Genomic DNA, 144179 nt, shown 5'->3' on the forward strand with positions numbered 1-144179 from the left:
AATGTAAATCTGCGGCCACCTGCAGGGATATCACTCACGAATTATTACTGCGACAAATGAAACAAATAAAGGAGAATGTACACGTGCCACATAATTTTATTAGCTTAGTGTATGCCTCTACATTCGCATTAATTTGTGAACTGTTACACAATAAAAGGTGTCACTGAAGTGTGGGATTCTCGGTTATCTTGTACTTTTTGCCCTTTACAATTGCGTCTATGTTCGGAGTAATTTTTCTTGTGCATTTTAGGCGCAGCGTGCAGTTTAAATTTCGATTAGACAATGCGTTTCTCAGGCGCGTCTTGTTACATTTCATTGCAGAGAACAGTTGTTCACAAACATACGTGGGACCAAACATTGATATTATTGTAGCCGCCAGTTTGTGCAAACGAGGAAATCTATCCTGAGGGAAGTGTCTGTAGAATTCCAAAATGTTTTTCTTGTTCTGAAATTTGTCTCTGTATTCTCTGTCACACTGCAGGTCAATAATTTCTTGCTGCAGCTCAGGACGAAGCTCTTAAATATTCGCAGAATATGGAGAGAACAGATCAAAATCACTGTCTAGTGCTGTCAGATCTTGAAAGCGCTGATCAACTAAACTATCTGAATAACGTTCACAGTTTTTGTGAACATCTTGCATGGATGATAATTTAGGAAAATGAGCTAGGTTTCCTGTTTCCAGCTGACTCACCCAAAGTGTCAATTTCATTTTAAAAGCTCGTATTCGATCTATGAAATGAGTAATTAGCAGATCTTTACCTTGTAGTAAAATGTTCAAAGCATTCAGATGGCTAGTTAAATCTGCTGAGAACGCGAGATCACATTCAAACGTGCGCGCGCATTTCCCCTCCGACCCTACTCCGCGACCTTGCACCTGCTCGCGAGCACGTGCCTGAGCAGACGAGAGTACTCGCGCTAAAAACCGGCCAGTTGTTAAGCCCTGGTATACGGTTTTTCAGTTAGAATGAGAGGTTGCTTCTAGAAAGAGAGTGTTAGGAAACAAGGCATCATACGAATGTGTCAATCTAAACATCAAAGCAAAAAAATTGTTATGTTTCCTTAGTGATTTGTTAAAATGTCACAAGCACTGTCTATAGTGTTGGCTGAAGAGCCAACACCGTGTTACTATTGGAGGCCGAAATGCACGCGTTTTAGTTCGCGCAGGCTGGCGTGAGGAGGGAAGAACTATATTGACGTGAGGTCTGGAACATGACAAGGAATTAGAGTTCAGCAAGCGGACGTAATTAGTTTGACACTTAACTTTAATCCATTAATGATGAACGTCACTCTTGACGGTACATGAGTCACAATATTATCTGTTCAGACTACATTAGTAATGATAGTAACTGAATATGGCGCCTTGCTAGGTCGTAGCAAATGACGTAGCTGAAGGCTATGCTAAACTATGTATGTAGACAGTGAACCATCGCTAGCAAAGTAGGCTGTACCACTGGGGCGAGTGCTAGGAAGGCTCTCCAGACCTGCCGTGTGGCGGCGTTTGGTCTGCAATCACTGATAGTGGCGACACGCGGGTCCGACGTATACTAACGGACCGCGGCCGATTTAAAGGCTACCACCTAGCAAGTGTGGTGTCTGGCGGTGACACCACACTGCCTGTCATTCGGACAGTATCAGAGCCGCCACACAGTTGCCGCAGCAATCTACCCTCGCGTATGAAGGCTATGAGAGCTCAACTCTCAGCCTTTCATCTTGTAGCTCACTAGTCCTTGGTCACTTCTTTTTGAAAAAAACAGCCGACAAGCAGTTATTGACAAGATGAAGCCTAGGAAATGAAAGAAAACGCTGAGACGAAATGGAGGATAGAAGCTGTTCTACCTTGGACCACCTATGGTCACTGCGGCAAACGGTGTACCTCTCACACTGGACTGTACGGTCGCCTTTGGTATCACAGTTGATTGGAAGACAAAGCTGCTCGACTACGAGTATTTCCACTGATTTATGCTGTAAATTTTCCATCAGACTAAGAATGTTTCCAATTCGAGGATTTCTTATGTAGAAACCATGGGGCATCATTCAAAGTTTTCTGATTTTCAGGCTGATACGAAGTAATACCAGGATATAGACAATTTGGCAGTATATAACAGTATGAAGGTTCCATGGCTGTTGTGACTTCGGAAGTGGGGATGAAGGGTACACTTAGCATGGAAGGTCAGAGCCTCTATAATGTCACTCCTTAAACACAACAATTAGCAATTCAAGAAATAAATTAACGATTTATTTTAGACCACAGTAATCAAATAGCTAACATACAACCAACATGTGGCCATCATTAAGATAATATCGAAAATCGACGGCTTCCTTCTTAAGCAAGCAGCAAATTACAGTTACTTAACGAACAGTACATTACATCAGAAGCGATTAAGGAAATGTGGAATGTGGCACCAAATATATATATATATCCCATGAACCGTGGACCTTGCCGTTGGTGGGGACGCTTGCGTGCCTCAGCGATACAGATAGCCGTACCGTAGGTACAACCACAACGGAGGGGTATCTGTTGAGAGGCCAGACAAACGTGTGGTTCCAGAACAGGAGCAGCAGCCTTTTCAGTAGTTGCAAGGGCAACAGTCTGGATGATTGACTGATCTGGCCTTGCAACAATAACCAAAACGGCCTTGCTGTGCTGGTACTGCGAACGGCTGAAAGCAAGGGAAAACTACGGCCGTAATTTTTCCCGAGGGCATGCAGCTTTACTGTATGATTAAATGATGATGGCGTCCTCTTGGGTAAAATATTCCGGAGGTAAAATAGTCCCCCATTCGGATCTCCGGGCGGGGACTACTCAAGAGGATGTCGTTATCAGGAGAAAGAAAACTGGCGTTCTACGAATCGGAGCGTGGAATGTTAGATCCCTTAATCGGGCAGGTAGGTTAGAAAATTTAAAAAGGGAAATGGATAGGTTAAAGTTAGATATAGTGGGAATTAGTGAAGTTCGGTGGCAGGAGGAACAAGACTTCTGGTCAGGCGAATACAGGGTTATAAATACAAAGTCAAATAGGGGAAATGCAGGAGTAGGTTTAATAATGAATAGGAAAATAGGAATGCGGGTAAGCTACTACAAACAGCATAGTGAACGCATTATTGTGGCCAAGATAGATACGAAGCCCACACCTACTACAGTAGTACAAGTTTATATGCCAACTAGCTCTGCAGATGACGAAGAAATTGAATAAATGTATGATGAAATAAAAGAAATTATTCAGATAGTGAAGGGAGACGAAAATTTAATAGTCATAGGTGACTGGAATTCGAGTGTAGGAAAAGGGAGAGAAGGAAACGTAGTAGGTGAATATGGATTGGGGCTAAGAAATGAAAGAGGAAGCCGCCTGGTAGAACTTTGCACAGAGCACAACTTAATCATAGCTAACACTTGGTTTAAGAATCATGATAGAAGGTTGATACATGGAAGAACCCTGGAGATACTAAAAGTTATCTGATAGATTATATAATGGTAAGACAGAGATTTAGGAACCAGGTTTTAAATTGTAAGACATTTCCAGCGGCAGATGTGGACTCTGACCACAATCTATTGGTTATGACCTGTGGATTAAAACTCAAGAAACTGCAAAAAGGTGGGAATTTAAGGAGATGCGACCTGGATAAACTGAAAGAACCCGAGGTTGTACAGAGATTCAGGGAGAGCATAAGGGAACAATTGACAGTAATGGGGGGAAAGAAATACAGTAGAAGATGAATGGGTAGCTTTGAGGGATGAAGTAGTGAAGGCAGCAGAGGATCAAGTAGGTAAAAAGACGAGGGCTAGTAGAAATCCTTGGGTAACAGAAGAAATATTGAATTTAATTGATGAAAGGAGAAAATATAAAAATGCAGTAAATGAAGCAGGCAAAAAGGAATACAAATGGCTCAAAAATGAGATCGACACGAAGTGCAAAATGGCTAAGCAGGGATGGCTAGAGGTCAAATGTAAGGATGTAGAGGCTTATCTCACTAGGGGTAAGATAGATACTGCCTACAGGAAAATTAAAGAGACCTTTCGAAATAAGAGAACCACTTGTATGAACATCAAGAGCTCAGATGGAAACCCAACTCTAAGCAAAGAAGGGAAAGCAGAAAGGTGGAAGGAGTATATAGAGGGCCTATACAAGGGCGATGTACTTGAGGACAATATTATGGAAATGGAAGAGGATGTAGATGAAGATGAAATGGGAGATACGACAATGCGTGAAGAGTTTGACAGAGCACTGAAAGACCTGAGTCGAAACAAGGCCTCCGGAGTAGACAACATTCCATTGGAACTACTGACGGCCTTGGGAGAGCCAGTCGTGACAAAACTCTACCATCTGGTGAGAAAGATGTATGAAACAGGCGAAATATCCTCAGACTTCAAGAAGAATATAATAATTCCAATCCCAAAGAAAGCAGGTGCTGACAGATGTGAAAATTACCGAACAATCAGTTTAATAAGCCACAGCTGCAAACTGCTAACACGAATTCTTTACAGACGAATGGAAAAACTAGTAGAAGCCGACCTCGGGGAAGATCAGTTTGGATTCCGTAGAAATATTGGAACACGTGAGGCAATACTGACCTTACGACTTATCTTAGAAGAAAGATTAAGGAAAGGCAAACCTACGTTTCTAGCATTTGTAGACTTAGAGAAAGCTTTAGACAGTGTTGACTGGAATACTATCTTTCAAATTCTAAAGGTGGCAGGGGTAAAATACAGGGAGCGAAAGGCTATTTACAATTTGTACAGAAAGCAGATGGCAGTTATAAGAGTCGAGGGACATGAAAGGGAAGCAGTGGTTGGGAAGGGAGTAAGACAGAGTTGTAGCCTATCCCTGATGTTATTCAATCTGTATATTGAACAAGCAGTAAAGGAAACAAAAGAAAAATTCGGAGTAGGTATTAAAATCCATGGAGAAGAAATAAAAACTTTGAGGTTCGCCGATGACATTGTAATTCTGTCAGAGACAGCAAAGGACTTGGAAGAGCAGTTGAATGGAATGGATGGTGTCTTGGAGGGAGGATATAATATGAACATCAACAAAAGCAAAACGAGTGTAACGGAATGTAGTCGTATTAAGCCGGGTGATGCTGAGGGAATTAGATTAGGAAATGAGACACTTATAGTAGTTTTGCTATTTGGGGAGCAAAATAACTGATGATGGTCGAAGTAGAGAGGATATAAAATTTAGACTGGCAATGGCAAGGAAAGCGATTCTGAAGAACAAAAATTTGTTAAATCGAGTATAGATTTAAATGTGAAGAAGTCGTTTCTGAAAGAATTTATATGGAGTGTAGCCATGTATGGAAGTGAAACATGGACGATAAATAGCTTAGACAAGACGAGAATAGAAGCTTTCGAAATGTGGTGCTACAGAGGAATGCTGAAGATTAGATGGGTAGATCACATAACTAATGTGGAGGTATTGAATAGAATTGGGGAGAAGAGGAGCTAGTGGCACAACTTAACTAGAAGAAGGGATCGGTTGGTAGGACATGTTATGAGACATCGAGGGATCACCAGTTTAGTATTGGAAGGCAGCGTGAAGGGTAAAAATCGTAGAGGGAGACCAAGAGATGAATACACTAAGCAGCTTCAGAAGGATGTAGGCTGCAGTAGGTACTGGGAGATGAAGAAGCTTGCACAGCGTAGAGTAGCATGGAGAGCTGCATCAAACCAGTCTCAGGACTGAAGACCACAACAAGAACAACAAACAATGACCTAATATTTTCAATAGCTTACAGTCACTACATCTTTCGGGGACGCTGATTTCTTGAAACAAGCATTGACTGCTGGTCTCCTTCCGGACACACCTCTTGCCGGCTCGTCTTATTTCATCAACACATACACTAGACCAACCAGCCAACCCACAAATGACAGTTGCTACAACGCAAATGGTTCCACGAAACAATCCCACCAAAACCACTTACAACTCCAATCGAGGGAGTTGTTCGAGATGGTCTCGAGGGAATGGTCTGTTGGAGAAAACAGGTACCAGGGCAAGGCGACGAGCAGCGCCCGGAGTTGACATCAATCAGGTGCACCTCAAACTCGCGACCGTCCTGCAAGGCAGACCGGTCGCGCCGCTGCTGGCCGAGCCCGCGTCTTTTGCTCCTTCGTCTCCTGAATCACGTCCTACTGTCTCGTAGCCAGTCCGACTGTGGTACCGATAGCTACGATGCCACGGCGTAGGTTCAAGTTCGTAGGTTGGTACTACGACACCGACACCGACGACAGCGCCCTGTAACCGGCTCTGTTTAGATCTACGAGCGCTGCTGCAGATTCTACCCATTTGATCAAGAGCAGACGGCCGGTACACTTCGCTTCATTTTCGCTTTATATAGAGACTTTGCACTACTTACGACGGGTCTAAGACCTCGCACCTACTTGCTCCTCAGTGCAAAGTTAGCTATTGACATTACTATGTATTCAATTAATATTGTTATATAGTAAAACCATTTCTAAGAGCAGTACCGAGATATTTCACCTTTTCGTGCTCCTACTCACTTCCTACATTCGGCACACCCTTCAGTTTACAGGAGCAGACCCACGCGCCGCCTACCAGGCGGGATACAAAACCGACGACCAACTCCCCGACCGCAAATACCCGCCGCCAGATCACAGCAGGGGCAAAGATCGTTCTATAGCCGGGTAATTGAAGTACAGCCAAAGAGTTGGTGTGCCAGAAAAGGTGCATCACCACTCAGCTGTGTTGTACGACGTATGAGCAAAAAATGCGATGAATAATTTCATTAGAAACAGAGAACCGACTCGTGGCGATAACATATTAGACCTTCTGGTGACAAACAGTTCCGAACTATATGAAAAAGTTAACGCAGAACAGGGAATCAGCGATCATAAAGCGGTTACGGTATCGATGATTTCAACCGTAAATAGGAATATTAAAAAGGCTAGGAAGATTTTTCTGTTTAGAAAAAGTGACAAAAAGCAGATTTCAGAGTACCTGTTGGCTCAACACAAAAGTTTTGTCTCAAGTACAGATAGTGTTGAGGATCAGTGGACAAAGTTCAAAACCGTCGTACACAATGCGTTAGATGAGTATGTGCCAAGCAAGATCGTAAGAGATGGAAAAGAGCCACCGTGGTACAACAACCGAGTTAGAAAACTGCTGTGGAAGCAAAGGGAACTTCACAGCAAACATAAACATAGCCAAAGCCTTGCAGACAAACAAAAATTACGCGAAGCGAAATTTAGTGTGAGGAGGGCTATGCGAGAGGCGTTCAATGAATTCGAAAGTAAAGTTGTATGTACTGACTTGGCAGAAAATCCTAAGAAATTTTGGTCTTATGTCAAAGCGGTAGGTGGATCAGAACAAAATGTCCAGACACTCTGTGACCAAAATGGTACTGAAACTGAGGATGACAGACTAAAGGCCGAAATACTAAATGTCTTTTTCCAAAGTTGTTTCACAAAGGAAGATTGCACTGTAGTTCCTTCTCTAGATTGTCGCACAGATGACAAAATGGTAGATATCAAAATAGACGACAGAGGGATAGAGAAACAATTAAAATCGCTCAAAAGAGGAACGGCCTCTGGACCTGATGGGATACAAGTTCAATTTTACACAGAGTACGCGAAGGAACTTGCCCCCCTTCTTGCAGCGGTGTACCGTAGGTCTCTAGAAGAGCGTAGCGTTCCAAAGGATTGGAAAAGGGCACAGGTCATCCCCGTTTTCAAGAAGGGACGTCGAACAGATGTGCAGAACTATAGACCTATATCTCTATCGTCGATCAGTTGTAGAATTTTGGAACACGTATTGTGTTCGAGTATAATGACTTTTCTGGAGACTAGAAATCTACTCTGTAGGAATCAGCATGGGTTTCGAAAAAGACGGTCATGTGAAATCCAGCTCGCGCTATTCGTCCACGAGACTCAGAGAGCCATAGACACGGGTTCACATGTAGATGCCGTGTTTCTTGACTTCCGTAAGGCGATCGATACAGTTCCCCACAGTCGTTTAATGAACAAAGTAAGAGCATATGGACTATCAGACCAATTGTGTGATTGGATTGAGGAGTTCCTAGATAACAGGACGCAGCATGTCACTCTCAATGGAGAGAAGTCTTCCGAAGTAAGAGTGATGTCAGGTGTGCCGCAGGGGAGTGTCATAGGACCGTTGCTATTCACAATATACATAAATGACCTGGTGGATGACATCGGAAGTTCACTGAGGCTTTTTGCAGATGATGCTGTGGTGTATCGAGAGGTTGTAACAATGGAAAATTGTACTGAAATGTAGGAGGATCTGCAGCGAATTGACGCATGGTGTAGGGAATGGCAATTGAATCTCAATGTAGACAAGTGTAATGTGCTGCGAATACACAGAAAGATAGATCCTTTATCATTTAGCTACAAAATAGCAGGTCAGCAACTGGAAGCAGTTAATACCATAAATTATCTGGGAGTACGCATTAGGAGTGATTTAAAATGGAATGATCATATAATGTTGATCGTCGGTAAAGCAGATGCCAGACTGAGATTCATTGGAAGAATCCTAAGGAAATGCAATCCGAAAACAAAGGGAGTAGGTTACAGTACGCTTGTTCGCCCCTTGCTTGAATACTGCTCAGCAGTGTGGGATCCGTATCAGATAGGGTTGATAGAAGATATAGAGAAGATCCAACGGAGAGCAGCGCGCTTCGTTACAGGATCATTTAGTAATCACGAAAGCGTTACGGAGATGATAGATAAACTCCAGGGAAGACTCTGCAGGAGAGACGCTCAGTAGCTCGGTACGGGCTTTTGTCAAAGTTTCGAGAACATACCTTCACTGAAGAGTCAAGCAGTATATTGCTCCCTCCTACGTATATCTCGCGAAGAGACCATGAGGATAAAATCAGAGAGATTAGAGCCCACACAGAGGCATACCGACAATCCTTCTTTCCACGAACAATACGAGACTGGAATAGAAGGGAGAACCGATAGAGGTACTCAAGGTACCCTCCGCCACACACCGTCAGGTGGCTTGCGGAGTATGGATGTAGATGTAGATGTAGATGTAGATGTAGAAACAAAGTAAGAAGTCTATAATCTCTTTCAAAGTTCAGTCCTTGCTTGGCAATGGATTTACCTCAGTAGTGAATCCAAGACAGAAAGCATTTCTAGAACGCTTCATTTGGAATGACGTTCAGCTGCTCTGTCGTAGCACTCTCAGCGTCATTAATAGTGTCAGAACGTTTTCCTTTAAAAAGTGTTTGAAATTTTGGGAAGTGCCGGAAGGCCTATTGTGCTAAATTGGGTCAGTAAGGTGGATGTGAACAGACAGGAATACTTTTTTCCAGCGAAAAAACTCGCGTCTCAAAACCGAGGTGCGTTCTCGTGATGAAGAAGCAAGCCATTGGCTAATTTTTCTGGTCTCTTTCTTCGTACGTCGCAAACGTTGCAGTATGCACTTACAAAATCCGGCATTTACAGTTGTTACACTTGGAACGAACTCTGATCCTTTATTCCTCCATATCGGAAAACCAATGTGCATGAATTTGATATTCGATTTTTATTGACGTACCTTGTTTGGGATGAGAACATTCACTGGTTTTCCATCGGGAACTCTAAAATTTCGTCTCAGGTCATACCTACAGACGCAAGATTCACCTTCAGGCACAATTTTGGATCCAAATGAAGACTACCACCCAATCCCCCTTCTAACTGCCTTATCCAAAGTTCTTGAAAAAGATGTGTATTGTAGAGTAGCTTCACACTTTTGTAAAAATAAATTTTTAATAAAATGTCAGTTTGGTTTCCTGAGAGGTTTTTCAAAGGAAAATGCTATATATACTTTCATTAATAAAATATTCAATGCTCTGAGTAACCGGAAGTCACCCGTTGGGATTTTTTGTGGTCTCTCAAAGGCTTTTGAGTGTGTAAATCATGGAATACTTCTAGATAAGCTCAAGTACCGTTGTATGAATGGGACAGCGTTCAAATGGTTTAAATCATATCTAACTGGAAGACTGCAGAAAGTTGAAATAAGCAGTTCACATAATATGAAAAAAATGGTGATTTCTCAAACTGGGGAACAATCAGGAATTGGGTGCCGCAAGGTTCATTCTTGGGTCCTCTGCTGTTCTTAATATATAGTAATGACTTGCCATTCTATATTCACGAAGATGCAAAGCTGGTACTTTTTGCCGATGATATAAGTATAGATACCACACCCAACAGACAAGAATTAACTGGTGAAATTGAAACATGTTGTTCAGAAAATCATTAAGTGGTTCTCTGCAAATGAGCTCTCATTAAACTTTGACAAAACACAGTACATACAGTTCCACACAGTAAATGGAATGACACCATTAATGAATATAGACTTCGATCCGAATTCGGTAGCTAAGGTAGAATATTCAAAATTTCTGGGTGTATGCATTGATGAGAGGTTGAACTGGAAAAAACACACTGAAGATATGCTGAAACGTTTGAGTTCAGCTACTTATGCTATTAGGGTCGTTGCAGTAAATTAGATTACCACGCCTATTTTCATTCTCTGCTTTAGTATGGCATCATATTCTGGGGTAACTCATCATTGAGTAAAAGGGTGCTCATTGCACAAAAGCGTGTAATCAGAATAATTGCTGGAGCTCATCCAGGATCATCCTGCAGACATTTATTTAAAGAGCTAGGGACTTCACTGTAGCCTCACAATATATATCTTCACTTATGAAATTTGTTATTAACCATCCGAACGAATATAAAAGTAATAGCAGTGCACATGGCTACAGCACTAGAAGAAAGGATGATCTTCACTACTCAAGGTTAAATCTAGCTTTGAATCAGAAGGGGGTAAATTATGCTGCCACAAAAGTATTTGGTCACTTACCTAATAGCATGAAAAGCCTGACAGATAGCCATATAGCATTTAAAAGGATATTAAAAGAATTTCTTAATGGCAACTTCTTCTACTCATTAGATATATGAATCTTTGGATATAGTAAGTAGGTAATTTCCCCAACACAGTAATAGCAGTTCACATGGCTACAGCACTAGAAGAAAGGATGATCTTCACTACTCAAGGTTAAATCTAGCTTTGAATCAGAAGGGGGTAAATTATGCTGCCACAAAAGTATTTGGTCACTTACCTAATAGCATGAAAAGCCTGACAGATAGCCATATAGCATTTAAAAGGATATTAAAAGAATTTCTTAATGGCAACTTCTTCTACTCATTAGATATATGAATCTTTGGATATAGTAAGTAGGTAATTTCCCCAACACCTAACAAAAAAAAAAAAAAAAAATAAATAAATAAATTAAGTGTCGTGTAATATTTTGTGTAATGTAATATCTTGTATAGACACCTTTTATTAACCTGACACGTTCCACATCATTACGAAGTGTCGTATTCATGATCTGTGGAACAAGTACTAATCTAATCTAAAACGATCCTTCGAATCCGCGCGAGCTGCCATACGATTTTCCTTCTGTTCATCACTCCTTTGGAGACAAATTTTGCACTCACCCGTCTCATTTGCTGAGTACTGCTTTGCTCAGGCCCGTACGAGATGCTAATTTCTTCGGTAAGCTCTCGAACAGCTATTCGCCTCTATGAACGAACATTTTTTTTCCCACTTTTCGCAAGATTTCGTCTGCTTTTGAGGTTACTGGACGTCCCAAAAGTTGCTCGTCTTCTACCGACACATAATTCGCCCATATCACTTTCAAACAGCCTTCAGGGTTGCAGCATTATCGCCATACGCAAATTTAAACATTCTTGAGTTACTTGGCACATTTTTGCATCTTGAAACAGAACTCAACGTCTACGCGTTGTTGTACGCGACAAACACTCCAGCCTGTCTGGACACTGTGATTTCCTTGAATGCCTCCCTAATAGCTTGCTTCAGTTCGTTCAAATGGTTCAAATGGCTCTGAGCACTATGGGACTTAACTTCTAAGGTCATCAGTCCCCTAGGACTTAGAACTACTTAAGCCTAACTAACCTAAGGACATCACACACATCCATGCCCGAGGCAGGATTCGAACCTGCGACCGTAGCGGTCGCGCGGTTCCAGACTGTAGCGCCTTTAACCGCTTGGCCACCCCGGCCGGCTTCAGTTCGTCATTAGCCTGATATCGTTGTTTCGCGACATACTCTTTCATTATTCCCCTCAGAGAATTGTCGCATGTTGTCAGATCTCGACTCCTCGAAGGCTACTTGATCGGCGCTGGCGGACGCGGTGATTCTTTCCATGCTCACCTCTGCGGTAACACTTCATCCAAGAATTCTCGAACAAAGACTGCGTAGCGGATAGAAGTGCCATCTTGTTGAAGCCAACTATCGCAAAGACTGTTCAGTCTCTGAAGCTCTGTAATAAAGCATTCACGCAACATTTGCAGGGAAGAATGTCGATTCACTGCATAGTCAAAGAAATAAGGCTCCACGAGGGGCGTTTGAAAAGTCCGTGCAAAGTCCGAGAGATGGTAGGTCATGTTTAGTTTGTAGCATCTTTGTAAAGAACGCACACCAAGTTTCAACCATATTGGTCTATTTCTTTGTGTTTGGCATTCGTGTGAATCAAGGAAGTCGAGTCAAAAAATGGACGAAAAAGAATATCGTGTCGTGATTAAGCATTACTTTATGTAAAGCAAAACGCCTCAGGAGACTAAGCTTTATAAACATTACGGTGACTCTGTAGTTCCGATTAGAACAGTTTAAAAGTAACTTCAAAATTTTCGGAGTGACCGTATGGGCACAAGTGATGCTAAACATTCTGGACGCCCTGTGGAGGTTACGACTCCAGAAATCATTGATAAAATCCATGTTATGGTGATGGATGGCAGAAGACTAAGGTGCGTGAGATTCCTAGTGCTGTGGGCATCTCGAATAAACGGAGACATAATATTTTGGATAAACATTTGGACATGAAGCTATGTGCAAGATGGGTTCCGCAATTGCTCACGCTTGACCAAACACGGAATCGTGTGAAGTGTTGCAAGGATGGTTTGTATCTGTTCAGGAAGAATCTGCAGGACTTTAAGCGTCGTTTCGTCACTGTGGATGAAACATGGATACATAACTATACTCCTGAGACCAAACAACGATCTAAACAATGGGTTGCCACGGGAGAATCTGCACCAAAAAAGTGAAGACCATTCCTTCGGCCGGAAAGGTTAAGCCGACTGTCTTTTGGGATTCGCAAGGGATAATCCTCATTGACTATCTGGAAAGGGTTAAAACTATTACAGGTGCCTATAATTCATCATTATTGGGCCGTTCGATAACCGAGCTGCACAAAAACCGCCGGCGATTGGACCGCATAAAAGTACTTTTCCATCACGAAAATGTACCAGCACACACCTCAGCAGTTGTGGTCCCAAAATTAATGGAAATAGGATTCCAACTCGTTTCACATCCCCCCTATTCTCCAGACTTGGCTCCCTCGGACTACTGTTTGTTCCCCAGTTTGAAGAAATGGCAGTCGGGACAAAGATTTTATTCGGACGAGGAGGTTATTGCAGCAACTAATAGTTATTTTTCAGACTTGGACAATTCCTGTTATTCGGAAGGGATCAACAAATTGGAACAGTGTTGGACGAAGAGTGTAAGTCTAAAAGAAGACTATGTCGAAAAATAAAAAGGATTTACCCCAAACACGTAAGTAGTTTTTATTTTCGCACGGACTTTTCAAACGCCCCTCGTATGAGGTGCCTATAGCAACCGAGATCACAACATTTGTGGGATTATTCTCTAACTCTTCATACTAACGTCGATTTTCCTTGCTCAAGAAAAATTACCCCTACTTAGACGAGACCGATGAACTGCTTATTCGTCTGAGAAGAAAACTTTGCCCCGCTGTTGGAGCGCCACAAACACGTAAGAGTAATATTGAGGAAGCTTCATGTCTTCGCCGCATGTCCTCAGCATTCAGCTCGTTGACGAATGTTGGCCAAATAAACATTATTTCGAGATCTTTTTGTCATGTGTCAGCATAGTAGGTTTCGGAATTCCAAATTCAGCAAATCTTTTCCGCGATGATTTTATGGGAGACCTAGTGACAGAATCCGCCACGGCTGCATACGTTTGTTGTGTTTTGATGGACGACTTGCCCTGTTTCCAACCAAAATGGATCAGGTTCTGAAGCGTTTCTGTTACCATCGCAGTATCGTTCGTTTTGGTGGAGCTTCTTTATGGAATCGTTCCGCAAAATCGTGTTGCACATCTCTTTACGGTACGTGTACTTTCATGAGCCCATGCATTCGCTAGAACACGACCTTGCAAGCTCCAGGTATGTGTGCTCGCCATCTAAAAAGAAAGAAAGAAACGACATACGGAGTATAAATGTACATCATGATCAGAAAAGAACGGGGTGATTGGCTCTGAGCGCTGTGGGACTTAACATCTGAGGTCCTCAATCCCCTAGAACTTAGAACTACTAATCTAAGAACATCACACACATCCATGCCTGAAGCAGGATTCGAATCTGTGACCGTAGCGGTCGCGCGGTTCCAGATTGAAGCGCCTAGAACCGATCGGTCACAACGGCCGGCAGAACGGGGCGACAGGACATTCAGACCTTAGCTGTGCATTGCAGTTATCTCATGATAAATTAAATTTGAAAGAACTAATAAAATATGTTAAAGAAAAATTTCACGAATAAAAAACAGCTGATTTAGAACACATCCAATACCGCGGTGGTTGTTTTGAAAAAGACATAGCAGGTTCTCCCATCTAATCTTTGTGTATGACGAGCAGTTTTTGAGTCATCAGACTTCTGACTCGCTTTCTGGAGTCCGCCACGAATTTCTCTCCTGTGCCAAACTTTTCATTTCCTAATAACAGCTGCAACCTAAGTCATCAGTACTTGCTGGATGTATTCCAGTTTCTGTTTCCTCTACAGTTTTTGCCCTCTACAGGTCCCTCAAGTAGCATGATAGTTATTCCCTGATGTCTTAACAGGTGTCCCATCATCCTGTCCCTTCTCCATGTTAGTGTTATTCACATTTCGCTCTTCTCTCCGATTCTGCGCAGAACCTCCTCATTCCTTAACAGTCCATCTAATTTTCAACATTCGTCTTTAAGACCACATCTCAAATGCTTCGATTCCCTTCTGTTCTGGTTTTCCCACAGTCCATGTTTCACATCCATATAATGCTGTGCTCCAAACGAACATTCTCGAAATTTCTTCCTTAAATCAAGGCCTATGCTTGATACTAGTAGACTTCTCTTGGCCAGGAATGCCATTTTGTCCAGTACCAGTCTGATTTGATGTCCTCCTTATTCCGTCCGTCATTGGTTATTTTGCTGCCTACTGAGTAGAATTCCTTAACTTCATCTACTTCGTGACCATCGATGTTGATATTTAATTTCTCGCTGTTCTCATTTCTGTTACTTCTCATTACTCTCGTCGTTCTTGGATTTGCTCTCAATCCATATTCTGTACTCATTAGACCATTCAATTTAGCAGATCCTGTAATTCTTCTGATCGTTCAGTCACCATGGCAATGTCACCAGCGAATTGGATCATCGATATACTTTCACCTTGAATTCTGATTTCTTTCATTTCCAACATTGCTTCTTCGATTTACAAGTTGAACAGAGGGGGTGGGGGGGGGGGGGAAGACTGCATCCCTGTCTTACACACTTCTTAATCAAGATTTTAAACATGGCTGAAACAGCAACAGTTGAAATTCTTCACGATAAAGGATGACAGCCAAAACAGTTGCAGGATAAAAATTTATTAAAATTCTTGACCAATGTTTCGGTATATATAAATGTACCTTCATCAGAAGTAAAAAATCTAAAATTACATCATGCAATGGAGATTAATAAAACAGTTGTGCCAAAGGCGTCGTCAATAATTAAGACATCATCTCCATTTGTACAACATGACTATAGGCACAGGGTCAATGCGAACAGTTTAGCACCAGTACTTCGCCTATGACCCTGTGCCTATAGTCATGTTATACAAATGGAGATGATGTCTTAATTATTGACGACGCCTTTGGCACAACTGTTTTATTAATCTCCATTTCATGATGTAATTCTAGATTTTTTACTTCTGATGAAGGTATATTTATATATATAGCGAAACCTTGGTCAAGAATTTTAATAAATTTTTATCCTGCAACTGTTTCGGCTGTCATCCTTTATCGTGAAGACTTCTTAATCATAGCACTTCGTTCTTTGTCATCCACTCTCATTATTCCCTCTTGGCTCTTGAACTTGTTGTAATTTACCCGTCCCTCTCTATAGGTTACCCATATTTTTCTCAGAATTTCGAACATATTGCACCATTTTACATTGTCGAACGCTTTTTCAGGACTAACAAATCCTATGAAAGTGTCTTCATTTTTCTTTGGTCTTGCTTCCATCATCAACCGCAGAGTCAGAATTGCTCCTTTGGTGTCTTTACCTTTTCTGAACTCAAACTAATTGTCATGTAGCATCAATTTTCCTTTCACTTCTTCTGTATGTTATTCTTGTCAGCAACTTGGATGCATGAGCTGTGAAGCTGATTGTGCGGTAATTCTCTCACGTATCAGCTCTTGCAGTCTTCGGAATTGTGGGGATGATATTTTTCCGAAAGTGATTTTATGTCGCCACACTCGTACATTCTACGCACTAACGTGAATAGTCTTTTGTTGCCCTTCCGCCACTGATTTTAGGAAATCTGACGGAATTTTATCTATCCGTTCTGCGTTATTTGATCTTAACTAAAGTCCTCCAAAGCTCTTTTAAATTCTGATTCTAGTACTGGATCCCCTATCTCTTCTAAATCGACTCCTGTTTCTTCTTCTAGCACATCAGACAAATCTTCCCGCTCATAAAAGCCTTCAATGTACTCTTCCAATATTTAACAGTGGAATTATCGTTGCACTCTTAATGTTACCACCATTACTTTTAATTTTGCCGAAGATTGCTTTGACTTTCCTATATGCTGTCAAATCTTCCGACAATGATTTATTTTTAGATTTCTTCACATTTTTGATGCAGCCATTTTGTCTTAGCTTTCCTGCACTTCCTTTGTATTTCATTGCTCAACGACTTGTATTTCTGTATTCCCGAATTTCGCAGAACGTTTATGTACTTATTTCTTTCACCGATTAACTAAAGTATTTCTTCTGATACCATGGTTTCTTCGCAGTTATCTTCTTTGTAACTATGTTTTCCTTTCGAACTGTGATTAGCCATGTGATTATACATTCCTCTACGACTGTAGTGCCTACTGAGCTATTCCTTACTGCCGTGTCTATAGCATTAGAGAACATAAAGCGTATCTCGTCATTCCTTATCATTTCCGCATCCCACTCCTTTGCATATTGATTATTGCCCACTAATCTCTTAAACTTAAGCCTACTCTTCATCATTACTACATTGTGACCTGAGCTTATCAAAAAATGGTTCAAATGGCTCTGAGCACTATGGGACTTGACATCTGTGGTCATCAGTCCCCTAGAACTTAGAACTACTTAAACCTAACTAACCTAAGGACATCACACACATCCATGCCCGAGGCAGGATTCGAACCTGCGACCGTAGCAGTCGCGTGGTTCCGGACTGAGCGTCTAGAACCGCTAGACCACCGCGGCCGGCCCTGAGCTTATCCTTGCAATCTAGTATCTGATTTCGGAATCTCTGCCTGACCATTGAAAGGTCTCTGTTGGATTCCTTTCATGTTAACTTCTTAAATCTGTTGTCATTTACGGCATAAATTCCTCTTCTAAATTTACTGTAGTGTTTCTGACTATCTGGGAGGAGACTGAGCAGTGAAACGTGTTACTTTTACACATAAACAAGAACGATCTGTCACACTACTACACTTTAAAACACAGTTTATATGTAATTCATGTCACACAGTCTCATACGGAACCTACATCTACTTTCTTTTATATACTGTATATGATAAGATACTGTCATCCCCCATCCTTTCTGTGTGAGAGGATGAATGAGCAAATGTATTTCTAGTTGCATGCTTGATGGTAGCAGACAAGCCTGTCTGCTAGAGAACAGTAGGACCAACGTCAGAACAGGTAGCTACGCTTACTAAAAGCAGAGAGGTTTCTATTCTTAGTATGGTCCTGTCTGTCCCTTGTCATGTTGGTATAGGAAGCTGCCTCTCTGGTCACTTCCATTTGTATCTGTTAAGCACGCTCGGTAGGAGCCCAGGTCAGTCTGTCCGCGGCGAGCGTCTGAAGTGGTAAGATCTCTCTCTGGCTAAGCGCGTGTCTGCGAAGTCCGTAGGACAATGGATTTCTTAAGTTCAGCCTAACTGAAAATTTAATCACCTTTATTTCAGGTTTAACTCTATAATATCTAATGTTATCTTAAATTGCAACGCAGTGTAATTCGAGTGTGAAGTTCAGAATATCTTCTGGTAGTTGCTTTGTCACTACTTTGTGAGTAAAGTGGAACCACGTGTTGATCAGTAACTCTAACTAAGATGATCAGTGTTAAATGCGAATGTGCGTGAGATTATAACGACTCGTCTTGACAATATTTATCAATATAGCAACTTTTCTTTATGTTCAACCCACGTGGGGTGTACTTTGTGAGACCAGTACCATATGCTTACACAATTGTTTGACCCATCAGGTTAATAGTAAGACGATAGTAACCAGTTCGAGGTTTTTCTTTTGTAAATTGCGTTTCGATGTAATTTATTTTAATTATCAAAATTATTGTGGAGTTACACTCTTTGTGTAAACCAAGTTGACCACGTGAAGCATGTGGTGTAAGCATCAAAGTAGCCCTCAGCTATTTTTTTCGGGAAGATTTCACAGAGAGTTAGTATGAATTTAGTATACCAGGCGGACAGGAACAAATTAAAGCAACAACATTACACCATGATGTGATCTAACTGAAATCTTCCCATACCACCCGCTCTTTTCCAAGTATACCTCCTCCTATTATGATTCTTGAACAGCGTATTCGCTGAAATTTGTTACAGAACTCAATTAGTCTTTCTGATCTTTCATTCTTTGTCCCAAGCCCATGTTCTCCAGTAACCTTTTCTTCTGCTCCTTCCCCTACAACTGCATTCCAGTCCCCCATGACTGTTAGATTTTCATCTTCCTTTACGTGCTGTATTACAGTGAGAGGAAAAACGGGTTTTAAAATTTTTTTGAATATTCCATTGTAATTGTCTTTCACACGACGTACGATACTGCCTCTCTAGTAAGACAGTGGTTGAGGCAGCGCCGGCTTAGTACCGGATGTCTGGCGTCTATTCCACTTGAACATTGTGCCACTGTGGAACAACTGGCTAGGGACGCTATGTTGAGTCCCGCCGACAGACGGACACCCACTGAAGCACCGTCTGCCCACCAATAGGAGCATCGCGGCACGTCACGTGGGGAACGCCAAAGGGGTTGTTAAGAATACGTCTGTATTGAGAGCGCTTTCCTGCCTGCCAGCTCGGTCCACGATCGGACGTGTCCACTAGTTCCTCCTTTGGGGTGCAATGGCTCTCAACTTATTTGCGCCAGCCTCCTGTTGCCGTAGCAAGTATGAGTAGTGTACCTCTTAGGCTCAGGGTTTTTGAGAAATAAAATCTCCATTGGTGACTGGAAACAGTTTTTTCTCCGGAATTGTTTTTTTTTTTTCTGACACTAGCGGACGCCGCGCTTCGCACTCATTTTCCCATCCTGACCGGGTCCAGCACGTACATTTCGTTGAAGTCTGTCCTCCGTCAATGGTGCTTTCGTAGTTACACCATCATCCCTTAGAGCATCTCTCAGTGGATATACGAGGGCAGTTCAGTAAGTAATGCAACACATTTTTTTTTCTGCAACAGGGGTTGTTTTATTCAGCATTGAAATACACCAGGTTATTCGCCAATCTTTTAGCTACACAACACTATTTTTCAACGTAATCTCCATTCAATGCTACGGCCTTATGCCACCTTGAAATGAGGGCCTGTATGCCTGCACGGTACCATTCCACTGGTCGATGTCGGAGCCAACGTCGTACTGCATCAATAACTTCTTCATCATCCGCGTAGTGCCTCCCACGGATTGCGTCCTTCATTGGGCCAAACATACGGAAATCCGACGGTACGAGATCGGGGCTGTAGGGTGCATGAGGAAGAACAGTCCACTGAAGTTTTGTGAGCTCCTCTCGGGTGCGAAGACTTGTGTGAGGTCTTGCGTTGTCATGAAGAAGGAGAAGTTCGTTCAGATTTTTGTGAACAATTGTGACAGCACTACCAACAGAGATGTCAAGTTGAGCACTGAGTTGTTTGATGGTGATCCGTCGATCATCTCGAACGAGTGTGTTCGCACGCTCCGCCATTGCAGGAGTCACAGCTGTGCAGACAGTCTTGCTTGACCTTGCGGCGATGATGACACACGCTTTGCCCAACGACTCACCGTGCTTTTGTCCACTGCCAGATCACCGTAGACATTCTGCAAGCGCCTATGAATATCTGAGATGCCCTGGTTTTCCGCCAAAAGAAACTCGATCACTGCCCGTTGTTTGCAACGCACATCCGTTACAGACGCCATTTTAACAGCTCCGTACAGCGCTGCCACCTGTCGGAAGTCAATGAAACTATACGAGACGAAGCGGGAATGTTTGAAAACATTCCACAAGAAATTTCCGGTTTTTTCAAACAAAATTGGCCGAGAAAAGAAATGTGTTGCATTACTTATTGAACTGCCCTCGTATTTTAAATAATCGTGTGTGTACCTCTTTGTGTTAACCTAACACACCTGCTACAAAAACGTTAAGCTGTCTCGTTTCAGGAAAACTCAAAACAGAATGTGGAACCCTTTTGCTGTAGCGCACATAACCTTCAGCCTCCCTGGCGCGCACGCTCGCGTCTACCGCGACCAGACAGAAGCATTCTGGAGCGTCAGCAAAGGGCGGAGCTCAGCCCCTCTCGCTAAGCTGATTTGTGTACGAGTGCGGCTGCGAGCTCTGCGGGATTTCTGGCGAGGCCGCCGAGTGCAGCAGCCGCCGGGCGGCGGTGTATTCGCGGCGCGGCACCTGCGCCTCGGCAGGTAGACGCCGCGGCGGCCGCGCCGTTTAATCCGCCGCCGCGCCCGCCCGCCTGCGGTTTGCGTGTTTATAACCGGACCGCTGGCAAATTGCCGCCGCGGTATTTACCGAGCCAGTTTCATCAGCGCCGCGCCTCGTCCGTCCCGTCCCGTCCCGTCCTCTCCTTCGCCCACCCCCGCAACCCGTACACACCCCTCCGCCGACCCCTTAAACACCGCTCCCGCTCTCTCGCGGCAACTCCCGGGCGACCACAACAAACTGCCGACCTGGCTAAAATACGGGGAGGGCAGAGTAGCCGATAGCCCGGTTGCGGGCTCGCCTCGGCAACTCTGGCGCGCAGTTTCCCAGATAATTGTTCCCTTTCGAGAAAATTGAATATCGAACGACCGGCTGGCCTCCGGAGCAACAGCGGCCGTGACGAGGCGCAGTACCTGGTTGGCGGCCGTTCGGGGGTGACGAGTTAACAGCGACTCTAGTGAGAGCGCCGCAGTCATTTCTCCAACTATCACTTTTTTGATACCTCTCAGATAATGGGCTGAAAATTGGAAACGTTACTTAGACGGGGTGAACAAACCGAAAAAGTGCAGGGACGGATTCCTGACCGGAAATGAAGAAACAAAGGTTCTACGAACGGAAATGTATCGTTACCGTTGTACATTCAATAGCCAAAGAAAATGGTACACCTGCCAATTATTGTGTAGCCCCCCCCCTCCCCTCCCCCCCAGCCCCGAGCACGCAGAAGTGCCGCAACACGACCTGTCGTGGATTTCACTAATGTGTGAAGTATTACTGGAGGGAAATGACACCATGAAACCTCCAAAGCTGTCAATAGATCCGCAAGACCACGTTGCTAGGGATCCCAGATATGTTCATGTCTGGGGAGTTTGGTGGCCAGTGGGAGTTTTTAAAATCAGAAGAGTGTTCCTGGAGCCACTGAGGCATTGTCCTGCTGGAATTGCCAAAGTCCGTCGGAATGCAAAATGAACATGAACGGATGCAGGTGGTTTAAGGATTGGGTTGTTTTGGGGGAGGAGACCAAACTGTGAGGTCATCGGTCTCATCGGATTATGGAAGGGTGGACAAGGAAGTCGGCCGTGCCCTTTTCAAAGGAACCACCCCGGCATTTGCCTGAAGAGATTTAGGGAAATCACGGAAAACCTAAATCAGGATGGGCGGACGCGGGATTGAACCGTCGTCCTCCCGAATGCGAGTCCAGTGTGCTAACCACTGCGCCACCTCGCTCGGTGTTGCAGGTGGTCAGACTGGGTGATTACGGACGGGTCATCTGTCAGAGTCGTATCTAGACGTATCAGCGATCCCATATCACTCCAACTGCACGCGCCCCACACCATTACAGAGTCTCCGCCAGCTTTGAGCACTCCCCTGCTGACATATACAGTCTATGGGTTCATGAGGTTGTCTCCAACCCGAACACGTCCACCTGCTCTATACAATTTTAAATGAGACTCGTCCGATCAGGCATGTTATGTCCAGTCATAACAGTTCAATGTCGCGTGTTGACGGGTCCAGGCGAGGCGTAGAACTTTGTGCCGTGCAGTCATCAGCCCCGAAAGCCCATATCGATGATATTTAGTTGAATGGTTCGCACGCTGACACTTACTGCTGGCCCAGCATAGAAATCTGCAGCGTTTTGCGGAAGGATTGCAGTTCTGCCACGTTGAACGATTTTCTTCAGTCGTCGTTGGTTCCGTTCTTGCGGGATGTTCTTCCGCCCGCAGCGATGACGGAGATTTGATGTTTTACCGGATTCTTGATGGTTGTACGGGAAAATCCCCACTTCATCGCTACCTCGGAGATGCTGTGTTCCATCGCTCGTGAGCCGACTATAGCACCACGTTCAAACTCACTCAAATCTTGATAACCTGCCATTGTAGCAGCACTAATCGACCTAACAACTGCGCCAGGCACTTGTTGTCTAATATAGGCGCTGCCGACCGCAGCGCCGTATCCTGCCTGTTTACATATCTCTGTATTTGAATACGCATGCCTATACCAGTTTCTTTGGCGCTTCAGTGTATATGGCGCTGAGGAATGACAGTTCACCTGACCACGTGCAGTGTGTTCCTTGTGTGTTGCAGGCTGTGTGATTGACGCAGCGTACTGTAAACATCAGAACGGTCTGGTATTCATATCGGGAACAAGCCGAGACGGTGTCTGTGTACGGCCAAGCAGATAGATACGGTCGAGGGTCAGATCCCGGTCCTTGTGTAAGGACATCCTTCTGCATCCCAACAACATTCGTCTCTCTGAAAGGACCCATCATCATACAAACGCCCAAAAAGGCCTTGAAATTCTGTATGTTGTGGCAGGTGTCTGTGAATCTACTTGTTTTGGTACTGCCGTGCTGCTTCTCGACCGTTTCCATCTGCTTGGCCATACACAAACACCATCTCGGCTTGTTCCCGACATGAGTACGTGACATGTCTGAAACAGTGGATCCACAGTCTTCAGTGCCGATGCATAGTACTGTTCGGTATCCAGCTGGAATCTAAAATTAGCGAGCGTGGAGGACATGGACGGTGATTGAGGATAGGTGGCGCAAGCCGGGAATCTGAGTCGGCTGCGGAGCATAGCAAGAGAGACCGTGCAGCTGCGACAAACACTGCACCTGGATAGCGCCATGGTTAACACTACTGCCTAGTAAGCAGAATGTCCGGCACAATTTTCATTCGTTGTCGCTGATTCCACATAACGTCCCGATGCAGCTGATACTATCAGTCCCTTTCCTTTTCTTTCCTTTCTCCTCTCTCCACCTTGAATTTACAGAATTTATGCCATGCGTTACAGTTGTGCAAGGGATGGCTGTACCACTGTCACTTCCCTTCATCCCGTCAAAAACAGTACATCATCGGTTGACAAGCGACCGTGTTACCCAAATGCTCAATTTCATTTTCGTTCAAAAAAAAAAAAAATGTCAAATGGCTCTGAGCACTATGAGACATAACTTCTGAGGTCGTTAGTCCCCTCGAACTTAGAACAACTTAAACGTACCTAACCTAAGGACATCACACACATCATGCCCCAGGCAGCGGTTCCACACTGAAGCGCCTAGAACCGCTCGGTCACTCCGGCCGGCTTCATTTTCGTCTCTTTCCACGAGATAAACAATGGTGAGAAAAACCTAAGGACAACAGTAACTATCGTGTAATTTGACACTGCCAAGTAACAAGGCTCGATGGAAGAAACAAAGTGAGAACTACTGCATTACAGGAGTAGGAGGCGCGGTACAGGCGGAAGTAAAGCTGCGAGGTCGGGTCGTAAGTCGTGCTTGGGTAGCTCAGTCGGTAGAGCACTTGCCCGCGAATGGAAAAGGTCGCGAATGCGAGTCTCGATCCGTCTCACAGTTTTAATCTGGCAGGAAGTTACTGCACTATAGCACAGAAGATAAAGACAATGTGGAGGTGTACGCCGAGGAACTCGTTAGGGCGTTTACCATGTTGGTGAAAGCAGCCGTACCAACCAGGAGTCGTAGCGGCCTCTCCATCACCATGGTCCGCCGAACTAGGACACATGCTTCTGTCAGAAGGGAGAAGAGGTATTACCAGCGAAGTGTCGTCTGGGAGCATAAACAGCACTGGCTTCGGCAGTACCGGGAAGCCAAGGAGCTGTCAGACTCCGAGGCTGGGAGCGGGGTATATGCTGGACAAGCTGGCAATCGACACCTGGGGAGTTCCATTCAAATTAGTAAGGGAGAAAATCGGATCGCCTCTGGTGTTGTCCACCATCTGGGCGGGAACCGGATGAGAGTCTTGGGGGGAAACTGCTGACGTTCTGCTCCGGTCCTTGTTGCCTGACGATGATACAGGAATACGTGTAGACACAGACAAGCAGCGTCGTATTAGAGAGGTATATGAATCTGAGTATATAAATGATACTGTAGTATATGTGTTTTCGAAGAAGGAAGTCGCTGCTCAAATAAAGTCTCTTAAGAGAGGTAATGCTCCAGGGCCAGACAGCACTGTAGCGTAAATAGTGCAGTTCCTCGCCCCACATCTAGTTGCGCCTCTGACGAGGCTACACAATTAGCGTCTGAGGTTGCAGAGACTTCCGACCTTCCGGAAGAAGGCCAATGTGGTGATCATAAACGAAGGTTCGGACGAGCACCCCACAGATGCAAAATTATAAAGGCCTATATGCTTATTAGACACCCTTGGGAAGTTGCTGGCTGACAGACTGGCAGCACACAGAGTGCTATGTGGGATGAGTTACAGTCATTTCGGCCAGGGCGCTCAACGTCTGACGCTGTTGCTCTGGCGGCCAAGGTCTGTGGCTCAGTTCCACGCATGTAAACAGTCAGCACCATGGTGGATATCTGTGGCGCCTTTGACCATCTGAGTTGGCCTTCGCTTTTTTCGTGCTTGCGGGACAAAGAATGTCCAGGACAGCTGTATGGTTGTCGGAGAAGCTATTGTGAGGGAAGAGAGGTCTGGCTATTGTCCCCTAGCGAGCGTGTCAGTAAAATGATAACGATGGGGTACCCGCAGGGCTCTGTCGTGGGGCCACTCTTTTGGGACGATAATATGAAGCCATCACTGGACTGTCTACAATGCAGCGACGATGTGCTAGGGGTGATAGCCTACGCACACGACCTACTCATGTTGGTTGGCGCTTGTAGCCCCGTGGATCTAGAGCCTGAGAAAGAGTATCGGAATGGTGCTGAGAAGCCGAAATGCAGTTTGCCCCAAACAAATATATTTATTTGTTGCTACAGGGGAAATTAAACAGAAACAGAATTGCAAGAATCGATGGCTCGCCAGCTCTTCAGCGTCTTGAGGCCCGATAAACCGGAGGCGTCGTTGATGAAAACTGGAACTGTTACGGCTTAAAGTCAAGCCCCGTCACGCCAGTCGACAGGGACAGGAAGGCTGTCAGAAGAGGTCAGCCAATGGCACGCTGACCGTACCTCCCTGGGACGACAACGCGACAGCAGCAGTCCCTACGCGAAGATGACATAAGTGCCGCTACCGACTGGTGATAGCCAAGTTCAGTAGCAGCTTCAAGAATAGCGACTTCGACAGCAGGGACAACTCTAGTCACTTCGCTTGTACTCTCTGTCACAGACTTGAGATTGTCTATACGGAAGAAGATTGATTATTTTGTAAGTCGCACTTAGCTTGCGACACATCTGTGTAATTGTCAAAGTTAAGTATTGTAATTTTGTTACTGTAAAGAAACTCGTCAATACGACTTGTTTGATTGTTTGTGTAGCGAACCGAATATGCAGGCTTCCTAGACACTACAGGAACTTCGCCACAAACGTTGAGACCGTGCCCCAGAGATCGCTGGAAGTACTTAACATTTTCACTGGAGCCGGACGTAAGACATTTCATCTCCCGGCATATCTAATTAAACTATACTCACTTGCATCGTAGGTTACGGCTCCGGAGTTGGATACACAGGCTCAAGAAGGTCAAACCTTTCATGACCAAGCGAATAGTGCAATGTAACATGCTACTACGTTCAACTGGAACATATAGAACTAATCTGGAAGGGGCCTTGGTAGTGTTAATGGAACCTTGCCCACACGACATCAAAATACGAGAGCAAGCAGCCTGGTACTGAGTGAAGAGGGCAGAACTGAAAGACAGCCGAGGTCATGAGTGTTAAAACAGGGGGGAAAAATTTGATCAGGAGGCCAGGGGAGGAGCTTTGGCAAGAGACATTGGAGACCGACGAGACAGGACGTGGAAGAAACAAATTACTGCCAAGCATCCTGGAACTTTCAACTTAGGAGAGGTCTCCAGAATGAAATTTTCACTCTGCAGCGGAGTGTGCGCTGATATGAAACTTCCTGACAGATTAAAACTGTGTGTCGGGCCGAGACTCGAACTCTGGATCTTTGCCTTTCACGGGCAAGTGCTCTACCAACTGAGTTACCAAAGCACGACTCACGACCCGTCCTCACAGCTTCAATTCTGCCAGTACCACGTCTCCCACCTTCCAAACTTTACAGAAGCTCTTCTGCGAACCTTGCAGAACTAGCACTCCTGGAACAAAGGATATTGCGGAGACATGGCTGGTAACGAGTTCTTGAGGTGGGGAGTTCCATTCCTCCAACAGCGTGGTTGACAGCTGCTGCAGTACGTCTCCTCAGCGCATCTCACACGTACTCGATGGGATTTAAGTTGGGGTGGGGGGGGTGGGGGGGCTGGCAGGCTAACCAATTCGTCGAATATCCTATCATCCTAAGACCTCATCCATTTGCGCGCTTCGATTTGGTTGCGCTGTCTCATCCACAAAAATGAAATCAGTGCCGAATCTTCTTTATCTTCTTCTTCTTTGTCGTCGCCGTGTCCCACGTCACGTAGGGTCAGCGTTGCTCTTCTGGATCCCTCTCCTCCATAGTACTCTATCCATTGCCTCTTCCTTCTTCCATCCTTTCTCCCTTAGGTCAACGGATATCCTTCCACCTCATCTTCGGTCTTCCTCTCCTCTTGGCTCCTTCACTCTTTATATCTTCAACTTTGTTTCCGATATACTCTTCCCATTTTCTCTGTAAGTGTCCGTACCACCTTAGTCTGCTCTCTTGTATCTTTTTCCCCATGGATCCCACTTTCAGAGCTCCTCTAACAAATTCCTTTCTAGAATGAGATTTTCACTCTGCAGCGGAGTGTGCGCTGACATGAAACTTCCTGGCAGATTAAAACTGTGTGCCCGACCGAGACTCGAACTCGGGACCTTTGCCTTTCGCGGGCAAGCGCTCTACCATCTGAGCTACCGAAGCACGACTCACGCGCGGTACTCACAGCTTTACTTCTGCCAGTATCTCGTCTCCTACCTTCCAAACTTTGAAGCTCTCCTGCGAACCTTGCAGAACTAGCACTCCTGAAAGAAAGGATATAGCGTGGGAATAGGTGTGACGTTATGGGAAGTTGCAGATAAACAAATGGCGAACATAAATAGTTCATTTTTTACTCCATTAAAATTGAAAAGCCATTTGGGTGCGCCTTTGTCTGTGACGCGGTTTGGCATCGGCTCGAAATATTTCCACTTTTAGCGGCAGATGATACAGACGTTACCGCGCCAGCGCTGAGGAGGAGAACGCGGTAAGTGCCTTCAGCTGATTTCCCAGGAACTTCGCTCAGTGGGTGTTAAAAATAAGCGAACACGTGTCTCTTCTTAATCGTAGGTACTGACCGTTTCTGAAAGAGCGACGGGCCAACTTTTCGAGGTATTTTCCAGGTAATTTATGTGCCTTTCGCCGCGCAATATCATCAGACTAAATGGAGACGCAGTGGTCACTGTTTCTTAATTTTGCGCTGCGTGTTCGAAAGGCGATTATTGTTTTTATTTATTTCTTATCTTTATTTTTTATTTATCTACCGACGTCCGTAAATGGTTACTACGCGAATGTTTATTATCATATTAGGGGATACAAGGGCGTTATATTAATCGTACATTTACAACTGGATTTCACAGTAAGCGTCATACATGTATTATATAATAATTTAACAGATTACAATCCTTTTAAATTCCCATAGATTGATATTTCATTCTCGTGTCAATTCTTATATTGATTCTTGTATTTTATTCACGTATTTGTTCTTCAGGAACATTTGGTGCATTCCTTTGGATGATTCCCATCGTAGAAACATTGGAAACACATATATTCCAAATACCGCGAGCATTACGCAAAGGCAGGTTTGCCACAATGATATTTCTTCGTATGAATCTCATTGGGGAAAAAAACGCCGTTAACATTGCTGAAAATTCCGCACTTTGGCAGTTATTTCGTGGCAAACCATGCATAACGGATCACTTTTCCGAAAACTGGCTCTTGCAGTTCATTATGGATGAAGATACACTGCAGGAATTTTACCGAAAGCAATTTCAAATAATTTTCTCTGTTTTTTAATTCATTGATCTGATATACAATTAGTAGACAAATAAGGACAACTTTATATCATTATACACTGGAAAACATTCGTGTAGTAATCTTCTTCAGACATGGTTTTATGATTGAAAAAAGAATAATGAAACTAATCACTTTTCTAACACGAGGCACAAAACTAAGAAGGCGGCGACTTAAACCACTTTTTTTTATGCTGAACTTGTATCTGTGGATTCAGCCGTGTTGCGAAGTGTTCAGAGCTGTATGATCCAGTGGGCCGCGCAATCTTTGGACACGCAGGGGGGTCGCTTTGAGTATTTGCACTGAGGACAACGTATTCATTTGTGAACGTCACGCGGTCATTAATACGGAAATTATTATTGTCACTTTTGCTAATGTGTTACATTTGAGCGGACGTAGTATAAATGACTAGTAGATGCCGAGTTATTTAACTGTGCAGTCATCTTTAGCATCTCGTAACTGATATTGTTTTTGTAGTTTTTGTGTCCTTTGTTTCAATTGTCTATTTCTGACCAGTCTGATCACGTTTTTGTTATGTTCACCGTTACAAAACACTGTTGTATGTAAATTTCGGATACGTTTGGCTTAAGAAACGGTGTAACTACGGTATTTTATGGCAGAATGTAACTTACATGTAACTTACAAATGAAAAGAAATAAGACTTGACCTGGAATCGAACCTCGACCTCCTGCATGTTAACCCAAAACGTTATCCACTGCATTTTCTTTCTTTCCTGGACAGGAAAGGGAGCTGCAGAAAAAAATCTACCAGCCACAGCCACTTGTGCCCAAAGAGAAAAAGAACTACGCCTCTTCATGCGTTGGCATCTGTCTATGCCTGTCCGAAAATACATAACCACTTACTAAAAGGCGGTAGGAAAGCAAGAAAGAATGGGAAGAGAAACCGCAGGGGAGCGCCGAAAATGAAAGGATTTGCATAGGGGCTGCTGTCTCTCTCTCTCTCTCTCTCTCTCTCTCTCTCTCTCTCTCTCTCTCTACTGAAATTCCGGGAGTCGCCGCTCGTGCCATCGGATTTGTAGTTCGATCAGAGCATCATGTCGGCAAAATAAACATCAACATCTCATGACGTCGACGTTTCAGGTGGAAGGCGGGTCATGAAAGGAGCTCCATAGATAATTTGAAAAGAAATGTTTGTATTTGCAGTTGCGAACAAGTGCACGGTGTTGATCATTAAGGTACGTCCAATAACCCAGTTCCGATTTTTCGTCGGCCCCAAAATGGTAGAGGACCGTAAGGCTTCGTATCCAGTTCACAGCCTTAGTTTTCGTTTCAGAATAATGAATCACACCCGGGAATAAACGCGGCTGAAAAGTGATCTGAGCAGGTGTGTGGCGAGTAAGAGAAGCCAAGATACGCTACGCAGCCTAGAGATGATCCTCGTGAGAACCTATGGGCGACTGTGTAGTCCATAGCGCAGTGAACGCACAGGTGTCGTTAAGGCAGATGCGGCGCGAACGAAATTGGTTGACCTATTTGTCATTGACGGTGATATACCAGACGGATCCACTGAGCCACCGTTTCTATAAGGGTATAGCGCGCTAAAAGCATATAAAGTACCTAGAAAATAAATCGAAAACTTTGACCGCCGTTTTTTCAGGAAAGGTCATCTACGGATAAGCCGAGACACGTGTCGCTTATTCTGTCCACTCCTTTACTGAGCTAAGTTTTTGGGAAATAGGGTTATGGCACTTTTCGTGTCAATGGTGGCGGTCAGCATATTGGACGCGGCTGGGCTAAGGATACGAGGCAGCTGGTGGCGTTCTCTGATTGTGTGGCGGGTGGCGCCTGGTCTGACAACTCTAGAGCAGCAGCGGCAGCTGGCAGACTCCGCTGTGACCCGGCTGACGATGTCTCGTGGAGGTGGCGGAGTACGCAGCTCCAAGTATTTGTAGTGTAAGGCAGTCGTCAGTGGTTCAGAGTCCTGTGGTGGCGTTGGCAGCTGCGACATAGTTACATCGCGGCTCCAAGGCAGCAACCGACACAAGCTGGTCGCGGCTACATTGCCCAGCTGGTCGACCCCGTGACGGGCTGGACCAGTGGCTTTAAATGCAGTGGTCTTGCAGTGACTCCGCTGAAGTGGCAGCATTTCCGTGTCTGGTGGAAGTATCTGAAACAGGGTCAGTGACCGAGGCCCGGCTGTTACAATGTGGCTATGTGTAAACTTCTAAAATATTCCTGAAGGCTGAGAGGTGCCTCAGGTAGTTGGCACGTCAAAGTCTGACGACATGGCCGCTGCTCACTTTTGCCGAGCGATGTCTGGCGGCGGTCGGTGCTCGCGTCCCAGTGACCTGTCTTCGGCACTGACATTGTTACGCGTCACTCGAACGGTTTATCATTTGTTTGTGCTCTGGTTATATACTTTCGTCAAGGCAAATGCAACAAGAATAAGAAAAACGCAAAATGAGAAACACTGTGAATCACAGAGAAGCCAATCTCCTTCCGAAAAGGCCATGAAGGCCCGACGGTACCGACCGGCCACAGACAGTGTCATCTTCAGCCAGTGGGCGTCACTGGATGCGGATATGGAGGGGCATCTGATCAGCACGCCGCTCTCCCGGCCGTATGTCAGTTTACGAGACCGGAGCTCCTACTTCTCAATCAAGTAGCTCTTCAGTTTGATGAGTGCACCCCGGTTGCCAACAGACCGGATGGTCACCCATCCATGTGCTACCCCAGCCCGACAGCGCTTAACTTCGGTGATCTGACGGGAACCGGTGTTACCACTGCGGCAAGGCCGTTGGCCGAATCACAGAGAGACTGAGTTGTAACCTACCATACCTTCACAACAGTAATACATCCAGGAGACTTCGTCCGGGGTTATTTAAAGTCGATTGATTTCATGAAATTAATTTTAGAAAAATAAAATGATGTTATACGTATCTTTCGGCCGATTTTTGTGTATTTCTCGTCAGTCTGGGCAGATTATCCATCTAGATTATTAGAGTCGTTAGAGAAAATTCAAAGAAAAATGGTGCGTTTCCATCAGGATATGGTTAACAAGCTAAAAGAAATTTTCTTCAAACTCAAGCAGTGACGTTACAAGCGAATCATTTTATATCTTGGAGGGGATTGCTGTCAAAGCTGCAAGAGCATACGTACCAGAAGTGCCAAGATATAACTTCTTTCCACGCATACCTATATCTTCCAAAGGATGCATGACGGTAAAATCAGAAGCTTACAGAGAAATTTATCAAAATTTCTGAGACTGGCGAGAATGGAAGTGCTACGCCATGAAGTGGTTCGATATTTATCTAACATTGTCGATATGTTCCTAGTGAAACGGATATTGAATGACTAAACTGTAGCACCCCACCCGTCACTTATCTGGTATTGGCGTGTGTTCACCCCAGCTAATTGACTCACAGATCAACAGAAAGTGCAAAACTGCCGCAATATCGGATAACGCAAAGAAAGTAATAAGGCCCTGTGACTCCTGATTGAACTGCAGTGGCAGTGTTGACATTAATTGATTCAGAATTAATTAATTAAAAAGGGGTGCACGTTGATGTTATATTCAGCTATTGAACACCAGATGCAAATGTTGAATATAAAATTAATTAAGAAAGTGATTTGGGATTTCAACTACTTGATTGAAAACAGATGCAGTCGATTAGCACCAATTTATTTTAACTCACGACCTTCAATCACCACATTACATGACTTTCCTAACAGGCAGTGGGAATAATTTGCGTTTACGTGGAGTAAGCCACGACAAATCAATATTAATTTCTATCGACTGACCCAGGCGCAGTGCGAAGTGCGAAAAGAATTCCCCAATACACGGCCCATGAAACCCTCGTGGAAACTTTGCCAGCGTGATCCAACAAATTAATCAGTGGCCTAACTCAAGCCGGAGTGGGCGCAATATCACCGAATTCAGCATGGCGGTACGGCGTCGTTGAGCGGATGTCGGCCGGCCTCGTGGTGCTGCAAGGCTGGACTCGTCGACTCACTCCTAGCTATCTTGCTCAATACATAGCTGAATGAAAACTTTCTATCTCCAAGCTCAATCGTTCTGTTTGCTAAGTCCTAAACTGCAGAGATGCTCACTCTCTCTCAGGGGGTTGGGTTGGGTTCTTTGGGGAAGGAGACCAGACAGCGAGGTCATCGGTCTCATCGGATTAGGGAAGGAAGTCGGCCGTGCCTTTTCAAAGGAACCATCCTGGCATTGGCCTGGAGCGATTTAGGGAAATCACGGAAAACCTAAATCAGGATGGCCGGATGCGGGATTGAACCGTCGTCCTCCCGAATGCGAGTCCAGTGTCTAACCACTGCGCCACCTCACTCGGTATTCTCTCTCAGGCAAACTGAGAAAAGAACGCCACGTCCGCACTCTAGGCAAGCTGGGAACAGAAGTCCTCTACGGAGACTTCTGCCAGTCCACTCTTTAGTTTCCCCTCCGGCAAAATCACTTACGCCAGTTGCAGCACCAGTCGCGTTAATTATGTGTTGCTTCCCAGCGCCGACCAATGCCTGCTCTGGGAAGTGAAAAAATTTTCACAATATTTATCTCAACTTCTGCTATAGCTCCTCCCAGGCCACCTGTCAAGGTTAGCGTCCGCATAAAACACCAATTTTTCCGAAATTGTGACTCCCAGGAGAGTACTTCAAATTCCTTGGTCCTACGTTCCCATCACAGGCCGGCATATTTCATTCTGTCGCTCTTCACCTGATTTACTTCAGACTCTGCGGACCGTGAATTCAGTGTGGATTTGCTATAGTCACGAACATGCATATTTTGGCCTCTGTTGACCGCTCCACCGTAGCTTTGCGCGGCTTCCTCGCATGATTCACTGAAAACGGGACGATGGACATTTATCAACAGGTGTACCGTTTTCCATCTGCTTCCCGGTACATCAGCATGGAGCCAACCACCCTCTCACTGTCACTCATCTTAAGGCAGCTGGAGGCCGCTTTCTCAGAGTTTGAGCCGCCCTAAGTTGCCTATTGTTGCTTCCCTTCGCACGCCACCACCCGGCCGCGGTCAACTCTGAATACTTCCCTGGGATAAACTAGCCTCCAGTAAATCGATGCGTTTCCACAAAGTTTTCACGTGGCATGAATTTCTTTAAAACCATCACCCAACATTAATTATTCCAATAGTCCATACTATACCCTCTATAAGATGCATTGTGTCTTGTCAGTCATTTTTGTTCAGCCCTACTGTTCGCTCAATGTGAGTTCGGTGATCTTTAATGACTTCATGTAAGGGGCATAGTTCTTGCCATCTGAAATGTCCCCTTTGAAAAAATTATACAAGACTGTGCTTAAACTGACATACAATATTTTTAGCGCAACGCAATCTGACTTTCAAAAATCCCTACAAAAGAATGGCCCTGACTAACATTAACCTATACCTTTCACAAATCACTTACCTTACAAAAATCTTCATTACTCGAACTACTGCAATACAGCGAGCGCCACTACTGCCAGCTAAATAAAAGATTCAAACTACCGAAGGCACTAACTACTGATAGGCATAGTTAGCAAATGAAAGATTTTAATAGAGAACAAACAATGTATTTACCTTAATAGTCATCAAAAGTCATGACATCCATTTTTACAAATTTCAAAACTCCGCCATTTCTCTCCCCACATCCACCACTGCTGGCGGCTCACCTCCAACTGCGCAACGCTATGCGCTGTTAACATCCAACTGCCCAACACTACAATGGCAGACAACAATGCCAACTAGCCACAGACTGCACACAGCAGAGCCAGTGATTTTCATATAGAGCGCTACGTAACGTTGCCAATAAGAAAACATAAGCAGCCTACTTACACATCTTACAAAACTTACATTCCATTCGAAAGTGATGTCTGTCCGTCGAGAATTCTGACATTGCTCAAGGCTTTTGTAGTGTGAATTGCAGTTTGTGGAATTGCGTTATTCCACTGGAAGAAGCATTTTGCTTCGCTGACCAGGCAGAGTATGACAGCAGCTTTCATCAGTCTTTTCACAGACAGGATAGCATGCTTACCTCCAACAAGAACAATCCGTCCTGTTGTCACACTGAATCGCACCTCACACCAAGATTGGGACAGGTATGGATCTGGAAGATTGTTGCTTCCTGTCACCTTTCAAAGAGTAGGCAGCGAACACGTGGATGTCGATCTGACCGCCAAAAACAGAAGCAGGTCTCGCCACTGAACTGCACAGAATGCCACGCAAAGTCTCGTTCACTTCAGCTTTACATCGTACGTTTTTCATGTTTGTGGTACGCTGTCAGCAGTAAATGATAATTGGCAATAGACGACCTCAGCCCAGCTACCAGTAATCTGTTTCCAACCTGGTGGCATTCCGCCTTTAGCATCTGACCGAATTTCAGCTGTTGTCGTTCGTCTGTTTGAGCCATTGGAACAAACATATGGTCATCTCATGGTATAGTTCTCCGGGAAGGCCCCGTACCTGCTTCTGTTATCACACTGTTGCTCTGAGTCATTCTTCAGTTGTTGATCTGCAGCCAACCATTTAACTCTCTGTACAGTGTGAGAGTATAATACTCCCATGTCCCTAATGACAGTTATTCGACCATTCTTAATGGCCAAAAGATGGTGGTAAGCTGCAAGTGCACATCCTCTGCTTATGCTATGTTGCTATCTCCATCTGAAAAGTTGCAGTATCATTAGAGACATCCTATAGCCATCATTTACTCACAATATTCTTCATTTGTAGGAAACGATTTTGTCTGTACTAAAAATAAGCTTGTATGAAGATGAAATTGTTGTCAACATAACCCAGAGATATGGAAAAAATGGAGCTTCTATTTGGTAGCATTCGGTCAAGGTTTTCATCATATAACACGATCTATTTCCTACAGCGCATATCCATTAATCATCGAAGAACGAATCTGCAAAGGAAGAAAAGTTCGGGAATGGTGGTGCTACTGAAGTAAGCACTGCCGCACCATAACGTGGTTTACAGGATGTAGATGCGGATATAATCGTAGATACTGATGCAGATTGAGAAACAGATACTCTGTGCAACTGAGCAACACACTCAAAAGATTCAGGTCCACCAAAGAATATTTGTTAATGGAGGAGGAGTAAATGTAGACCGATACTTTTATACCTCTTTTCCCAGAAACGGCTCTGTGTCTCAATGAGCCCGCCATTGTGCTCGTCCTGGTACAGAGGGACGTTTGTTTCCTAGCGCAGTGACATAATGATAATTTCTTCATAGCCAGCAATTCAATGTCAGCATTATTTTCGAAAAAGAAATCAAGAGATAGTAACTACAGAAAAATTGCCCTTTCCTGAGACAGTGTTCCCGTTGCAGTCTTGCATAATACGCCAATAACCAACCAATTAGTGAAAAGAAGAGGTAATTCATTTACTGAGACAACAGTGCTGTACCTACATAAGAAAAGCACTTCACAGAAATAGAGTCTAAGAACGGTTCTTGGTAAGCTATCAAGTACCTCAATATTATACCAGGAAAATAATTTATCAAGTTCAGCCAGGCATAATAGTGATGACACCATTAGTTAATATACCTCACTATATTCAGTATTAATAACAGAACTCTTACACTAAAATACTTGTTTTATAAATGAATATACATGTAATATACAAGCAACAAGGGCTGAAGGTTTGCCAGAACTAGATTACTGCACTGCCTCCTGAAGTTAAGTGGCCAAACCTGGGTGACAAACAGTCAGTTCTTGAACATTAGCTGTGCAACATTTGGCGACCCTGCCAGGATTCTAAATTGGTATCTTTTGATTTACAGCAGGCCTACTGTTCTTTCCACATGGCTGTCAATATTGTACTGGACGTACATTATGTCTTGAAGAAGGATGTCGCATACATGCTAGTCTGTGGCTATAAAAATACTTACAGGGTGTTTCAAAAATGACCGGTATATTTGAAACGGCAATAAAAACTAAACGAGCAGCGATAGAAATACACCGTTTGTTGCAATATGCTTGGGACAACAGTACATTTTCAGGCGGACAAACTTTCGAAATTACAGTAGTTACAATTTTCAACAACAGATGGCGCTGCAAGTGATGTGAACGATATAGAAGACAACGCAGTCTGTGGGTGCGCCATTCTGTACGTCGTCTTTCTCCTGTAAGCGTGTGCTGTTCACAACGTGCAAGTGTGCTGTAGACAACATGGTTTATTCCTTAGAACAGAGGATTTTTCTAGTGTTGGAATTCCACCACCTAGAACACAGTGTTGTTGCAACAAGACGAAGTTTTCAACGGAGGTTTAATGTAACCAAAGGACCGAAAAGCGATACAATAAAGGATCTGTTTGAAAAATTTCAACGGACTGGGAACGTGACGGATGAACGTGCTGGAAAGGTAGGGCGACCGCGTACGGCAACCACAGAGGGCAACGCGCAGCTAGTGCAGCAGGTGATCCAACAGCGGCCTCGGGTTTCCGTTCGCCGTGTTGCAGCTGCGGTCCAAATGAGGCCAACGTCCACGTATCGTCTCATGCGCCAGAGTTTACACCTCTATCCATAAAAAATTCAAACGCGGCAATCCCTCAGCGCCGCTACCATTGCTGCACGAGAGACATTCGCTAACGATATAGTGCACAGGATTGATGACGGCGATATGCATGTGGGCAGCATTTGGTTTACTGACGAAGCTTATTTTTACCTGGACGGCTTCGTCAATAAACAGAACTGGCGCATATGGGGAACCGAAAAGCCCCATGTTGCAGTCCCATCGTCGCTGCATCCTCAAAAAGTACTGGTCTGGGCCGTCATTTCTTCCAAAGGAATCATGGCCCATTTTTCAGATCCGAAACGATTACTGCATCACGCTATCTGGACAGTCTTCGTGAATTTGTGGCGGTATAAACTGCCTTAGACGACACTGCGAACACCTCGTGGTTTATGCAAGATGGTGCCCGGCCACATCGCACGGCCGACGTCTTTAATTTCCTGAATGAATATTTCGATGATCGTGTGATTGCTTTGGGCTATCCGAAACATACAGGAGGCGGCGTGGATTGGCCTCCCTATTCGCCAGACATGAACCCCTGTGACTTCTTTCTGTGGGGACACTTGAAAGACCAGGTGTACCGCCAGAATCCAGAAACAATTGAACAGCTGAAGCAGTACATCTCATCTGCATGTGAAGCCATTCCGCCAGACACGTTGTCAAAGGTTTCGGGTAATTTCATTCAGAGACTACGCCATATTATTGCTACGCATGGTGGATACGTGGAAAATATCGTACTATAAAGTTTCCCAGACCGCAGCGCCATCTGTTGTTGAAAATTGTAACTACTGTAATTTCGAAAGTTTGTCTGACTGAAAATGTACTGTTGCCCCAAGCATATTGCTACAAACGGTGTATTTCTATCGCTGCTCGTTTAGTTTTTATTGCCGTTTCAAATATACCGGTCATTTTTGAAACACCCTGTATTTGGCCCTTATTTCAATGAGACATATGAGCATAAATTAAGTGACCAGCTGAAAGCATAGCGAAGGAAGTGTGAAGGATGTGTTCTAGGCACTCAGTCATGTGTGTATAAATTTGTTAAAGTTGCTGTGTCATATAATTATGCAAGTTACCACATGAAGTAACATGATGAAATCTTTGTCAATCAGCAACTCAATTTATGCCATGATATACCATCCCCCTGTTGCCCTAGACAGTTTCTAATGACGCACCTGAGTATGAAAAGATAGCTAGCGCTACTTCATGTGTAGCCAGCTCACATCCGTCTAAGATCCCCCCCCCCCCCCCCCCCTACACTCCAAGAGTGTCCATTCTCACGTGAATTTCCGTTTTATTACTCTTTCCACAGTCTTTCCACACACATTCCGCCACGGAGAAAAGATATATGCTTGACAATTTGGCGCGAAGCGTTACATTTCATGCTATAGATGCATGATTCCACGATGAAAAGTGGCTCAAACATTATACAAAACAGAAAAGCGTCAAGGATACCGACGGGGACAGGACATAGATACCTTTGAATTTCTTATTTATGTCTCAAAAATTGTCTGTATCATGTGTGCGTGTACGTCAAAAGTATCGATGTATACTGCTTCGAATGATAACTACAAGTTCGTGCAGTGTTTGGAAACCAGCAGCTGAACCTTCTGCTTATGGCGCACGTACGCCCCCAGCTTCCGATTTCACGCGCCTCTGAGCGCGCTTCCCGGCTACAGGTTCCATCCTTTAGCGGCGTGTCACGCCAAGGTTCCGAACCCGTCGTCTCGTGATTGATGAACGCGCGCCTTCCCAGCATGTGGCGATACACGCCGCCGTAGCGGCGCAGGCGTCTCGCTGGTGGGGCGCAGCGTCTGCTGCAAGTCTCGCCTTCCATTACTCAGTCTGATGTGACAGAGGAGGGCGATGAGCGCACTCGGCATGCAAGTCTGAATGTGTCGTATTCCTTCTCTACGCCCCTTTCTCTCCTATGTTTAAGTCGCACAGCAAACAAAATATGCGCTTCCGGAATTTGACACGACTGTGCCTTGATTCCATACTCTCAAGCTTAAAAAACTGAGCATGTTCCATTCATAACGGTGAAATATTGTCGGAATCAAAAATGCGTCCGGTATATCTCACGAACGGCGTATTGGATCGACAACGGCTGTGTCAACAAATGTACACTACTGGCCATTAAATTTGCTACACCAAGAAGAAATGCGGATGATGAACGGGTATTCAATGGACAAATATTATACTAGAACTGACATGTGATTACATTTTCACGCAATATGGGTGCATAGATCCTGATAAATCAGTACCCAGAACAACCACCTCTGGCCGTAATAACGGCCTTGATACGCCTGGGCATTGAGTCAAACAGAGCTTGGATGGCGCGTACAGGTACAGCTGCCCATGCAGCTTCAACACGATACCACAGTTCATCAAGAGTAGTGACTGGCGTATTGTGACGAGCCAGTTGCTCGGCCACCATTGACCAGACGTTTTGAATTGGTGAGAGATCTGGAGAATGTGCTGGCCAGGGCAGCAGTCGAACATTTTCTGCATCCAAAAGGCCCGTACAGGACCTGCAACATGCGGTCGTGCATTATCCTGCTGAAATGTAGGGTTTCGCAGGGATCGAATGAAGGGTAGATTCACGGGTCGTAACACATCTGAAATGTAACGTCCAGTGTTCAGAGTGCCGTCAATGCGAACAAGAGGTGACCGAGACGTGTAACCAATGGCACCCCATACCATCACGCAGGGTGATACGCCAGTATGGCGATGACGTATACACACTTCCAATGTGTCACCAAACACGGATGCGACCATCATGATGCTGTAAACAGAACCAGGGTTCATCCGAAAAAATGAAGTTTTGCCATTCGTGCACGCAGGTTCTCCGTTGAGTATACCATCGCAGGCGCTCCTCTCTGTGATGCATCGTCTAGGGTAACCGCAGCCATAGTTTCCGAGCTGATAGTCCATGCCGCTGCAAACGTCGTCGAACTGTCCGAGCAGATAGTTGTTGTCTTGCAAACGTCCCCATCTGTTGACAGGGATCGAGATGTGGCTGCACGATACGTTACAGCCATGCGGATAAGATGCCAGTCATCTCGACTGCTAGTGATACGAGGCCGTTGGGATCCAGCACGGCGTTCCGAATTAGCCTCCTGAATCCACCGATTCCATATTCTGCTAACAGTCATTGGATCTACACCAACGTGAACAGCAATGTCGCGATACGACGTACCGCAATCGCGATAGACCACAATCCGACATTTATCAAAGTCGGAAACGTGATGGTACGAATTTCTCCTGCTTACACGGGGCATCACAACAACGTTTCACCAGGCAACGCCGGTCAACTGCTGTTTGCGTATGAGAAGTCGGTTGGAAACTTTCCTCATGTCAGCACGTTGTACGTGTCGCCAACGGCGCCAGCCTTGTGTGAATGCTCTGAAAAGCTAATCATTTGCATATCACATCATCTTCTTCCTGTCGGTTAAATTTCGCCTCTGTAGCACGTCATCTTCGTGGTGTAGCAATTTTCATGGCCAGTAGTGTATAAAGAGAGTTCACACCGTTAGGAAGTTGTTACAGAATTGTGGAAGGTTGGAATATGATCGTAACTGGTTCTTCGCCCACAACATAAGCATAATGTAATTTAGGTCGACAAAAATATGCTAAGACAATATGAACACACAATTCATATTTAGGTTCTACAAACTTTTCAATAAATTATGGAGGACAGTGCTTTGAGTATAATACAATTTGTCCTTTCATTGGCGAATGATGTACTAATCAAATGAGTGTCAGAAAGGCGCCGTAGTGGTTCCATTGCTTTTGAGAATCGGAAGAATCTAACTGAAAATGTCTCGGGAAAACACTGCTTGTTTTGTGTGATAACAGCGGATAAAATTAGTGAATTCTGCATACATACCAACAACTCCTTTTTTCTCAAAACATATGTGAATAAAATCACAAAGGAGGACAATAATTCAGGTGCACAGCACTTCGTATCGTTGCTTGTAGAGTACATGCGGATTTGAGTGCAGCAAATAGTCAAGATACATCACTGAAACTGGCGTCAACCACCAATTTTACATGGAAAGAGGATCAAATACTTGAAATCTGTCATGACTGAAAGAAAGATATGTAGCTATCTGTTTTCATGCTGTGTGAAAACTTTTATGTCACCGTGTAGTCTACTCTTAATATTTGTAATTATAAATGATTATCGAGTCTCGCGGTTATCTTGAAGTAACATGAATTACACGTTTTAAAATAGCATTCCTTCGTTCTCCTTCAGTATGGTGAATTGGTGTGGATACATGCTGACTCTGATGATTAATTATTGTGCATTGTCATCAAAACATTAAAGTGATATCGTTTGCGCTTTCAAACTACCTGATTTTGTCCCTCCATTTAGACCTCTTCTTGAAAGTTCCTAATTCTCGTCTTAAAAATAACAGCAATTAATACTTTGTTCGCCTATTATTTCTCTGCTAACAATGTCAAAAACTTGATATTCCACAGATTCTTTTCCAGAAGCTTCGCGGCTAAAGCATTGAGTTTATATTTACTATCTTCCGTCCGGGCACGGATGTAAAACCTGCTGGGTATGAGGCTCCTGTATCCTCACACATCACATTATTTACTACTTTTTGGCATTTTAAAGCTTACCTTCTGTTCCCGCGCATATTGAGGTTCGATAGTCAGGTAGCCACATCAGTTTAAAGTGTGTCCAGCAGTGAACATAATCTGTGCCTGCCTATACCGTCTTTTTTGTAATGGTCGTTGTTGTGTTGCACGCGCGTTTGGCATATAATTTGAATCATTCACAGTAGTCCGGCAGTGTTCTAGAGATGCAGACGCGTTGAGTCGTGTGTGTTTCCATGTAACAAGGGGATATTTGCACCTGTCTCGATATTTTACTCAGTTCAGTTATTCACGCCATGGCTGAAGTATACTTCAAGTTACAGTGCGAGTAAGTTAATTATGGTTGTCGTATCCGGAGCTTTTTGAGAGAAGAAACAATTGTAATAATAAACAATACATTTTGAGATCCGTGATTAACTGTTGCTCATGAAATCTTGAAAGCTGCTATTACCTTAGTTGTTTCATCAGTGAGTACATAACAACTCGTATTAATGCCCTGAAGAAATTCCCTTTCTGTTTAATTTGTCTCGTGAATAAACAAGACGGTCTTATTACTATTAATGCAACGCGAGATAGAAAGCTAACTTTCATAGTGCAATGACATTTGGTTTAAATTATAGTAAAATAAATTTCAACTAAAATGTTCAGCCGTCCTGGTACAGGCGATCAGTGTAAATCCTTCGCTACCTGTTGGAAAGATGGAAGCTTTGCAGATTTAACTGCACACTGTACGTCTTCATACCTAACGAAAAGAAACTGCTCCATTAAATGCAAAGTTTAGAACTTTGCGTTGCATGCACACTTGCCTTGTTTGCCTGAATAACAGTAAGTGATTAAGGAATATACGGAGTTTTCTGAAGACAGTTTATCGTAATATTAAATAATGATGAAGGTAGTTAATTTAAATACGTTGTACTCGCACATGGCGCAAGCATGAACAAATGTGTACGGGCATAAAAGATCGTAGGACAGGGAAATAACTTCGAAAACAATTCTTGAGAGATTTTAAATTAATTTCTTATTTAGAAAACAGACTCAAAAGTTCATAAACAACACGTATTGCCAGCCGCTGTGGACGAGCGGTACTAGGCGCTTCAGTCTGGAACCGCGTGACCGCTACGGTCGCAGGTTCGAATCCTGCCTCGGGCATGGATGTGTATGATGTCCTTAGGTTAGTTAGGTTTAACTAGTTCTAAGTTATAGGGGACTGATGACCTGAGATGTTAATTCCCATAGTTCTGAGGCATTTGAATTATTTGAACACGTATAAACATCCTCTAACAGCCGTCGAGGGTATGCAATACCACATATTCACAGACGAAAGAAACAGCAGAAACCTAACTCTCATATACACTCCTGGAAATTGAAATAAGAACACCGTGAATTCATTGTCCCAGGAAGGGGAAACTTTATTGACACATTCCTGGGGTCAGACACATCACATGATCACACTGACAGAACCACAGGCACATAGACACAGGCAACAGAGCATGCACAATGTCGGCACTAGTACAGTGTATATCCACCTTTCGCAGCAATGCAGGCTGCTATTCTCCCATGGAGACGATCGTAGAGATGCTAGATGTAGTCCTGTGGAACGGCTTGCCATGCCATTTCCACCTGGCGCCTCAGTTGGACCAGCGTTCGTGCTGGACGTGCAGACCGCGTGAGACGACGCTTCATCCAGTCCCAAACATGCTCAATGGGGGACAGATCCGGAGATCTTGCTGGCCAGGGTAGTTGACTTACACCTTCTAGAGCACGTTGGGTGGCACGGGATACATGCGGACGTGCATTGTCCTGTTGGAACAGCAAGTTCTCTAGCCGGTCTAGGAATGGTAGAACGATGGGTTCGATGACGGTTTGGATGTACCGTGCACTATTCAGTGTCCCCTCGACGATCACCAGTGGTGTACGGCCAGTGTAGGAGATCGCTCCCCACACTATGATGCCGGGTGTTGGCCCTGTGTGCCTCGGTCGTATGGAGTCCTGATTGTGGCGCTCACCTGCACGGCGCCAAACACGCATACGACCAACATTGGCACCAAGGCAGAAGCGACTCTCATCGCTGAAGACGACACGTCTCCATTCGTCCCTCCATTCACGCCTGTCGCGACACCACTGGAGGCGGGCTGCACGATGTTGGGGCGTGAGCGGAAGACGGCCTAACGGTGTGCGGGACCGTAGCCCAGCTTCATGGAGACGGTTGCGAATGGTCCTCGCCGATACCCCAGGAGCAACAGTGTCCCTAATTTGCTGGGAAGTGGCGGTTCGGTCCCCTACGGCACTGCGTAGGATCCTACGGTCTTGGCGTGCATCCGTGCGTCGCTGCGGTCCGGTCCCAGGTCGACGGGCACGTGCACCTTCCGCCGACCACTGGCGACAACATCGATGTACTGTGGAGACCTCACGCCCCACGTGTTGATCAATTCGGCGGTACGTCCACCCGGCCTCCCGCATTCCCACTATACGCCCTCGCTCAAAGTCCGTCAACTGCACATACGGTTCACGTCCACGCTGTCGCGGCATGCTACCAGTGTTAAAGACTGCGATGGAGCTCCGTATGCCACGGCAAACTGGCTGACACTGACGGCGGCGGTGCACAAATGCTGCGCAGCTAGCGCCATTCGACGGCCAACACCGCGGTTCCTGGTGTGTCCGCTGTGCCGTGCGTGTGATCATTGCTTGTACAGCCCTCTCGCAGTGTCCGGAGCAAGTATGGTGGGTCTGACACACCGGTGTCAATGTGTTCTTTTTTCCATTTCCAGGAGTGTACATTGAATCCCCATTATAATATTTAGAGAATGGAAAAGTTATGTGAAAGGCGATTTGTATCCCCGATTTACTAAATTATAATTGCATATTGATCCTCAAGTATTCAAACAGACGCTTACATGGATACTCAATTGCAAAAGCATTTCCTGCAGGTGCAGCTGAAAACTCATGTAATACTGAATTAAGTTAAAGCAACGCCAGCAAGCAACGATCTCCCCAATAATACAGGAAGCTGCAGCTTACGAATGCTCATCTCAGTAATACACCCGCAGTACGATGCTAACAGCTTCGGTACGATGTTAGCATCTTCAGCCATCAACCATGGGAAAGGGTAGGGTGTCCGCCTGTTCATTTGGCCCTATAGATCTTGAGACCTCTGCTCCGGGCGACCTGACTGGCTCGTAAGGTTCCGCACTCAAAGTACAGGTTGAAGGGCATGCTTTTTCCTTGCTCAACAACAGATGAGACTTCCCTAGCAGACGAGAGCATTGAATATAGAATCTTTGGGTCACGTAAGTCATCCGCAACTCACGCACTGATACATAACATGAAACACGTTTGTAACTGACGGCTTTCAGTCCTTCATTGGCAGAATCGTACTACGTTACTCGAGGAACACGTATGATTGACCGACTGGAGAATTGGATATAGAAAGCAGTAATGTAGCAGTGTCGCTAATGTCACCATGGCATTTTTAAATGCGGAAAGAAGAGCTTCATAAGAGAGAGAGAGAGAGAGAGAGAGAGAGAGAGAGTTCATCTGGCACGAATTATGGCACCCTGTGTGGGTCCCTGATCAGGGTCACAAGTGGATGCTGGACAATACGTTACAGTGTAGATGAGATTCATAATGAGTAGTAGTTTCAAAAATAGGCGAGAAAAACAAAAAGCGGATATAAGCCTCCAGGGTCCTCAAAGACAAATAATGTAATAGAAAAAAACCTTGAACAAAAATTGTATTGTCCCTGAATATGGAAGTTGGTGTGTCGGACGTGCCGATTCCTAACCGGAAAATTTTGAAAAAGTGATATTTTGGGGATGGAGTCAATGAACTAGACGCATAGTATGGTGAACAAAACTTTGCACGGAAACGGATTTTGATCGTTGACATTGGCAATGTTTGTGAAATTGCGAAGGGGACCTCAAGAGTTAGACTCTACATGTTTTGGGACTGACAGAAGCCAACACGAAAGGTAACGGAACAGAAGAGAAGCATCGGCATATGTTATATACAGTGGGGTAACCAAGGAGGAGAGTTTATTAAAAGCTTTGCTGTTTGCCCAAATTTACAATGCCAGCAACCTAAAAAAGGAATTTTTACTGGAAAATAGGTGGCACAAAAGAAATTTAGTACTGCAGTACCTAGCTGCGGGTATCGGATGAAGGATAATAAATCAATACAGTACACAGGTTGACCTGATAGTGCAGTGTAACGCGCATTGCGCTATCCTGCGAGTCTGGTAGGTAGCCCAGATCCCGACTGTATACGCGCGGCTAATCGGCGGCCTTGGCTGTTGCGTGGGTCAGCTCGAGTGTGGTTTTTAGGCGGTTTCACTCGCTCGTTAAGACAAATGCTGGGCTGGTCCCCACTTTTTGCTTCAGACAGTACGACACACCAACGGTTTAAATATGATCACACTCAGAATGAAGTTTACAAAATTCCTACAAAGGTGACGCAAGGATCTTTCTTCCCATAACTGTCGATTGCTGTTATAGGGAGGGCACCCGGCTGCAAAGTTAAATAAAAGTCAATTTGCCAACACCTGAGAAGAGCGGGACGACGACGACAACACCACCACGAGCAGCACCATCACGTGGACACACTGAACTCTGCAATAAAATTAGGGGTAATTAGAGAAACCAAAAGGCTAGCGTACGTGATGCAAGAGCCTGCAGATGCCCCAAATGCGATGCTGCTCTTCGTCAACAAACTCCAGGTACACAGTGAGTTCTTACAATTTCTGGGATTTTAGCTGTGTTGCTTTTTTCCCCGTCGTGTGACGGCTCGTCGCTGGGTGCAAGTCGTTTGATGTGTGCGACTTGCGCGTCGATGATGGTGAAATGGCTTGAGGACAACACAACGTCCAATGCGGCCGAGAGTTGAACACGGTACCCTTTGGTTGTTGTTCAGTCACGCTGACTCTGTATCTACCGAGGCGGTTATGTATCTGTTATAGAATATCATCGCCGGTAATATTATACGCTCAGATTCATGTTTGGCATAGCATGTTGTATGAGATCCGTTGGCATCCACGGATCGGCAGTGTTCTAAACGCGTTCATCGACACAATTATGAGCAAGAAGCGTATGATGACGGTGGTGAAGGCAATCGTGGGCTGAGCAGGGTATCCATTTTACATCCAGCGTGTGCAGAGTCCAACAGTGTACAGTTTTCCCATAGGGTTAAGTCAGTCCTCATTTTCACTGCGTTGATTGCATGATGAAGTTAGGTTCAGTCGTTAAGAAATCTGTAATACTTTGTTGCGCCTCCCGCCCTCAATAGGAGATCTGTTATTTAAGATTGCTTCCAGCCTCGAGCGCTAAAATTTACTTTTAATCTAGTTTGTACAGGTTGGTTCGAGTGAAGCAACGCACTAAGGGGCCTAAATGAAAAATCCCTTCGGATTATTTAGTTACCAGTCTAAGAATTATAACTAGGCCCCCACATTTGTCATCTGCCTGCTTTAAAAATGTTCCGGTGATTCAGCTAACAAAACAATTGAACGCAGTACTTATTGAAGGAATAAATGTTTGCCTTCGTTTCACTCAACGATTTAAAAACCGCATTCTACGCAGATAAAGTAAGCACACATACAGGTCAGTTCATTTTGTAGTAACATTACAGGCACTACATATCCTAGTATCAGACTTTGTTACAGACTACAAAATGTCATAACCTTAGGCAGGCACAAGTACATACACATCAGTCTAGAATGTATACAACGCAATACTGACTATTATACACTCAATTTTGTCGGCCGTTGTGGCCGCGCGGTTCTAGACACTTCAGTCCGGAACCGCGCTACTGCTACGGTCGCAGATTCGAATCCTGCCTCGGGCACGGATGTGTGTGATGTCCTTAGGTTAGTTAGGTTTAAGTAGTTCTAAGTCTAGGGGACTGATGACCTCAGATGTTAAGTCCCATAGTGCTCAGAGCCATTTGAACCATTTTTCAATGTTTCTAAAACATTTTAATGAATTTACCAAAATCATTGAATACGATTTTCGACTGCTTCTCTTTTAGAGAGTTTGATGTCGATTTTAATGGACAACGGAATTTTGTGCTAACAAAGCACATCGTCACATGAACTAAAACTTGATCAAATTATGAGAAAAAGTATAAAAATATTGTAGACCATTGCAGTTCTTATTAATATTCATATGTAAAATACGTGATTTGTTTTACTAGGAAGAGAGGACCTTGCAGATGAACAGATATTGGATGTATTGGTGAATGGAGAATTTTCTGACTTGGACGGTTTTAGCGAAGTTAAGAAAGATGATCTTCTAGACAATAGCCATCAGTAGAAAACATCAAGTAAAGCAACATAAAGATGATTCGTCAAGTGATGACAGTGATGATGGTGATGATACTAACGGTGTAGGTGATGAGATGGAAACTGGCAATACTGGGAGGAAATTTTGGTAAAAATGTGGGAGGTATGTTCTTAAAAGTAAAATCACTGTTTCTTTAAGTGGAGTAGGATTTCTCTGTTAGCCAATATTGCCAGTTTTGCTACAATAGACTTTTAATTAATTTCAGGTTTGATGGAGTCATACCCGTCCCTTGTAGTCGAGGTCACATTTCATTTGCGGAAGATGTCGGTAGCAAGGGATTATTTTTCACAGTATTTTGATGCTAATGTAAGGAAAATGACTGAATTTACCAACATGAGGTTTGTTGAAAATACTGTCAAGTCACTGCAGTTGAATCTAGTTGTTGTTGTTGTGGTCTTCCGTCCTGAGACTGGTTTGATGCAGCTCTCCATGCTACTCTATCCTGTGCAAGCTTTTTCATCTCCCAGTACCTACTGCAACCTACATCCTTCTGAATCTGCTTAGTGTATTCATCTCTTGGTCTCCCTCTACGATTTTTACCCTCCACGCTGCCCTCCAATACTAAATTGGTGATCCCTTGATGCCTCAGAACATGTCCTACCACCCGATCTCTTCTTCTAGTCAAATTGTGCCACAAGCTCCTTTTCCCCCCCATCCTATTCAATATCTCCTCATTAGTTATGTGATCTACCCATCTAATCTTCAGCATTCTTCTGTAGCACCACATTTCGAAAGCTTCTATTCTCTTCTTGCCTAAACTAATTATCGTCCATGTTTCACTTCCGTACGTGGCTACACTCCATACAAATACTTTCAGAAACGACTTCCTGACGCTTAAATCTATTCTCTTGTTAACAAATTTCTCTTCTTCAGAAATACTTTCCTTGCCATTGCCAGTCTACAATCTCAACAAAATGTATTTGCCTTTAGCAGCAGCGTACTAATTTCTTGCCTTCGATACCCCATACTAAGAATGTACTGGGCAAAATAGATATTTTACTATCAGAAGTAATTTGAAAGTAGTCGATGACCATAGCATCTTAGAAGAAGAGAAAAAGAAAGATGAGCTTTGGAAAATTAGACCCCTAATAAACGGAGTGAAAGAAGAATGCCTAAAATTGGTTCGAGAAACAACGGTGGTCTTTGACGAACAAGTTATTCCGTTTACAAGTGTCTGCGCAGTTAAACAATTCGTTCAAGGCAACCAAATCCACAAGGGTTAAAGAATTTTGTTTTGACTTCTCCTTCATGGTTTGTTATAGATTTTGAGGTGTACCAAGGAAAAGAAACATTTACTAGTTCTATAGATACAAATAAACAGAGTGTTGGAGCATCTGCAGTACAGGGACTAAGTGAAACAATCAGGAAAGGTTCAGATATCTTCTTTGATACATGTTTGCTCTTCATTGTCTCTACAGGAGATCCTGGCAGAAAAAGGCATTGTAGCTTCAGGAACAACTATGGACCCTTGAGTAACAGCAGCGGTACGTCTCACAGCACACAAAATTTTAAGCCAAGTGCCCAGGGGGACCTCTGACCATTCTGCAGTCCAAGATAATTTATTGTGTGAAATAAAATGGCATAACCAGAAGCCTATTTTGATGGCATTTACTAAACTAGGTGTGCAACCTGAGGTCACATGCAAACGATGGTCAAAGAAGGAGAAGCAATACATACATGTCCCAAGACCTTTACTCGTATCTCAATACACCTTCAACATGGAAGGCATAGACCACATTGACAGAATGATTAGGTACTACAATTTCAACAGTCGACCAAAAAAGTGAACTGTAAGAACTGTTTTCCATTTTCTTGATTTAACAGTTGCGGTTGGGTGTTGCGTGGAATGAACAAGGTTCAATTAAATTTGCCCAGGAAGAATGTTCGGCAGTTCATGACTTCCTGTATAGCTCAGGCAGAGACGATGATACTTCCAGTTACACATATAGTAATGGCGAGGATGCAAGGAAATGGAAAAGTAGTGCTAACAGTGGTGCACCAAAGAGGAGGAGAGAGCATCTTCCACTCTCGATCAATATAATAATTAGGAATGATGGGGTACACTTGAAGTTCTCTAAGGCTGTAGATACAGCAATAAACAATAGGCCGGTAGGCAGTACAGTCGAGGAGGAATGATGTAAAAAGAGCAATCACAGGAGATGGAAAGAAAAACATAGGTACAAAGAAGGTAACTGCAAAGAAACCATGGGTAACAGAAGAAATACTTCAGCTGATCGATGAAAGAAGGAAGTTCAAAAATGATCGGGGAAATTCAGGAATACAGAAATACAAGTCTTCGCTGAGGAATGAAATAAATAGGAAGTGCAGGGAAGCTAAGGTGAAGTTGTTGTTGTTGTCGTCTTCAGTCCTGAGACTGGTTTGATGCAGCTCTCCATGCTACTCAATCCTGTGCGAGCCTCTTCATCTCCCAGTACCTACTGCAACCTACATCCTTCTGAATCTGCTTAGTGTATTCACCTCTTGGTCTCCCTCTACGGTTTTTACCCTCCACGCTGCCCTCCAATACTAAATTGGTGATCCCTTGATGCCTCAGAACATGTCCTACCAACCGATCCCTTCTTCTGGTCAAGTTGTGCAACAAACTTCCCCCCAATCCTATTCAATACTTCCTCATTAGTTATGTGATCTACCCATCTAATCTTCAGCATTCTTCTGTAGCACCACATTTCGAAAGCTTCTATTCTCTTCTTGTCCAAACTATTTATCGTCCATGTTTCACTTCCATACATGGCTACACTCCATACAAATACTTTCAGAAATGACTTCCTGACACTGAAATCTATTCTCGATGTTAACAAATTTCTCTTCTTCAGAAACGCTTTCCTTGCCATTGCCAGTCTACATTTGATATCCTCTCTACTTCGACCATCATCGGTTATTTTGCTCCCCAAATAGCAAATACTACTTTATGTGTCTCATTTCCTAATCTCATTCCCTCAGCATCACCCGACTTAATTCGACTACACTCCATTATCCTCGTTTTGCTTTTGTTGATGTTCATCTTATATCCTCCTTTCAAGACACTGTCCATTCCGTTCAACTGCTCTTCCAAGTCCTTTGCTGTCTCTGACAAAATTACAATGTCATCGGCGAACCTCAACGTTTTTATTTCTTCTCCATGGACTTTAATACCTACTCCGAATTTTTCTTTTGTGTCCTTTACTGCTTGCTCAATATACAGATTGAATAACATCGGGGAGAGACTACAACCCCGTCTCACTCCCTTCCCAACCACTGCTTCCCTTTCATACCCCTCGACTCTAATAACTGCCATCTGGTTTCTGTACAAATTGTAAATAGCCTTTCGCTCCCTGTATTTTACCCCTGCCAACTTAAGAACTCGAAAGAGAGTATTCCAATCAACATTGTCAAAAGCTTTCTCTAAGTCTACAAATGCTAGAAACGTACGTTTGGCTCTCCTTAATATAGCTTCTAAGATAAGTCGAAGGATCAGTATTGCCTCACGTGTTCCAATATTTCTACGGAACCCAAACTGATGTTCGCCGAAGTCGGCTTCTACCAGTTTCTCCATTCGTCTGTAAAGAATTCGCGTTAGTATTTTGCAGCTGTGACTTATTAAACTGATAGTTCGGTAATTTTCACATCTGTCAACACCTGCTTTCTTTGGGATTGGAATTATTATATTTTTCTTGAAGTCTGAGGGTATTTCGCCTGTCTCATACATCTTGCTCACCAGATGGTAGAGTTTTGTCATGACTGGCTCTCCCAAGGCTGCGGTAGTTCCAATGGAATGTTGTCTACTCCGGGGGCCTTGTTTCGACTCAGGGCTTTCAGTGCTTTGTCAAACTCTTCACGCAATATCATATCTCCCATTTCATCTTCATCTATATCCTCTTCCATTTCCATAATATTGTCCTCAAGTACATCGCCCTTGTATAGACCCTCTGTATACTCCTTCCACCTTTCTGCTTTCCCTTCTTTGCTTAGAACTGGGTTTCCATCAAAGCACTTGATATTCATGCAAGTGGTTCTCCTTTCTCCAAACGTCTCTTTAATTTTTCTGTGGGCAGTATCTATCTTACCCCTAGTGAGATAAGCCTCTAAATCCTTACATTTGTCCTCTAGCCATCCCTGCTTAGCAATTTTACATTTCCTGTCGATATCATTTTTGAGACGTTTGTATTCCTTTTTGCCTGCTTCATTTACTGCATTTTTATATTTTCTCCTTTCATCAGTTAAATTCAATATTTCTTCCGTTACGCAAGGGTTTCTACTAGCCCTCGTCTTTTTACCTATTTGATCCTCTGCTGCCTTCACAATTTCATCCCTCAAAGCTAGCCATTCTTTTTCTACTGTATTTCTTTCCCCCATTCCTGTCAATTGTTCCCTTATGCTTTGCCTGAAACTCTGTACAACCTCTAGTTCAGTCAGTTTATCCAGGTCGCATCTCCTTAAATTCCCACCTTTTTGCAGTTTATTCAGTTTTAATCTACAGGTCATAACCAATAGATTGTGGTCAGAGTCCACATCTGCCCCTGGAAATGTCTTACAATTTAAAACCATGGTTCCTAAATCTCTGTCTTACCATTATATAATCTATCTGATACCTTCTAGTATCTCCAGGATTCTTCCATGTATACAACCTTCTTTTATGATTCTTGAACCAAGTGATAGCTATGATTAAGTTATGCTCTGTGCAAAATTCTACCAGACGGCTTCCTCTTTCATTTCTCTCCCCCAATCCATATTCACCCACTATGTTTCCTTCTCTCCCTTTTCCTACTCTAGAATTCCAGCCACCCATGACTATTAAATTTTCGTCTCCCTTCACTACCTGAATAATTTCTTTTATCTCATCATACATTTCATCAATTTCTTCATCATCTGCAGAGCTAGTTGGCATATAAACTTGTACTACTGTAGTAGGCATGGGCTTCGTGTCTATCTTTGCAACAATAATGCGTTCACTATGCTGTTGGTGGTAGCTTACCCGCACTCCTATTTTTTTATTCATTATTAAACCTACTCCTGCATTACCCCTATTTGATTTTGTATTTCTAACCCTGTGTTCACCTGACCAACAGTCTTGTTCCTCCTGCCACCGAACTTCACTAATTCCCACTATATCTAACTTTAACCTATCCATTTCCCTTTCTAAATTTTCTAACCTACCTGCCCGATTTAGGGATCTGACATTCCACGCTCCGATCCCTAGAACGCCAGTTTTCTTTCTACTGATAACGACGTCCTCTTGAGTAGTCCCCGCCCGGAGATCCGAATGGGGGACTATTTTACGTCCGGAATATTTTACCCAAGAGGACGCCATCATCATTTAACCACACAGTAAAGCTGCATGCCCTCGGGAAAAATTACGGCTGTAGTTTCCCCTTGCTTTCAGCCGTTCGCAGTACCAGCACAGCAAGGCCGTTTTGGTTAGTGTTGCAAGGCCAGATCAGTCAATCATCCAGGCTGTTACCCCTGCAACTACTGAAAAGGTTGCTGCCCCTCTTCAGGAACCACACGTTCGTCTGGCCTCTCAACAGATACCCCTCCGTTGTGGTTGCACCTACGGTACGGCCATCTGTATCGCTGAGGCACGCAAGCCTCCCCACCAACGGCAAGGTCCATGGTTCATGGGGGTAGGAAGGTGAAGTAACAGCATGAAAAATGTGAACAAATCGAAAAAGAAATGATAGTCGGAAGGAATGACTCATCATATATGAATTTCAAAAGAACCTTGGGTGAAATTAAAAGCAAAGGTGGTAACATTAAGAGTGCAACCAAAATTTCATTGTTACACGCAGAGGAGAGTGCGGATAGGTGGAAAGAGTACACTGAAGACCTCTATGAGGGGGAAGATTTGTCTGATGTGATAGAGGAAGAAACAGGAATTGATTTCGAAGCGATTTGGGATCCAGGATTAGAATCAGATTTTAAGACAGCTTTTGATGACTTAAGATTAAATAAGTCAGAAGGGATCGAAAACATTCCATTAGAATTTCTAAAATAATTAGGGGAAGTGGTGACAAAACGACTATTGACGTTGGTGTGTAGAGTGTATGAGTCTGGTGACATATCATCTGACTTTCGGAAAAATATCATCCATGCAATTCCGAAGACTGTGAGCGTTGACAAATGCGTGAATTATCGCATAATCAGCTTAATGGATCATGCATCCAAGATGCTGACAACAATAATATACAAAAGAATAGAAAAGAAAATTGAGGATGTGTTAGATGACGATCAGTTTGGCTGATATTAGTTTCCACGTGCTAAGACGTTCGCGGCAGTGACTTGCCTAGTTAACTTCGAGGTTCTACATAAAATATTTGAAATATCTGTTGAAGGAAATATGGAAATTTTTAGCATTATAACTGTCAGATAAATGAAAAATGTTTTGCTGCAGCAGAACAGATTCTTTCCTTGGAGAAGCGCCGATTCTACGTAGATATTGACGGCAGTAGTGCATTTCTTACGGCACATCAGTGCATTCAGAAGCAACGCGATTACAATTTGCCACCCAAAAAGAAATCCTTGATTTCCCTTCCATAGTTCCTCAAGTGAATTCATTCTCTATTTTCTTCGTAATCCATTTCCGAACCGTACTTGTTCTCTGTTCTACTAGACCACGACGTCGACTGGACGTTTCGCTCTAACCTAACATTTCATCATGGATCGGATGATGCTGCGGTTTCATTTGTTTTCCTGCACGCTGGGAGTGAGTATACTGTCTCGAAACGACGGCTTTGTAAATCCGTTTGTAATCATTACGTTATGAGCGTTCCTGAAATTGTATATACGTATATTTCTACAGAGAATTGCTGATTTTGCTTGGTTAGTGATCTATTTGGCTGCCAATAGTGTTCTTAGTAGTGAGTACTTGGTAGACGGAATAGTTAGTAGATGTAGTATTTTGTTTTATTGTAAGCGTATGGATGCCCAGTTATTAAGTCTCAGGGCTGTTATTCTCATTTTGTTGTTTGTATTAATTTGGATCTGACTGAAAGCTATTTTTAATTTTGTGCTTAGTGTATTTTCGGGCCAAGAGGCTGAAAATGGTTAAATGTTTGTGTTCTTGTTATTGCCTCCATTTCAGTGTTACTGAGGTGTGGTTAACTTCAAATTTTTTTATTATTATACTGAATGCATTTTAATTAAATTATTGTGTTATCCTAATGCCCAAAGCTTCAGGAACTGGACCATATATTTGAATTTAGTGTGTTAAACTGCTAGTTTTTTTATTGTATTGGAAGGTATCTTTGTTCAATACACGCCGTTTGTCAAAGTAAGCCCAGGCCTCCAAACACTCAGCTCGAACTTGCGCTGAACCACCGATCCTTCGCAGCAACTCAGCAACGATGTCTGCACCAGGGGAAAGAAAGGCAATCTGCAAACCAACAGGCTTCAAAACAGCCTAACCGTGTACCCAATATCGACGGTCCGCCGCAGATCAAATTATAAGTTCTTTTCCCCAGTTACTTGAAAAATCCATAAAGAAAAACATTAAGCTGTAGCATATTCAACCTAGAAGATAAGGGTAGACGCAGCAAAATGCACTAGTCCCTGTTGTAGAAAGGTTTTATCTAAAAAACAAAATTTTGACAGTTCAACAAAGTCACAGAATTTCGATATGTTCGTTGTGCGGTCTGACACTCCTTGGTATCTTTGCCAGAATAAATTGAAATTCTTCTAAATTTTCCTTAAATAATTAATTAATGTCGTTAAAGAATCAATCTTGTTCTCGTTTAACTAAATATTCCACTTTAAAGCCGATCTTCTTGACCACAATCGCCGATAAAGTTTTAAAACAGAATTTTAATACACTTCAGACTATCGATTATTTTCAAAATGTCAATACGTGTCGACTTCTCATTAATAAAAGTTTAAACTAGTTAATTATTGAAGATCGGCCACACTCCTGATAAAATTCTGCCAGAATCTCTTCAAGAAGTCTGAATTTTAATAAAATTTGCAAAATTCACACATAAGTAATATTTACGATGTATGTAGTAACAACAGAGTCAATTGACTGTTTTAACTTCCAACTCGAAGCTTATTTAACAGTTGATAAGCAATTGACATCCAATTACAAACTTTATCATTCCACCTTCAACAATGAACTCCTTTTCATTTAAAAAAAAACATAAAATATATTTTTGATTAATGGTCAGCATGATGTTTCAACGGTTCTTCCAGCCGCCGGCCGTCGGCTACGATGCAATAGTGGTTAGCTCTCGTCTTCCGCCGCGTTGGAGTCCCCACTGGATCGTCTTGCTGCCACGCTCGACATGAAAGAAAAGAAACAAAATCTTTTTAAATAAGAAATCTCCACACAACATACTATATATATATATATATATATATATATATATATATATATATAGTATGTTATGTGGAGATTTCTTATATATATATATATATATATATATATATATATATATATATATATATATTTCTTACCTGGCTTCGCTCAAGCGGTAAAGAAACGCGATGTTTCCTGATTAGACTTTTGAAGCACCACAAACTCTACCGAAATCGTACGTTATAACAGAATAAGAAGTGGAGAGGAATGTAGAGAGTTTGTAAGATAGCGAGGGAGAGAGAGAGCTTGATGTAGTGGCTTAGAGAGAGAGAGAGAGAGAGAGAGAGAGAGAGAGAGAGGGAGGGAGGGAGGGAGAGAGGGTGAGGAGGATGGGTAACTGCTAGTGAGGGGGGGGGGGGAGTGGGAGAAAGATTCAGAGACACAGAGAAAGAATAGATAGAAACAGAAGCATATATATTCACATGTAGACAGACACAGACTTTTATGTGTAATCGACGTAACGACTTCTGTCTCATAAAATGTTAGTAACGTTTCTGGCAGCTTTATTATTTAGGTTTTAAAATCAAGTCGTCAGCAGCTACGTGACAATGCTTTTTATGTTGACGATAGACCTATTAAATGCTAATACCGGCCCCTTCGCCGGGAAATACGTCATCAGAGCTTGTGCAATAAACTACAACTGTACGGAAACGCGTATAATGTCTGAGTGCGTGTGTCGGTAGGGATGAATGCGCGGTCCAGCTGCGTAGGCTGTCGTAACGCGCCAGTGTCGAGCTGTTAAACACGGCCGTGGCGCTTGCGTTTCTGTGCCAGTCCCATCTCCATCATCTGTTACGCGCCGGATTACGGCTGCTCTGAATAATGAAACTCAAACGGGGCTGTGCTTAATGCGGACACACGTGGCAAAGCTGCTGTCCTGCACAACGGATTACCGGCTCGCTGGATTCACAAGTGCAATAATCGAAAAGTGCTCATTGTTTCGATAAGAGGAGCGACTCCAATAAACTGTTATGACGGGCGCCCCGTCCAACCCTGTTTATTTGAGCTACAGTCATAATGTATGGCATTACCTGGTTTCTCTGCGGTTATTACAACTGCTGTTTTGTTATCTAAATATTGCAGAGAGAGTCTTTGTGCTCAGTATTTTCTCATAATCCTTTCACTCTGTTGTAGGTATTAAATGTTTTTGCACGTCAAATGACATGTTACAATAAAATCTCATCTAACCTTCAGCACAGAACCTAAGTGGTAATCATAAAAAACATCAGCCCTGGATCGGAAAATATATCTTCACAACTCTCTGTCTCAGCGTATCGTCAACATCGAAGCCACTAAAGATGTAGCATTTACTCAACTACATGACGATGACGCAATTCTTTGATCCTATCATTTTCTAATGGGATTAATCCGAATGAGGTACGGCTCATGGTTAAAAGCGCGGACGCGAAATCTACAAAGGATATGATAAAATATGTTTAGCAATAATATACAGCAAAATTTAAATCGTCAGAGATCATTTCGAATAACTGATGTCTGCCAACGTTTTTAGAATTGTAGGTATTGAGCGATGTTTTTGAAACAGGTAGGAGGTAATCTGTAGGCTGCGCCTCGAATTCCGGTTAGTTCTGTGGAGCAGAGGTTTGGAGGGTTGGTTTCTAGGGTACAGCACTAGTGGTTTTCCAGAGAGCCAAACGTTGCTGAGTCTAAAAGAAAAGAGCCGTAACAACTTCCACATGATTTCCACCACATGGGGATGTTAGATTCTAGGATAAATTTACATCTAATGCTCTTAGAAAAGTATTAGTTGATGGTGTGAGGCTTATTGCTGAAATGAAAAGTCCTTTACGATAACCAATAGACCTAGACGTTTCTTCTGCAGAGGAATTGCGACTTACTGGAGCTGTGTGAGTGCTTCATTGGGAACTTCTTCGGAACTCGAAGAAAAAAAATGCCCATTTCATTGAATGCAGCTTTGTGTACTGTTCGCTTTTCTGAAATCAGAAGATCAGTCTTGTTCTCAAAACCCTTTTTGTTTTCGCTTGCCGTTGTTTCCCTTCTTCGCATATTTGCTTAGATTTGGAACTGTTGTGTCTTAATGGTCATAAACTGGAAGGATCATTGCGTTTTTCTAAGTTCAAATGGTGCAAATGGTTCTGAGCACTATGGGTCTTAACATCTGTGGTCATCAGTCCCCTAGAACTTAGAACTACTTAAACCTAACTAACCTAAGGACATCACACACATCCATGCCCGAGGCAGGATTCGAACCTGCGACCGTAGCAGTCGCGCGGTTCCGGACTGAGCGCCTGAATCGCTAGACCACCGCGGCCGGCTTTTTCTAAGTGATTATTCCAGTAATCATGAATTTAAATTCACCTCCGATGATTAAAACCGTAAGTTCCTTAGCCAATACAACTAAATTCAAGTGTCTGAAAGATCGCTTGAACAACTTACATTAGTAAACTTGTATTAGATAATAAGCCCAGCAGTAACGTGTTTCCCTCCACACAAAGTGCAATGAAGTACACGTCCTACACCCAGCCGCTATTCCTGGTCAGAATGTCTTTCCGGTATGAAGACATTCCAGCCATTGTTGACTTGGGTTCGGGCTCAGTGTAGAAAGCCTCTTACCTCAGAACAAAAAATGTGTCTGCTGTCACGAAATAACGCATGTCACGGAATTAGGTATGTGAGCCGTAATGTCTTGCACATGTGAAAAAATATTAAATTTATGAATAACGCGAGGCTTTGTTGCTCGGATTTACCCTACAGTTAGTAGTTTCTTTATAACTAGTGGGGTGAGAGGAACGCTGTTGCGTGCTATCAATCTAATACACTCCTGGTAATTGAAATAAGAACACCGTGAATTCATTGTCCCAGGAAGGGGAAACTTTATTGACACATTCCTGGGGTCAGATACATCACATGATCACACTGACAGAACCACAGGCACATAGACACAGGCAACAGAGCATGCACAATGTCGGCACTAGTACAGTGTATATCCACCTTTCGCAGCAATGCAGGCTGCTATTCTGCCATGGAGACGATCGTAGAGATGCTGGATGTAGTCCTGTGGAACGGCTTGCCATGCCATTTCCACCTGGCGCCTCAGTTGGACCAGCGTTCGTGCTGGACGTGCAGTCCGCGTGAGACGACGCTTCATCCAGTCCCAAACATGCTCAATGGGGGACAGATCCGGAGATCTTGCTGGCCAGGGTAGTTGACTTACACCTTCTAGAGCACGTTGGGTGGCACGAGATACATGCGGACGTGCATTGTCCTGTTGGAACAGCAAGTTCCCTTGCCGGTCTAGGAATGGTAGAACGATGGGTTCGATGACAGTTTGGATGTACCGTGCACTATTCAGTGTCCCCTCGACGATCACCAGTGGTGTACGGCTAGTGTAGGAGATCGCTCCCCACACCATGATGCCGGGTGTTGGCCCTGTGTGCCTCGGTCGTATGCAGTCCTGATTGTGGCGCTCACCTGAACGGCGCCAAACACGCATACGACCATCATTGGCACCAAGGCAGAAGCGACTCTCATCGCTGAAGACGACACGTCTCCATTCGTCCCTCCATTCACGCCTGTCGCGACACCACTGGAGGCGGGCTGCACGATGTTGGGGCGTGAGCGGAAGACGGCCTAACGGTGTGCGGGACCGTAGCCCAGCTTCATGGAGACGGTTGCGAATGGTCCTCGCCGATACCCCAGGAGCAACAGTGTCCCTAATTTGCTGGGAAGTGGCGGTGCGGTCCCCTACGGCACTGCGTAGGATCCTACGGTCTTGGCGTGCATCCGTGCGTCGCTGCGGTCCGGTCCCAGGTCGACGGGCACGTGCACCTTCCGCCGACCACTGGCGACAACATCGATGTACTGTGGAGACCTCACGCCCCACGTGTTGAGCAATTCGGCGGTATGTCCACCCAGCCTCCCGCATGCCCAGTATACGCCCTCGCTCAAAGTCCGTCAACTGCACATACGGTTCACGTCCACGCTGTCGTGGCATGCTACCAGTGTTAAAGACTGCGATGGAGCTCCGTATGCCACGGCAAACTGGCTGACACTGACGGCGGCGGTGCACAAATGCTGCGCAGCTAGCGCCATTCGACGGCCAACACCGCGGTTCCTGGTGTGTCCGCTGGGCCGTGCGTGTGATCATTGCTTGTACAGCCCTCTCGCAGTGTCCGGAGCAAGTATGGTGGGTCTGACACACCGGTGTCAATGTGTTCTTTTTTTCATTTCCAGGAGTGTAGTAGCGTAACTCGCAGTCTTCTTCGTAAGGTGATTCTACATTATTATTAATGCAAGGAGTTGCAACTTCTTGGAGTTGTTGTGAGGGCTTCATTGGAAACTTCTTCGGAACTTGGAGAAAAATTGCCCCTTTTATTGAATGCAGCTTTGTATACTATCGACTTTTCTGAAGTGCTCCAGAAGGTCAACCTTGTTCACAGAACCCTTTTTGTTTTGGCTTGCTGATGTTTTCTTTTTTCTTTTAGGCTAGGCGGTAGTTTGAGGTACTCTCACAAACACTCGCCAGTCTATACGCTTATAGGGAAATCAGGCTGCATTCAGAGTAAACACAGTTCGGCTGTAAAACTTTCATCAGTAAACGGTCGAAGTACTCGTAACCAAGTTCGCTAATTTACTGCCTGCGGGAAAGTTCTCAATCTCAAATTATTCTCGGCACTGAGAGCTGGCTGAAACTCGGCGTAAAGCGCTCTGAGGTATTTAGTGGGTTTTGTAACGTTTATCGGAAAGACTGATTAGACTTCGTAGGAGTAGGATTGTTGATTGCAGTCGACAAAAATACTGTCTCTATTGAGGTTGAAATTGAGTGTGGTGGTGAAGTTATCTGGTCGCGCATGACAGGCCTAGATGAAGCCAAATTAATTATTGGGTGTTTTTACCGACCACCCGACTACACTGTGACATCTCTAGAGTCATTCAGAAAACATCTATGCTCAGATAAATACCCAGATCATGCAATACTAGTTGGTTCAGACTTTAACCTACCGAGTGTAGACTGGGATGTGTATGAATTCTATGCATAGGGTACAGACAGACAGTCTTGTGAAGTGCTTTTGAATACGTTGTCCGAAAACTGTGTTGAGCAGCTACTTCGGGAGCCCACAGGTGATGGAAATATCTACGAACAGGCCCGACCTTATCGATGGCGTCAGTATTGAGACGGGTAATAGTGATCATGACGTCATCATAGCGACTATAGTTACGAAAGTTCATACGTCAGGAAGGCTAGGAGAGTGTTTCTGCTAAAAAGAGCAGATAAGCAGTTGTTGGCATCTCAGGCAATGAGCTGCAGTCACTTAGTTCCAGAATGATGGACTTAGAGGAATTATGAGCAAAATTTAAACAGATTGTAAAATCGTAGTCTGGACAAGTATGTACCTAGTAAGTGGATTAAGGACGGAAAGTACCCACAGTGGTTTAGAAATTAAGTTCGGAAAACGCTAAGGAAGCAAAGGCAATTGCACTCTCGGTTCAAATGAGGATTCGATAATGACGACAGGCAAAGATTAGTAGAGATTCATGCGTCTGTGAAAAGATCTATGCGCGAAGCATACAACAGCTACCACCGTCATACCTTGGCTAAAGATCTGGCGGAGGACCCGCAAAACATCTGGTCCTAATTGCTAAGCTGGTCTAAGGCTTCCACCATCCAGTTACTCATTGACCAGTCTGGTTTGGCAATAGAAGATAGCGAAAGGAAGGCTGAAGTTTTAAATTGAACGTTTAAGAAATCGATCACGCAGGAGAATCGTACAAAGGTACCGCCGTTTGACCATTGCACAGAGTCCCTTATGGATGACATAATAATAAACATCCCTGGCGTAGAGAAACAACTGAAAGAATTGAAAATAAATAAGTCGCTAGGTCCGGATGTAATCCCATTTCGGTTTTACAAAATGGTACTCTATGTCACTGGCCCTTTACTTAGTTTGCATTTATCACGAACCTCTCGAGCAACACAAAGTGCCAAGCGACTGTAAAAAACTGCAAGTGACTCCAACATCCTTAACATGGATTTGCTGCAGAATTCTAGAGGATATTCTTAGATCGAATACAATAAATTTCCTAGAAACGGGAAAGCTCATGCCCATGAATCAGCACGGCTTTAGAAAGTATCGCTCGTACGAAACCCAGCTTGCTCTTTTTTCACATTTTATACTGCGAACTGTGGGTGAAGGGCAACAGGCGGATTCCTTATTTCTAGAGTTCCGAAAAGCACTTGACACGGTACCCCACTGTAAACTGATAACGAAGGTACGAGCATACAGAAGAGGCTCCCAGATATTTGACTAGCTCTAAGACTTCTTAAGTAATATAACCGACTATGCTCTCCTCGACGGCGGGTGTTCATAGGAGACAGCAGTAACAGCAGGAGTTCCACGGAGAAGTGTGATATGACCCTTGTTATCTTCTACACTCCTGGAAATGGAAAAAAGAACACATTGACACCGGTGTGTCAGACCCACCATACTTTCTCCGGACACTGCGAGAGGGCTGTACAAGCAATGATCACACGCACGGCACAGCGGACACACCAGGAACCGCGGTGTTGGCCGTCGAATGGCGCTAGCTGCGCAGCATTTGTGCACCGCCGCCGTCAGTGTCAGCCAGTTTGCCGTGGAATACGGAGCTCCATCGCAGTCTTTAACACTGGTAGCATGCCGCGACAGCGTGGACGTGAACCGTATGTGCAGTTGACGGACTTTGAGCGAGGGCGTATAGTGGGCATGCGGGAGGCCGGGTGGACGTACCGCCGAATTGCTCAACACGTGGGGCGTGAGGTCTCCACAGTACATCGATGTTGTCGCCAGTGGTCGGCGGAAGGTGCACGTGCCCGTTGACCTGGGACCGGACCGCAGCGACGCACGGATGCACGCCAAGACCGTAGGATCCTACGCAGTGCCGTAGGGGACCGCACCGCCACTTCCCAGCAAATTAGGGACACTGTTGCTCCTGGGGTATCGGCGAGGACCATTCGCAACCGTCTCCATGAAGCTGGGCTACGGTCCCGCACACCGTTAGGCCGTCTTCCGCTCACGCCCCAACATCGTGCAGCCCGCCTCCAGTGGTGTCGCGACAGGCGTGAATGGAGGGACGAATGGAGACGTGTCGTCTTCAGCGATGAGAGTCGCTTCTGCCTTGGTGCCAGTGATGGTCGTATGCGTGTTTGGCGCCGTGCAGGTGAGCGCCACAATCAGGACTGCATACGACCGAGGCACACAGGGCCAACACCCGGCATCATGGTGTGGGGAGCGATCTCCTACACTGGCCGTACACCACTGATGATCGTCGAGGGGACACTGAATAGTGCACGGTACATCCAAACCGTCATCGAACCCATCGTTCTACCATTCCTAGACCGGCAAGGGAACTTGCTGTTCCAACAGGACAATGCACGTCCGCATGTATCCCGTGCCACCCAACGTACTCTAGAAGGTGTAAGTCAACTACCCTGGCCAGCAAGATCTCCGGATCTGTCCCCCATTGAGCATGTTTGGGACTGGATGAAGCGTCGTCTCATGCGGTCTGCACGTCCAGCACGAACGCTGGTCCAACTGAGGCGCCAGGTGGAAATGGCATGGCAAGCCGTTCCACAGGACTACATCCAGCATCTCTACGATCGTCTCCATGGGAGAATAGCAGCCTGCATTGCTGCGAAAGGTGGATATACACTGTACTAGTGCCGACATTGTGCATGCTCTGTTGCCTGTGTCTATGTGCCTGTGGTTCTGTCAGTGTGATCATGTGATGTATCTGACCCCAGGAATGTGTCAATAAAGTTTCCCCTTCCTGGGACAATGAATTCACGGTGTTCTTATTTCAATTTCCAGGAGTGTATATACGTGAATGATCTGGCGGACGAGGTGGACAGGAATCTGCAGTTGTTCGTTGATGATGCTGTGGTGTACAGGAGGACGTCGCAGATCGGTGGCTGTAGGATGATACAAGATGACCTAGACAATATTTCTAGTTGGTGTGATGAATGACAACTAGCTCTTAATGTAGAAAAGGTAAGTTAGTGCGGATGAGTAGGAAAAAGAAAGCCGTAGTGCTCGGATACAGCGTTAGTAGTGTCCTGCTTGACACAGTCACATCGTTCAGTATTTGGGCGTAGCGTTGTGAAGCAATATGAAATGGAACGAGCACGTGAGGACTGTGGTAGGGAAGCCGGATGATCGACTTCGGTTTGTTGGGAGAATTTTAGGAAAGTGTGGTTCACCTGTGAAGGAGACTGCATATAGGCCGATAGTACGACCTATTCTTGAGTACTGCGCAAGTGTTCGGGATCCGCACCGGGTCGGACTGAAAGAAGACATCGAAGCAATTCAGAGGCGAGCTGCTAAACTTGTTACCGGTAGGTTCGATCAGCCTGCAAGTGTAATGGATATGCTTCGGGAGCTCAAGTAGTAATCCCTGGAGGGAAGAAGACATTTATTTAGAAGAACACTACAGGGAATCTTTATAGAACAAGCATTTGAAACTCACTGCAGAACAATACTGCCGCCAACATACATTTCGAGTAGGAACCACTAAGATAAAGTACGAGATATTAGGGCCCATACTGAGGCTGTTCTATTCAGAATCGACAGCAGACCAACACCGACAACGATAGTTCAGGTATACATGCCGACGTCGCAAGCTGAAGATGAACAGATAGAGAAAGTGTATGCGGATATTGAAAGGGTAATGCAGTATGTAAAGGGGGACGAAAATCTAATAGTCATGGGCGATTGGAATTCAGTTGTAGGGGAAGGAGTAGAAGAAAAGGTTACAGGAGAATATGGGCTTGGGACAAGGAATGAAAGAGGAGAAAGACTAATTGAGTTCTGTAACAAGTTTCAGCTAGTAATAGCGAATACCCTGTTCAAGAATCACAAGAGGAGGAGCTATACTTGGAAAAGGCCGGGAGATACGGGAAGATTTCAATTAGATTACATTGTGGTCAGACAGAGATTCCGAAATCAGATACTGGATTGTAAGGAGTACCCAGGAGCAGATATAGACTCAGATCACAATATAGTAGTGATGAAGAGTAGGCTGAAGTTCAAGACATTAGTCAGGAAGAATCAATACGCAAAGAAGTGGGATACGGAAGTACTAAGGAATGACGAGATACGTTTGAAGTTCTCTAGCGCTATAGATACAGCAATAATGAATAGCGCAGTAGGCAGTACAATTGAAGAGGAATGGACATCTCTAAAAAGGGCATCACAGAAGTTGGGAAGGAAAACATAGGTACAAAGAAGGTAGCTGCGAAGAAACCATGGGTAACAGAAGAAATACTTCAGTTGATTGATGAAAGAAGGAAGTACAAACATGTTCCGGGAAAATCAGGAATACAGAAATACAAGTCGCTGAGGAATGAAATAAATAGGAAGTGCAGGGAAGCTAAGACGAAATGGCTGCAGGAAAAATGTGAAGACATTGAAAAAGATATGATTGTCGGAAGCACAGACTCAGCATACAGGAAAGTCAAAACAACCTTTGGTGACATTAAAGCAACGGTGATAACATTAAGAGTGCAACGGGAATTCCACTGTTAAATGCAGAGGAGAGAGCAGATAGGTGGAAAGAATACATTGAAAGCCTCTATGAGGCCGCAGATTTATCTGATGTGATAGAAGAAGAAACAGGAGTCGATTTAGAAGAGATAGGGGATCCAGTATTAGAATCGTAATTTAAAAGAACTTTGGAGTACTGGCGGTCAAATAAGGCAGAAGCTATAGATAACATTCCATCAGAATTTCTAAAATCATTGGGGGAAGTGGCAACAAAACTACTATTCACGTTGGTGTGTAGAATATATGAGTCTGGCGATATACCATCTGACTTTCGGAAAAGCATCATCCACACAATTCAAAAGACGCCAAGAGCTGACAAGTGCGACAATTATCGCACAATCAGCTTAACAGCTCATACATCGAAGCTGCTTACAAGAATAATATACAGAAGAATGGAAACGAAAATTGAGAATGCGCTAGGTGACGATGAGTTTGGCTTTAGGAAAAGTAAAGGGACGAGAGAGGCAATTCTGACGTTACGGCTAATAATGGAAGCCAGGCTAAAGAAAAAAAAAACGGTTCAAATGGCTCTGAGCACTATGGGACTCAACATCTTAGGTCATAAGTCCCCTAGAACTTAGAACTACTTAAACCTAACTAACCTAAGGACATCACACACACCCATGCCCGAGGCAGGATTCGAACCTGCGACCGTAGCAGTCCCGCGGTTCCGGACTGCAGCGCCAGAACCGCTAGACCACCGCGGCCGGCGGCTAAAGAAAAATCAAGACACTTTCATAGTATTTGTCGACCTGGAAAAAGCGTTCGACAATATAAAATGGTGCAAGCTGTTCGACATTCTGAAAAAAGTAGGGGTAAGCTATAGTGAGAGACGGGTCATATACAATATGTACAACAACCAAGAGGGAATAATAAGAGTGGACGATTAAGAACGAAGTGCTCGTATTAAGAAGGGTGTAAGACAAGGCTGTAGCCTTTCGCCCCTACTCTTCAATCTGTACATCGAGGAAGCAATGATGGAAATAAAAGAAAGGTTCAGGAGTGGAACTAAAATACAAGGTGAAAGGATATCAATGATACGATTCGCTGATGACATTGCTATCCTGAGTGAAAGTGAAGAAGAATTAAATGATCTGATAAACGGAATGAACAGTCTAATGAGTACACAGTATTTTTTGAGAGTAAATCGGAGAAAGACGAAGGTAATGAGAAGTAGTAGAAATGAGAACAGCGAGAAACCTAACATCAGGATTGATGGTCACGAAGTCAATGAAGTTAAGGAATGCTGCTACTTAGGCAGTAAAATAACCAATGACGGACGGAGCAAAGAGGACATCAAAAGCAGACTCGCTATGGCAAAAAAGGCATTTCTGGCCAAGAGAAGTCTACTAATATCAAATACCGGCCTTAATTTGAGGAAGAAATTTCTGAGGGTGTACGTCTGGAGTACAGCATTGTATGGTAGTGAAACATGGACTCTGGGACAACCGGAACAGAAGAGAATCGAAGCATTTGAGATGTGGTGCTATAGACGAATGTTGAAAATTAGGTGGACTGATAAGGTAAGGATTGAGGAGGTTCTACGCAGAATCGGAGAGGAAAGGAATATGTGGAAAACACTGATAAGGAGAAGGGACAGGATGATAGGACACCTGCTAAGACATGAGCGAATGACTTCCATGGTACTAGAGGGAGCTGTAGAGGGCAAAAACTGTAGAGGAAGACAGAGATTGGAATACGTCAAGCAAATAATTGAGGACGTAGGTTGCAAGTGCTACTCTAAGATGAAGAGGCTAGCACAGGAAAGGAATTCGTGGCGGGCCGCATCAAACCAGTCAGTAGACTGATGAAAAAAAAAAAAAAAACTGAGGCATATAGATATTCGTTTTTCCCTCGTTCTGCCTGCGAGTGGAACAGGAAAGGAAAAGACTAGTAGTGAAACAGTGTACCCTCCACCATGGACAAAGCGTTGAAAAATGGTTCAAATGGCTCTGAGCACTATGGAACTTAACATCTGTGGTCATCAGTCCCCTAGAACTTAGAACTACTTAAACCTAACTAACCTAAGGACATCACACACATCCATGCCCGAGGCAGGATTCGAACCTGCGACCGTAGCAGTCGCGCGGTTCCGGACTGGACAATGCGTTGAATTTGGGGAGTGTGTATGTAGATGTTGATTGCTTTCTCTGGTCATTACTCGTGCACGATACTGACCAGATTTCGTTCATGGTCGAAGAAAGATTTTTGGTATTTTTATGGCGTCGAGAAACCACCACAGTTGCTAATCTACGTCTTTCGTTGAGTACTTCAGTCGATGATCGTGTGAATACTTATGTAATATTCCGCTAGCGCGAATGTTGTAATTTTCAGAATAAATATCAGCAAACAGTGACAAGAGAAACACCAGATGTTATCAATGACACACTATGACAGAAAAGTGAAGTAACTGACAGTACTACGTTTTTGACAGGAAGATGAAACATCCATTAAGAGCAGGTGTTGTTTGTTATACTGTAAAATGGTTCAAATGGCTCTGAGCACTATGCGACTTAGCTTCTGAGGTCATCAGTCGCCTAGAACTTAAAACTTATTAAATCTAACTAACCTAAGGACATCACACACATCCATGCCCGAGGCAGGATTCGAACCTGCGACCGTAGCGGACGCTCGGTTCCAGACTATAGCGCCTAGAACCGCACCACTCGGCCGGCTGTTATACTGTACTTATAAGTTTCTTATAAGTTGTAGGAGGCATAAGAGACCTGAAGCAACGCCGTGGTACGTTACGATTACTGTGAGAGATCTCGACGGCTTGGACGACCTCCTCATGCCCTTCCCGGCGAGAGTAGGTCATTTTGGTCAGGTTTCGTATTGGGTATTGCCGATTTAGCGACCGCTACCTGTTGTCTGGTGACCGCGCCCCACAGTGCCCCTGTGGTCATCCATTGACGGTGCGCCATGTTTTATTGTCCTATCCTCGTTTTATTCACTCTCGTGTTGTCCTATGTCTGCCGTCTACCTTACAGAAACTTTTACCTGATGACGCTCGAGCAGCTGCTCGTGTCCTTCGTTTTCTTATACTGACGGACATGTCCAAAAAGATCTAACTCTTTTATTTTGTTTCTTTGTAAGTACTTTCTGATGCTGCCCCCTTGCTTTTTTCTACGCTATTAGTGCACTAACGTTTGTGACTGGGCGCTAATGACCTTAGTAGTTGAGCGCCCTAAACACACAAAAAAAGAAGTTGTGCAGTATAAGCAGAATTCGTTAAGTGTATCACTACATCCGAAAGATGATATCTATTCAAATTTCGCGCAAGTCGCATGAGAGTGGCGCTTGTAGCGCCCCTATGAGGATGCAAATCAGGTTTGCTTTAAAAGCGCGCCGTAGCACTCGTGAGCGTTAGTTACCTTTGAGATTGGACGTGGTGAGTTGACGTTAGTCAATATTGTCTTTAAGGCAACAGAGGCGTCATTATTAACACACCGTTGAGTTTGAACGAGGTCGTGTAATACGGCTACAAGAAGATGAATGTGATTTCTGCGATATTGCAGAAAGACTTGATAGCCGCTGTACATGATTTCTGGCAGCGGTGGTCACGAGAATGTACTGTCGCAAGGAGACCGGACTCCAGATGATTACGTGTCACTACCGACAGGGAAGACCATCGGGAAGACCATCGTGTTCGGTGTATGGCTGTGGCGCATCGTACTGCATCTGCAACAGCAAGTTTAGCAATAGTCAGTATCACAGTGACACAACGAACTGTTACAAATCTGGTACTTGTAACCTCCCCACAGAAATATTGAAAAGAAAAATATTTAAATGTGAATACTCATCGTACTAAGTGTAACCTCCCCACAAAAATTTTGTAAAATTAAATAAATCCGACGCATTCTGATTACACTGTTCGGTTTCATTAGACAAATTTGTCTGTTCGTCACGTGAATTTTGGAAACCGGTTGTGTTAAGTTTGGCAGCGCTCATTACAATAGAGCGCCCCGCGTCATCAATTGTCGCCAAATTAACAGAGGAGACAATTGAGTTCGTTTGTTCATCATTAAGATATAAATCATCATTAGTGGTTGGAACGCACTGATTGTTAGTGAACACAGGATTGTCATCATTACACTGCGTGTCACAAGTACTATCGGTGAAGTTGTTTAAGTCGGTAATTTCATTCATTATACCTCGCGATACACTATCATTAGTCTTTCGCGGCATTTTCACACTAATCACAATTATTCACAAATGAAATAGGCACAATGCAAAAAGCAACAAACAAAAATACAACAGAGAGCAACTAATTGCGAATGATCTGTGGAAGAAAATCACAAAATTAGTAAAAGCGTTGCGCCAAATGTTAATTATATTAAGTAAATGAGATCAGATATCTGACTACTTTTCAGAAGATTCTCAAAGAAATACGATCCTGGACCGGATGTCGCCAAGTGTAACCTCCCCACAGAAACATTGAAAAGAAAAATATTTAAATGTGAATACTCATCGTACTAAGTGTAACCTCCCCACAAAAATTTTGTAAAATGACAATAATTAAAAATGTTAATGGGAATCGTATTAAACGTAACCTCCCAGCAAATTCTTACAAGACAATACAAATGTTAATGTGAATGGAGCCAAGTGTGACTTCCCAGCAAAAAATAAAAACAAAAGTCTATGATAATGAAAACGTGCCAAAAGTTATTTCCCCACAAGATTACAGAATAATAATGACCCAAATGTTGTTGAGCCCCCACAAAACATCGTTAAATTGAAATAAAAGCGACTGTACCTTCGCTACAAAAATATTGAAAAATAATGGCCCAATATAAACCCCACACAAAAATTGAGAAATGAACATTCAATTGTAATGATTTTTTTCTTTTTAATAACGATTGCTTTGAAAACAGAATTATTATTGGAGCATTTCTTGAACAAATTAATTGCAATTACAATACATTATTAGCTGAGCACAATGCTGCTTCATTACCTTTGATAACAATATATCTCGTCCAGAACCGTGACCAGAGATGGAGGGAGAGCACGCCGCCGATCCATGTCGACGCCCGCTCAGTACAACTACTGCCGACAGGCAGCAACTCGCAACTGCTACTACATGCTCTCACGACTCGCTACGTACCACTACTTCCTCGCAACTGTACTCTCGCGCGGTCAAGCGCAGACTAGCAACGATAAACAACTCTCTGGTCAGAGATTCTGTCATGCCTCGCCATCGCTGCTAATACATACGTGTTTCATATTCAACTGAAGCACCGATTCAGACGCCGGGTAGTGTGCATTCCACTGATCCAAGACCAGTCACTTGCGACTTTAGTGGTGCCAAACGACATCTCATTGGAGGGCAGGGCGGAGGTCTGTTGCTTTTTTCTGATAAACACTGGTTCCGCCTCGGTGCCAGTGATGGCCGTGTGTTGATTAGAATCAAGCCAGCTGAGAAACTGCGAGCAACCTCTCTGCGTGTTTGACACACTGGATCTACACCTGGAGTTACAGTCCGAGATGCGATTTCCTAAGACAACAGGTGCACTCTCCTGGTTATCCCACGCACTCTGTTGTGCTGCCGTTCATGAACCCCATTCCAGAAGGCGAACCCCATTGCAGAAGGCGCTTTCCAGCTGGATAACGCTCAGCCTCATACCGCTGTTGTAACCCAACATACTCTACGGAGTGTCGACATGTTGGTTGCCTTCACCTGCTCAATCACCAGAACCGTTTCCAGTGGAGCACATATGGAACATCACCAGACGACAGCACCAGCGTCATCCACAAACAGCATTAACTACCCATGTAGTGACCGACAAAGTGCAACAGGCATGGAACTCCATCCCACAAACTGACATCCATCAACTGCACTACGCAATTCATTCACGTTTGCACGGTTACAACAACCTGGCGTTTACACCTGTTGTTAATGTACCATCGTTTCACATTTGTAGTGGATTCTCTCGCGCCTACAGTAACCTGTGACTTTCCAATGTTAATCAATTTAGCTAGACAAGTGTATTCCCGAAAAATCATTACTATACAATAATTACTTTTTTATGTTGCGATTTCTTGAGTCAGTGTATTATTTGATAGAGTACTTATGAAGTAATGATGGAGTAAAACGTGAGATTTCGTATATACACTACTGTCCATTAAAACTGTTACATCAAGAAGAAATGCAGATGATAAACGGCTATTCATTAGACAAATACACTCCTGGAAATGGAAAAAAGAACACATTGACACCGGAGTGTCAGACCCACCATACTTGCTCCGGACACTGCGAGAGGGCTGTACAAGCAATGATCACACGCACGGCACAGCGGACACACCAGGAACCGCGGTGTTGGCCGTCGAATGGCGCTAGCTGCGCAGCATTTGTGCACCGCCGCCGTCAGTGTCAGCCAGTTTGCCGTGGCATACGGAGCTCCATCGCAGTCTTTAACACTGGTAGCATGCCGCGACAGCGTGGACGTGAACCGTATGTGCAGTTGACGGACTTTGAGCGAGGGCGTATAGTGGGCATGCGGGAGGCCGGGTGGACGTACCGCCGAATTGCTCAACACGTGGGGCGTGAGGTCTCCACAGTACATCGATGTTGTCGCCAGTGGTCGGCGGAAGGTGCACGTGCCCGTCGACCTGGGACCGGACCGCAGCGACGCACGGATGCACGCCAAGACCGTAGGATCCTACGCAGTGCCGTAGGGGACCGCACCGCCACTTCCCAGCAAATTAGGGACACTGTTGCTCCTGGGGTATCGGCGAGGACCATTCGCAACCGTCTCCATGAAGCTGGGCTACGGTCCCGCACACCGTTAGGCCGTCTTCCGCTCACGCCCCAACATCGTGCAGCCCGCCTCCAGTGGTGTCGCGACAGGCGTGAATGGAGGCACGAATGGAGACGTGTCGTCTTCAGCGATGAGAGTCGCTTCTGCCTTGGTGCCAATGATGGTCGTATGCGTGTTTGGCGCCGTGCAGGTGAGCGCCACAATCAGGACTGCATACGACCGAGGCACACAGGGCCAACACCCGGCATCATGGTGTGGGGAGCGATCTCCTACACTGGCCGTACACCACTGGTGATCGTCGAGGGGACACTGAATAGTGCACGGTACATCCAAACCGTCATCGAACCCATCGTTCTACTATTCCTAGACCGGCAAGGGAACTTGCTGTTCCAACAGGACAATGCACGTCCGCATGTATTCCGTGCCACCCAACGTGCTCTAGAAGGTGTAAGTCAACTACCCTGGCCAGCAAGATCTCCGGATCTGTCCCCCATTGAGCATGTTTGGGACTGGATGAAGCGTCGTCTCACGCGGTCTGCACGTCCAGCACAAACGCTGGTCCAACTGAGGCGCCAGGTGGAAATGGCATGGCAAGCCGTTCCACAGGACTACATCCAGCATCTCTACGATCGTCTCCATGGGAGAATAGCAGCCTGCATTGCTGCGAAAGGTGGATATACACTGTACAAGTGCCGACATTGTGCATGCTCTGTTGCCTGTGTCTATGTGCCTGTGGTTCTGTCAGTGTGATCATGTGATGTATCTGACCCCAGGAATGTGTCAATAAAGTTTCCCCTTCCTGGGACAATGACTTCACGGTGTTCTTATTTCAATTTCCAGGAGTGTATATTATCCTAGAACTGACATGTAATTACATTATCACGCAATTTGGCTCCATAGATCCTGAGAAATCATTAGCCAGGACAACCACCTCTGGCCATAATAACGGCCTTGATACGCCTGGGCATTGAGTCAAACAGAGCTTGGATGGCGTGTACATTTACAGCTGGCGTATTGGTGACGAGCCTGTTGCTCGGGCACCATTGACCAGACGTTTTCAATTGGTGAGGGATCTGGAGAATGTGCTGGCCAGGGCAGCAGTCGAACATTTTCTGTATCTAGATAGGCCCGTACATGACCTGCAACATGCGGTCGTGCTTTATCATGCTGAAGTGTGGGTTTCGGAGGGATCGAATGAAGGGTAGAGCCACGGGTCGTAACACATCTGGAATGTAACTTCCACTGTTCAAAGTGCCGTCAATGCGAACAACAGGAGACCGAGAAGTGTAACCAATGGCACCCAATCCATCACGCCGGATCGTACGCCAGTATGGCGATGACGAATACCCGGTTCCAATGTGCGTTCACCGCGATGTAGCCAAACACGGATGCGACCATCATGATGCTGTAAACAGTACCTGGATTCATCCGAAAAACTGACGTTTCGCCATTCGTGCAGCCAGGTACGTCGTTGAGTACACCATCACAGGCGCTCCTGTGTGTGATGCAGCGCCAGCGGTAACCGCAGCCATGGTCTCCGAGCTGCTAGTCCATGCTGCTGCAAACGTCGTCGAACTGTTGGTGCAGATGGTTGTTGTCTTGCAAACGTCCCCATCTGTGATTCAGGGATCGAGACGTGGCTGTACGATCCGTTACTGCCATGCGAATAAGATGCCTGTCATCTCGACTGGCCGGCCGCGGTGGTCTAGCGGTTCTAGGCGCTCAGTCCGGAGCCGCGCGACTGCTACGGTCGCAGGTTCGAATCCTGCCGCGGGCATGGATGTGTGTGATGTCCTTAGGTTAGTTAGGTTTAAGTAATTCTAAGTTCTAGGGGACTGATGACCATACATGTTAAGTCCCATAGTGCTCAGAGCCATTTTTTTAGCCATCTCGACTGCTAGTGATACGAGGCCGTTGGGATCCAGCACGGCGTTACGTATTACCGTCCTAAACTCACCGATTCCATATTGTGCTAAAGTAATTGGATCTCGACGAACGCGAGCAGCAATGTCGCGATACGATAAACCGCAATCGCGATAGGCTACAATCCGACCATTATCAAAGTCGGAAATGTGATGGTACGCATTTCTCCTCCTTACACGAGGCAACACAACAACGTTTCACCAGGCAACGCCGGACAACTGCTGTTTGTGTGTGAGAAATCGGTTGGAACTTTCCCCATGTCAGCACGTTGTAGGTGTCGCCACCGTCACCAACCTCGTGTGAATGCTCTGAAAAGCTAATCATTTGCATATCACAGCATCTTCTTCCCTTCGGTTGAATTTCGCGTCTGTAGTACGTCATCTTAGTGGTGTAGCAATTTTAATGGCCAGTAGTGTATACAGCCACGATTAGAAAAATGTCTTCGGACAGTGGAATGAATGTAGTAAGAACAAACCGTGAAACAGATGACGCACTGCTGTTCTTACAGCAAATCATCATATCCTCACTGGCAGGCAATTCTATCTACAGCACGTTGAGCGTCAGATAAATTTTCGCCTGAATTACGAATGAACTTACGGTATCGCGACGCAGCGTGCCTTCAGCAGGGTGTTTCATGTGTGCGGCTGCGGTGGCGTGCGGCGGCTGGGACGGCCCGGCGGTGCGCAGATAACGGCCGCTGCTTCATAAAGGTGGGTGTGGCTCCGTAATCGCGCGAGTGCCCTGCCCGCTACTTGCTCCGACGCAGCCTCAAACTGTCTGCCCGTCGGCGTTAGGGATGGCGGCGATACGGGTTAACGCTGCGTCCGTGTCGAGGTCTTCACGATAGAAGCTCTAGTGCACACTATCGCGTGGCAAGGGAACGCACCGGTAACTAAAGTGATGGAAAAGCAAATAATCTGCTCTGGATCCTAACCGAAATCGTCGTGGGAATCGTCAGAGGAAGGCTGGCCAAAGTAACGAGAAAGGAAATATAAGGTTTTTTTATATCTAACTCATTTTACCGTGCAAACACAATGAAAGGTAAAGAAGGTCGAAACACACCTGGGAAAGCAGTATCCCTAGCTGAAGCAACTGCTGCTTACTGGAAACAGTATATCACTGTCGGCCTAACACCGATCAAATCAGAGCACCTGCACTCAATGGACCTCTTTGTGTATCATCAGCGACAAGTTAGAACAGTTCCTTATCTACACTCCTGGAAATTGAAATAAGAACACCGTGAATTCATTGTCCCAGGAAGGGGAAACTTTATTGACACATACCTGGGGTCAGATACATCACATGATCACACTGACAGAACCACAGGCACATAGACACAGGCAACAGAGCGTTCACAATGTCGGCACTAGTACAGTGTATATCCACCTTTCGCAGCAATGCAGGCTGCTATTCTCCCATGGAGACGATCGTAGAGATGCTGGATGTAGTCCTGTGGAACGGCTAGCCATGTCATTTCCACCTGGCGCCTCAGTTGGACCAGCGTTCGCTGGACGTGCAGACCGCGTGAGACGACGCTTCATCCAGTCCCAAACATGCTCAATGGGGGACAGATCCGGAGATCTTGCTGGCCAGGGTAGTTGACTTACACCTTCTAGAGCACGTTGGGTGGCACGGGATACATGCGGACGTGTATTGTCCTGTTGGAACAGCAAGTTCCCTTGCCGGTCTAGGAATGGTAGAACGATGGGTTCGATGACGGTTTGGATGTACCGTGCACTATTCAGTGTCCCCTCGACGATCACCAGTGGTGTACGGCCAGTGTAGGAGATCGCTCCCCACACCATGATGCCGGGTATTGGCCCTGTGTGCCTCGGTCGTATGCAGTCCTGATTGTGGCGCTCACCTGCACGGCGCCAAACACGCATACGACCATCATTGGCACCAAGGCAGAAGCGACTCTCATCGCTGAAGACGACACGTCTCCATTCGTCCCTCCATTCACGCCTGTCGCGACACCACTGGAGGCGGGCTGCACGATGTTGGGGCGTGAGCGGAAGACGGCCTAACGGTGTGCGGGACCGTAGCCCAGCTTCATGGAGACGGTTGCGAATGGTCCTCGCCGATACCCCAGGAGCAACAGTGTCCCTAATTTGCTGGGAAGTGGCGGTGCGGTCCCCTACGGCACTGCGTAGGATCCTACGGTCTTGGCGTGCATCCGTGCGTCGCTGCGGTCCGGTCCCAGGTCGACGGGCACGTGCACCTTCCGCCGACCACTGGCGACAACATCGATGTACTGTGGAGACCTCACGCCCCACGTGTTGAGCAATTCGGCGGTACGTCCACCCGGCCTCCCGCATGCCCACTATACGCCCTCGCTCAAAGTCCGTCAACTGCACATACGGTTCACGTCCACGCTGTCGCGGCATGCTACCAGTGTTAAAGACTGCGATGGAGCTCCGTATGCCACGGCAAACTGGCTGACACTGACGGCGGCGGTGCACAAATGCTGCGCAGCTAGCGCCATTCGACGGCCAACACCGCGGTTCCTGGTGTGTCCGCTGTGCCGTGCGTGTGATCATTGCTTGTACAGCCCTCTCGCAGTGTCCGGAGCAAGTATGGTGGGTCTGACACACCGGTGTCAATGTGTTCTTTTTTCCATTTCCAGGAGTGTATATTAACGGTTTTGGAGACAATCTGAGCAGCCGTCTTCGGTTGTTTGCAGATGACGCTGTCGTTTATCGACTAATAAAGTCATCAGAAGACCAAAACAAACGGCAAAACGATTTAGAAAAGATAACTGAATGAACGACACGTAACGTGTATCCATAGGACATGTGGCCTGTATTTGAAGAAGTGTCATGATGATCTCTCCATTGGCAAAAGATTCCGGAATAGTCCCCCATTCGGATCTCCGGGAGCGGACTGATAAGAGGGAGGTTACCATGAGAAAATATTTAATAATCTACGAAAGGATAACGTTCTACGATTCGGGGCGTGGAATGTCAGAAGCTTGAACGTGGTATGGAAACTAGAAAAACTGAAAAGGGAAAAGCAAAGGCTCAATCTAGATATAGTAGGGGTCAGTGAAGTGAAGTGGAAGGAAGACAAGGATTTCTGGTCAGATGAGTATCGGGTAATATCAACAGCAGCAGAAAATGGTATAACAGGTGTAGGATTCGTTATGAATAGGAAGGTAGGGCAGAGGGTGTGTTACTGTGAACAGTTCAGTGACCGCGTTGTTCTATTCAGAATCGACAGCAGACCAACACCGACAACGACAGTTCAGGTATACATGCCGACGTCGCAAGGGCAAAAACTGTAGAGGAAGACAGAGATTGGAATACGTCAAGCAAATAATTGAGGACGTAGGTTGCAAGTGCTACTCTGAGATGAAGAGGTTAGCACAGGAAAGGAATTCGTGGCGGGCCGCATCAAACCAGTCAGTGGACTGATGACAAAAAAAAAAAAAAAAAAAAAAAACTGAATGGTGCGAAAAGTGGCAGTTGACCTTAAATAACGAAAAGTGTGAGGTCATCTACATGAGTGCCAAAAGGAACTCGTTAAACTTCGGTTACACGATAAATCAGTCTAGTCTAAAAGCCGTAAATGCAACTAAATACCTAGGTATTACAATTTCGAAAAGTCTTAAATTGGAAGGAACACACAAAAAATGTTGTGGGGAAGGCTAACCAAAGACTGCGTTTTATAGGCAGGACACTTAGAAAATGTAACAAGTCTATTAAGGAGATTGCCTACGCTACCCTTACGGAGACTGCCTACACGACTCTTGTCCGACCTCTTTTAGAATACTGCTGCGTGGTGTGGGATCATTACCAGATAGGACTGACTGAGTACATCGAAAAAGTTTAAAGAACGGCAGCACGTTTTGTATTATCGCGAAATATAGGAGAGAGTGTCACAGAAATGATACAGGATTTGGGCTGGACATCATTAAAAGAAAGGCGTTTTTCATTGCGTTGGAATCTTCTCACGAAATTCGAATCACCAACTTTCTCCTCCGAATGCGAAAATATTTTGTTGACGCTGACCTACATGGGGAGGAACGATCACCAAGATAAAATAAGGGAAATCAGAGATCGTGCGTAAAGATATAGGTGTTCATTCTTTCCGCGCGGTATGCAAGTTTGGAATAATAGAGAATTGTGAAGGTGGTTCGATGAACCCTGTGCCAGGCACTTAAATGTGATTTGCAGAGTATCCATGTAGATGTAGATGTAGAGATGTAATATCCCTAGGAAGGGAGGTAAGAGACGGGTTCTAAGCCGAGGAAAAGACATGCACTATTCCGGTGGAAGCTGGTGAAAGATTTTATAGTTGTGTGATGTTATTACAGTATTTCATCCCCTGTAGAAGCAGTGCCAGACCGCTGTCGTAACGTAACATTGTCATTGCTACTCTGTATTTTTTTTTAATATCTGCTCTCTAATTAGACGATTACCTCTCTCTCCGCCTAAGGTATAATGATACCACTCACAAGAAAAATAAATCTGACTCACCCAGAATGTTCGCTCAATGCTGGTTATCATGTTGTTGTTTGGTACTATCTTCATTAGGTTATTTGCAAAGTTTTCTACTCACCATAGTGTGTGAAACTTGCTATCTGAATGTATGTTTAAGGACTGTAGGCTAGTGTTAATTGCTTATATTGTAGTATATTCAACGTGAGATTCAATGTTCTCAGCTCAAAATTCATTATAACAAGCATAAGTTCAGAGCAGGAGAGTGAGTTCACACTTATTTATCAGAATATTTCATTGATTTTATTACAATATACGCTATTTGTACTGTTGTCGTCACCATCTGTGTTTAAAAGCGTAACACTACACCCATTACACTATGTGAGGTGAGGTCTGGCGATACAGTATTCGTTGTAGCAAAAATAAGAATCACACCTAGAGAATACACAATAGTAATACTTCATACAGCAAATGAATGTTTCTGCTGATTAAGTCACTTTTTTCAAATAAATGAGCCAACATTAGAAGAGCTGAGCTGTTAAGAACGGCAACACTTTAGGCAGACATGCAGTGTGTTACTCCTCGAGGAGCAAGTAACTTGTGTACAATTCCTCCATCGTCTGTTCCTCTACAATCTGTAGAGCAGGAATGCCTTTCTTTCTACACCAACATGGCTGTGTGTGTGTGTGTGTGTGTGTGTGTGTTCTTCCTAGAGCTTGTTTCAGCCACCTACAGATGTACCTAGAGCATAGTGAACAAAACATTTTTCTTACGTAGATGTTGCTAAATAACAAAGATAAAGACAACATTCTGTGAGGCGAGCAGAATGTCTTATTCTTACACAGTATACGAGAACACACACACACAGAAAGCCTTTATTTGGTACAGTGGAGTTTCGCAAACTTCTAACAGACAGCCTTTGGACAGCTTACGTGAAGAAGTATAATAAATGTGACAAATGATGGGCTATAATTGCATGCAGAGGGCAAAGTGGGCAGGACTGCGCACAGAGGGCTGACTAGTATAAAGATTCCTGTGTATCACCTTCACTCGGGACATGCTTTCCAGATATGAAACTGATTTTACTCAGCTGGGGACCACTTTCAGGAAATGCTGCACATTCAAGACGTTCGAAAGCATGCCGCTGGTGACTGTTCAGTTCTCCATCAGTGATGGATAGTCAAGCATTTCGCTATTGTTCTGGGGGGGGGGGGGGGGAGGGTCAGTCTTTTTGAGAAAAACGTTGAACACTTTGCATAAGTGTCCTGTTCTTGAGTCTTTGGTCCCTCTGGGGTTGATTTCTGCAGATTGGAAACAGTGTATCACTGCAGCACATGGATCTCTTAGAACAAGCCTGGATAACCGGTATCCCTGCCTATAGGGACAGGGAAGGAGAGGGAGGGTGGAGGGGATGTATGAGTTAAGTCTGGTTCTAAGCTGCGTAGTCTGTATCGACTCGTTGCCTATAGGGAGGGGGGAGGAGAGGTTAAAGCACATGCAGCAGCCTGCACTCTCCCCTGACGAGATATTTTGGGTTCGGCTTTTGGGGTAGTTTGGTATTTACAGTGGTTTTTGTCAGTTACCAGTGCATTTGTTGCATTATGATCTGTTGTTTACTAGTGCTGGTTCTTTCGTGACAGTTTCGATGTAGAATTAGAGGAGTGAAGCATTTTCCATTAGTTGTTGTAGTGTGCAATGGCCTTCCTACACTTCATAGTCTGCTGCCCTATCCCTTCTCGCTATATACGAGGATTGGAACTTAAACAGTGGCAACTATTTATTCACAGCCGATACTGTTGTGACTTGGCAAGACAGCCTAGTCACTATGCGAGGATGCCGAAATGCACACGTTTAGCTCACGCAGACTGGCGTGAGGTTTGGAACAGTAAAGTAGTTGAGTCTAGTAAGAAAAGAACGTAGTTGCTGGAATACTTAACTTTAATCCATAATTGGTGAACATCGCTCTTGTTGATACATAAGTGCAATCTCAATATACACTGGTAATGGCGCCTTGCTAGGTCGTAGCAAATGACGTAGCTTAAGGCTATGCTAACTATCGTCTCGGCAAATGAGAGCGTATTTGTCAGTGTAGCTTCGCTAGCAAAGTCGGCTGTACAACTGGGGCGAGTGCTAGTAAGTCTCTCTAGACCTGCCGTGTGGCGGCGCTCGGTCTGCAATTACTGACAGTGGCGACCCGCGGGTCCGTCGTATACTAGCGGACCGCGGCCGATTTAAATGCTACCACCTAGCAAGTGCGGTGTCTGGCGGTGACACCACAGATACAAAAGAGTTACATGTTTGCACCTGTTATCGTCCATCAAAGTAGTTACCACCGTTGTGTCTAAACCGTTGCCAGCGATGTGGAAGGCGTAGTATACCGTGAGAAGAGCCTGCTCTGTTGGTGGTGCGAACGGAGCGGTGTACTACCTGTCGAATCTCTGTAACAGTTCTGAAGCGAATGCCAACGTCAGTGCACACTATTGCTGTTTGTTTTCGGAGCATCACCTGCGACCCATTATTTTGCACGACAATACGCGGGCGCATACAATACGATGGCACTAGGAAGTACTGTACCATCCAACATACTGCCCGGACTTAAGTCCTTGTGACTTTTATTTGATTCCGAAGATGAAGGAACCACTTCGTGTAATTCGCTTCATAACTGTTCCAGAGTTTCAACAGGCAGTATACCGCTCCATAAGCATCATCAACAGAATAGGCTCTGCTAACGGTATATTACACCTTCCACATCGCTGACAACGGGTTCTACACAACGCTGGTGACTACTTTGAAGGACAGTAACAGGTGCAAACATATAACTCTTTTGTATCGGTTGTGAATAAATAGTTGCCACTATTTAAGTTCCAACTCCCGTATATTCCTCAGCAGCTGTACACTTGTACATCGGTAGAAGGCAATTTTTCCAGTAGCTGCTAGGGCATTTCTGCGAATTTTGAGTGGTATTGGGTACTAGGGCACACCGCAAGGTGAACATACACATGCACATGTGATCAGAAAGGGGGAAAAGACTCGTTTCAGTCGAGCCCCATACACCAAGTAGAGCACCTGCGTTTCTTTAAATCTGGGGTAGTGCAAAAGGATAAAGTTGTCTCCTGGACTGTGGACCAGCGATTTCAAAAATACAACAGTTTCAGGATAGGCAGTAGTCTTCATGAGCTGGGAAATGCATCCTCTGTCCATTCTGCTGCATCACCATTATTTGCTAAAAGTTATTCCCCATACACTCATCCACTATGAGGTCCTTTCATTCCTCATGTAGGAAGCTATGAACGTTGTCCTCAGCTGTATGCTTACAGATAATACACTTACTGAACTCCTCTATGTCCAACACCAACATCTTGTTAACTGAACACATTTCCCACCAATAAATAAATACATTACATCCTTCCTCTCTAGCCTTTTCCCCACCAATTCATAAGTGTAGGAGGGGAGATAGCCCAATGACAGTCCAATACATCCTTTTTCTCCAGCAGCTCAGCACATACCGAGTCTTTGTCCTGCTAGTTAACAAGTGGTGGAGGGAGGGGAAAGTGGTGGAAGGGAGAGGGGGTGTCGGAGGGGAGGGGAGGTGGGAGAAGGGAAAGGGAATGGGGTGGTGATGACATCTGTGCAATGTTCCGGGCATGGATGTGTGTGATGTCCTTAGGTTAGTTAAGTTTAAGTAGTTCTAAGTTCTAGGGGACTGATGACCTAAGATGTTAGGTCCCATAGTGCTCAGAGCCATTTTTTGCAGTGTTGCCACATCTACACCCTATGGAGGAGAGGTGGAGAAACCCCTAGGGAGCGCTGCCATCTTGAACAAATTAAAAGTGTCTCAGGTTCAGTTACTTCTTCACACTAATTCTCTAATGCTCCACTCCAAAACAGTGTGTGGGAAACAAATACCAATACCCCTCTGTGTACGCTTTGATTTCCCTTATTTTTTATAATGATCGTTCCTCCCTAGATTTTCGCATTCGGAGGAAAATGTTGGTGATTGAAATTTTGTAAGAAGCTCCCATCGCAACGAGAAATGTCTTTGTTTAAATGATATCCACACCAAATCCTGTCTCATGTCCATGACACTCTCTCCCCCATCTCCCTATAATCCAAAATGTGTTGCCCTTTTTTGACCTTTCGTGATGTACGCCGTTGATCCTATGTGGCAGGGATCCTACACTGTACAGTAGTACTTCAAAAGAGGATGGGCAAGGATAGTGTAGGCAGTCTCTTAAGTTGATCTGTTGCACATGTATGTAGTATAACACAGTCTTCGGTTCGCCTTCCCCAAAACGTTTTCTATGTACTCCTTCCAATTTAAGTTGTTCGTAATTGTAATTCCTAGGCATTTAGTTGTATTTATGGCCTTTAGATTTGATTAATTTATCTAGTAACCGAAATTTAAGGGATTCCTTTTAGCATTCATATGGATGACGTCACACTTTTCATTATGTAGGGTCTTTTGCAATTGGTTTTCGTTTCTGATAACTTTATTAGACAATAAACGACAGCATCGTCTGCAAACAACCTAAGACGGCTGGCCAGATTGCCTCCTAAATCGTTCATATAGAAATGGAACAGCAGAGGGTCTGCAACACTACCTTGGGGAACGCAAGAAATCACTTCTGTTTTACTCTATGACTTCCCGCCAATTACTATGACCTGTGATCTCTGATGGATATCACGAATCCAGTAGCATAACTGAGACGATATTCCATAAGCACGCAACTTGATTGCAAGACTCTTGTGAGGTACAGTGTCAAAAGTCTTCTGGAAATCTAGAAATACGGATGCAATCTGAAATCCCTAGTCGATAGTACTCAACACTTCGTGTGAATGAAGAGCAAGTGGAGTTTCACAAGAACGATGTTTTCTAAATACGTGTTGGCTATGTGTTAATAAACCGTTCTCTTCGAGGTAATTCATATTGTTCCAACACAATATATGCTACAAAAGCCTACTAAATATCACGTTAATAATATGGACCGGTAATTGATTGGACTACAACTACTGCATTTCTCGAATATTGGTGTGACCTGTGCAACATTTCAGTCGTTAGGTACAGTTTATCGAGCTACTACATCAGCATACTCTGAAAGGAATCTAATTTCCGTACAATTTGGACCGGAATACTTGCTTTTGTTAAGTGATTTGCTTCACTACTTCTAAGTACACATATTGGCAGCTGTTCTTGATTTGAATTCTGTCATCGATGGTATTTCCATTGCTATCGCGCAGAGAAGGTATTGATCGTGTTCTGTCGCTACTATACTGTGCACATGACCAGCATCTCTTTGAAATTTGTGCCAGGTTTCGAGACAAAGTTTCCTTGTGGAGATTGTAATAAGCATATTGCATTGAAGTCAGTTCTAAATTTTGAGCTTTATGTTAAAGAACCCCAGTGCTTGGGATTTTTCGTTCGTTTAAATTTTGCATGCCTTTTTCGTTGTTTCTGCAACAGTGTTCCGACCGTTTTTGCGTTTTCTGACCTTTTTGCGTACCATGGAGTATCAGCTCCTTCGTTTGTTGATACAAGGTGCATTCAAGTTCTAAGGCCTCCGATTTTTTTTCTCCAGACTGGAAAGAGATAGAAACATGCGCATTGTTTTAAAATGAGGCCGCGTTCATTGTCAATACGTCCCAGAGATGGCAGCACCGTACGGCAGATGGAGTTTTACCGCCAGCGGTGAGAATGAGAACTGTTTTAAATACTTAAAATGGCGACGTTTTTCATACATGAACAGCGTGCAATCATTCGTTTTCTGAATTTGCGTGGTGTGAAACCAATTGAAATTCATCGACAGTTGAAGGAGACATGTGGTGATGGAGTTATGGATGTGTCGAAAGTGCGTTCGTGGGTGCGACAGTTTAATGAAGGCAGAACATCGTGTGACAACAAACCGAAACAACTTTGGGCTCGCACAAGCCGGTCTGACGACATGATCGAGAAAGTGGAGAGAATTGTTTTGGGGGATCGCCGAATGACTGTTGAACAGATCGCCTCCAGAGTTGGCATTTCTGTGGGTTCTGTGCACACAATCCTGCATGACGACCTGAAAATGCGAAAAGTGTCATCCAGGTGGGTGCCACGAATGCTGACGGACGACCACATGGCTGCCCATGTGTCATGTTGCCAAGCAATGTTGACGCGCAACGAAAGCATGAATGGGACTTTCTTTTCGTCGGTTGTGACAATGGATGAGATGTGGATGCCATTTTTCAATCCAGAAACAAAGCGCCAGTCAGCTCAATGGAAGCACACAGATTCACCACCACCAAAAAAATTTCGGGTAATCGCCAGTGCTGAAAAAATGATGGTGTCCATGTTCTGGGACAGCGAGGGCGTAATCCTTACCCATTGCTTTCCAAAGGGCACTACGGTAACAGGTGCATCCTACGAAAATGTTTTGAAGATCAAATTCCTTCCTGCACTGCAACAAAAACGTCCGGGAAGGGCTGCGCGTGTGCTGTTTCACCAAGACAACGCACCCGCACATCGAGCTAACGTTACGCAACAGTTTCTTCGTGATAACAACTTCGAAGTGATTCCTCATGCTCCCTACTCACCTGACCTGGCTCCTAGTGACTTTTGGCTTTTTCCAACAATGAAAGACACTCTTCGTGGCCGCACATTCACCAGAGGTATTGATCGTGTTCTGTCGCTACTATACTGTGCACATGACCAGCATCTCTTTGAAATTTGTGCCAGGTTTCGAGACAAAGTTTCCTTGTGGAGATTGTAATAAGCATATTGCATTGAAGTCAGCGATTTTCCAGTGGTCAAAACAGACTCCTAAAGGAGCCTTCGCCGCTGCCATGGAATCATGGCGTCAGCGTTGTGAAAAATGTGTACGTCTGCAGGGCGATTACGTCGAGAAGTAACGCCAGTTTCATCGATTTCGGGTGAGTAGTTAATTAGAAAAAAGATCGGAGGCCTTAGAACTTGAATGCACCTCGTATTTGGTACAAATCTCTCAATCGCTGTTGATATTATTTCTTTGAATTGAAGCCACATCTTTTCTACGCTTCCATTGTTAGTATGGAAGGAGCGGAGATTGCATTGTCTCTCAGAAGACGTCAAGCGACTTCTTATCTGCCGGTTTGAACTAACAGATTTTTCGTTTATTTTTGGTAGATTTGGGGGCTATGGAATTCAGTCTCGCTACGACAATCCTGAGTTCGCTAGTCCCTGTATCTGTTTTGATACTCGTTATTAGCTCAGGATTATTCATTGCTAAGAGGTCAAGTGTGTTTTCGCAACGGTTTATTATTCGAGTGTTCTCATGAAATAGTTCCTCGAAAAACAGACTTTCAGGCAGTGAGCTTAGCACAATTTCGGATAATATTTTATTCGTATCTCCGGATTCAAACATGCTTTTTTGTCAACATATAGAGAATAAATTGAAGTCACCACCAACTATAACTAAATGAGTAGTGTACGTCTTTAAAAATTAAACTCAAGTTTTCTTTGAACTCTTCAGCGATTGTTCAAATGGTTCAAATGGCTCTGAGCACTATGGGACTTACCAGCTAGGGTCATCAGTCCCCTAGAACTTAGAACTACTTAAACCTAACTAACCTAAGGACAGCACACAACACCCAGCCATCACGAGGCAGAGAAAATCCCTGATCCCGCCGGGAATCGAACCCGGGAACCTGGACGTTGGAAGCGAGAACGCTACCGCACGACCACGAGATGCGGGCTTTCAGCGATTGTATCATCTTAATTATGAGGTCGATAAAAGTATCCAATTACTACTTTATTTCGATTGCCAAGAATGACCTCTACCATACTATGTCACAGGAACTATCTACTTATACATGAATCATATTACCCCGTGTATGAACTTGGCTCATTATGTTGTTTCTTACGAATTTATTATCCTCCTCTTTGTTATTTGCTGTAATGCATACTTCCACTCAATAACTACATTCTCGTATCCCATTCACTTTAAATATATTTAAAGATTGCGTAAAGCAGACTGAATTAAGCAGTTCTCACAATTATTTGATGCAAGAATTTTCAGCAATATAGAGGTAAGTCTGTGTCACTTTGTAACTTCGAGACATTTCCGGTGGGGACGAAGTCATCGAGACAATTTCTGCTACCACACAAGCTGAGGGTTTCATTGCGATTATTAGGTTATGTAGGACATACATGGTAAAAACGTTTGTCTTGTACAGAGTATACTTATAAAACAGAGTTTCTTTACACTCACAGTCAGCAGATGCATGATGTCTGTAGTGAGGATTCAATTTTCAGTTTTGTCTTGGTTAGCTATGGTTAAGTCCTTTTCCTTTCGTTACGGTTTGTGGAAGTCCTTTAAACTCCGAAACTTTACTCATTGCAGTCACATTAGTTTACTTACATGTGGGTCACTTTTAATATAAAGACGTAAGAATTCAGGACATAAAAGCGGGATGATAATTTCATCTGAAATCCCAGGATAAAGCTAAATAAATGGAGGTGAACTTTCACTGGGAACAACACTTGTATTACTTATTGCTTTTAAACTAAAGATAAAGATTTTGAAAATTTCGGTCTGGAGACATCATTCTATTAAAGTAGAATGTGGATCATTGCAAATCCGGAGTAGGAGAAAGTAGATGGATTCGGTTAAAATGAAATGTACAGGTAAAGTACGGAATGCAGAGCTTCTAAGTAACGTAGGTTAGGCTGGAAGTCCTATGTAAGACCCTTAGCAGAACAAGAGCTTATGGTACATCTGCTGCAATATGCAGTAGTACTTAACTTGACAATGGAAGAAGCATAGGAGGAAAAAAAATAATACGCACAGTTACAAACAACAATTTGCCACACTTTTTATAGACACCATGGGGTGTAGCTGTGCTAGAGAAATGTAGAGGCTACTATAAAACAGGAAAATCGATGGACAGTGTCAAACCAGTCGAAAGCTAATGACTTTCAATAACACACTTCTCAGAGGTTCAAATTATCCACTTTATGTTGTTACGACCACAAGACAATTAAATTACGAATACTGAGATATGTACATCCATCCGGCAAGTATTATAGACAGGATTATTCTTGGTTTATCAGAAATAATTTATTATGAACTTAAATCTTTTGAAATGAAGGGTGTTTTTGTGAGAAACTAAATTTTCTAAGTTATTTCGAACCGTAATTTTTTCGTTTCCAGTATTCAGTGTGTAAATGCTGTGGTGTCGTTGCAATCGATACGCAGCGGAGACAGCGCCCGGCGATAATTCCGCTGTCTCCGACAGTGGTCGCACAGTACAAAGCACGCCTACGGGCTGCCGACAAGGGAGACCTCTGCCGAATAAATATACGTAGGACAGCCCCGAAGCACCTGCGGTTAAGTTCAGTTGATCGGGGGTTGGAGATTGTTCCACATCGCACCCTGCCATGAGCACCGTGTATTTTTACGTTGATGTATTATGCAGTGGACCTAAGATCCTGATTTTGGATTGTACTGAGAACTGCATAAAGTTCAGTAAAGATGCACTGCCTATTAGTACGAATATATTATTTGCCCTTGTGAAGGTCTCTAACAGTGCGACATTTCGCTGCTCTGTCACTTCTGGCAAACTGTCTTCCTACGTTGGTATCCCACAGAGGGATATAGTTTTTTCGTTTGACGCTTTGACGCTTATTTCGTGAGATATTTGGCCCGGTCACGAGCAATGGACCACCCTATATATATATATATATATATATATATATATATATATATAGGGTGGTCCATTGCTCGTGACCGGGCCAAATATCTCACGAAATAAGCTACAAAGAAGGAAACTTGTCTAGCTTGAAGGAGGAAACCAGATGGGGCTATGGTTGGCCTGCTAGATGGCGCTGCCATAGGTCAAATGGATATCAACTGCGTTTTTTTAAATAGGAACCCTTTTTTTAAATAGGAACCCCCATTTTTGATTACATATTCCTGAACTATGTAAAGAAATATGAATGTTTTAGTTGGACCACTTTTTTCGCTTTGTGATAGATGGCGCTGTAATAGATGGCGCTAGTGTTTCACATCTGCTACCTGTACAGTAACAATAATTTCCCAGCGGGTCCTACCGAAAGCGTAAAGGGGAAGGATTATTTCATTTTTGCTGAATTTTCAGTGTGGCATATAATTTTCTGTTGTACGTGTTAAAAAGGGGTGACTTATCTTTCTGATAAATATGGGAACTGATAAAAGAGCTTGCATTAGACTAACCGAATACTCGAAACGTTGTGAGTTTAGTATTTTGGTCACAGGAGTCTACAAAATGTTTCCAACTTGTAATTGTTAACATCATATTCAGTCTATTCAGAATAAGGCATTCTACTTTCATCACATGGAATGGAATTTTATTCATGGCTCGCAGTCTTGCTGTAAGGGGGAAGATTTATGATCTGGCTATTAGGAGTACCGCAAGTACATTGGCCGTAACGGATATGCGTAAAGCAACATGGGCCAAGACGTAAAATCCGCCCGACGTTACGGAGACCACCCACATAATGCATTGATTAGTTAATTACTTTGCTAATCAGAATGATTTTATGGGGGACTTGCAAACTACCCTCACGTTAGGGGGAGAATTTCTAGGAATTAAGGAAAGGTAGACTGCCATTAAAATTGAGTCTCTGTTAACAAAAGATGAAAAACTGAATCTTCTACCAGTACAAAAAGTGAAAGTCGTTGTTCTTACTTGATGTGGTAGCGTTAAACATGACCTTATAGGGGGTTGGGAGTTGGGGCAGGAGGTGAGAGAGTGGGTCCAGCAGCCTGCCTTTTCCACGATGACGGGGAAACGAAAGAATGGCGGGCAAGGAAACGAGGAACCTGATCGTCGTCACTATAAGTTACGTTATTTCTTAATAACAAAATGAAGTCCACCTAGGCCACCCAAGGAAGTAAAACATGTTTAGGAATCAAGCGAAAAGTATTTTTGAGCTCTCAGTATAAATATTCTCATTACAATAACCTTATTCGGTCTCTTACTACCGTTGAATGACATAGAACATTAATAAAATTGATGAAAATGAGATGGTAGGTAGGTGGTTAGTGTTTAACGTCCCGTCGACAACGAGGTCATTAGAGACGGAGCCCAAGCTCGGGTTAGGGAAGGATTGGGAAGGAAATCGGCCGTGCCCTTTCAAAGGAACCATCCCGGCATTTGCCTGAAACGATTTAGGGAAATCACGGAAAACCTAAATCAGGATGGTTGGAGACGGGATTGAACCGTCGTCCTCCCAAATGCGAGTCCAGTGTGCTAACCACTGCGCCACCACGCTCGGTGATGAAAATGAGAGGAGACATGCAAAAGACAACATGGAACCTCTCAATGTGACCACCACGCCCCATCCAATACGTAGTGCTTAGCAGGAAGTGCAAGTAATATTCCTTTCAAAAGGAAAAGTTCGATGTTCTTATTTGTTGGGGGGGCGGATATTAAAAACGTCAAGGACAAATTGATGGCCGTGCACTCTAAATTCGTTAATTTATCACAAACACTTTCAAATCGTGCTGTGGAGCGCTATCAAACTTGCGTTATAGAAGTCTCTTTAAGAGAGTGTTTAGCGAAGGCGGCGTCCCTCTCGCAAAGGCGAGAAAAACTACAGGAAGCGCGCGGTTGATCAGTTCTGGCTAAAGAGGCAGGGAAAGCGCTCACGACCGGCGGGGTCTGGGCTGGGCTGGGCTCGGCTCGGCTCGCTAACGCGCTTTTAATGAAGGACTCTGGCGCAGGCGGGCCACCTCTCGTCGGGGGTGAGCCAGCGGTCCCCGTCCTACCGCGCATTATCGGCTGCCTATCTCGCGATTAAAATTAAGTTTTTAATTTACCCCAAGTTTGCGGGGAGCCGGCGAGAAAATTTGAGGGCAGGGAGGGTTTCTGCGTGGCGGGAAGCAAGGGTTGGCCGGGGTGGAGGCCCGGGCCGCAACTGTTGTTGTCGGTGGCGAACATCCATCAGGGCGCTGCTCTTCCTCTCCGGCCCGGCCGCGTTGTTTCGACCGGTTCCCGTTCTCGCCTTCCACCCCCAGCCAGTGCGGCTCCGTTATCTTACAATTTCCTGCGCCCAAATTAAGTGGCTGGCGCCGGGATGCGAGGGTTCTGGTTGCTGTAGAGGCGAGAGGCGGGAGGAGAGAGAGAGAGAGAGGGCGCAGCTAATTAGTGACACGTCACGAGCAAGCAGCGCGGCGCAGCCCGCCGCTGCGTGCGCCCTGCGCCAGCAGCCCAGAAGGGCGGCCACTCTACTTACACGTGTCGCGAAGTCGTCCTCACACGGGACGTGGACGAGGAGCTGCTTGCTCGTTTCGTGACGTCACAGCGTGGAATTTTCAAGTTTCACAGCATCCCCTACCGTGAAACACTCAATAACACATGTCACAATTTTGCTTCGTGGAAAGGAGCGTGGCGCGTGAGGTTCATGACGGCGTTCTACGTCACGAGCACTACTTGCGAGACGCCGTACTCGACTTTATCGTTTTCAGTTGCAGCTAATTTTTGGTGCATTTTAATATTATAATTTATGTCTTATCAACATTTGCTATTTCCCAACACCAGCACATTAAGAATCCTTCAGAATTGTGCCATCATTCTACATTTACATCGATACTCTGCAAAGCACATTTAAGTGCCTGGCAGAGGGTTCATCGAACCACCTTCACATTTCTCTATTATTCCAATCTCGTATATCGCGCCGAAAGAATGGACACCTATGTCTTTCTGTACGACGTCTTATTTCCCCTATTTTCTCGTGGTTATCGTTCCTCCCTATGTAGGTCGGTGCCAACAAAATATTTTCACATTCGGAGGAGAATGTTGGTGATTGGAATTTCGTGAGAAGATTCCGTCGTAAAGAAAAACATATTTCTTGTAATGACGTCCAGCCCAAATCCTGTATTATTTCTGTGACACTCTCTCCCATATTTCGCGATAATACAAACGTGCTGCCTTTCTTTGAACTTTTTCGATGTACTCAGTCAGTCCCATCCGGTAAGGATACCACACCGCGGAACAGTATTCTAAAAGAGGACGGACAAGCGTAGGCAGTCTCCTTAGTAGATCTGTTACATTTTCTAAGCGTCCTGCCAATAAAACGCAGTTTTCGGTTAGCCTGCCCCCCAACATTTTCTATGTGTTCCTTCCAATTTAAATAGTTCGTAATTGTAATACCTAGGTATTTTGTTGAATTTGAGGCTTTTAGATTAGACTGATTTATCGTGTAACCGAAGTTTAACGCGTCCCTTTTAGCACTCATGTGGATGACCTCACACTTTTCGTTATTTAAGGTCAACTGCCACTTTTCGCACCATTCCGATATTTCTTCTAAATCGTTTTGCAGTTTGTTTTGATCCCCTAAAGACTTTGTTAGTCGATAAACGACAGCGTCATCTGCAAACAACCGAAGACAGCTGCTCAGATTGTCTCCCAGATCATTTATATAGATAAGGAACCGCAAAGGGCCTATACACTACCTTGGGGAACGCCGGAAATCACTTCTGTTTTACTCGATGACTTTCCGTGAATTACAACGAACTGTGACATCTCTGTCAGGAAATCACAGATCCAGTCACATAACTGAGATGATATTTCATAAGCATGCAATTTCACTACGAGCCACTTCTGTGGTACAGTAATGATAATGAACGTGGCCGGGAGACCCCTCGCGGCGACTTGCGAGTGAATGAGAATGAAAGACACACAACACCCAGTCATCTCGAGGCAGGGAAAATCCCTGACCCCGCGGGGAATCGAACCCGGGACCCGGTGCGCGGGAAGCGAGAACGCAACCGCAAGACCACGAGCCTCGGACTTGTGGTACAGTGTGAAAAGCCTTCCGGAAATCCAGAAATACGGAATCGATCTGAAATCCCTTGTCAATAGCACTCAGCACTTCATGTGAATAAAGAGCTAGTTGTGTATCACAAGAACGATGTTTTCTAAACCCATGTTGACTGTGTGTCAATAGACCGTTTTCTTCGAGGTAATTCATTATGTTCGAACACAATATATGTTGTAAAATCCTGCTGCATATCGACGTTATTGGTACGATATCTTGCAATACAATGACGGGAAACGTCATGTTGGTGGTTAAAGATTCTTCATCAGTCTTCTGACTGCAGCCTGCCACGAATCCCTCTCTTGTGTGACAGCCTCTTCATTTCGGGGTAGCTCTTGCACAGTGTGTTCGTTGTTGAACGTATTCCAATACCATTCTTCCCCTACAGTTTTTATCCTCTACAGCTTCCTCCAGTATCATGGAAGTTACTCCCTGACGTTCTATCAATCTGCCTCATCTACATCTACATCAACATCCATACTCCACAAGCCACCTGATGCTGTGTGGCGGAGGGTACTTTGAGTACCTCTATCGGTTCTCCCTTCTATTCCAGTCTCGTATTGTTCGTGGAAAAAAGATTGTCGGTATACCTCTGTGTGGGCTCTAATATCTCTGATTTTATCCTCATGGTCTCTTCGCGAGATATACGTATGAGGGAGCAATATACTGCTTGACTCCTCGGTGAAGGTATGTTCTGAAACTTCAACAAAAGTCCGTACCGAGCTACTGAGCGTCTCTCCTGCTGAGTCTTCCACTGGAGTTTATCTATCATCTCCGTAACGCTTTCGCGATTACTAAATGATCCTGTAACGAAGCGCGCTGCTCTCCGTTGGATCTTCTCTATCTCTTCTATCGACCCTATCTGGTACGGATCCCACACCGGTGAGCAGTATTCAAGCAGTGGACGAAAAGTGTACTGTAACCTACTTCCTTTGTTTTCGGAGTGCATTTCCTTAGGATTCTTCCAATGAATCTTAGTCTGGCATTTGCATTACCGACGATTAATTTTATATGGTCATTCCACTTTAAATCACTTGTAATGCCTACTCCCAGATAATTTATGGAATTTACTGCTTCCTCAAAAAGCCTAAGTGAACTTCCGATGTTATCCACAAGGTCATATATATATATTGTGAATAGTAACGGTCCTACGACACTCCATTGAGAATGGCATGCGCGTTCTGTCATCTAGGAACTCTTCAATCACACCATTGCTCTGATAGTCCATACGCTCTTACTTTGTTAATTAAACGACTGCGGGAAACTGTATCAAGCACCTTCCGTACGTTCCTTTCTTCGGCGATTCTGTGAAGAATCACGTCATTCCACATCCGCCCAGCTAATTCTCAACATCGTTCTGTAACATCACATTTGAAACGGTTCGATTCCTTCCTTTCCCATTTTTCCCTCAGCTCACGATTTACTGCCGTATAGTTCTGTGCTCCTAACGGAAATGGTGAGAAATTTTGACCTCACATTAGGACCGATGTTTGATGCTGGCGGATTTGTGCCAGTCTGCGTGTGCCAGTCTGCGTGTGCCAGTCTGCTTCTCATGTCCTCCTTGTTTCAACGCCATGTTTTATTTGCCTTTCAAGGTAGCTGCATTCCTTAACTTACTTCATTTCGTGGTCTTCTTTCTGTTGTTAAGTTTTTCGTTAATCTCATTTTTACTTCTATATTAATACACACTATATGAAACCTATGTTTCGAAGTAATATATTTTAGCGCTCCGATTTTGAAATAATAATATGTCCAGGATATTGATTTCTTACTGCTTTCTTTACATTTGAACTTCATAAGAAAATAATAATTCCAATCCCAAAGAAAGCAGGTGTTGACAGATGTGAAAATTACCGAACTCTCAGTTTAATAGGCCACGGCTTCAAAATACTAACACGAATTCTTTACAGACGAATGGAAAAACTGGTAGAAGCCGACATCGGGGAAGATCAGATTGGATTCCGTAGAAATGTTGGAACACGTGAGGCAATGCCGACCCTAAGACTTATCTTAGAAAATAGATTTAGGAAAGGCAAACCTACGTTTATAGCATTTGTAGACTTATAGAAAGCTTTTGACAATGTTGACTGGAATACTCTTTCAAATTCTGTGGCAGGGGTAAAATACAGGGAGCAAAAGGCTATTTACAATTTGTACAGAAAGCACATGGCAGTTATTAGAGTCGAGGGGCATGAAAGGGAAGCACTGGTTGGGAAGGGAGTGAGACAAGGTTGTAGTCTATCCCCAATGATATTCAATTTATATATTGAGCAAGCAGTAAAGGAAACAAAAGAAAAATTCGGAGTAGGAATTAAAATCCATGGAGAAGAAATAAAAACTTTGAGGTTCGCCGATGACATTGTAATTCTGTCAGAGACAGCAAAGGACCTGGAACAGCAGTTGAACGGAATGTACAGTGTCTTGAAAGGAGGATATAAGACGCACATCAACAAAAGCAAAACGGGGATAATGGTATGTAGCTGAATTAAATCTGGTTATGCTGAGGGAATTATATTAGAAAATGAGACGCTTAAATTAGTAAATGAGTTTTGCTATTTGGGGAGCAAAATAACTGATGATGATCGATGTAGAGAGGATATAAAATGCAGACTGGCAATGGCAAGGACAGCGTTTCTGAAGAAGAGAAATTTGTTAACATCGAGTATAGATTTAAGCGTCAGGAAGTCGTTTCTGAAAGTATTTGTATGGACTGTAGCCATGTATGGAAGTGAAACGTGGACGATAAATAGTTTAGACAAGAAGAGAATAGAAGCTTTCTAAATGTGGTGCTACAGAAGAATGCTGAAGATTACATGGATAGATCACATAACTAATGAGGAGGTATTGAATAGAATTGAAGAGAAGAGAAATTTGTATCACAATTTGACTAGAAGAAGGGATCGGTTGGTAGGGCACATTCTGAGGCATCAAAGGATCACAAATTTAGTATTGGAGGGCAGCGTGGAGGGAAAAAATCGTAGAGGGAGACCAAGAGATGAATACACTAAGCAGATTCAGAAGGGTGTAGGTTGCAGTAGGTACTGGGAGATGAAGAACCTTGCATGGGATAGAGTAGTATGGAGAGCTGCAACAAAGTAGACTCAGGACTGAAGACCACAACAACAACAAGATAAGCAGAACTAGAGGGTAGAAGACCAAAAGGAAATAATCTTTGGTGGACTGATTTTTTACTTCGCTAGAAGGTATTGACACGGCTTCACGTTCTGCTTCCCTGGACTTAAAACCTAGGCTTTTTGTTTTCAGTTATTTTCGACCCGTGTTGTCGTAGTTCCTTCGCAGTTTCATCCACCAATCGCTTCAGAGGTCTGCTGGGCTGAAGTGTTGCTTTCGGCTTTCCACACTCTCAGGTTTAGCTTTACGTTACTTTGCATAGAAGCAACACGGCCTCCTTGTCTAGATTTTCTCTCCTTCGGTTTTGTGAACGGCTTTCGGTTACTGTAATGTTTTACATAATCGTCTTTTGTATCTTCTTCTCCAGTTATCCCTATTTCGCAGAGTTCGCAGAATATTATCCAGAATATTACATCACATTTTTCATAGCTTAACTTTCATTTATCTGACATTAACATATTTTGGAATCACTGTGCTACGTATTTAATGTTTTTTAAGTATAATACAGTCAGCTCTTTTGAGCAAGACGATTGTGATCTGTTGGTGCTGCAGTAATTTGTTAATGTCTTGTTCTAGAGCTATTAATTTCTCTGGAAGTTTCTCATCACATTCCTCTTTGACATTCAACGTCTCTGTGTCACGTTCCACCAGCCATTATTGCGTTATACGCAAGTCATAGAGAACTAGATTCTAGTCAGTTCACAGTAAAGTAAATTTAGCATTCATAAATATCCGTGCTTTTAATAAGGGCCTGCCGAATAATAAGTATTACATAATCAATAAAAGAAATAAATTATAAAAAGCGCCTGGAGTAGATACAAAAATAATCATCGATATCTGGAATACAAAACTGTGACATCACAATCCGTAATCCTTACCATGGACGCAGAAACTAATTACAAATACTGTAAGCTTATTTGTCCGTCGCTGACATAGAAGACTGCATACCTTCTTTCCTTCCCGTCTGAGCAAGCTGTGCAGTGACTGCATGTAAAGCTTACTGGGACAGGGTAAATGCCAGCTACAATGAAGCCGATAATTCGATCGTAATATTGGCATTTTAATTTGAAATTCCCCACAACTGACAAAATTTACAAAAAAAATGTGAGACCTGAGTTTCTCCTGGCGTGTACAACTTTCAAATAACTTCCGGGAATTCAGCAAGGTAACACTTTCAGCGACCGCCGATATTTCGGCGGGAGAACACCCTGCCATTTTCAAGGCAAACTGCAACGGACAGGCGGCGTACATGCAAATTTAAAACCTCGGTTCTCGGACTGAAGCAGGAAAGATAACACACACACTGAACATTAGTGCCACCAAAGATGACCAAAGAGCTATCGATAGTGAGACTATGAATTCGCAGTTGAGGTTGCATTGACTCTGTCCCTCTGTTTTTTGACAAGGGAGAGAGCCGGATTCCGAACAGAGTTTAAACAGAAACCTCCATCCCTTTAACGAGGTTGCTCTCTAATTTAATCTCAACTGCCTCCCTAATAACACTGTCCCAATAACTGGACGTGGATGCCAATATCTCGGTGTTATTATATAACATTGGGTGACCAGTATCCAAGCACTTTTCGGCAATAGCAGATCTACTTGGCTGCTGTAATCGTGTTTGCCGTTTATGCTCAGTACATCGGTCCTCCACGGTCCTGATAGTTTTACCAATATATGCCATGCCGCAGCTACAAGGAATGCGAAATACACCCGCCTTACGCAGTTCAAGATCATCTTTAACTGAACTCAAAATTGCTCTAATTTTAGCTGGAGGTCGGAAAACACATTTCACATCGTATTTCCGTATAATACGACCGATCTTGTTGGACGTGTCTCCTACGTAAGGCAAAAAGGCAGTAGACTTAGGTGTTGACTCAGAATTATCATAAATCACCCGATGTACAGTTGGTCGATAGCGGAACGAACGTTCAATCTGTCTGTCACTATACCATTTTGACGAAATGTAACCTCAAGATGGGACAGCTCAGCTGGCAAAGTCTCAGCGTCAGAAACGACATGGGCCCTGTGTACCAAGGTACGAAGTACCCCTTCACGCTGAGCCGGATGGTGACAACTATTAGCCTGTAAGTACAAGTCGGTGTGAGTACGTTTCCTGTAGACTGCATGTCCCAATGATCCATCATCCTTCCTCCAACACGTCAAGAAAGGGAAGGCAACCATTCTCTTTCACCTCCATCGTAAAACGAATGTTCGGGTGGATCGAGTTCAGATGTTCTAGAAAGACATTCAAATTCTCCCTACCATGAGGCCAAACAACGAAGGTATCGTCAACGTATCTAGAGAAACAGGTCAGGAGTCTATGCTACCTCACCTGCGAATTCATAGTCTCACTATCGATAGCTCTGACTTTGGTCAGTGTGTGTGTGTTATCTTTCCTGCTTCAGTCCGAGAACAGAGGTTTTAAATTTACATGTACGCCGCCTGTCCGTTGCAGTTTGCCTTGAAAATGGCGGGGTGTTTGTTCTCCCGCCGAAATATCGGCGGTCGCTGAAAGTGTTACCTGGCTGAATTCCCGGAAGTTATTTGAAAATTTACAAAAAAAAAAAAAAATAAATAAAAATGGGAATCTCTTTGTCCACCCACACACTCCAGAGAATGGCACATTAACAATTTGCAATTACGCGCCCCTATTACAGGCACCTGCGTTGATAAATACTCGGCTCCTCGCAAGGATGACTACCAGATCAAGAGTATTAGGTAAATTGTTGGAAGTGATTAAGCGTTGGTGAAAATCTCACTTCTGATCACACAAAGAGCTCTAACCGCAGAACTATGCACGGAACACGCGTTGGTGCAGTGCTGCGGTACAGACCGTATATTTCCCTTCGAAGACGATGGCCAAGACGCCAAGTCCGTACCGCTCGATGGCTGAAGGCGAAGTCCACTCTCTCCACAATTCTCCCGTCCCTCACGCGTACGAAAACGCGGCGGAAGAATACTCAGTTTCGGCCAATGTCGAACGCTCTATCATCGCCGAAATCCCTCCACTGAGATCTACCCAATGATCGAGTAGGTCATAACGCCCCTAGGCAAACGAAATTCCCGTCTTCGCCACGTGTTGCCCAGTACAGGTGGCTCCGGGTGCCGGGCTATCCCCAAAAGCTCCGTATTGTCCCGCGTTCCCTGTGAGCGCTACCTGCCGCCCACGGCGGCCCGGTGAGCTACGGCCAGCTGCAGACTATATTCCACGATTCTCAACTTCTGACACTTTTCACCCAGACTTTAATTTAGTGGCTCAATCATGCAGACATGCAGGGAGTACTGCTCGAGAGTGCCTGATATTTATCATAATTCAATAGAGTCATGATCTGATGCACTTGCCAGTCCCTTTATTATTAATACTAATGTTGGTAAGCTAATATGTAAGTGCCCATGTCCTGGCACCTTACAATACTGTAATTGAGAAAAAGGAATTCACACCTATCCGCACGGGATTAATCTGGTTGAGAGACGAAGTGTACACTATCAGAAATGTCCCGAAAAAGCAAACATTTGTGCCACGTCTGACCGAGGTCTTTAGAGGGCAACGCTCTTGCCAACTAAATTACCTGATCACGCTATACAGGGCAACTGGAAACTTTAAGAATGCAGTATCCGTACGATACCGAGAGAAAGATTTATTTCATAGAGAAATCCCATGCTGCGACTCCGCCGTTATGAGCCGCAGCCAAGTACCTGAAGTATTAGTCCGATAAGGTACCAGCAGGGGGTCTTTAAGAGTTCGCTTGAGGAGGACAGAAGTACTATAAAACTGAAGACCTAAGTCGGGCCGTGAAACGTTATCAGCTAACACAAATCCAAGTTTCTGGTTCCCACCTGCTATTATTTTAAGCTATTATTTTAAATTGTCAGCATTCCTTATAGTTATGTCAGTTACGCGGAGTCCGCCCCCGGCAGCTGAGTGGTTTGCGCGACAGAATGCTAATCCTAAGGGCCCGGGTTCGATTCCCGGCTGGGTCGGAGATTTTCTCCGCTGAGGGACTGGGTGTTGTGTTGTCCTAATCATCATCATTTCATCCCCATCGACGCGCAAGTCGCCGAAGTGGCGTCAAATCGAAAGACTTGCACCTGGCGAACGGTCGTCTACCCGACGGGAGGCCCTAGTCACATGACATTTATTATTATAGTGCAGGTGTAACACTATAAACAAGAACATAATTCCTTGGCTCTACAGCTTAATGTTGGTGCGTTTTTCGTTATCCACTGACTTTGATTTTTTCTGGTATGACAGACTACATTTCTAAAAATACATGTTTTTGATAAATTACGAGCTGCGATATGTCTTGAAGTTATCATTTATATTTTTGGGAAGTTAGTATGTATTAAACTGCGTTCAGTGAGGAAGAAAACGGAATACACTTGTAGCTTCTGATTAAAGGACAGCCGTCCACGGTGGCCGAGTGGTTCTAGGCGCTTCAGTCTGGAATCACGCGACTGCTACGGCCGCAGATTCGAATCTGCCTCGGGCATGGATCTATGTGATGTCCTTAGGTTAGTTAGGTTTAGGTAGTTCTAAGTTCTAGGGGACTGATGACCTCCGATGTTAAGTCCCTTAGTGTTCAGAGCCATTTGAGGACATTAAAGTTTGACTTCATGTATAATATGCATGAATGATTTATCGGTTCAGTTACAGATAGCGATTTACAAGAAAACAAAAACTCAGATTAATAAATAATTGATAATGAGAAACGTATGTGTCTTTACGAGAGTCCAGATTTGTAACAGTAATGTTTGCAATGTAAATGAAAAAGTCACCTGAAATAACCGCTGTTTACAGCATGACTGTGGCAAATATTTAACACATTCTCTCGAACCTTGGTTGGGATGTACGTCTTTTATATTTGGAATTATGCACTAAATTTTCAAACTGTTGTATGGTCGAAACAAGTTAATGTACATTACATGAAGCATTTATTTCTTTTTCAGCGTAACTTTTCAGTAATGATATTTAAAATAAAATATCTTTGTTTTGCAAAAATTATTAACAGATCTTATTTCTGTTTTCATTCCATTAGGTAAGGACTGGGACTTGGCTGCAAATGTTCCACCCTGCTAGTCGACTGCCACCTGTCGGTGAAACTTCTTAACAGGGTCTACGCGTGAGTACAAACTGAAACATTGTAAGTTGCTGCTCATCTAATCTCCTAACAATATTCCTTGGAAACATAAAATAAAGGAGACAATAGTCTGCTTTGTAATCCTTCCGAACAAAATAGATGAACATGAGTGATCATTTGTTTTATTAGTATCACTCAGATGGTACTCCTTAAGAAAGAGATTATTTAATGTAAGATGTTTCTAAAACATTTCTACAAATAAATTTGTTATTATGAAATTAAGAACTTTTTACTAGCTTCAATAAAAATACGGCAGATACTCTCCAAACACGAAAAACAGCAAGACAGTAAGATGCCCTAAGACAGAACTTACAAGAAAAGTGTAGTTACTTCGAAACTTAGATAGTAAAACGAGTAAACAGTGGCATTGTTGATCTGTTTATCAATGCTTTTAATAGGCCCCAACTCACACACTTACTTCATTGTGTATTCGGTTTTTGTACTTTAAAAGGAGATAGGTCTGCTGCCAGAAATTCTTCGGGCTTAAGAACGGATGGAACTGCAGGTCTGTTTTACTTGTAGCTCAACATCGTTCAGCGGTGCACAGTTGGTCTGCACCACACAGCGTCTCTTGTTTCGAATGGTTGGTCAGTGGTTCCCACAAAAGATCGACGTTAACCTTTTCAGAGTGAACCCTCATTTTGCAACATAAAGCACTCACAGTTTGTTGTATCCTGTAAGTCTGTTTTTTAGGCATTATCTAAACATTCTGTGCTGACCACAGCGTCGATCACTGCAGAGAATTAACAGTACTATTGCCATACGTTTTGTCGTAGCATCAGATGTCGATCTCCGTATGATATGTAGAAGTCTCAGGTAGAGATGTAGATAATTATACGAAGAGTCTGTTGGTGCCGTAATAGTAAAGCAACGGATCGCCATAAGCGGCGCAACTAGATCATTGTTAAAGAGACAGCAGTCGCTGACGTTGCTTATCAGCGTGAAGATTTTGGCGATCATAAGAAAATGTACACGCTTACAAAAATATTTTGATTTCCACGCCATGAACTAATAGGAGCTGACGGAGTCGCAACACCAGAAAGTTGTACCCAAACGCAGGAAAGACCTGCAGGCAATCAACGATCGGTGTATATATTGTATTCGGCATTAGTGCGGTGATCTATTGTCGCTTCAGAAAACGATTGGCGATCAGTTACAGGCTACAATTAAATAACTCGGATTAGGCGTACTGGTCGTTTTAAAGTGCTACAACTACATAAAACTACTTTGCCTGACAAAAATGTCAAGCAGCCAGTTGTATCCACTTTGCAAACATTTAATCAGCATTAGCCCACTCATCAGTGTGACGTTGCACCCACTCTAGCATGGATACATGTACTGATACAAAAAAATGTTCAAAGGTGTGTGGAATCTTATGGTACTTAACTGCTAGGGTCATCAGTCCCTAGGCTTACACACTACTTAACCTAAATTATCCTAAGGGGCAAACACACACACCCATGCCAGAGGGAGGACTCGAACCTCCGCTGGGACCAGCCGCACAGTCCATGACCGCAGCGCCTTCGACCTCCCTGCTATCCCGTGCGTCATGTACTGATACAGTTGAAAACAGAGTCATTAAACCGTTGTGTTTCTGCTGAGTCAAGCTGTTGTAAGTGTCTTTGATATTCTGGACACTGGCACTGCAATGGAGATCACGTCCTGTCCGGTTCCGCAAGAGTTCTGTTGGGGTCAGATCTAGGGATCCTGCTGGTCACTGCAGCACTTCAGCATCACCCAGACAGTTCATAGGGTCACATGTCTTGTGTGGACGAGAACTCCTCTGTTGAGAGAAGAATTTCTGAATGTGTAGAAGTATGATTATGTGCTTGCACCTGCGCTTGTGTGTGTGTGTGTGAGAGAGAGAGGGAGGGAGAGAGAGAGAGAGAGAGAGAGAGAGAGAGAGAGAGAGAGAGACAGAGAGAGAGAGAGAGAGAGAGAGAGAGAGGAGGTAGGAGGAACGCAAGACATTGAGTATAAACCTTTCTATGCGTGCTGTAAGATGCCAAGAACTACGCCCCTTACATGAAGTCATTAAAGATCACCGAACTCACGTTGAGCGAACAGTAGGGCTGACAAGGCACAATGCATTTTGTAGAGGGTATAGTATGGACGTATTGGAATAATTAATGTTGGGTGATGATTTTAAAGTAATTCACGTGACATGAAACCTTTCTGGAAACACGCCGATATACTGGAGGCTATTTTATCCCAGGGAAGTGTTCAGAGTTGACCACAGCCAGGTGGCGGCCTGCGGCTGGGGAGCGGCGAAGGGAAGCGACAATAGGCAGCTTAGGGTGGCTCAAACTCTGAGGAAGCGGTAACGGGGTGCGGCATCCAGCTGCCTTAAGATGAGTGACAGTGAGTGGTTGGTTGACCCCATGCTGGTGTACCGGGAAGCAGACGGAGAACTTGTACACCTGTTGATAAATGTCTGTCGTCCCGTTTTCAGTGAAACATGCGAGAAAGCCGAGCAAAGCTATGGTGGAACGGTCAACAGAGGCCGAAATATGCGTGTTCGTGACTATAGCAGCTTCACACTGAATTCACAGTCCACAGATTCTGAAGTAAATCAGGTGAAGAGCGACAGAATGAAATAAGCCGGCATCCGATGGGAACGTATTACCAAGGAATTTGAAGTACTCTCCTGGGAGTCAGAATTTCGGAAAAATTGGTGTTTTATGCAGATGCTAACCTTGATGGGTGGCCTGGGAGGAGCTAACTAGCAGAAGTTGAGAGGAAGGAAAATTTTGTGGGAATTTGTTCACTTCCCAGAGCAGGCATTGGTGGGCGCTGGGAAGTGATGCATAATTAAAGCTACTTGCGCTGCAATTGGCGTAAGTGATTTTGCTGGAGGGGAAACCGAAGCAAAGAGAAGACTGGCAGAAGTCTCTGTGGGCGTGTCCCGTCCCCAGCTTGCCTAGAGTGCGTATGTGGCGTCCTTTACTTAGCGTGCCTGAGAGAGAGTGAGCATCTGTGCAGTTTAGGACTTAGCAAACGGAACAATTGAGCTTGGAGATAGAAAGTTTTCGTTCAGCTATGTACTGACCAAAATAGCTAGGAGTGAATAGACGAGCGCAGGCTTGCAGCACCATGAGGTCGCTGACGTCCGCACGACACCGCCCTGCCACGCTGAATTCGGTGATATTGCGCTCTCTCCGGCTTGAGTTAGGCCTCTGATTAATTTGTTGGATCAAGTCAGCAAAGTTTCCATGAGGATTTCATGGGCCGTGTATTGTAGAATTCTTCTTGAACTTCGCACTACGCCTGGGTCAATCGATAGGAATTAATTTTGATTTATCGCGCTTTACTCCACGTAAACGCAATTTATTACCCCTGCCTGTTAGGAGAGTCATATAATGTGATGACTGAAGGTCGTGAGTTAAAATAATTTTGTGCTAATCGACTGCATCTGTTTTCAATCAAGTAGCTGAAATCCCAAGTCACTTTCTTAATTAATTTTATGTTCATCATTTGCATCTGGTGTTCAATAGCTGAATATAACATCAATGTGCACCCCTTTTTAATTAAAAGGGATAAATTCTGAATCAATTAATGTCAATACTGCCACCGCAGTTCAATCAGGAATCACAGGGCCTTATTACTTTCTTTGGGTTATCCGATATTGCGGCAGTTTTGCACTCTCTGTTGATCTGTTAGTCAATTACCAGGGGTGAACACACACCAAAACCAGATAAGTGACGGGTGGGGTGTTACAGTGTTAATTTTAAGAACGTTACAAAACCATGTAAACAGTCGGCATGTTGCATATTTTTCAATGAGAAAACATGCTGTAGTTCTAAAACTGACTCCCTTTTTGATTGGTCAGATTCTCGACAGTTTTAATATCGTCTCCGTCTTGTCTTAACATTAACGAGGTTTATTAGTGAAAAAGACCGAATGTTCGGAACAGACCGTCTACTACCAGCGTTAATTATTACTAGACTGTGCGCACCAGTTCTCTCGCAGACAGTTTACACCTGTACGAAAACAAGTCCGAAATGCAATTCAGTTACGTTCTCGATCATTAACACTTGCTATTGCCGCGAGATAACATCGATACCCTTGCTTTAAATCTTCGCAATGTCTTTTCAACGTTCGTAAGGTTAACGTACCAGCTGGCTGGTGTGACCGAGCGGTTGTAGGCGCTACAGTCTGGAACCGCACGACCGCTGCGGTCGCAGGTTCGAATCCTGCTTCGGGCATGGATGTGTGTGATGTCCTTAGGTTAGTTAGGTTTAAGTAGTTCTACGTTCTAGGAGACTGATGACCTCAAAAGTTAAGTCCCGTAGTGCTCAGATCCATTTGAGCCATTTAACGTACCATTCGCCTACGCCACGTAGCCTGTCACTAACTCATTCATGGTGAATGCATTCGAAATGCATGCACCATAATGTATGCCTGCGGCGCTGCTACCAACGATAAAGATTCCCGTCACGACTGTGGTCGACTCACCTCCAGTCGCAGAGTCCACACCGCCCTCTGTGTGTGTGCGCAGAGGGAGACGGATAGTTCACAGCGACGTCTTCTTTGTTGGTGACTACAGCTGCTTGCAGAGTTCCATTTCTGACTGATTACCCGCCTCTATATCTCACTCGGTGACTGTACTCGCTCTATTACTCTGTCCATGATTATACACTGAAGCGCAAAAGAAACTGGTATAGGCATGCGTATTCAAATACAGAGATGTGTAAACAGACAGAATACGGCGCTGCGGTCGGCGCCGCCCAAATAATACAAGTGTCTGGTGCAGTTGCTAGATCTGTTACTGCTGCTACAGTGACAGATTATCAAGGAATTGAGTGAGTCTGAATCTGCTGTTATAGTTGGCGCACGAGCGATGGGACACAGCATCACCGAAATAGGGATTAAGTGGGGATTTTCCCGTACGACCATTTCAATAGTGTACATTGAATATTAGGAATCTGGTAAAACATCAACTTTCCGAAACAGCTGCGGCCGATAAAGACCTTGCAAACCGGCCGCAGTGGCCGAGTGATTCTAGGCGCTGCAGTCGCAGGTTCGTATCCTGCCTCGGCATGGATGTGTGTGATGTCCTTAGGTTAGTTAGGTTTAAGTAGTTCTAAGTTGTAGGGGACTGATGACCTCAGAAGTTAAGTCCCATATTGCTCATAGCCATTTGAACCATTTTTTTAGACCTTGACAGAACGGGACCAACGGCGAGTTAAGAGAACCGTTCAGTATGACAGAAGTGTAACCTTTCCGCCAATTTTCGTGGTGGCCGAGCGGTTCTAGGCGCTACCGTCTGGAACCACGAGACCGCTACGGTCGCAGGTTCGAATCCTGCCTCGGGCGTGGATGTGTGTGATGTCCGTAGGTTAGTTAGGTTTAAGTAGTTCTAAGTTCTAGGGGACTGATGACCTTAGAAGTTAAGTCCCATAGTGCTCAGAGCCATTTGAACCATTTTTTTCCGCAAATTGCTGCAGATTTCAACGCTTGGCCGTCAATAAGTGTCAGAGTGCGAACCATTCAAGGAAACATCATCGATATGGGTTTTCGGAGCCGCGCGGTTAGAGGTGCCATGTCACGGATTGCGCGGCTCCTCCCGCCGGAGGTTTGAGACCTCCTTCGAACATGGGTGTATGTGTGTTGTTCTTAGCATAAGTTAGATTAACTTAGTTAAATTAGTGTGTATGCCCAGGGACCGATAACCTCAGCAGTTTGGTCCCTTAGGAATTCCAACAGATTTTTTTTTAACCTCGCCTTGGCCCGTCAACACCGACATTGGACTGTTGATGACTGGAAACATGTTACCTGGTCGGACGAGTCTCGTTTTAAATTGTATTGAGCGGATGGACGTGTATGGGTGTGAAGACAACTTCATGTATCCATGGACCCTGCAGGGGACTGTTCAAGCTGGTAGAGGCTCTGTAATGATGTGGGGCGTGTGCAGTTGGAGTGATATGGGACCCCTGATCCGTCTAGATCCGACTCTGACAGGTGACACGTACGTAAGCATCCTGTCTGAACATCTGCTCCATTCCTGTCCATTGTGCATTCCGACGGACTCTGGCAATTCCAGCAGGACAATTCGACACCCCACACGTGCTGTTCAGACGAGATCTCCAACCCCTCGTACTCTTACGGATGTATGGACAGCCCTGTAGGCTTCTTGGTGTCAATTCCCTCCGGTGCTACTTTGGACATTAGTCGAGTCCTTGCTACGTCGTGTTGCGGCATTTCTGCGTGCTCGCGGGGGCCCTACACGATATTGGGCAGGTGTACCAATTTATTTGGCTCTTCAGTCTGTATACGAAACACGTCGTTCATCTCTTTGATAAGAGCCGGCTGATAGCTCGCTCATAACTTACCGTAATCGATAATATGACTCTGCTCAATTTCAGTATATCATTGCGTTTTATAGTAAAAATTTATCCTCCTATGACCCTTAGCAATTCTTCTCTTGTTAACAGTAATCGATTTTTATTAGTAAATGTTTGGCCTCCTGTTTAGACTTAAAATCAAAAAAATAGCTCTTCCTTATCACATGTCTAGCTTTCTAATCTTTTACTTCGATGTGTTTAATTATGCGCATACTGAAATTTTCCTCCCGGTATTACTTTCTTTTCGTATTGACTTTGTACAATTAGTAGTTTGGAGTACAATACCGAGCAGCGTGTCGGCGTACCTCTATTGCTATTCGGAACGTCGCTTCTAGTGCAGAGCTGTATTCAGGGTTGTTCGTGATTCACTGTTTCCATTTCCACCACGCAGTGGATGGCATTGTCTCCGATCCACGTCATAAATATCCGCATTTTCCGGGCACTGTGTGATTTCACCTAGCTCGATGGCGTATATCACTCTAGTAAAATGGGAACATGTACAAAGGCAACCTACGAAATCATGTATGACAATGTACGACAAAACTGACAACTGAGTGCTTAATTTATGACAAGCCGTTTTTCTGCCTTTTAGCAACCCTTATGAAACTCTGGCTTTGTGTGCATCGTGTGCATGACCAGTTCAGTTTTACAATTTGGTGAACGTAATAGAGAGGACAAATGTAATATTAAAACCATATACCAATATTTTTCCTTTTCATAGCCATCAATCTGTGTATGGTTTCAATCCGTTCATCGCCACGTTGTGACGGTAGCCCCCATTATGCCTCAGTACGTCATGTTGATCAGAGCTTTAGTGTGTCGTTAAGAGCTGTCGCATTAATGCCTCCACCAGATTAATTCTGGAGGACGGTTTATGTGCTGTACTCTTTAACTATCGTTGAGAAGATTGTCTCGAATCTGGATTCAGCGACATAGCCTTTGTTCTTGTTTGAAGATGGGGTTTATGTGTTAGCAGTGGTTAATGCCATACCAGTCGCAGCGTTGGAACTGCCTTTACAAACAATAAGAATATGTGTTACATGTAAGGCAAAAACACGGTATTCATCGACACATCAATTTAATCATGGCGTTTACACGCACTGTAATTATTTTTATAATGACTGCCAAATACATTCCTGGTAGTGACACCAGAACACAGTGGCATATCTCAAAAAAGGACTGGTGATTGTGTTCAACACTTTCTTGCAGACAGAACTCAACATATCGTTCTTGACTTAAGTCGACAGATTTAAAGGTAATTTCAGGAGTTTTCCAAACGTGTGACACAGGGCCGTTACTATTTACAATATATATAAACGATCTACTGGAAAACGTTTGAGGTTTCGTAAGTGTAGTGAAATGCAGGAACTCCTGCAGAAGATTGGAGATTGAAGACGGTACTGGCAGCAGACTGTAAATACACATACATTCAACGTATTGCGCATCATAAACAGCCAAAGTAATCCACGACTGTTCGATTACACCACTGAGAATGAAATATTAGAAACATAACTACTGTACTATATAGGAGTAATCATATGTAACAACCTTAATGTGAATGTGCATATAAAACTGTTGTTGTTGTGGTCTTCAGTCCTGAGCCGACCGGAGTGACCGTTCGGTTCTAGGCGCTACAGTCTGGAACCGAGCGACCGCTACGGTCGCAGGCTCGAATCCTGCCTCGGGCATGGATGTTTCTGATGTCCTTAGGCTAGTTAGGTTTAATTAGTTCTAAGTTCTAGGCGACTGATGACCTCAGACGTTAAGTCGGATAGTGCTCAGAGCCAACAACTTCAGTCCTGGTTTGACACAGCTCTCCATGCTACTCTGTCCTGTGCAAGCTTCTTCATCTCCCAGTACCTACTGCAACCTACATCCTTCTGAATCTGTTTAGTGTATCCATCTCTTGGTCTCCCTCTACGATTTTTACCCCCCACGCTGCCCTCAAATACCAAATTGGTAATCCCTTGATGCCTCAGAACATGTCCTACCAACCGATCCCTTCTTCTAGTCAAGTTGTGCCACAAACTCCTCCTCATTAGTTATATGACCTACCCATCTAATCTTCAGCATTCTTTTGTAGCACCACATTTCGAAAGCTTCTATTCTCTTCTTGTCCAAACTATTTGCCATCCATGTTTCACTTCCATACAGTGGCATACAAACACTTTCAGAAACGACTTCCTGACACTTAAATCTATACGCGGTGTTAACAAATTTCTTTCTTCAGAAACGCTTTCCTTGCCATTACCAGTCTACATTCTATATCCTCCCTACTTCGACCATCATAATTTATTTTGCTTATATAAAACTAATCGCAGCAAAAGCAGATGCCGGGCTGAGATTCATACCCTTAACAGGGTGGACTAACAGAGTAGAAGGTCCCACTAAGTGGGACGCATATCTTCACAGGCTCGAGACCGTTGTAGATACGCTCAACAATCTCTGATGTAGATGCTGCAACAGCGGCATTGTGTTCGAAGAAAATTCATCTACACTGGGCAGCTGCCAGCCATCATCAGGTGAGCCGCCGAACACTTCGACGCTCAGTCGAAATATCGCAGAATGTAGTTGACGATTACTGGCTGCAAGTAAGACTTTTTTTTTTGAAAGAGTCAGTGATGTTTGGGCATCACGGAGTGGCTGCTCCTGACGCTGCTCATTACGAGTTTGCGAAGACTAAACATCTAAGGTCCTTTTCACCCCCATGAAGGAATCAGAATACTCCATCTGTCTTCGGCTGAAGCAAAGTCCATGTGCAGACGTAAGAGGATTTTCTAAATGTAGGTATAGCGTGTATCTGACGCGGTACCTAGGTACCAGCTGGTATTTACATAGTGGGCTGTAGGAAACCGCCTAAAAACCACATCCTCGTCGTTAGTCCGCTGGACGGCTTGTAGCAGTGTAGCGTTTCCCCGTCCCGAAAATGCTTCACGTACTTGCAGCCCATCAGTGAGCGCCCAGACTCATGGCTCATCTAACGAATGGTCAGCCATTGTAGGCAACAAATGGGCCATACAACCATTCAGTGCTATGTCAGAACGACGAGCAGCTAAATCAAACCTCCTCTTTTAAATTTGCCATGCATTAGCTTCTGGCGAATCTTTGTGTTCAGCGTTATAAAATAACATTTTTAAAATTACACTCCTGGAAATTGAAATAAGAACACCGTGAATTCATTGTCCCAGGAAGGGGAAACTTTATTGACACATTCCTGGGGTCAGATACATCACATGATCACACTGACAGAACCACAGGCACATAGACACAGGCAACAGAGCATGCACAATGTCGGCACTAGTACAGTGTATATCCACCTTTCGCAGCAATGCAGGCTGCTATTCTCCCATGGAGACGATCGTAGAGATGCTGGATGTAGTCCTGTGGAACGGCTTGCCATGCCATTTCCACCTGGCGCCTCAGTTGGACCAGCGTTCGTGCTGGACGTGCAGACCGCGTGAGACGACGCTTCATCCAGTCCCAAACATGCTCAATGGGGGACAGATCCGGAGATCTTGCTGGCCAGGGTAGTTGACTTACACCTTCTAGAGCACGTTGGGTGGCACGGGATACATGCGGACGTGCATTGTCCTGTTGGAACAGCAAGTTCCCTTGCCGGTCTAGGAATGGTAGAACGATGGGTTCGATGACGGTTTGGATGTACCGTGCACTATTCAGTGTCCCCTCGACGATCACCAGTGGTGTACGGCCAGTGTAGGAGATCGCTCCCCACACCATGATGCCGGGTGTTGGCCCTGTGTGCCTCGGTCGTATGCAGTCCTGATTGTGGCGCTCACCTGCACGGCGCCAAACACGCATACGACCATCATTGGCACCAAGGCAGAAGCGACTCTCATCGCTGAAGACGACACGTCTCCATTCGTCCCTCCCTTCACGCCTGTCGCGACACCACTGGAGGCGGGCTGCACGATGTTGGGGCGTGAGCGGAAGACGGCCTAACGGTGTGCGGGACCGTAGCCCAGCTTCATGGAGACGGTTGCGAATGGTCCTCGCCGATACCCCAGGAGCAACAGTGTCCCTAATTTGCTGGGAAGTGGCGGTGCGGTCCCCTACGGCACTGCGTAGGATCCTACGGTCTTGGCGTGCATCCGTGCGTCGCTGCGGTCCGGTCCCAGGTCGACGGGCACGTGCACCTTCCGCCGACCACTGGCGACAACATCGATGTACTGTGGAGACCTCACGCCCCACGTGTTGAGCAATTCGGCGGTACGTCCACCCGGCCTCCCGCATGCCCACTATACGCCCTCGCTCAAAGTCCGTCAACTGCACATACGGTTCACGTCCACGCTGTCGCGGCATGCTACCAGTGTTAAAGACTGCGATGGAGCTCCGTATGCCACGGCAAACTGGCTGACACTGACGGCGGCGGTGCACAAATGCTGCGCAGCTAGGGCCATTCGATGGCCAACACCGCGGTTCCTGGTGTGTCCGCTGTGCCGTGCGTGTGATCATTGCTTGTACAGCCCTCTCGCAGTGTCCGGAGCAAGTATGGTGGGTCTGACACACCGGTGTCAATGTGTTCTTTTTTCCATTTCCAGGAGTGTATTTATATTTTGTAATTAAGATCCCAAAAGTTCGTTTTTATAATAATAAACCAGGTAGTTAAAATTCGCTTCCGTCCTTATTCTATTAGTGAATTATTTCCGTGTCATTTGCAGTAAAGTCAATAGTAAAATTGCAACTTTTTTCAGATCCGTTCTTCACAACTCACCAGCAATAGATCTTACGATTGCGTCTCAATTAGGACCAGGACTGAATCAGTAGATCCAAACAAAGGTGTGCCTTCAACGACGTGATGTGCGAAGACTGTCTGAATAAACCAACGGATGTTGAGCTCGAAAGGTGGAAAATGTTCTTCCTTGACTCACCAGAAAATGCATATTACATCACTCAAGAGCTAAGTTAAACTACATGTTAAACGGTTTTCACCTACGGAAGAACGCACTGGGTCCAAAATGCATGGTGTAACTTAATACCACAATACAACTGTGGTTGGAGATGTCTGAATAAAAACTTTCTGTGTAAGTAAGAAATGTTTTTTGTTAAATACAGTACTATTAGTTAAAGTATGACTGCCGTATTTCTTTACTTGTCACTGATAAAACGTAGTCCCTCCTTGGAACAACAACTTCTTTAATGTCACTTAGAACCGGGCAGTTACCTGATATAGCACGCAAAACACTCTTAATATATTATTTATTTTCCAGTTTGTCTTATTATTTTTTGCAGAGATGAGTGAGGTAACATAATACTGTGGTATCAGAATACCTCCTTAAGTTTTGGATAGAAATAAGTTATGTTCAAAAACAGATAAATTCTTTTTTGATTCTCTTGACAAGCATGAGATTTGTTAATTAAAGTATTTCTGATTCTATCTCTTCAAGTGTTACTAAAAATCTTTCGTCGAACTGCTAGAGAGCAGTGATTGCCAAAAATAGTTTATTTATGGACATATTTATAAAATTCTAAGATTTTTAGCTGTTCGTTCTCTTTGTACCAACTTCCTGGCTGACAGCTTCTTAGTTTCTTACTGCTACAGTTGCGGCATTCCGGACTAGAAAAGGAAAGAAAAAAAAAGGTCATAGATGAACACTACATTGACTTAATTATGTTTAACGCAAAACACAGTGTAAAGCGGCAAGAATGTGCCCCATACATATTATATTCTGTATATTCTTTTCGATTTATTTTTATATTAGAACACTGTTTACAATTCACAATCGGATTAGTAATAATTTATTTGGGCTATACTGGCTAGTATTACATACTAAGAATTTTTGTAGTACTCCATGTCTGGGAGTTAATTAGAGCAGAACACTGACAGAAACGATGATGTAGGCAAGTTGTTCCTCATAAGCTGCTATTTTCTAAAGAGTGGTTGCGAAAAGAAAAGTTGTATTCTGCAGGGGTGGGCATTTACTGCCCTGCGAATGACCAGAGCAAGGGTGGCGGCAGTTTCAAACGATGAAGGCTACAGAACCCACATAGAGTGGCACGTGTCGGCAGAAGGATGTCCTCTGGTGGTCCGATAAAATTTCAGAATGGCGTACCTTGCAGAAGAACGTTGGGGGCGGAACGAGGCGAAAAGACGTCTTTTTTAGTGTGAGGGAATGTGCGGGGGGAGACAAACGATGGTCACGAGCTGACCTCCAAGGAATCTTCTCACTGGAAGGGCCGGGAAATGCTTTTCACCGAAAAGCAGAGACAAGTGTTTCACTGGCAGAGTGATAAGGATTTAGGAGGGGCAATGGAATCTTCAAGAAAATCTTCGGAAATGAGTATGGGCTTCACGCGATTGGCTGGCAGATTCATGGTCCATGCAGTAGGAGGTAATGTTTATGTAACAGCTGCTGGGATTCGTCACCTGAGTACAAACAGACACGTCTAGAAGGGAGTGGTCATATGGCATGGAGACACCCTTCCTTGTGCGGATCGATTGAAGACACTTCGACCTAGAGTCTTTGGTGACGAGACCCATTGCGGAGAATCTGGCGGTTATATTTTAAGGAGCGTTGATTTCGCCACAAGTAGTGTATGTAGTCGTTTCTCTGTGAACGGAGTTGTTGTTCTGTTTACTCGAGCGATGGTTCCCTGCCTCTCTATGGAGTCCGACACACAGTGAAGCGCTTCTCTATGGAAGCATACTTGAGTCTAATTTCTGTTCCTGGCTAGTGAGAAAACAGAAATGACTCGTGCTCTGTCCTTTTACTGGGGTAGTTTCACCCACAGCAGTTTGCAGATGGCATACTGTGTCCACCATGTAGGCAGAGAATTACAGTACACCACGTACGTCATCTGCACAGTGGCCAACGCCCCAAAGGGTAGACCATCGGTGCAATATAACTGCTCTCCGTACGGCAAAAAGTGATATGCGCACTTTGGTTCAGTGGATAGGGAAACACTCACAGTAAACGCGTCGCTCCCAATTTGTTAGGCCATTGAGCTTTTTCTGAAGGAGTTTGTCATGGTGTAAGTTCTCTGTTTCACGCCACTAATCTGTATCGGGCATCATTGTGTTCCTCTAATAGCCGGCCTGTGTGGTCGAGCGGTTCTAGGTGCTTCAGTCTGGAACCTCGCGACCGCTACTGTCGCAGGTTCGAATCCTGCCTCGGGCATGGATGTGTGTGATGTCCTTAGGTTAGTTAGGTTTAAGTAGTTCTAAGTTCTAGGGGACTGATGACCTCAGATGTTAAGTCCCATAGTGCTCAGAGCCATTTCTACCATTTGTTCCTCTAATAAAAAGGGGGAGCGGTCTTAAAAAAGTCAAACACACTTTCTATCAATCCCGAAATTACATTTAGGGTAGATCTGATATTCTGTACTTCATATTTATAAAACTTCTTGCACTCTACACGTTTTGTTGAGAAAAAATCATTTACGGCATCTAAGTTGTGATTCAGTCTAGGAGCCTCCCAATAGGAATATTTGGTTTGGTTTGCTAGATTGAAGTAAAACCACAAATTGATACTTCCTTTTATGGAAATCCCTAGGTGCAGGTTGTCAAAGGCAGGATCGTTTTAATCATTTGTAGACGTGAGAATTGCTCTGCGGAGACAACACTAGACAACCACACATACGCACGCTGTACGTTACAAACATCACAGGGGTTTGCAAAGGAGAAACGTTTTCCTTGTGTGTGCTTCTTACCGTCCTTATGTTTCTCTGAACTGTTAACCTAAAAATCTCAACGGTGAAAGTGCACTGGAACATGACGAGATATGCTTGCAGACAGAGTACGCTGACGGACGACGTTATTATTTATGGGCAGTTTATTCCCGCAAAATGTATAATCTTGAATGCCAGATGTTATACACTAACACGGTCTCGAAATACATACACCACAGTAACTGTTAACTGTTCAGTTAGATACATGTACACTGTTAAAGCTTCAGTACTTCATTTTAATCACTCGCTGTTGTCAATACATTAATATAGTTCCCGACAGTTCTGATAGTATCCCTGCTCGGTACACTACAGCTAGACTTTCACTGTTAATGTTAACATGGACTGTTCTGTCATAGATTGACAGTTCAGCTCATGTCAGGCTCTCTATAATCTTGCCCTTTAGTGGTAATGCGCCACGTTATGGTTTCTAGTCATTTACAAAAGAATGCTATCTTCATTCATAACTTTAATGGCAACCAATCTGAATTTCTAGTATATTTCCTTCATGTACCCAAAGTTTTCTGTTTTTGTGTTTTACAGTAACACGAGACACTACTCTTTGACACCGTAACACTGTAACTTAATGTTCAAGAGAAATTCAGAGCTTTTTAAGAGAGCCGCCATCTATGATCTATTTAACGATAAACTTCAAATATTTTCTTTAAAAATCAAAATATGAGAAATTTATGGACATCACTGCCATCGGAAAATTTCGAGCTTCATTATTTTCAGAACAGAATTTTGAAATATTGTAGAGTAAGAACGCGAATGGTGCGCTGATATCTTACATTAATAACTGCCGGCCGGTATGGCCGAGCTGTTCTAGGCGCTTCGGTCTGGAACCGCGTGACCGCTACGGTCGCAGGTTCGAATCCTGCCTCGGGCATGGATGTGTGTGATGTCCTTAGGTTAGTTAGGTTTAAGTAGTTCTAAGTTCTAGGGGACTGATGACCACAGATGTTAAGTCCCATACTGCTCAGAGCCATTTGAACCAATTAATAACTTCCAAAGTACGGAAATTTAAGCTTTGTCAGAGTCATGATAAATCAGCCTGCAAAGCTAATCAGTTGTTGGTTCTTAGATTTAAATTCTGACTAAAGTGTGTTTCTCAGGTAAATATAATAAGATTTCTTCAAATTCTGGCAATTCCTCGATTAATTAACTGCAAGTGGAAAGAGTTATCTGTCAATGTTCATGGTTAGAAACAGTTTATTTGCAATAATAATAATAATAATAATAAAAATAATAATAATAACAATAACAATAATAATAATACACTTACACTTACACGTTCGCAATGCCACAAATATAGAATACATCACATACATTCAGCAACAGAAAGATTCACATTAAGCAGAAAGGAAGGAGGAAGAGGATTCATCGACATAAAAAACCTACATTATGGACAGGTAGACAATTTAAGAAAATTCTTTATAGAACGAGCAGAAACTAGCAAAATACACAAAGCAATCACTCATATAAATACATCGGCTATACCACTGCAATTTCATAACCACTTCTACAACCCTTTAGATCACATAACATCAACAGATACGAATTAAGTAAATTGGAAAAAGAAAACACTACATGGCAAGCACCCGTATCATCTAACACAGCCACACATAGATCAAGACGCATCCAACACATGGCTAAGAAAAGGCAATATATGCAGTGAGACGGAAGGATTCATGATTGCAATACAGGATGAAACAATAAACACCAGATATTACAGCAAGCATATTATTAAAGACCCCAACACCACAACAGATAAATGCAGACTTGGCAAACAACAAATAGAAACAGTAGATCACATCACAAGTGGATGTACAATACTAGCAAATACAGAATACCCCAGAAGACATGACAATGTAGCAAAAATAATACATCAACAGCTTGCGTTACAACATGAACTTATAAAACAACATGTTCCCACATACAAGTACGCACCACAAAATGTACTGGAGAATGATGAATACAAATTATACTGGAAGAGAACCATTATAACAGATAAAACAACACCACATAACAAACCTGACATCATACTCACCAATAAAAAGAAGAAATTAACACAACTAATCGAAATATCCATACCCAATACAACAAATATACAAAAGAAAACAGGAGAAAAAATTGAAAAATACATCCAACTGGCTGAGGAAGTCAAGGACATGTGGCATCAGGATAAAGTTGACATTATACCAATTATAATATCAACTACAGGAGTCATACCACACAATATCCACCAGTACATCAATGCAATACAGCTACATCCAAACTTATATATACAATTACAGAAATCAGTAATTATTGATACATGTTCAATTACCCGAAAGTTCCTAAATGCAATGTAACATATACCGTACAGTTAAAAGGAAGTGACGCTTGATCAAGGTCCGCGTCACTTTCCATTTTTAATCAGACTTAACGCCTGAGAAAGTAAAGAAATAATAATAATAATATGAAATCGTACACCAAATGTAAAAGTTACTAAATTTGTGACTATTTACCGTGTAATCACGATTTTATATTTGTAATAACGAGATAACAACGTAGTATGATAAGTGGTAAGAGTAAACATGCTTCCTTTCAGTGTCTACATCACATACTTTTTCCCAAATCGAGTCTCTAACGGCGCAAGTTATCCGAACAGGTACCGACACCACTCCGAGTGCACAATCATAGTCGCCTTGCTGCCTTTCTCCAACCGTTTAGCACAACTCTCGTTTCCCCCGAGCGCCGATACAATTCCGCGGAACCGTTTTGCAACCAGAACCCTGTCGCCCCTTTTGTCTTTCGGCTATTTTATTCGAATGTAGGCTACTGTTGTTTCACCGACAGCGATTGTAGTCCATTGGTGGTAGTCTGTTTACGACTGATCAACTGAACGCGACACGCTCTTCAATTTGTTGGGAGGCAGAGATAGAGAGAGACCGCGCCGCTTGTGATCTCGAACGGAACAGAGTGCACGTGGTGTACAAACAAAACAGTCGCTAACACAGAATGCGTGTCGTATATTTGAGCTGCACTGGCGTGTTTCCGCCTAACATTTGTCCATTAACGCCACGCAGTTGTTTTGTGTCTTTATTTGGTTTTAAACAAGCAACTTGTTAGGTGTCCGCTTCACGTAAACCAAGTGGGTTTTCACACATGGACGTGTCTGATTAGTGGCCAACTCTGCTACAGGTTGCATTATTTACTTGGCCGAAATACAGCTAACCTGGAAGAACGGCGTATTCTGAGAAAACTGTGGTTATTTACATGGCTTGTTCGTTTTCTAAGTGGTGTTTTTCGCTACATTCAGTACTCCATTGTATCCTAGAGTCTTATTCTGTCATTTGTGACGTTACATTTCGTTACAGTCGTGTTGCGATAATCGTTTCGTTAAAAGATTTATCATCGTATTACTTTTGACCAATTCCTGTCGTCTCGTCTCAAAACCATGAATATCATCGCTCCACTACCTTGCTCTGAAAAGAGGAACGGAGCATTTGAGGCATATTACATATTGGTATTACGAGGAAGGAAATTTGTCGTGTGCTATTCAGATGGGCCATACAGACAGTTTCTTTAAACAATTCATAGAAACTGTGGAGAGATAAATCTTGGTTACGAGGTTCCTCACAAATTTACCTATTTGTGCTTCACCTTTTCTGAAAATTCCACTGCGACGGTTTCTGAAGTCAAGAAAATCTATACTGCAGCTTCTATACTCTGTTAGAGTTTAATCAGTGTTACAGTATTTGGTTTTATTCAAACAGTATTGGTTCACGTTTTGAATTCCACTTGTCTTCTGCATTTCCACCACTTTCTTCTTGAAATGTTTTCTTACTACGTTACCATCATACGTAGTTTTAAGTTCGATAAGGATAGAAGCTGAAGTAACGAATTTAAATTTGTGCCAAGGCTAGGGTTCCTGCTTAGTAGGGAGATGTGGTAACCACTGCTTCATTGTGACACTGTGGTTACCATAGCCGCACGGAGTACCATAGTCCAAGCCCTCCCTAACACAATGTTCAGTGCATGCCCTCAGCCCATTTTTCCCTTGTTAAATCATCGGTATTGCCGAGGCTCTCTGATATTAATGTAGCACCTCAGCTTTACTTGTACTGTGCAAATCTTGCCTGTGCCTCAGTCGTACGTGATATTGCTCTGATTGAATTACATTTTTCTGGAGACATACGAGTCTCAGCTTTATCTTCCATAAGGATAGAAACTCAAGTAATGAAAATAGGCTGAAGGTATCAACTGAAGTTTGTGTTGGGGGGTGCGTCGGGCTGGGATAGTCTGTGCAGTATACATATATGGTTGTTTTAATAAAGGAAAAAAAGGTAAACAAAAAAAAATGGTGCAGTGGTTATCAAATCGGCCTAGCGAACAGAAGACCCAGGTTCAAGTCCTGGCCTTCGCACAAATTTTAATTTATTACTTCAGCTTATATCCTTATCGATGGTAAAGGTGAGATTCCTATGTCTCCAGGAAAATGTAATTCCATCACATAGATTCAAGTATTAGAAACTCTTTCCGAAACTATTTGAGCGCAATGTAACCTTACATGGAAGCAAAACTTGGGTGATAAAAATTGCAGGCAAGTATGCAAGAGGGGGATACTGACTTTCGCAGTGTAGTTGAGCCGTGACTTGCTCATGTTATGCGTTGGATTAAACCTTGATTGCTATTCTGAGTTTAGTCTCCCGCGGTTATTGCGATTATGTTGTTATCCTCTCTCTCCGCGAGTGGTAGCAGCGGTGTGTATCGATATTCGCACCTTGTACTATGTTTGGCCTGGAGCTTACAATTTCCGGCTGTGGTGTGTGCGGGCAGTTGGTCGGTTGGCGTGGAGCAGAGAGGAATTCTCCACGGCGCGTAGTTTGGCCGAGGCCGCTGGCGGCGTCCGCTAGCGTTCGGAGTATGTGGTGCTGTTCCCATTGCTACGAGGTCCGTGGCTCACCGTTCCTGGACACGAAGGATGAGTTTTGACTTAATCTACCAGCAAGTCACGACTGTTTACATTGTGTCGTTTGGATTTCGTTGTCGGCTGTTGGGGCATTTCCGCGAGCAACATCGTGTGTTTTCAAGTTGGCAAATTTTAGCCGCCCTCCGGTGCAGTTAAACTGTGCTTGGTTATTTTGAATTGAAGAGCACCAGCGGAATCTTCTGCCTTGTGGCCGTTAACGTTCCCGTTACCTACCCTGACGTAAATTCACGCAGTGTATTTTCCTCATCGTGTTGTCGCTGTGTGGCACGGTGTGTAGTTTGACAGCTCAATGTATAATTGGTTGTGGGCCCCAAAACCTTTGATCAGTTGAACTCCCTGCTGTGCGCTGGTCGGGTGGAGCGGAAGTTATCTTGTGGGTGGGTCCGTTGACTGTATGTCGGTTGAGTTGTCGTCAGATCAGGATTGGTTGGGCCGACTGCTGTCTCACCTAAGCGAGCTTCAGTGTTTGAATTCCAGGCCGACTCTCGGAAACTTCTGAGCGCTGTTGGGTGTACTGCCTTTTCGTATTTGTTCTTGTTGTTTGTATTTTTTTGGCTTCTAAAAAATGGTTCAAATGGCTCTGAGCACTATGGGACTTAACATCTATGGTCATCAGTCCCCTAGAACTTAGAACTACTTAAACCTAACTAACCTAAGGACAGCACACAACACCCAGCCATCAGGAGGCAGAGAAAATCCCTGACCCCGCCGGGAATCGAACCCGGGAACCCGGGCGTGGGAAGCGAGAACGCTACCGCACGACCACAAGATGCGGGCTTTTTTGGCTTCTAGCCGATTTTTAAATTAAGGTTGTTTTTCCCTTAAGGCGTAAGATTGTGTGGGCCTTCAGCCTAATTTAAGGAACTGTTTGAAGGTAAGTCCTTTGGCCTTTTAAAAATTTATTTTGGTTTGAGTCTTAAGTGATGGGCCATTAGCCGATTTTTAAATTAAGGTGGTTTTGCTCTTAAGGTGTCAGATTGTTTAGTCCTTCAGCCTAATTAAAGAACTGTAGATAAGGCCTTTTGCCTTTTAAAAATTCTGATTTTGGTTTGAGTCTTAAGTTATTGGCTTTCAGCCAATTTTAAATTAAATTGGTTTTGCCCTTAAGGCATGAGATTGTATGGCGTATTCAGCCGGTTATTATGTTCCAAAAATTTTGTGTGTTTTTTTAATTTTCGTGGCTCTTGTAATGTTTGGTCAAATAAATAAAGTTGTATCTTCGAGTGTAACTGACAGCCGCTTATTTTGGCCCCTTCCCACAATTTGAACTACCTGTCCTATCAAGCGGATTTAGCAGGGCGTCTCAGAAGTGCTAGAGGAGAATGCTGACGATTAGCTGAGTCCGTTGTGATCTGATGTAGAAGTACTGAATTGAACAGCAGAGAAATAGGTGGTGCAAGCTAACGCTTCTGTACCAGGCTTAAGGGTACACACAGATACCACGGAAGACCCCACCGCTGAGGCACAGAAACTCGCCTGCAGCCTCTCAGTTTTGAGCAGACGGCGCTCACAAATGAGACCACTTTTTGCTTCTGCGCCACGTCCATCTGCTCATCTGACTCGTTCGCTGATAGTGTGGGCAGCCGTCAAAGAGGACGCTGCCACCCGTGGACTGCATTGCTTCGACCTTGCACTGGCGGAGATGGAAATTCTTCCACCCGCAGGTACAAAATACAACGCGCTGCGGGCATTCGAACACCTCTGATCTTGCAGGTGGACGGCACACTCCTGCTACCGCAGTTAGACAGTTCAACTGAGTGCCTGTGAAAGGGTCCTGTAGCCACCTTTCATTAGTCCGGTAGCCCAATTTCACAAGTATTTCTCTTTCTTTTCCTTGTTTCTCTTTTCTCTTTACTCTCATAGTGGCGTGATTGAATGAATGTGGTTGTGTGTCACGTTGCTAGACGGTGGCGTAGTCTGCTGCAGAAAGTCTGCGATAATCGTACAGATTCAGCAGCACTGATACAGAATAACCAACTCTCGTAGTGGTCAAGTAGGCAAAGAGGTTTGCACTACTTGTGAGAAATCCACCTGCGTTAGGTTGGTGGCGGAAATGGCATCTTTGGGCTTTCCGGTCCACGCGGAGCGCGGAGGAGGCTGGAGAGGAAAAAGGGGGCAGTCTGCCGCCGGTACGGGAAGCGTCCACAGCTGTGCTCCAGTCGAAGAAGGGTGAGTTAGACTGACGGCGTGGCGCGTTGTTACTTGGCGAAGGGAGAGCTGTTAGCTTTTGGTCTCGCTTTTCAAATCTGGAAGACTGCTTTGCCTTGTCGCAGCAAGGAGTGCAAAACTTTGGCAGATTTTTCTTTTAGCCAATTTCTGTAGCAGACTTGGATCCGCCGGAAGAGCGCCACACAAAGGTGTCGATAAGAAGTGAGCACTCGCTTCTGTATGAATGTCTGTTTGCCTTCAGCTGTGCCTGCATAAGCTTTCACCTTTCTAAATATTTAGAGCCTTGCCTTCTCGTAAATTCTCCTTGCTTTATGTGTCTTTCGTCCGTGGGGAGCCAACCACTTGGTAGAACATCATAGTTGTTGGGCTACCGGCATCAGTAACTGTCCGATCGCATGTTTGTTTTAGATAATGTTAACATGATTGTGTGATGTGATATTGTGGGAATTTGGCACTATACCTAGAAATTGTGTCTCCACAAACCACGTGTTATCAGGAATCGTGTACATGCCTCACACCCTTATCTTAAGAATAAATGATTTTATCTACAATTTTCTCTTGTGTTCCGAGATTACGTTTTTGCACCTAAGCCACTCACCTCGTAGCTTTCCCGTTAGCACATCCAATGCGTTTCCTTATGAACAGGTCCAGTGATTAGTCTCCCCTTGTATTTCATAACAAATTCTTTAGGTTAAGTCTTATTTTCAGGTGTGTTGCTGGGAGCTGATCTTACGCAGTGTTCATGCATTTTCTATTTTATTTTAAATGTTTGATTGTCGTGAACGGTGCACGGGCAATACTATTAATTACATCGTATCCGCTATGAGCGACCTCACAACATATGCATTTATGTGAGTTTTTGGTCTGTGATCAAATTTATTTATTTTCCGACTCGACCAAACCTTCGATTAGTTGTATGGTTAGAGTCGGTGGCGACCCTAATCTTCTCAAGTTAACTGCACAAGCAATAAGCATTTCCATTCCCAATAATAAGGAATAACCCGTAGTAACAGGTTAGTTACACCTGAAAATTCGCTATGGAGCACAGTTCTACGAGTTCCATTGAGAAGACTACATTCCCATTTAGTAGTCGCTATTTATGACGTAATAGGACAATCACGAGTGTTTGCAATACTTCTTTAAATCAAAGTGACAATATCATAGATCGCCAAGAGACAGCAAAATTATTTAAATATCATTGAATTAGTTACAGGACATCCAGTAACAATGATCAAACTGTAGCAAAGTTAAGTACCATTTTGTAACATTTTCGTATTAAATATTATTCATTATTTCCTATTATGTTGCCACCGTTTTTTTTTTTTTGCCTCTAGTGCCACCGTGTCAAGTACGTGTTTGTGTTGATAGTTATAATGTACAATTACCACCAAATGTGTTGAACAATAGCTGTGAACGTCTTCTGTGCTACCACTGATGTTTTGGCGGAATTAATAGGATGGATGGAGAGGTTTGTATGGGCGCATGACAGCAACGTCTTTAGCGCCCGCGCAAAAAGCGATTGAGACGGGTGCCAGGAAAATACCCGGAACAAGAAGATAAATCAGAACGTAAAACACAGGTAACCAAGGTTGGAAAACTACATGCGGACCTACAGCAGAGCATGGAACGAAGCATTGCGTCAGTAGTAAAACATGAACGGCACAGGAAGAAAGTGGTAGAAAGAGCTAAAACAATGCAGCAGATGGATGTGGCCGGCTGACCGCAAGGAAAATAAAGGGAGAAGCCAACCATTCTGCAACACACTAAAACCTTCAGCGTAAAATTTTAGGCCAGAGTACAGACGCATCGCAAAACTTTAAAACACTATATACACTCGTCTCATAATCAGCTAAAATAGAGGGCAGATCCCCACCAAGTTTTGCTCCTGCCCTTGCATCATGGTATAAAACGCACTCCTTTAAAATGTGGCGGATAGAGATGTGCACACCACAAGCATCACAAAACGGGGATCCTGCCACCGTAACAGAAAGCGATGTGTGAGAGTACAGTGCCCAATCCGAAGACGCGTGAGGATCACTTCTTCCCGCCTGAGCAACTGGCAGGAAGATCGCCACGGACAAGTTGTCGACTTCACCAACTGCGGAATTAATAGTAGTATTTAGTTACACCATTCCTAATGCTAACAAAAGGGGTAGTTTGTTGCGACACATTTTGAATCATTAAGTAATCGTAATTCCTGTTGGTCGGGCTTCATCCACAGTTCACTGAATACTACTGTTTGCGGAAGGCGGGCTGTATGAAGAACACATCGGTTGGTTACATGACGCCATCTACGTGAACTACGTATAAACCTCAAGGGAAGTGAACCATTTTAAATTTAATTACATAAAATGAAACAGAAGTAAAGTTCTTACATTGTCTTCCGACTTATTTCATATTTATCATCAAGTAATAAAATTTCCATGTTCTCTCCTTGTGAGTGCATTGTTATTATTAAAACATTAAAATTATGTCCGGTGGGTAAAACTTTCTTAAATTTTAAACACATCTCTTTCTTTTTCTTTAAATTATAAAATACTAGAAGAAAAGTGCTGTATACACCTATTTTTCGATGTGGCTTAACTATATTTATTTATATATTACACCTCCCTTTATTAAAAGATAATAAGTATATTGTTCATCACATTTACTAAATAGTTCATAGATGGCGCCAGACATCAGTCACATGCATTGTTATTACAATTTGGTTATTCCGCTATAGATATAGAGTATGCTAACCTCTTTCTCCCTTAACGCCCATTTTCCTTGTAAATGCAAGATAACCAAAATTGAATTGCTGTTAATAATTCTGAACTAATAGAACTTCTTCCATGATAGGTCAGATGCATAAACAGTATTATTAACAGCAATTCAATATATTGGTTGTTTTGCATGTGCAAGGAAAATCGGCTTTAAGGGGGATATCTATATTCATAGCAGAATAGCCACACCGTAATAACCATACATCTGACTGATGTATGGCGCCATCTATGAACTATTTAGTAAATATGATGAACAAAGCACTTATTATGTTTTAATAAAGGGAGATGTAATATAAAAATAAATATAGTTAAGCCACATCAACTAATAGGTGTATACAGCACTTGTCTTCTAGTATTTTATAATTAAAAAAAGTTTTTAAAATTTAAAAAAGTTTTACCCACCTGACGTAATTTAAATGCTTTAATAATAATAATGGACTCACAAGATAATGTTAATTTTATTACTTGATGACAAATATGAAATAAGTTGGACGACAATGTAAGAATTTTGCTTATGTATCATTTTATGTCATTAAATTTGAATTGGTTTACTTCCCTTCAGGTTTATACGTAGTTCACATTGATGGCGCTTTTGTATCCCGCCTGGAAGGCGGCGCGTGGGTTGGATCAGGAAAAGGTAAAACACGTCGGTACTGCTGTATGAATTTAAATCCCCTTTACTAAACCAATAAGAATACATAACTTGCAAGGAGGGGCGAAGTCGAACCGAAGTTTCCTGGCTGGCTGCACCTGATGAAAATTGGGAGAATCTGTCGCGGAGCTCGTAGAGCTGCACAGCACCTGCTAGGGGGCTTTGCTGTCGGCGTCTCGTGATAGTGCCAACGTTTGAAACTATGTGGCATCGTTAGTATCGATACCACAGGCACCATGTAACCAACCGGTGTGTTCTCCATACAGCCCGCCTTCCGCAAACAGTAGTATTCAATGAACTGTGGATGAAGCCACACCAACAGGCATTACATGCATTGATCAAAAATGATAGTGGTATCATATAAGCCATTAATTGCAACTTTATATGACATCACCTGACTATGTACCTTTTGTATTCTTAGCATTGAGAATGGCTAGTTTCTACCTGAAATCTAGATCTGCCAATAAAATTTAAAAAGGTCGACTGATAGCTGAAATCTACTATTTACAAGTCAATAGAACAGTTGCTGCGTGCAACAGCCTTCTGAATGGAAGGTAACCTGATATAGAATGGTAAGTTATCTCTCTGAATAAGGGTGAACCTTTGGGAAATAAATTGACCTTAAATTGAATTCTTAAGCTTTTGCACCCTTATTCATTTAGTATGAAGCCAACAACATCTGCCGGCCGGTGTGGCCGTGCGGTTCTAGGCGCTTCAGTCTGGAACCGCGTGACCGCTACGGTCGCAGGTTCGAATCCTGCCTCGGGAATGGATGTGTGTGATGTCCTTAGGTTAGTTAGGTTTAAGTAGTTCTAAGTTCTAGGGGACTGATGACCACAGATGTTAAGTTCCATAGTGCTCAGAGCCATTTGAACCATTTGAACCAACAACATCTCTCCGTTTCAAAATCGCCTGTGCTATGCATCCTTGAAAACGTTCTCCCTCTCACTCCATTTTGTGGGCAATATTGCAAATATAATGCAAACAAATTACAGTGATCTGGCAGGTTTTGTTTTCACAGTGTGCAAATATGTGCACATTCTGACAGACTACATTTATTTTAGCAACTCTAACTCAGTTCATACTACCTGTAATAGGAGCCTGATATTCACATACTGAAGTAAACGCACGGATACTTAATATTAACAATGTTTTGGGCCTGGATCTACATAGGACTGCGTACTTGGTTAAATATTTCCCAACAAGTATATTGAAGTTGATAGAGCCTCCGAGTTTCTGTCACTTTCAGAGAATAAGTATTGCTTACATGAATACACTATAAGATACAAAAGGAAGCGGCTCACCACGAAGGAATTATTCCTCCTGGAATCTCACTGACTGGAGTAAAATTGTCTCCAGTGATGAGTGCTGCTACGAACTGAGCTCCAATGAGCAGCCAGGCCATGCCTGTAGACACGCACGATATCGGTGGGATACCAACCTGTCTCCCGCCATACTCGTACGGCTAGGAGTGATGGTCCAGGGTGTCATTTCTTATCACAGCAGTACCCCTTTGGTTGTCATCCGCAGCACCGGTATAGCACATCGGTACGTCGATAATATTCAACGCCTCGTCTTGTTGCCCTGCACGGCAAGCCATCCTGTGCTTACATTTCAGCAAGATACTGTCCGCTCGCGCACGTCGCTTGTCTTCGTGCTTGCCAATCCCTACCTTGGCCAGCAAGGTCGCCGGATCTCTCTCATACTGAGACCGTTTGGATCATTATGGGTACCACCTTGATCATTATGGGCACCGCCTTCGAACCAGCTCTAGATTTTGACGATATAATGCACCAGTTAGAATTTGTCACGACATTCCTCAAGGGGACATCCAACATCTCTGTCAATACCGAGCCGAATCTGCTTGCATAATGGTCGGAGGTGGACCGACACGTTATTGGTTTGCTTAACTTTTGAAGGCATCTCTCTTGAATATATACGTTCCATCAGGATGTTTCGTTCGTGGAGCGTCGAAATTTTTTGTCTTAGAGCATAGATTCAAATAAATTAAACGTTGCACTGATTGATAATCATCAAACCAATTGTAACGTATTACTGTCTTTACGACGTTTCTCATCGATCCATATACGTTATCTCGCATTTCTAGCTGTTTCTCTCACACAAATAATGATAAAAATTCAGAAATTCCGGGTCAACACCAGCCCAAGCCCTTCCTAAACATTTAGAAAAACCGGAGCTGGAAAATTATTAGTTTAATTACATTAATAATTTAATTACAAGTATGCAAATTTCTTTAAGTAGCCAGATAAATAGCACTCTATGTCGTGCATGAAGCAACTTGATTAATTCAGGATTGGAAATCGGAGTGAGTGGGTAAGATCAACACCACAGAATTTATCTTTCACGTAGATTATTTATTGTATCCAAGTATTTGGTTGCATATCCTAACTATACATAACTGGTGCCTGACTGGAAATATTTAAGCAAGAATTACGTGAAGAAACACAGAAAACGGAGGTGGGAGACAATGATACTATCATCTCCTTTGCATTCATAGCATAAAAATATCTCAGTAAGATTCGCATTACGATTCTACACATGCACTATTCTGGACAGAAGTTTAACCAATGCACGAGGTTGTGCGATAGTTATTCAACATACTAACTTCGTCTGCTGCTTGCAAACGGCCGAACTAGAGCACGTGGTGCATTCCGAATCAAACTGTTGTGCTACTTTGTAGAAAGCGCACGAAAGAACAGATATTTTTGCAGAAATTAAAGCTCATTAAACAAGTAAAATCTTAAAATATAGCCTATTGCGGTGCCGTGGTGGACCAGAAGGGTCATTGATTACCAAACACGTGGCACAAAATTGACTCTCAAAGACAAAAGCAACTTCCACAAAATATAAGATTAAAAATCATGCTCGCTTCGACACAGTATTACACTCACGTACGGTTGAAGTGATCCTAACCAGCTTTTCCTAATCAGATTTACCGTCTGAAGTTCTACTTTATCGTTGTTCAAAATGAACATAGTAACTTCCACACTCCCCAAAACTCGCCTATTTAAAGCAATATAATTATGGCACATTCGGAAAAATAACTCGTTTCACACGCTTCAGTTAAGCTGAAGTTCTTAAGTATTTCAACAGTTAAGCATAACGAAGTTCTAACTCAACTTGCTTCCTATCACCTGAAATCCCCCTTAAGAGCTACGATCCGCACTCACCAAGAGTTCACCGAAGAGTGCCGCTTTCTCTTTCGAGTTACCTAGCTACCAGAGGGGTAGCCCTCCGTCACCAACCTCACACGCAAAAAGAGCCGTCGACACAGCCTTCGACTAAGATGGGTAAACGTCTGCTCCCACCAGACGATGACCAACTCAGCGTTTCCCACAAAACAAAACCGTAACCCCACATTAAAACACACATATGATATACAACAGGCCTTATTTGAGTGCTCAGTCATTCTGGAAGAGCTCATGAATTGAGCAAAAGTCAGGTAGTAAAGTGAATAAGTTGTACCGAATTGGGCAAGCGTCATTATGAAACAGCTTCACAGAGACGTTTACCACAGGTAATTTATTCTCACGTAGATATCTTCCAACTACGAGTAAAACTGAGCAAATACTGGAACATATTTTAAATACACACCTGGAAATTGAAATAAGAACACCGTGAATTCATTGTCCCAGGAAGGGGAAACTTTATTGACACATTCCTGGGGTCAGATACATCACATGATCACACTGACAGAACCACAGGCACATAGACACAGGCAACAGAGCATGCACAATGTCGGCACTAGTACAGTGTATATCCACCTTTCGCAGCAATGCAGGCTGCTATTCTCCCATGGAGACGATCGTAGAGATGCTGGATGTAGTCCTGTGGAACGGCTTGCCATGCCATTTCCACCTGGCGCCTCAGTTGGACCAGCGTTCGTGCTGGACGTGCAGACCGCGTGAGACGACGCTTCATCCAGTCCCAAACATGCTCAATGGGGGACAGATCCGGAGATCTTGCTGGCCAGGGTAGTTGACTTACACCTTCTAGAGCACGTTGGGTGGCACGGGATACATGCGGACGTGCATTGTCCTGTTGGAACAGCAAGTTCCCTTGCCGGTCTAGGAATGGTAGAACGATGGGTTCGATGACGGTTTGGATGTACCGTGCACTATTCAGTGTCCCCTCGACGATCACCAGTGGTGTACGGCCAGTGTAGGAGATCGCTCCCCACACCATGATGCCGGGTGTTGGCCCTGTGTGCCTCGGTCGTATGCAGTCCTGATTGTGGCGCTCACCTGCACGGCACCAAACACGCATACGACCATCATTGACACCAAGGCAGAAGCGACTCTCATCGCTGAAGACGACACGTCTCCATTCGTCCCTCCATTCACGCCTGTCGCGACACCACTGGAGGCGGGCTGCACGATGTTGGGGCGTGAGCGGAAGACGGCCTAACGGTGTGCGGGACCGTAGCCCAGCTTCATGGAGACGGTTGCGAATGGTCCTCGCCGATACCCCAGGAGCAACAGTGTCCCTAATTTGCTGGGAAGTGGCGGTGCGGTCCCCTACGGCAATGCGTAGGATCCTACGGTCTTGGCGTGCATCCGTGCGTCGCTGCGGTCCGGTCCCAGGTCGACGGGCACGTGCACCTTCCGCCGACCACTGGCGACAACATCGATGTACTGTGGAGACCTCACGCCCCACGTGTTGAGCAATTCGGCGGTACGTCCACCCGGCCTCCCGCATGCCCACTATACGCCCTCGCTCAAAGTCCGTCAACTGCACATACGGTTCACGTCCACGCTGTCGCGGCATGCTACCAGTGTTAAAGACTGCGATGGAGCTCCGTATGCCACGGCAAACTGGCTGACACTGACGGCGGCGGTGCACAAATGCTGCGCAGCTAGCGCCATTCGACGGCCAACACCGCGGTTCCTGGTGTGTCCGCTGTGCCGTGCGTGTGATCATTGCTTGTACAGCCCTCTCGCAGTGTCCGGAGCAAGTATGGTGGGTCTGACACACCGGTGTCAATGTGTTCTTTTTTCCATTTCCAGGAGTGTATATTTTCAAACAAACCTTACACACAGCGCGCCTTGTCTTTTCCCTGTCTACCTTTTTAAATATTCAATCAGTTTTAACACTTAACTTCTATAACAGATCTGGCTTGACGCAACATAAAGGATTGCGCCAATATACAGAACGCAAATTCTAGAGAACAACGGCTGGCGTTGATCTCATAGTCGCCCTGCTGCCGCCACATAAGCAGGACTGGCCTGGAACCTCTTTCCTTGCGCTTCCGACTACCCCATGGCGTCGTCATAGTCCTTTCTAGAACATTTCTAGACCACATTAATGCAGGGTTCACTCCCCACTTATGACTTGTCGCTCAGCCACGTTTCTCTTTAAATTTTTGTATCTTACTTGTCAGACGACGTAGAACAGCCGTTTTCACCTTCGACGTAGGCGATCAGTTACATTGCTTATTTTTTAATTCCCAGCACTTCTGAACCTTTACCCATACACATTCTCAGATATGCAGATGGTGCAAAACCTTGAGCAAGCTGCCGGCCGGGGTGGCCGAGCGGTTCTAGGCGCTACAGTCTGGAACCGCGCGATCGCTACGGTCGCAGGTTCGAATCCTGCCTCGGGCATGGATGTGTGTGATGTCCTTAGGTTAGTTAGGTTTAAGTAGTTCTACGTTCTAGGGGACTGATGACCTTAGAAGTTAAGTCCCATAGTGCTCAGAGCCATTTGGACCATTTTGAACCTAGAGCAAGTTGTTTGGCATTAGGTGCTGGGTCTAAAGTTATGGTTGTTGACGGGACTTTAAATTCCGTTCTAATTTCCTTCCTTGGATGACTTAGGTGTGGTTCCTACTAGAGAAGGGCAAGCAATCGCGTGTCTTTTAGAAATCACAATGATCCAGTAATCGTCCTTTTCACAGTAACAGCTTTACGGTATATGGCTGTAATTTCAGGCACAAATACGTGACACACGTAGAAAGCAGCAACTAAAAGGAACATTTAAAATTCAGTGGCGTGTGCCATATATCGACCGACTTTCATATTTCGTTATAAGAACCCCGTGTGGATGTGCAGCCTATGGTCGAAGAAATGAACCAAGAAGGCCCCTTTCTCACCCAGAAATCTTGGTATGTAGTGTAGCTCCAGGTTTCAATTACATTGAAAATTGGTAATTCTGCTGAGAGTTGATGAACCCAAAAGGATATGAATCCCAAATGGAGATTGTGGTTGCAGATTGGCTTCTACTGTAGCCTAACGATTACGTTCGCGCCATATTTACACACATACACACACACACACACACACACACACACACACACACACACACACAACGACTTTTCATCACAAGAAGCAAAACAGCAAGATAAGACAGAAACCACATATTACCTCATGTAAAAGGCCCCAACTAGTATTGCGATGCTTATTATACACATATGTCGTACATAAACTGGGAAATTTTTGAGTGAGAGCTCCACTGTGTAATATATGGATGTTTTTTTTTCAACACAACTCGCCCGTAAACTTTATCGCGTATATTCAGATATTGCACTTGAACTAATCCCGATGGAAACTTTAAACTGGAAAATTTGTACTTCCTACTCTTTTCAACTGCACATCACCAACCTCAAAAGACACCTCTTTATCCATAACAACTTGACAGAGGATTTGGTTGTATGGGACGGCTTTAGTAAGGGAATAATGGAAATTTCGTTCTCATTCAAACTGTATTACACATTCGTTTCAAGTAGCACAATGACTTCAATGACATACAGTTGAAATACTAAGTTTTCCCTCTTTGCAGTCGAGATCATATTAATTTTCTTGCACAGAGACAGTGTATCTGCCCAGAAATACCAGTTAGCAGATATACTTACCACCGCTTGTTAGTTGCTACTTGGGAATAATCACAGTGTAACATCTACGGTGATAAACCGCAGAGGTCGCAAACATTGCATTTTAATGTTAGTATTGTGAGGGACACAGGTTGTGAACTGTAAACTGCGTCTCTAAACTGTAACAAACAGCAACTCAGAATCACAGCTACCCGAAAGTTGCATTCACAGAAATCACTGACACAGGAAAGCCACATTTTGGCCCATCCCTAGTTTCTACGAACAGGTCCCCAGCGGCGGACTGCGCCACAGGTCAGAGGTCTGGCAGGTGACGCTGTGGCCAGGAGAAGCCCCCCAATACCGCCGCCACCCTATCCCAAGTCCGTCCGGTTCCGCCCTCACACCTCACCTGATACCTGCTGCTACGCCCTACCAGCTAATCCATGCTCGGACAGCCGACCTTAAAAAGAAAAGAGAAAATGTGTCGGTACACACAGTTTCATTCCCAGCGAATCGTGTAGTCTACGTTTAACGGGCTAGTTTCTTCCAACCAACTCTTGAAACGTCCCCTTTGAAAATTTATACATGACTGTGCTCAAACTGACACACAATATTTTTTAGCGCAACGCAATCTGACTTTCAAAAATCCCTACAAAAGAATGGCCCTGACTAACATTAACCTATACCTTTCACAAATCACTTACCTCACAAAAATCTTTGTTACTCGAACTACTGCAATACGGCGAGCGCCACTACTGCCAGCTAAATAAAAGATTCAAACTACTGAAGGCACTAACTACTGATAGGCATAGTTAGCAAATTAAAGATTTTAAAAGAGAACAAACAATGTATTTACCTTAATAGTCATCAAAAGTCATAATATATACAGCAGCTCATGACATCCATTTTTACAAATTTCAAAACTCCGCCATTTCTCTCCCCACATCCACCACTGCTGGCGGCTCACCTCCAACTGCGCAACGCTACGCGCTGTTCACATCCAGCTGCCGCTGCCCAACACTACAATGGCAGACAACAATGCAAACTAGCCACAGACTGCCCACAGCACAGCTAGTGATTTTCATACAGAGCGCTACGTAACGTTGGCAATAAGAAAACATAAACAGCCCACTTACACTCTCCATGCCGTGAAAGAAAAAGTCCCACAGAATCAAACGTACATGTAATTCTAGAAATCCTGTACCAATCGCAGCTTTTCTTTCAAGTGGGATTATGAAATATCTGCGTTCTAATGGGAACTAATCGAAATAAATCTTATCGAATAATAAGAGGCAATGTTTAAGATGACTATTTTTTTAAAATTAGGTACTTGTTTACAGAATTTTTCGAATCCGATTAAGGTACACGTTGGTGTTTGCTCCTAAAAAGAGTGTGAAAAAAACGATATAAACAAAATTTTAGACTCTAGGGACGACATAAAAGAAAAAATCCTCTCTTGTGACAAAAATGACACAGGTTCCGAAAAGGCTTTGACGCTATGTGATGTTCGGGGATGGTGTTCAGACTGCCATATGATGAATATTGTTTTTTCGAGATTTTGCTGAAAATGTCGTCCGTTTACATTAATGCACATTATCATCCGCGTTCTAGTGATTGTCAAACACGCTCAGAACCGCCAGGTACGTCACGAATAACAACTGCAGTTTCAGCCAAACAAGAAACCAGTTCTTCTGGAGTGTATGTCGGTGTTTCGTGCACCAAACGCCTCATCTCCTTCCACAGGAAAAAAGAGAACGGAAATCCATAGTAATCCTCTGTGATTCTTGAACAGAGTATTCACTTTTACTAAATGATATTCATTGCGGAACTCAATTAGTCTTTCTGCTCTCTCATGTCTGCCACAAAGCCCATATTCTCCGGTAACCGTTTCTTCCACTCCCTCCCTACAGACGCATTCCAGTTCCCCATGACTATTAGATTTTTATCTCCCTTTACGTACTGAATTACCCTTTCATATCCTCATACTGTTTCTCCATCACTTCATATTCAGCCTGCAACGTCGGCATGTGTACCTGAACTATCGTTGCCGGTGTTGGTTTGCTGTGGATTCTGATAGAACAACCCTATCACTGAACTGTTCACAGTAACATGTTCTCTGCCCTACCATCCTATTTGTAACGAGACCTACTCCCGTTATATCATTTTCTGTTGCTACTTATATTGTCTTATACTCGTCCGACCAGAAATCCCTGTCTTCCTTCCATTCCCCTTCACTAACTCCCACCATATCGAGATTGAGGCTTAGCATTACCATTTTCAGATTTGCTAGCTTACCTATCATGTTCAAACTTCTGACATTCCACGCCCCGACTCGTCGAACGTTACCTGTTATTTGGTTATTCAATCTTTTTTCATGACACCCTTCCCATTGCCAATCCCCTCCCAGAGACGCCAATGCGCGACAGTTCTCGAATCTTTTGCCAATGGAGAGATCATCATGACACTTTTTCAAGTATAGGCCGCTTGTTCTGTGGATACTCATTGTGTCTCTAATGCAGTGGTTCCCTTGCCTTCTACACTCCTGGAAATGGAAAAAAGAACACATTGACACCGGTGTGTCACACCCACCATACTTGCTCCGGACACTGCGAGAGGGCTGTACAAGCAATGATCACACGCACGGCACAGCGGACACACCAGGAACCGCGGTGTTGGCCGTCGAATGGCGCTAGCTGCGCAGCATTTGTGCACCGCCGCCGTCAGTGTCAGCCAGTTTGCCGTGGCATACGGAGCTCCATCGCAGTCTTTAACATTGGTAGCATGCCGCGACAGCGTGGACGTGAACTGTATGTGCAGTTGACGGACTTTGAGCGAGGGCGTATAGTGGGCATGCGGGATGCCGGGTGGACGTACCGCCGAATTGCTCAACACGTGGGGCGTGAGGTCTCCACAGTACATCGATGTTGTCGCCAGTGGTCGGCGGAAGGTGCACGTGCCCGTCGACCTGGGACCGGACCGCAGCGACGCACGGATGCACGCCAAGACCGTAGGATCCTACGCAGTGCCGTAGGGGACCGCACCGCCACTTCCCAGCAAATTAGGGACACTGTTGCTCCTGGGGTATCGGCGAGGACCATTCGCAACCGTCTCCATGAAGCTGGGCTACGGTCCCGCACACCGTTAGGCCGTCTTCCGCTCACGCCCCAACATCGTGCAGCCCGCCTCCAGTGGTGTCGCGACAGGCGTGAATGGAGGGACGAATGGAGACGTGTCGTCTTCAGCGATGGGAGTCGCTTCTGCCTTGGTGCCAGTGATGGTCGTATGCGTGTTTGGCGCCGTGCAGGTGAGCGCCACAATCAGGACTGCATACGACCGAGGCACACAGGGCCAACACCCGGCATCATGGTGTGGGGAGCGATCTCCTACACTGGCCGTACACCACTGGTGATCATCGAGGGGACACTGAATAGTGCACGGTACATCCAAACCGTCATCGAACCCATCGTTCTACCATTCCTAGACCGGCAAGGGAACTTGCTGTTCCATCAGGACAATGCACGTCCGCATGTATCCCGTGCCACCCAACGTGCTCTAGAAGGTGTAAGTCAACTACCCTGGCCAGCAAGATCTCCGGATCTGTCCCCCATTGAGCATGTTTGGGACTGGATGAAGCGTCGTCTCACGCGGTCTGCAAGTCCAGCACGAACGCTGGTCCAACTGAGGCGCCAGGTGGAAATGGCATGGCAAGCCGTTCCACAGGACTACATCCAGCATCTCTACGATCGTCTCCATGGGAGAATAGCAGCCTGCATTGCTGCGAAAGGTGGATATACACAGTACTAGTGCCGACATTGTGCATGCTCTGTTGCCTGTGTCTATGTGCCTGTGGTTCTGTCAGTGTGATCATGTGATGTATCTGACCCCAGGAATGTGTCAATAAAGTTTCCCCTTCCTGGGACAATGAATTCACGGTGTTCTTATTTCAATTTCCAGGAGTGTACATCATCATTCCGTTGATCATTGCTAACTCTTCCGCCTTTAGGGGAAGTTTCTCACTCCAAGGACAGGAGAGCGCTGTGAACCTTTATCCACTCCTCCCCAGTCTTTGACAAGGCCGTTAACTGATTGAGGGCGACTGCTTATGCTGCAAGTTTTCAGCCGCCAATGGAAAACGTCTTATTTAGTTAAGATTACAAGGTGTGGTTCCATGTATGGTACCACACCTCACACAGGTATATTAATGAAGGGACTCATCTTAATGCGAAAGGAAACTCGTAGTCACTACAACAGTTGGCTTTATTACTATGACTCCAAACTAATTATTTACCCACTGGATCAGACACATAAACAATTAAAAAGTGGGCATAGGATTGTAATGATGAGCTACGGCCGTCGCACAGGTGGGTGGACTCAGGAAAGCATAACATGAAGCTGTATCACAGATAGGGCCGGTGATGGTGAAAATGATATATGCATGTTGCATTGTGTGACAGTTTGATCATAAATTGCCATGTAAAACAGACAGTAAAAAAGTTCATTGCATATGTCTCGGGATGCTTTGTTTCTAAGTTATGACCATATATTCTGCGCCCCCAGTAGCTGAGTGGTTAGCGCGGCAGAATGTCATTCATAAGGACCCGGGTTCGATTCAAGGCTGGGTCGGAGATTTTCTCCGCTCAGGGACTGAGTGTGTGTTGTCCCAATCATCATCATTTCATCCCCATCGACGCTCAAGTCGCCGAAGTGACGTCAGATCGAAAGGCATGCACCCGGCGAACGGCATACCCAACGGGAGGCCCTAGTCCACGACATTTAAATTTACCATGATATTCACTGTAACGATTGTCCTGTTACATATAGTTGCTGCCCTGGAAAATATTAACAGGACTATTAATTTCGAGGCTGTGCGGCTGATCCCGGCGGAGGTTCGAGTCCTCCCTCGGGCATGGGTGTGTGTGTTTGTTCTTAGGATAATTTAGGTTAAGCAGTGTGTAAGGTTAGGGACTGATGACCTTAGCAGTTACGTCCCATAAGATTTCACACACATTTGAACATTTTTTTGAATTTCGAGGCGAAGTGTACATTTAGTATTGCGTTTGGTGTTTGACGTGTATTCGTATGAGGATCTGGCAGAAGTGCGAAAAAGTAATGCGTTGGCTCAACATTTGTAGCATGAGAGACAAAAATGTTCAAGATTGGAAGACATTCGAAAGTGTCCATTGCCGTCTGCGTCCTCTTGAGAAGTTCTCATCTCCTAGTTTAGACAGAGGACGAGCAAGATCTACAACTCCATATATAGAGAAGAAGATTCTGTATTTAATACGCACACAGAGGTTAGCATTGAAGATGAATATTCCTCATACTGGAGACTGTGGAGATAGCAAAAGTTGTGTCCTAATCATTAGCAATGTGTACAGGCCCTGATAGCAGCAGATTTCCCAAAACGAGCTATGCTCCGCGAATCATTCTCAAATCAGTTTTCCTGCCTAGTATTATTTACAGATGAAGCACAATTCACATGAGATGGCATTGTAAACTTCTGCAGTGAGCATGTATGGACACTTTTTCTTAAAAAAAAACCAACATACAATTGTTCGGTCTCTCACAAAGTGACGATTTTCATTAGCATGTTGGCTGGTATCATTAACGATCTGCTAGTTGGAATCCATGTATCTGCTAACATACGTGTGGGCCAGACGTACGTAAACTTCGTGGAGAGAAACATACCTCAAGCTGTTGAAGGTGGCCATTACCCAAAAAGCTCTCTTCTTGCATGATGATGCTCCTGCAGACTTTAGTCTTACTGTTCGCTGGTACTTGGATCGAATGTGTTGTGACCATAGAAAATTTTTATTTTTATTCTTGCTTTTGTGACCATAATAAGAGTCCAAGCTCCATAGGCAAACAGCCAGTCGACATTAAGAAATAGTCCACCAGAACGAAGGGACAAGATAAGTGGCGGAGGCTGCCAAGTATGGCTTGTTGATCAAATAACTTAGTGTTTGGCTTCCTGCCGGAGGAAGCAGCATGAATCAAACATGTGCAATGGAAGACGCAAACACCAGGAGGATAATACAGCAAGAGATAGTGTCAGTCACGTGCGGAAAAGACTCGTGTGGAACCAAGTTAAGTTGTGTGCAGCTAAAAACGAAAGTATCGTGTGGAACCAAGGCATTCTTGTGCAAGCCGACCAGTTAGAAACGAGAGTGTCATGTGGAAGCATAGGCATTCTTGTGCAATTCGATCACTTAAAAATGAAAGGGTCGTTTGAAACAAATTAACTCGTGTCCACCAATGTACATGAGAAACGAAATAAAAGGCCAGGCAGCAGAATATCTAGAAGCAGAGATTCAGATGCAGATTCAGAGCCAGAGCCGGCAGTTTGGAGATTCCGCAGCGAGATGCCAGTGGGGCCGAGTATGCTCATAGCAGCCGATACAGCTGATAAAGACTTCAACTACGAGAAGACGGTGATAGACTATGGTGGACACTCAGCAACTGTAGGTCGTGGGATTTTTAGAGTTTGATTAGAATAGTGTTGAATAGAGGCTGTCAGACTTTGCCTCAATTACTTAGAGAGATTTCAGTGCCAACCAAGAACAAGTGATTGCTTTGTACTTGTTTCTTATATGTACTGGCAATTAGCTTTGAAGTAGCAAGTCCGAATAAATAGACTGAATCTTACTAAGGGGTTTATGGTCTAACACCTCACATAAGTATGTGTGAGAATAAACTTGATAGAAACTAACCATTCTGCCTATTGCAATTCTGTAACCTATTTTCAGGAAACTTATTTGCTTCAAACCAAGGAGATTTTCTCCCTCTCATCTCTGATATAGAGGTTGACAGCAATTTATAGCTAACCCATTGTCGTTAACATCCCGATTGCGCTACGCAGTCCGCACTTACTTCATTCTGGTATAGTGAGGCTGCGCTGGGACCCGACAAATGTTTCCAAATCGATGGATAGGCAGAAGTGGTCCAATTGCTTGATTGCCATACTCACCCTATTTCGACACTCGATTTCTACTTGTGGAGAACCTTTTTAAAGTCATTGGAGTATTCATTCTCAGAGCCTGCCATTGAATCCCTTCAGAATCGAATTCTTAAGATATAAAGAAGTATGCAGTACTGCTGCAATTTGGGTTCGTATCACTGTTTCGAACGCCATAATTCGGAAACCGAGCATTCCAGGTCATATGCTCCACTGAACTTCTTTTGCTGTCTACATATGAGGAATACATACCTGAAGTTATGCTCCTTATTTTTGAGAAATCCTTTACAGCAGTCCTGAGGCATGCTTGCCTACACCTGTAAATTACAGATGTAGAAACGTTTGATTTGTTGATTGGCGACTCCATGGAGTGTCCTGTGCACCACGACCAGATAATGGATATACTTAGGAGAGACAGCATTGGTCGTATTTTTTTGTTTTGTTAACCGCAAAATCGATTTTCGGTCACTTAGTGACCATCCTCAGTGCTGTAATATACACTCCTGGAAATGGAAAAAAGAACACATTGACACCGGTGTGTCAGACCCACCATACTTGCTCCGGACACTGCGAGAGGGCTGTATAAGCAATGATCACACGCACGGCACAGCGGACACACCAGGAACCGCGGTGTTGGCCGTCGAATGGCGCTAGCTGCGCAGCATTTGTGCACCGCCGCCGTCAGTGTCAGCCAGTTTGCCGTGGCATACGGAGCTCCATCGCAGTCTTTAACACTGGTAGCATGCCGCGACAGCGTGGACGTGAACCGTATGTGCAGTTGACGGACTTTGAGCGAGGGCGTATAGTGGGCATGCGGGAGGCCGGGTGGACGTACCGCCGAATTGCTCAACACGTGGGGCATGAGGTCTCCACAGTACATCGATGTTGTCGCCAGTGGTCGGCGGAAGGTGCACGTGCCCGTCGACCTGGGACCGGACCGCAGCGACGCACGGATGCACGCCAAGACCGTAGGATCCTACGCAGTGCCGTAGGGGACCGCACCGCTACTTCCCAGCAAATTAGGGACACTGTTGCTCCTGGGGTATCGGCGAGGACCATTCGCAACCGTCTCCATGAAGCTGGGCTACGGTCCCGCACACCGTTAGGCCGTCTTCCGCTCACGCCCCAACATCGTGCAGCCCGCCTCCAGTGGTGCGGCGACAGGCGTGAATGGAGGGACGGATGGAGACGTGTCGTCTTCAGCGATGAGAGTCGCTTCTGCCTTGGTGCCAATGATGGTCGTATGCGTGTTTGGCGCCGTGCAGGTGAGGGCCACAATCAGGACTGCATACGACCGAGGCACACAGGGCCAACACCCGGCATCATGGTGTGGGGAGCGATCTCCTACACTGGCCGTACACCACTGGTGATCGTCGAGGGGACACTGAATAGTGCACGGTACATCCAAACCGTCATCGAACCCATCGTTCTACCATTCCTAGACCGGCAAGGGAACTTGCTATTCCAACAGGACAATGCACGTCCGCATGTATCCCGTGCCACCCAACGTGCTCTAGAAGGTGTAAGTCAACTACCCTGGCCAGCAAGATCTCCGGATCTGTCCCCCATTGAGCATGTTTGGGACTGGATGAAGCGTCGTCTCACGCGGTCTGCACGTCCAGCACGAACGCTGGTCCAACTGAGCCGCCAGGTGGAAATGGCATGGCAAGCCGTTCCACAGGACTACATCCAGCATCTCTCCGATCGCCTCCATGGGAGAATAGCAGCCTGCATTGCTGCGAAAGGTGGATATACACTGTACTGGTGCCGACATTGTGCATGCTCAGTTGCCTGTGTCTATGTGCCTGTGGTTCTGTCAGTGTGATCATGTGATGTGTCTGACCCCAGGAATGTGTCAATAAAGTTTCCCCTTCCTAGGACAATGAATTCACGGTGTTCTTATTTCAATTTCCAGGAGTGTACAATTTAAATTGGTAGGCCTACCAATTATGGATGGTCACTAAGTGACCGAAAATCGATTTTGCGGTTAATAAAACAAAAACAAAAACAAAAAAAATACGACCAATGCTGTCTCTCTTAAGCATATCGTTTGATTTGTGTCTTTCTCACACGATCCCTGTCCTCGATTTTAATCGTGAATCTCTGTGAGCGTGGGGTAGCAGTCGCGCAGGTGAGGTGTCCCCTCCCGCAGCCCCTGGTGGCCCGTGTAAACGCGTTAGCAGCCTGCGGTGTCGCGCGGCGTGTAATCCTAGCCGGTGGGCGAACAAGGCAGACACTTGTTCCGGGGCAGCCACCTGGCGCGCGGCGCGCTACACGGGTTCCCGTAATTACTTTCGGGATTCAGGTAGCCGGTCCGGCCCTGGGGAGCCATCGGCGAGCGCCGTGTGTGTGGCTGGCGGATTGCCGTGTGTCTCGGCCTGGAAGCGATACACGACGGCGTGGGGCGAGGACAGAAGACACTCCCAGAGCGCAACGTGAATCGCGCTTTTAGATACGGCTAGCTGCTGGCAATAAATCGCTCCCTGATGATGATGTAGCCGCACTCGTTCATATCTACCGTCAGTACTGTAACACTACCGGCCATTACTAAACTGGCAATCACACGTAATGTTAACCTTCTGTGAAGGGTTTTAGCCTGACAGTGGCTGTTCCCAATGACATCAAATCGGACTATAATCTTGTCATCGCGAAGTTAGTGAAACAGGACACCAGCAAAGTAAACAGGTTTTGAAGTGACGTTCTACCAATACGAAAGTAAACTGTAATTATATATGCACTACTGGCCATTAAAATTGCTACACCACGAAGATTATATGCTACAGACGTGAAATTTAACCGACGGGAAGAAGATGCTGTGATATTCACACAAGGTTGGCGCCGGTGGCGACACCTACAACGTGCTGACATGAGGAAAGTTTCCAACCGATTTCTCATACACAAACAGCAGTTGACCGGCGTTGCCTGGTGAAACGTTGTCGTGATGTCTCGTGTAAGGAGGAGAAATGCGTACCATCACGTTTCCGACTTTGATAAAGGTCGGATTGTAGCCTATCGTGATTGCGGTTTATCGTATCGCGACATTGCTGCTCGCGTTGGTCGAAATCCAATAACTGTTAGCAGAATATGGAATCGGTGGGTTCAGGATAGTAATACGTAACGCCGTGCTGGATCCAAACGGCCTAGTATCACTAGCAGTCGAGATGACAGGCATCTTATCCGCATAGCTGTAACGGATCCCTGAGTCAACAGATGGGGACGTTTGCAAGACAACAACCATTTACACGAAGAGTTAGATATCGTTTGTAGCAGCATGGACTATCAGCTCGGAGACCATGGCTGCGGTTACCCTTGACGCTGCATCACAGACAGGAGCGCCAGCGATGGTGTACTCAACGACGAACCTGGGTGCACGAATGGCAAAACGTCATTTTTTCGGATGAATCCAAGCTCTGTTTACAGCATCATGATGCTCGCATCCGTGTTTGGCGACATCGTGGTGAACGCACATTGGAAGCGTGCATTCGTCATCGCCATACTGGCGTATCACCCGGCAGGCACCCCATTCGTTACATGTCTCGGTCACCTCTTGTTCGCATTGTTGGCACTTTGAACAATGGACGTTACATTTCAGATGTGTTACGACCCGTGGCTCTACCCTTCATTCGATCCCTGCGAAACCCTACATTTCAACAGGATTATACACGACCGCATGTTGCAGGTCCTGTACGGGCCTTTCTGGATACAAAAAATGTTCGACTGCTGCGCTGGCCAGCACATTCTCCAGATCTCTCACCAATTGAAAACGTCTGGTCAATGGTGGCCGAGCAACTGGCTCGTCACAATACGCCAGTCATTACTCTTGATGAACTGTGGTATCGTGTTGAAGCTGCATGGGCAGCTGTACCTGTACACGTCATCCAAGATCTGTTTGACTCAATGCCCAGACGTATCCAGGCCGTTATTACGACCAGAGGTGGTTGTTCAGGGTACTGATTTCTCAGGATCTATGCACCACATTGCGTGAAAATGTAATCAGATGTCAGTTCTAGTATAATATATTTGTCCAATGAATACCCGTTTATCATCTGCATTTCTTCTTGGTGTAGCAATTTTAATGGCCAGTGTATATGCGGTCGCCAACCTATTAGGCTAATGCGGTATCCAGTTTTATGGCAAAGCGGAAATAAACTTCACCTAAGAAAACTAACCTCACTTGAGAACCTAACTAAGCTCTTCTAAGACAGTTACTCTCCATATTATACAGTAACTTGTCTTAGCAAACAATGCAACAGCTAACCCTTACGTAGATGATAGAATTGTCAATAGATGCAGAAATACGCACTGTCTCACAATAAAGCTTGCTACTGGCAAAAACTGCTGCAAAGTACAATGAACAAATACAGAAGGGAATAAGAGCACGCTAACAAAGTATGCCTGACAATAGCAACAGCCACTATTATTTTAATTAATTATCGCAACAAACATCATGATTCTGAAGCAGTACTGCTTACG

This window comes from Schistocerca cancellata, chromosome 8 (genome assembly GCF_023864275.1).
Source record: "Schistocerca cancellata isolate TAMUIC-IGC-003103 chromosome 8, iqSchCanc2.1, whole genome shotgun sequence".
Classification (NCBI taxonomy): domain Eukaryota; kingdom Metazoa; phylum Arthropoda; class Insecta; order Orthoptera; family Acrididae; genus Schistocerca; species Schistocerca cancellata.